The sequence below is a fragment of the Haemorhous mexicanus genome, chromosome 5 (assembly GCF_027477595.1).
Source record: "Haemorhous mexicanus isolate bHaeMex1 chromosome 5, bHaeMex1.pri, whole genome shotgun sequence".
NCBI classification, from domain to species: Eukaryota; Metazoa; Chordata; class Aves; order Passeriformes; family Fringillidae; genus Haemorhous; species Haemorhous mexicanus.
The window spans coordinates 7002863-7127476 of record NC_082345.1 but is presented as its reverse complement, the minus strand read 5'-3'; the positions used below and the strand labels follow the sequence as shown (position 1 = coordinate 7127476).

At 41.3% G+C, this 124614-nt stretch overlaps 3 protein-coding genes and 1 long non-coding RNA gene across 7 annotated transcripts; 3 read left to right on the top strand and 1 right to left on the bottom strand.

Moving 5' to 3' along the window:
- The first annotated feature begins 23306 nt into the window (after positions 1–23306).
- Positions 23307–79368, top strand: KIAA0930 (KIAA0930 ortholog). Of its 2 annotated transcripts, none has more exons than XM_059845733.1 (10): positions 23307–23627; positions 47405–47553; positions 58137–58241; positions 59554–59631; positions 64428–64529; positions 64953–65093; positions 67166–67360; positions 69940–70102; positions 72654–72809; positions 74444–79368. In XM_059845733.1, exons 1-10 carry the CDS (start codon positions 23504–23506, stop codon positions 74482–74484), a joined length of 1254 nt encoding a protein of 417 aa, XP_059701716.1. In that variant the 5' UTR covers positions 23307–23503; the 3' UTR covers positions 74485–79368. The 2 variants fall into 2 exon arrangements, with proteins under 2 accessions (XP_059701716.1, XP_059701715.1); XM_059845732.1 differs by having other exon boundaries at positions 58134–58241.
- A 4320-nt stretch (positions 79369–83688) lies between these two features.
- On the bottom strand, positions 83689–99738 carry NUP50 (nucleoporin 50). 3 transcript variants are annotated; one of them, XM_059845731.1, is made up of 8 exons: positions 99483–99738; positions 96786–96864; positions 95603–95686; positions 92763–92958; positions 90637–91296; positions 89349–89427; positions 88212–88330; positions 83689–87528 (listed from the first exon to the last, which is right to left on the bottom strand). In XM_059845731.1, exons 2-8 carry the CDS (start codon positions 96852–96854, stop codon positions 87326–87328), a joined length of 1410 nt encoding a protein of 469 aa, XP_059701714.1. In that variant the 5' UTR covers positions 96855–96864; positions 99483–99738; the 3' UTR covers positions 83689–87325. The 3 variants fall into 3 exon arrangements, with proteins under 3 accessions (XP_059701714.1, XP_059701712.1, XP_059701713.1); XM_059845729.1 differs by having other exon boundaries at positions 96786–96887; positions 99483–99733; XM_059845730.1 differs by lacking the exon at positions 99483–99738 and adding an exon at positions 98996–99065.
- LOC132328009 (uncharacterized) lies at positions 97647–105916 on the top strand. Its single transcript, XM_059847798.1, has 4 exons — positions 97647–97658; positions 99035–99355; positions 101014–101133; positions 104610–105916. Exons 1-4 carry the CDS (start codon positions 97647–97649, stop codon positions 104787–104789), a joined length of 633 nt encoding a protein of 210 aa, XP_059703781.1. The 3' UTR covers positions 104790–105916.
- A 9142-nt stretch (positions 105917–115058) lies between these two features.
- On the top strand, positions 115059–118364 carry LOC132328068 (uncharacterized). The gene is made up of 2 exons (XR_009486674.1): positions 115059–115403; positions 118236–118364. It is a non-coding gene; the product is annotated as an uncharacterized LOC132328068 (long non-coding RNA).
- Positions 118365–124614: the final 6250 nt, after the last annotated feature.

Genomic DNA, 124614 nt, shown 5'->3' with positions numbered 1-124614 from the left:
GAATCTGGGGCACAAGCACCTGAGTCAGCATTCTGCATCCCACACCACCAACAAGAGCAGGAGGATGATGAGATGTGACCATTTAGTGAGCAAAACTTCTAATGAGAAATCATCAAAGCAAAGTTTCTTCCTTATATTTTTTTCTTTTTTCACATCAGGTGCAGCTGGAGGATAGATTTATTTTGCATTCCAAGTAGCCTGAAAACATAAACATGAATAACTGCACTAATATTCTGCAAATTCATTATATACAGCATCAAAGAACTGCAGAAGGTTTTTAACCAAATCTGATGTTTGAAGGGTTATATAGTATTATTTGTGGAAATTGAATGGTTGGTAGAGAAGCATTCATGGTGGAACACAGATTTTACACGTATGCACTTCACATTCCCTTAGGACCTTCAGGCATTTCTTGCACAAAGAAAATCTAAACCTTGTGTGTTATGGTGGGGATACTGAGCATGTCCTTCCACAGTGGAAGGATCTACTCTGCTGTCATCCTTTTATTATTTTAAAAGACGCATATATAACTAGCTCTAAAAGTTGCCTCTCTATCCCATGGCTTGGGTGATATCCAACACGCTCTTTAATGAATACTGGTCTTTTTTTGCAATGATTATGTTGGATTAATACAGTCTTCTGCTTTTGTCAGTGGAATTTTATAAAAGGAAATTAGGGTTTTTTAATATGATGGTTAAGCACATAACAGTAGTAAAGTTTTTATTTTTTGCTATCTGACATTTACATGAAAAAATCTTGGTGGTGGGAAGTAACAAGAATTTTTTATACATGCTTGCAGCCACCTGTAAAAATATTTCATTCTGATATCACAGGTTTCAAAATAGAATTTTTCCATTATTATCAGTTTTACAGGTCATGTTGATGACTAAAATATCAAACTGAAACACTGCCTACACATTTGAATATATATATATATATATATATATTTATTTATTTATTTATTTATTTATTTATTTATAGAGATATATATAGAGATATATATAATGATGGCTATTCTGGTACCTTGGTTTTATATCAGTTTTATATAGAAAGGGGGATATAAAAATTGAATGGTGAGTTAATGCCATTTGACATTCACAGTGGTATTTTACCTATTTCTCTCAGTCATACAAGCTAAAATGGAGAGTCAGTTTTAATGTACAGTCTGAAAAACATTGTTAGGGTGGCCACAAATGTCAGATCCTAGAATCACACCTACACATTATCCCCTCTTGGATGGAAAAAGAAAATAAAAAAGAAATTGAAAATTGAGACTACATGTGGTAGAATCAAAGCTAATTCTTGCGGGTTTTTAAGAGCATGAAGAAAGAGCAATGTGAACAAGTGGAGATAAATTATAGCAGATTAAATGATAAACTGAAATTAGATCTGAAAACAGTAATCATAAAAGCAGACACTGTTTTCTGTTTCAAATGCTGAAGCAGTGTGTCATGCAGAAAGAAGTGCTGTGTTACTGGGGAGAGCAGATATTAAAAACAATCTGATTCCACTATTATCTAGTAGGATCAGTTCCCAAGGAGAAAAGAAGTTCATCTGCCAATTTCTGTACTTTTAAAAACAGAATAAAAGATAAGCATTATAAAAGTGACTCTGATGGAGGTCTGAAGTGGGGGTTTGAGAATTTAAGTACTCCTCTTTGCTGTCTTAAATGATAAGAACCATAGGTCATTTCAGATCCCACTTCTTTGAATTTCATCAATGCAGTACTGTGGTAATCCATGTTGTAATATTAAAAATTGGTGTTAGTATGGTACTACTGGTAATGGAAATAGATTCTGAGGGGAAGCACAAGCTACCTGAACACTATACAGGAACCCAGTATAGAAAGTGGGAGAAGTATCCACTAGGAAAACTAGGAAGTACAAGGACATCCTCAGGCCCTGACCATTTCCAGCTTCTGTGAGTTTAAACCAAGGTTGCAAAGAACATTTACCATTTTAGCTCCTGGTACCATCTTCTGCTTCTGATCAGGACACTGACAACTCCAAAAATGTCCACATTTCTTGTGTAACATTTAGGAGAGGATTTTGCAAAAGATGGCAATTGCTGATTGAAAATTTTCTGTGTTGTAGAATCCCAGAATGGTTTGGGTTGAAAGAACTGTAAAGCTCATCCAGCCCACCATGGGCAGGGACACCAACTAGATCAGGTTGCTCCAAGCCCTGTCCAGCCTGGCCTGAAACACTTCCAACTTACCCTTCTTTTGCAGTTCATAGTAAGGCTTTTGCTAAGTTAAAGGTGAACTTTGTGGTTATCTTAGTCTTCTGTGTTTGTACAACCTCAAAGGTCCGTGACTACAACAAGAAAACCCTACTTCAGAAATTAATAGCTGTTCCTAATATTATTTTTATTTAACCACTGATACTTGACAAGCATTAAACTTGTTTTGGTGGAAAAGTCTAAATAATAAAGATTATTTCTTGAATAAAATGCATGTTAATGACACTTTTATTTACTACCACCACATTTCTTGTAAATGAAATGTTACTTCATATTTATGTAAATGAAATGTTACTTTTCTAAAACAAAAATTATTTTTACAAAACTGAAAAGGTCTCAGAGGGATGGCTGGGTACTCAAGTTTGTCCACAGGGGGTTAGGAATCTTCATCAGTATTGTTAAGATGTTAAATAATTTAAAGTTTTATTAATAGCGATTATTGCATTTTAAGGTCTTCTCAGTATGTATATAAATATTATGTTGTTGCAAGCAAGGTTTTGGGATGTTTGTGTTTTCTTTATGTTTGCCACAGCAGATGGAAATGGTTCCTCCCTGAGCTTAGTTTTGGAGCTCACACTGGATTTCATATGATTATGAAGTCAGATCTGTTGCTGTGCCAAAGGAAGAGGATGTAGTAATAGCAAGTGATGTGTAAAGCATGACTGTGCAGAAGAAGGGGATGACAGAGGAGCTGAGGTGGCAGCTGCAGAGTTTTCTCTGGCTGTAGGCAAAGAAGGCAAAGCATAAGTAAAACTGACAGAACAGAAGAGAACATTTCATGTTTGGGAAACAAATAAAGGGTTTAGTGAAGCATTTGGTCCCAACTGTTACAATCCACTTTAATCACAGAGGAGCAAGTGTCTGTGGATTAACAAATCCTGAGGTTCAAATATTCCCCAAAACATGAGAACATGTACTTAGAGAAAGTCTTACAGTTGGCAGGATTTTTTGTAATTTTTTCAATGTAATTTTTTCCCAGTTCTTTCAGGCTCAACCAGTAAAGTCAGACTAAATAACTAAGGTGACTCATGGTGTGAACTGAGTGGACAATTCCAGCTATGTGAGTTCATAACCACAGTGAGCTAGCTACAAAAACTAGCAAAGAGGTCACATGCCTAGATTTCTAGAAAAATGCAAATTAAAAGATTTTTCTTCTGTATGTAAGTATGAAATGTAATTGTATGTATGCAAGAAATATCTTTATGTGTGTTAATTGTAGTTAGTCTTGGCCTTGATGGGTAAATTGCTGGGAATTCTCAACACACGAGTGATTGACAAAAAAGAGAGAAGCAAAAATAGAAATTAAATTATGTGTGTCAACCAGCTCTTGATCAGCTTCACTGGATGCATCTTCTGAATTGGCTCATCCTCAGGCTGTCACAAGTGCATAGCTGAGAACATGCTTGAAATGATTACTAATCTGCCATTTAAATTTAAAGACTGTTGATTGAATCAGCTTAAGTATTAACCAATTTTGTCCCCGTTCTAGCTAATTGGAATCTCAGTAATGGAACATCCCAGCCCTTCAGTGTCTTGTTGTGGAGACATATTTCTGGCACAGCTGGATGACTGAGCTGTTGCTCAAAAAAGCTACTTTCTGTCAGCTTCTCTGAAATAATTCAGGGATTTTTTTTTTTTTGCCTTATTTTCATGCCTGAGTCAGCATTTGGTAGCTGTTGTGTGTGTGTGCCTTGCCAAGCTGTTTCTGTCCTCTGCTCTCTGAAGTGGGTGATGAAGTGCTCTGTCATTGCAAGGAGGTGTTCCTGCCACAGACTCTGCCCTCCTCACTTAATTCTCACATGCAGTGTCAAGAGCAATGATGAGTTTTGTGAAAAGTGCATATTATATGGCTCTATGCAGGTATCTACTCTATAGTATTATGTTGTATTGATTAGTAGTGCTGTATTAACATTTTAATAGTATGGTAAATGTAGTTTTGTAGTTAAAAGGTAACTTTTGTAGTGAAAATAGGACCTATGTATGTGTGTGTATTCCTTTAAGAAAGGAGTTAGCAGCCACAGGACACCTAAATCTTTCAGAGAAAATGAATTTATTGCTCACTCATCAGAAGAAACTGACTTCATCCTGCCTTACTCAGCCCTGAAGACGCCATCAGGATTAAGAGGAAGAAGCTGACACTGACCAGACAGGATCCTTTGTTTGAATGGAATTTATGCATCATATATGAGGTGTATGAATATGCATCAGGCTACTGCTTTTAAGGGTTAATTCTCTGTTAACTTGGGTCCTTTTTCGGGCTTATTTTGCCCAGGAAAAGGTACCCAGACTGTCTGTAACTCTTTGTTTCTATTGTCTCATATTGTCCTAATCCTAATTGTCCAAATTTTTATTACTCTAATTATATTGCTATTTTTATTATTACTCTAATTATATTGCTATTTTATAACCATTTTATTACTATTAAACTTTTAAAATTTTAAAAACAAGTGATTAGCATTTTTCACAATTTGATTTGTGAAGAGCTTTCAGCCACTTTGCTCACACTGCACACTGTTTCCTGGTAAGTGTTTTCCTGGCCAGAATCTTGCTTGTGACTTTGCCTAAAGCCATTTATGAATAAGTTCCTCTGACAAGGCCTGAAAGAACAGGCCCAATAAACAGGTTCCTTTTTGGTGATGGTCTCATCTCAACCACTTGTAAAACTATAAGGCAGCTCGTTGTTTTATGCAGCTCATAAAGATGCACTGTGGAAATCAAAGTCCTCTTAAATAGCTCTAAGAGCTTCTGGAACAGGTAAGCATGCTCCCCATGGATCAACAGCTCCCACAAACAGCCCATTCTGGACATTTTTCAGTGCACTGTAATTCTCCACTGACTGCTTCTACCACGTCTCTGAACCTCCCAAGATCAGCCTTGTTGATGCCCCAGTGCCTATCTCATTGTGTTCCTGCTTCTTTGTTCCTAAGGCATAGTCTGTGAGCTCATGACTGAACTTGATAATCACTACATTTGAGGTTCCTAGTCTCAAATAATCCACTCTGTATGACTTTGACAAAGCCAAACTTCTTGCTATTACAGAAAAGGGTAAGCACCCTCACAGGGACAGTGCATACTTCAAAGAAGGAATAGTGTGCATGGAGCAGCATGACTCCTCTCCTGGAAGGAATTGAGAAGGGGTTTGCAGGTTTGGGCTGGGCTAGAGTTAAATATCTTCCCAGTAGCTGGTAGTGGCTGTGTTTTGGATTTGTGCTGGAACAGTGCTGATAACACAGGGATGTTTTAGTTACTGATGAACAGGGCATGCACAGAGCCCTCCATCTATTAAGCATGATTTGTTTCTGTTCCTCTCCCACCTCACCAGCAAGGGACTGGGGGACACAAGGAGCTGGGAGGGGACATGGCTGGGACAGCTTTTCCCAACTGGCCACAGGGACATCCCAGACCACACGGTGTCATGGTCAGCATACAGAGCTGGGGGGAGATGGGGGGAGGTATTTGGAGTGCTGATGTTTGTTTTCCCAAGTCACAGTTGTCTATCATGGACCCTGACTTTCCTGGGATAGCTGAACATATATATTTATATATAAAAATAAAGTATAAATTTTAAATATATATATTTTTCCCTATATTGGGGAAAATATTGGGAGAAACAAGCAAATACATGTATCAGCACTATCACAGAAACTGAAAAGGCTTCTGAAAGACACAACAAAAATCACTTAATTGAGAAAAGCAAAATTCTGAGGGACAAGTTTATATCAACTGGATGTCCTGTTAAAAATAACCAGAAGAAAACTTTAGAAATAGAAAAAAAAAGCCTGGACAAATCATGCTTAAGAGATGGAGCACTAGCAAGCAGCATGTAAAAGCAGTGATGCTGTCAGTCAGCAGTCATAGTCAGAGCCTGAATCATTTCACATCACAAACAGCTGTGAAAAAATTTATACTACATTAAACCATTTTGTTTCAGGCAAAGAGGAAAATCTCTAAAAAAAAACAGACACAAAAAGCTGGAATTGATGAGGTTATCAGTAAAATCACCAGCCCTATGAGGTTGAAAACCCTATGAGACAGGGAAGGTTTCTCATCAACTAAAAGCAACACTTTATTCAAAATGCCAAGCATGACCTAAGCATGTGCACAAACTGTGAAGGCTTTGGGGTCCCTTCAGTCTTCTCCAAAGACAGAACTGACTTAAAAAGAATTAATGAACTAAGGTGAAAGTAAAGAAAGGTCAACTTATGGTTCTTTCCAGAAAACCAAGGCCCCACCAGATTTTTACCCTAAGAATAGTCATCAAAAGATAATTGACTAGCAAAAGCCACCAAACTTCACATATTTAAAGAAAGCTTTTGACAGGCTTTAGTATCAATGTCATCTTGAAGTCTTATGAAATCCAAGAAAAATAATAGACATGAAAACTCTTCTAGCAAGGCATAGTTTCATATTTTAGTTAAGCATAGCTTCAAGGAACAGTTTAATGGAACTGGGTGTCAAATTAAAAAGTCTGTTTTCACCTTTATGTCACTGCCTGCTTCATTATGAGAAGGGATAATGAGAATTATATGAGAAAGTATTTATCATTTGGCTTATGTAGCACCAAATAGCTTAACAACAGCAAGCATGATTTGGATTTTGCTGATGAAACTGTGACCACCCTACCAACATGATTATGAAACACCTTCTCCAATATGAACCAAAAAAGCTTTAATAATTAGCAATTACCAAAATCAAGGCAGAACTCACCAACTTGCAGTTCTAATTGTCTGCAAGATATCAAGGATAATAAAGGTGATACCAGAAGAGGTTTAATGAGGCAGCACAACAAGACCTTTCCCCAGCTTAAACACTTGCAGCTTATCACTGCTTGGACTTGCAGGCATATTAAAGGCTGTTTGCAGTCAGAGCTCTATCTGCTCATAAATCCTCTTAATCCCTGGGCAACACTTAGGATATGTACATTGTGTCCTGAAAGATGAACTTGTATTTCATATTCATCACAGTGAAATATGTGAACTAATTATTACAGGCTTGAAATAATTATTACAGGCTTGAGAAACACATTCCATCTCAAGAGTCATCCCTTGATTAAATAATCTGAGTTAAATGTAACTGAGAAAGGACTAGAGGAGAACCTGGGCAGCAAGGTAGTTTTGCACCTTATTACCTTAGGAATGTCCTTTAATTTGGTGAGCAAATATTATTTACTTGCTTAATAATGCATTCTATACACACTGCCGTAGGTATGTCTACAATATACATTAAAAACAAGATGTTAGCTGTTCTCTTGATGTTTCCACGTACTTTCAAACACAACTGTTGAGACTATGAGGAGAGATTAAACCCCCAGGAGGAGCTAAGCATCCTTGGACTCCTCCTTGCAAACAGTATGGGTAACAGGAGAGTTGGATTAAGTACAGTTTTGGGCCTCACATTTAAGTGTCAGACTCATGGTACACCCCACTTCTGATTTTAACACATAATGAACATGGATTTGTACTTTTTCTCGGTCAACATCACTGTGTGATGAGTGTAGACTTCAGTTTTGCAGTGGTAGAAAGTAGGCAAAAGACTTGATTTCATCTTTCAATAAAGGTTTACCCCTTGTTTCTCCCTGGAATACAAACTCAGAATGACTTCTTCTAATCCTGCTTGCCATCCAAGATGGAGCCAGCCAGGTCATGAAGAGGGAATCAGTTTGGTGGATCCATGGAACTGATCAATCACAGTCAGTCAGGGAGCTGGAAATGAAAAAGCATACATTTTAAAGCTTTATCTTCAACACTGACCCAGACTCAGAAAATGGCTGAAGTGGCAGGGACCTCTGGAAATCATCTTTTCCAGTCCCTCTGCTCAAGATGGGTCACCTGGAGCTGGTTACCCAGGACTGTACCCATCTGGGGTTTTTTGAATGTCTCTGAGGATGGAGATTCCACAGCTCCTCTGGGCAGCCTGTGCCCGCTGCTCAGTCACCCACAGAGCAAAAAAACATTTTCTAATGTTCTGAGGGACCCTCTTGTGTTTCAGTGGGTGCCCCTGGCTTCTGCTGGGCACTGAGCAGCACAGACAGACAGCAGGACAGGGCTCTGCTTTGCTCTTAGTTAGCTTTTAGCTAGCTGAGGCAGAGAAGTTCCCTGGACTGTGGTTTTTTGCTTTTTCTTGGACCTGCTCTGGATGGAACACCCAGCAGAGCACCGGCAGCTCCACCTGTGGGTATTTCCAGGGCTGGGCCGTGGCATTTCCAGCCCTGGAGGGACTGATCAGAGACTGGGTGAGCTGAGCTACAGCCCACCAAGGGATTTTCTAATTTGTCATCTCTTCAGATTGCCAAGAGGTTTTAGTGTTTAATATTGTCCATTTTTTGTGCTTTGCATGTTAAATAAAAAGTTTTTTCAACTTTTCTTCTCAAGAATCAATCTGAAAGATTCATGCTTAAAAAACAAAACAAAACAAAAAACAAAACCAAAGGAAAAAAAAAGAAGACTGTCCCCGCCCCCTGACATGACAGGGATTTGAAACTAGATGATCATTAAGGTCCCTTCCAACCCAAACAATTCTGTAATACCATTCTATAAGGCACTGGAAGGATTTTGAAACCTTTCTTTCTTGTTTGGACACCTATTGTAGCAGCAGCCCCACTGGGGATTAATGAGCATTGACTTTATGATTGCAGAAGGCTGCTCAATTGCTTTATTACTATACTGTATCAAACTATACTCTTCTATTTAGAAAAACCCATCACCCTTGCCAGACAGTCATGACACACTCATAGATCCAATTAGTCAATGAATCTAAAACCATCACCAGAGTCTAATTAAAAAGCCACCCTTTAGTAAACAACCTCTATGACACATTCTACAGGTGTACAACAACAGGTGTAACAAGTAGAGATTAGAATTGTTTCTCATTTTCTCTGAGCTTTCTCACTGCTTCTCAAGAAAATCCTGGGAGAGAATTATGTCTCTGTCTGTTCAGAAGATATGTGTTTACTACAGACACCATTGTCTTCAGTAACTTGTCATCTGTTATAGCTTATTTTTAAACTGCTGGATGAAGTTAAGGAGTTTCCTAAGAAGAAATGCAATAGAAGGGATTGAAATGTAAATGGAGGACTGGATTGCATTTTGAGGTGTGTGCTGTCAGTGGTAGGCAGGAACAAAGCAGTGGTAAGGTAGAAGGAGCTGAATATTTAGCTGTGAAATGCTGTAAGTACAGCACTGTTGACCATTTCTGAGTTCCACCTCCTCTTAGGCTTTGGCTTAATGAGAAACCTTTGTACACAAAGACCAATACATCAAATGCACCATTCTGCACAATTTTTTTTTCTCAACACAGTATGTGTCCCTTCTACAGTTTTAAAAAAAATTCTTTGGGATTAGACTACGTTTACTAAATAACTGCAAAAAACCACTGTAGTGTCGTGTAAATGCAAGCAGTAGCTAGAAACAGGTTATCACCCATCTGCCTTGTTGCATACACACAGACAAAAGAACCTCAGAGTGAATGCTTTGAGTTCAATTCTAAAATCCACAAATCAAATTTAGCAGCAAGAAGTTTCTGGGGCTTAAATAACTTTTAGTATTTGGCCCCAAATGAATAGCTTGACCTGAAGCTTTTCTCACAGACTTAAACATGTACTTTTGAAAATCAAATCCTAGAGGGCATGCCAAAATGAAACTTCAGGGTTCAAACCCTACTTTGCTAATGGCAAATATGCTGGTAAATGCCTGTAATATAGCATTTCTCCCTTCTGTGGGGCTACCAGTTCTCTCCCAGTCTAACCAGGGAATGCATGGGGTGGTCCATCCCCATCTCTTTTCCTGGAGCTGATCATGCACACAGGTATTGCCACATGAGTGATTCCTGAGCTCACAGGGAATACACCACACATGCCCTGCCTGGATCTCAATTCCCAGCTGCTCTCCATGCCAGGGCACAAGCCTGGACAGCCTGGAACTGAAGAGGTTAACACTAATGCCTTTGTCAGTCAGGTCAATCCTCTAATAGCCACTTTAGGCTTCGTAAATTCCAACTCCCCTTTGTGCTGGGCCAAGGGGAAAAGATAGGGTGATGCATCTTTAAGTAGTGAAGATGAGATCACCTCCTTTTTATAGAAACTGAAATCATCCAAGAGCTGCACAGCAGTAGGCTGAGCACGTTTCTCAAGCTGCATAAAAACAGCACTATCTGGGAATTTCTTTCCAAATAAAAAGGGAGCACATACCCAGCCAGCTCTTATCTCAAAATACGACTCTTAGAAGCTGCTTTTATTTCTTGGGGAGAACTGGGGGATTTGACTGGTTTTGTTATTGCTTCTCCAGTCATTTAACTCCATCTTTACTGCTGTGAAAGTGAAAACCAGATCCTTCATTTCCCCCTGGATATGATGAGAAATCATTGTAGCACTCTGAATCTCATCTATACAGGAACAAGCTGATGCGGTGATAGAGCAATCAATATTTTTAAAGATAAAGAAATAAATCCCACATTAAAAAAAAAAATCATCCAGTCCTAATACTGTGCAGTATCATAGAGGCACTTAAGAAAAAGAGTGTATATGTTCATAAACTAGACCTTGCCCCCATGCAAGCACACAGACAAACTCCTGCACACACAGACATGCAGTCTGAATCATTCCTGGGTTGAACACGGCCAGGCAGAGGCCAGAACCAGGATTCCTGCAGCAGTGATGACAATGTCACAGGACATGTCTGCAGCCATGGTTTGCCCCCTATAAAAACCCCAAGAACATACTCTAAGTTTAGAGTCAGCAGGTACATCCATAAATCAGTGCAGTGCCTACATTTAACCACACATTGTGCAAGCTGAGTGACATCACTTTGTTCTGACTGTTCTGTACCTTGCCCTGCTTACATAAGTCACACTACAAGCAGCTCTCCTTGTGTTTCCTAGTTTTAGAAAAAGCCTAGTAGTTTCATGCAAGGACTGGATATGTTTTGAAGTTTGTCTTTGGCTGGTTTCATACACTGTAGCTTTGTCTAGCAGAGGAGAAAGTCGCAGAGGGTGAAGTTATTTGACCATGTCCCTTCAGTGCTGGCCAGAGTTCAGATCAGCAGTCTTCACTGGAGCCTTGTGCTCCTCATGCCAGTTCAAAGGACAGGGCTCAAAGAGGATTTTAACACTTGGTGCAATCAGGACTGAAAGGGGAGTGAGGGGTGAGGTGTATTGAAGCTCTGAAAGTTTTTACTCATGGAGTAAAGGGGTGAGAAGATGAAGCACTGCTGTGGTGTCTCTTTCAGTCACAGGTTTCCTAAGCCACAAAGAGCCATGTAGGGTGACAACCATAATGAAGCATTTTGCTTGGTCATTAATGAACCAGACTGTAACCAGAAGAAAGCACAGCACCAGGATGTGTGCTGGGCTGCTGGGACCTCACACAGACCAGAAGGAATCTGTGCAGCTCCCTGGTCACTATTCATTTCAGGCCCAAACTTCTCCCTGCCCCATTCCTGTGCCCTGTGAATGAGTAACCAGGGACAAGCTGCCCTGGAGACCTGGCTGTCCTGGCCCTCTACTCAGCATGGAGCTGAGAGCTTCCCACACAGAATGCAGCAGCCTGTGGGGAGGCAGAATCACACAGACCACTTTGCTAATTGGAAAGTGCCAAGTCCTGCATCATCTTTTAGGGAAAATGTAAAGCAAGGAAGTAGCTGAGAGAAATGAGCTCACCTGGTTTTGTGAGCTGTATGTGTGTGTGTACAGATGTGGACTCCACAGCTGATGTTATTTTGATTTATGAATGTGTTTGCTTAATTTTACTGTGGTACAGACAGACCTCTTGTGTTACAGTGCAGTGGGTCCTGCTAGGATTGACATAAACCAGAGAACCACAGAGTGAAAAATGTGATTACAATAGAATGCAGATTTCATCTCAGAAATAATGTGTTGTTCTCTAGCTGTCCTTTCAGGTTTCACTTTCATAAGCCTCTTAGAAATTCAGCTGTGAAATTTCACTCCACCTTCATTACCAGCCAAAACCCAAGTGCACTGCATGCTGTGAAAAGCAGATAGGGTATGACTATCTGATATATCTCTACAAGGTAGTTATATTAAAGATTTATGAGATTTACTAAAACATGGCCATATCCTTATCTTGCACAGCTTTAGGCTTGCACAGCTCCATTGGTACATAGCCAATACACCCCAGCTGGGAATGCAGCCTTCAAAACCTTTACTCATTTGATTGTTGAAAGGCTGAGGCACAGAAAGTCTCACAAAATAATTTACACTCATCTGGAATATCTGTTTAATAAAGCAAGAACTATTTATTTTTCACATCTATTGGTTTTGTGGTTTTTTTTGGTCATTTGTCCAGGCACAAAAAGTCGAGACTTGTTTCAGCAGAGTTTTTCTCCTGGAAGATGTTTCTAAACCAGGGATATCTAGTTTCTAAACTAGAGATATTCTTTCAAGTTAGTTCTCTACACAATCCTAAATCCCCTGAATAATAAAAAAGCATGAGTGTGCATGTAAATGTCTGAATGTTTAGAAGATTTTTGTATGTTTTCACTGACTTTTCCCAAAACCCAATCCCTCTACAAGTGCATTATAACTTTGAAGAAATAATTTCAAAGACATGGTAGCCTTGCATTTTTTGCTGTCCAGCTAAGATGTTGGCTTAAACCAAATGTCAATAACAAGAAGGTCTCACCACTGAAAAACTGTAATACCTCTAAAATTAAAATCTCTGGCTTTTTTGTTAAGGTTCATTTTGCTGCACAGATGGAAATTAAAAGGAGCAACATAAAACCAAAGGCCAGCATGACTGGTTTTCTGCCTTCATTGTGGTAGCTGAGCTGCTGCAGAGCCATGTGCTGTAATTCCTTTCCAGCCAGGCCTGGAGTGCCCTGTGCCTGCCAGGAGGCACACTCTGCTGCCCTGGCTGCTTGTCATGAGAGGAATGACAGAGCAGGAAGAAGGATTTCCTGTGCTGCCCACAGGCTCAGAACACCCTGCAAAGATGTGAGGCAAGTGCTGAGCCATCCCTGGAAGGCAGCCACATCTGGAAGCTGGATAGCAAGGAAGTGCTGGCATTCCCATCATCCAGGTTTGGAGAAAAGTTGGAGGATGGGGAAAAAAAAGGGAAAAAAGAAACAAAATAAGGAATGAAACTTGCAACCAGCTACAGAGAAAGCAGAGTTTTATGGTGATGAAAAGTTGGGTGACATCCAAGTTAAAGAAAAGACCTGACAGTTCAGGATGCTTTTGTTACAATAATTTCTTTATCTGACTGCTGCCATATGTGATTTTTGAAAGACTTCTGACATCTAATTTCTCACTCTTTGTTCATAAGCAATCACTAGTGTGTTTAATCTCTTAGAGGACTCTCTTCTTTTGTCCATGCACAGTAATTAGACCTAGCTTAATTTAGAGCCTCTAGATATGGCATGGATGGGATACTGTAGCATTCAAAGCTAAATGCATGGCATTTTTCCTTTAGTTTAATTTGAAAATATTAACCTTATTTTTTTTCCTACTACCCAACAAAAGAATATGGACTTCACAAGTGGAATTGTCCCTTTCCACCCTCTGCAAAGCCTTACAGGTGTATTTCCCCTGAACATGCAGTACATGCAGGCCTTTGAAACAAAGCCTGACACCAAGCTAGCTCATCAAGAGAAACTCTGGCAGCTGAATAAAAGCACCTGTCAGGGCTGACACCCAGCAGGCATCCCAGGACAGGGATGCACTCACCAGTTACTTCCCAAGTCTTCCCATTCTCTAGATTGTGCCTGGCCCAGAGACACAGCATGTGAAACCCCTGCTCTGCAGGGACTTGGTGCTTGCCCCTAGAGACTTCAGATCTTCCTGACAGGAGATGGCTTTTCTCCCTTAATGTTCCACAAAGAGCTGGTAAGATGCAGGAAATAATTCTGAGAATTTGGCACCTGATGTGCAGAAAGCTTCAGCAGTACCTGTGAGCAGGCAGGATTGGGGGTGTGTGTTGGTGTGCAGCTCAGCTCAGAGCAGGCAAGGCAGCACCCCTGGCATTCCTGACATGCAACACTGGCAGAGAAAGGATTTTCCTGACAGCCACATTTTGGGTGAACTGGCAGAGACAGGAGTGAAGAAGGAAGAGATGTTTGCTATACAGCATTTCTTTTGGCCTTAGCAACCAAATTTGTGTTTCAAGAGTGAAGAGTTTCTTCCTAAATTCATGGAATCAAGTCATCCTCTGGGTTCTCTAAGCCATTAGAACTGTGAAATTCAAATTTATGTTCTTCAGCTCATTTATCTTAAATATGCTAAAAACAGCCTTTCTTCAGTGGAAAGACACATCCCACCTCCTTAGCTGCTCCTTAGCTGCCTCTTCTTCATTGAATTGCTTGAGGAAAGGAAATCTCACAGCCTCCTGCCTGAAACAAGCACATCATAAGCTCCCTAAATCTAACAGATACTTTTGAAGCTCATCTGGGGAGCACTTTTTATAATCTCTGAAATATTTGGCTAAGGAAGAACAGCACCACATGAAGGAGTGCTGTGCCTGGGGACACCCAGAAGCTGACTGGCTTGACTCCATCTCCTGCTCTGCCTGCACCAGTGTGATCAGCATTCCCCAGGACAGTGGGGGAGCCTGCACCTGGCCAGGGAACTGCCTGCCACGGACAGGAGCAGCTCTGAACACCTCAAGCCTTCAAATGTCTCACTTTTTCCTCCTGGTGAGACACAAATGCCTTACAGCACAGAGTAAGCTTCTCTACAAGCTGTACAGAAACTTCTAACACACACAGCTCCTCTAAAGTGCCATTTGGGGAATTCTTTAGGCATTGTTAAAGGATACCACAAGCCCAGTTAAAAATATATAAATGGTCTTTAACAGGAGACAATGACACAGTACAGGAAAGCACTCAACTCCCTTCCAGGACTTCTGGAAGTATCTGGGCCTAACCAGGATTTAAGTCAGACTTATCTATTTCTTATGTTTTATCTTGTCAGCATGAACTCGCTCAATTTCAGTAAATATATGTTCATTGTCAGAGGCACAGTTGATTCAGATACAAGACATATTTTCCAGGCATTGCCACACATAAACCACTGTAAAATATACAAAAAGTGCAATGTATGTCTGTCAAGGTATATGGTCTGAAACTTAGGAGGTAATTGTTTGTAATTCAACTGGATAAGAAAAAGGATTATTTGAAGTGATCCTGAATTGTTGTGAACTCATTAGATGGGTACCTGTTTTATACATACAGGTTTAACTTCTATTTCTTTGCAAGAATAGAGGGTCACGTGATTTATAAAAGCATTTGTTGAAAGTGTAATAATCTCTTTGGGCACGAATAAATGCTTTACAAACCACAAAATAATTGAGAGCATTTTCACAGTTTAAGTTACCCTAGCCAGTTGTATTTACTCAGGTCACCACTGGAGGAAAAGGAAGATCTCATGGAGACAACTGACTGTGCTTTATTCCTCAGTTAGTGTGCAGAAAGTCTGGCTCCCTCACCCTGAGCTCGTGTGCAGGAAAGTGCATGGCATCACAGCTCAGACCCTCCAAACCAACACTGGGAAATTCAGAGAATCATCCTCAGAATGAAATTCCTGTTTCACAGGTTTTCTTTCTCCCCACCTTTGACCAAATGAGATTATTGTGTTTTTACTTGAGAGAAAAAGACAACATTTAATACACTTCCATTTAAACATAAGTAGTACTTTAAGCCTTCAACTTCTTTTGTTGGCTTTACAGCTTGGATGCAACTTCTCTTCCAAAATTAGAGACTGAGTTTCTTGCACAAGCAAATGAGTTGATGTCTTTATAAGATACATTTACTGTCCATATTCTACACAGGCAGAAAAAAATACAGAGTCAATTTTAAAAAAAAACCCTTCAAGATGAACTCCTGACCTCATTGACACCCACTGACCTCTTCCTTTAACATGATTGAGTCAGTAAGATCAAATTCCATTCAAAATCATCCTGAAAATAAAATTGGGAGTTTTTTTATGTCAGAAAGCATTTCTCAGATTGGAAATCTGACTTCTCTAATTCTTGTGTTCATTATATATATTGGTATGAGCACCAAAATATTTTGCAAAGGTGAAAAAGCATTTTTATTATATGAGGGAGCATGTGAGAGCAGAGTTCAGCCAGGTAGTCTGTAGAGAAAAATCTTAGAGGTAAATTAGATCACAGAATCACAGACTGGTTTGGCTTGGAAGGACCTTAAAACTCACCTCATTTCAATCCCATGCCATGAGCAGGGACATCTTCCACTAGACCAGGCTGCTCAGAGCTCCAAAGATTACCTGAATTGTCTTGAGAGTAGTTGACCTTCTGAATGTTTGCTTAAGTAAAAATGAATCTAAAAAATCTGCCACACTGAGTTCTTTATCTGGAGCTGCTGCTTGAGTCATTTATGAGAGCAACCCAGTATATAAAAGCAGATCTTCTGGAAAGTGCAATTTCTTTTGCTCTCTGCTCACAGATTCCTTATTATCTTGCCTGTTATTAAAAATATTAACAGATGTTTATTAATACTGAAATACTAACACAACTGTACTATATAGTGTAAGCAATATAGCATTAAAACCAGTAAAATAAAATCATACTATTACCAAACTTGTAAACTTTTCTAATACTCTTTTGGTTAGATATTTCTAAAATATCCAGGTATTTCTATTGTTTAGACATTTCTAAGAAAAAAAAAAAAAGACTACATCATTACTAGTTGCATTTATGGAATTGCTACTCATACTCAGATTTGATTTTCTACCTGTACTTCTAGAGGTGTACACACTAATTCAGGAGTTAAAAAAAAAACTCATTTCCAAATTACAAGTTAATTATTTAGAAATTATTTCTGAAAAGTCAGTTTGTTTTTAGAAAGTAATCACATCTATTTTCCCCAAAAGAATTAAAGACTTAATCACTGCATTCTTTATAAACTTTGCATGAAATGATCACTCTTCTGGAGAAATGTTTTTTTTACCATCTGTTGCTGCCTGTTGGGGTTTCATTTTCTCTTAAAAGCAGGCTGAAACCTGTTCTTTGTGGTTACAAACAGGTCTTGCACAAGGCTGGAGCACCTCCTGAAGTGGATGGCAAACACTCTCCTGTGCTTTCCTGGCAGCCACAGCTCAGTGTGACACAGGGGCAGCTCCCAGCCCTGGCTCTCCTCACTGAGCCCCTGTGGCCCCCCACCCACCTGCATTCCACCAGGTTTGTCCTCTCCCAGGACACAGGCAGGACTTAGGCAGAGTCACACATTCACAGCTCTGAAATCCTGTGCCCAGGAGGGGCTGAACATTTCTTTAGAGGCTGCTGCCCATGACCAAAGCCTGTAACACACAGAGGTCCAAGAGGAAAGGCATGTGAAGTGAGACACAGGTAAGGTAACGTGACAAGGAATTCAGCAACAGACTGGCATCAAGTAAGATTCCCAAGGAAAGCAATGCTGGTCTCTCCCTGGGACAAACCTGTCAGCAGATCCTTGGCCTGTGCTAAATCCTGATTACTTCTGCTCTCTGGGGTGGCTTCCAGCCAGTTCAGCTTTTTCAGCAGAATCCCATGCCCTGAATGAGGAGCCCTGCCTGGCCTGGTAGGGGCTTCTTTCCTGAAAGGAAATCGAATTTGTCAAGGGACTTCCCCACTTCCTCTTATCCAAGAGCTTAGTGAAGTGAAAAAACAGTTCCTGTATGGATTTCTGAGCTGGTGAAGAGCTTGGGGTTGGTTCACAAATGGTGAAAGATTTCTGGGTACAAGTAGAGCTCAAGAAAAACAATGAGACATGGATTCTGTGCAAGTGGCTTACTAATCTCAGAAGTCTGTTATCACAAAAGCTGTGGTCATTTGTCACTCCTGCTGAGATAATTATCCTCTCAGGAACAGCCTGGGATAAAAGGCTCAGTTGCAGAAGGCTCAGTGGTTTTGGCTGAAGAGAAGAGGGATCAGTCTGGGCTGAAAGCTCCACATACAAGTTTGGGTGTGTTTCCACTCCTACAGTGCTGGGCTGAGCCTTTCTGGCTCCATTCAATATAACCTACAGCAATTAACAGATGAAAGTAGGAGCAGGGGTAACAAGACAAAGAAAGGGGGAAGAGCAAAAGAAAACTAAACACATAGAACACCTCTAACTTCAAAACTGCATGACCTTAAGTATTCTGCTGTGCATTCAGAGATCGAACATCAAAGAGTTATTTTAGCTGGAAAAAGATAATGTAACATTCTGTTCTTAAAACTTCCAGTAACTTGTGTGTTTAATCTTGGAAGCAAAATCAGGCCTGTGCTGAAGTTCTAGAAGTAACTTTTTATCTTTCAATCTGGCCAATTTAACACAGTTTATAATGGGAGGCCCCAAACTGCCTCGTCCTAAGTCAGAATGCTTTGATGCAGTTAGAGAGGCAATTAAGCAAAGACAGCAGAATTCTTTGCATACAAACTGCCTGGATGGCTACTGACCCTTAGGCAAGCCCTCAGCAGAGCAGCAGACTGCCAAAGATGGCAATACCCCAATTTGAGACTAAAATGGGATTAGAATTTTTAAATTGCTTAATCTCTTCCTCAAAAAACTGCATTTCATACCCAGTGTCTTCAAACTAGATATAACATTCATTTGCTACATACAGCTGCTATTAATCTTAGTTTCTTATTATCAGTAAAGAGCACATGAGAAAAATGGGGGTACTTTGCATGTTGAATAGAACTTCCAAATGTTGAGAGTTCCAAAGTCTGCTCCTGCAATAGTTTTTGTACTTAGAGAGCTTGAAGAGCTCAAGTGATGCAGAGCTCAAGTGCTCTGACAGGCTGGAAGCAGCCACACAGGTTTGCCAGGGTCAGGACTGTCAGGTGTGTGTAACCCAGGACTCAGCCATTACACGTTACATTCAATAAACTCATATTTTCTAACTTGCAAACTCCATTTCACCATTAGATATTCACACCCCATGTGGTCCTTAGCTCACACTGCAGGCTACCACTATTAGCTACTACTAAAATAAATATAGAAGGGGAAATACAGCCTCATATGAATCACTTGCATGACTTTCACATAGCAAAGGTGGCTCTCATTGACTGGTGTAAAAAGGCACAGCACACAACATTAAGCCAGCTAGATATTTGTAATAAGCCTAAGGCCTTTGTATTTAGCTCTTTGCTGTATAGAACACACATTCTAAGGTACAAAGACTAACTCAGCCCCGCCTCTGCCCCAAAGCCTATCCATCTTGCTGATCAATATGCATATTTTACATCAGGACATGAAGTGCATTATTATATAAGAAAGCACAGGAATCTATTGTCAGGGCACTGTGCAGCTTAAAACCTCCCTGGAGAGACACTCCCAGGCTGGCAGGGCCTTTGTGGTCACAGCTCAGCATGACAGAACCTCAGTGAGGGAACAGGGCAAACCAGAGCCCAGGTCCAAAGGTGCCTCCAGGGGCTGGAGGCAGGTCTGGGGCTGAGCTAATTAAACAGCTCAAAGGCCACAGGACCACCAGCCTCAGCTGAGGTCCAGCCAAAGACCAGCACTCCTTCCAAGGGGGCCTCAGGGCTGAGCTTACATAGAGATCCCAGCTGAGAGCCCAGGTGAGGGTGATTGGGGCCACTGAGGCTTTTTAGAGTGCTCAGGACCACACCACCCATTAACCCCTGTGTAAGACAGAGAACTGTGTGCATCACTGAACTGAGTGAGAGCATGTGTGGTCGGTCAGACAGTGCTCCTGGGGCCCATTGTAGTGATAACATTGTGTTAGGTGTTGATGAAGAAGACCTTTAGGACCAATATATAAAGATTAGATACAAAGCCCCCTCTCTGTAAAGGCTTGGGGTAGACAGAGTGGTTTCTTGCTTTACAATGTACCATGGGTTCTTTAAAAACCAAAAGCAATTAGCATTCTAGGATTCTAACTGATCTTAAGGGTAATTAATCAGGAGTCCCTTTAAGAAAACAAACTTTATTCCTGTTTTCTGATCAAGTGCTGTGATCTGCTAGGAGGTATATTTGGCTATGGAAGCCTAAAGGAAGGAAAGCAGCTGCATTTAGTGTGCATGGGTGTGTTTTGATGGAAGCCAGAGAAAGCAGAAGGTAGGGTGGGGAGCTAAGAAGGGACAGGAATACCTTTTAATTTTATAAAAGGCCTGGACAGGGCAGCAGCAGGTTTCCTTGGCTGTTTTTTTAAAACCAGGGTGGCTGGAACATTATGGATAATGTTCAGGGCACACCAGAGAGGCTGAACTGCTGGAGACTTCAGTGAAACTGCTGTAAGGCTGGCTGGTGACATAAGTGTTCCTGTGTGCCCCCAGCATGACAGTGCTGCTGGGATCCAGAAGCAATCTGCAGGGGAAAGACATCCAGTCCTTAGTGAGTGCAGCATGATGTGAGGGCAGTGAGACTGTCACTCCTCCAGCAGAGAGAATTGTTCCTCCTGACATTGTCAGGGACAACTTGGAGGGTAAAGGTACAGGACAGTCTTCTGCTCTTCCCTATGGGATAAATAACTCTAATGGCTGCATTTACAGGGCTAACATGTGACTGCAAACTTCATTGTCTCCAAGAAAAAGAACTGTCAGATTTAACCAGGGAAGAGGTGCATAAGTACTGAGATTGTATGTCCCTGATTTCTATTGCTTTATGAAAGAACTAGATATTTTACTAGCAAAATGCTACATCAACTTCAAATTTCTCTCCTCTATCCAATTCAGCAGAAGGGCCTTCCACAGAAAATACTCATCTATGTTGGTGTGTGACTGTAAATTGCACTGTCTTAGACTGGAAATGCAAGATGTGGCTGGGGGTGTGTAATCTATTGCCCCCTGTTAGAGGTGGGGCAGTTATCTTCTGTTAATTGGGCCACCCATCAAAAACAGGTGGGGCAGTTTTCTTTATCTCTTCTACAACCAATCCTCCCTCCAGGAGATATCTTTTGTTAATGGGCCAGTGAGTGTCACTGCATGGCTGATAAAATTACAGCATGCCATTGGGAGATGCTCCACCCAGGGGGAGGAGCCAAAACATTCCTACCTGGATAGAATCTGAGATTTAGAACAGCAGAATCAGCCTTTTCCCACTGGATTCACAGAGGAGCAGCTTTCTTCTCCACTGGATTCCCAGAGGAAGACCAGACCCATCTACACCACCACCAGATCTTCCAAAGAAAACTCCACCCTTCTACAGGATCCCTGCTCCAACAGAACCACAGCTGTCACTGCAGGAGGGCTGCAGCCACCATTTAATGGGACTGCTGCCACCACCCTGACCCACAGGGTGTCACCGCCTATTCTGACTCTGTCAGACGTCTTTTTTTTGGACTACTGCATTTGTATTTTATTTTTATTTTTTCCCTAATAAAGAATTGCTATTCCTACTCCTATATCTTTGCCTGAGAGCCCCTTAATTTCAAAATAATAATATTTCAGAAGGAGGAGAACATTATCTTTACATTCTCATTACATTTCAAGGGAGGCTCCTGCCTTCCTTAGCAGACACCTGTCTTTTCAAACCAAGGCATGCATTCAGCAGCTGTCTGATTTTTAACCTGGTGTCAAAAGCTGACATCAAAGTGGAAGTGGCAACATGGGTTAAATGTATGGGCCATGGCAGAGAATGGACATGCAGTATTTGATAATTTTTCTTTCTTAATATACTGTAGCAAAAAGTCCAACTCTCAAATGCTGTCAACTCATGTTTGAAGTCCTCTGACCTTTTTGCTTCTCCCCACCACCACTTGCAAGGCCTTTCAAATGGGTCTCAGAGAGAAGAATAGTCTGCCTAAGCCTTTACAGTATTTTGAGGAACTAAGGAGAGGCTAAAGAAATATTGTAAACAGAAAATGTTGAACGAATTGTTTGCAGGAGAACTGAGAAGGTGGTGGTATATCTCTCCAACAGTGGCTTAGAAAATGGTAAATTTCTGAGGAAGTTTTGGCCATTGTTGGAATCTGCAGTGGACAACCACCACCAGCTGCAGGAGGACATGGGATCCAATCTGTGCAGCACAAGCTGGGTAATTCCCTGAGATCAATTTCTGATGTTCACAAGAGGTGCTAATGCTCAGGAAGAGGTGACAGATCTTGGTAGAGACTTCAGCAGACACCTTAGGTTTGGTTTTGTCCCCACAGAGGACACATGGGAACGGGAGAGCAAGAAGGAAGCAGCAGCTCATCCATGACATCAGTGGGCAGGAGAGATCTGCCTGCAGTGCTAGGAGGTCTCCAGAAAGCCTGACCAGAAACAGTCATTAGATGTCAGGGATGCAGGACTATGTGAGTTGCCTGGGAGGTAGGATGGATTGTCAGGGATGCAGGACGGGTTTCCCAGGCTGCTGGCTGATGTCAGGGATGCAGGATGGATTGTCAGTGTCACCTTGATTTTTTAAGTTTTTCTAAGCCTTCTGATATTTACATTCTTGTAACGAACTTTCTCACACACTTTATGTAAATAACTTATTGTTTTGCATTCTTTTATGGAGGAAGAGAAATTTAATGGACTGTTGGTTTGTCCAGTGTCATTGGAGAGGTGGCCCTTTCACCCATCAACCCACTGTCACTTTTGGAAATCTATAAATGTTGGAGTCAGAAATAAAATATTCTCTTTTTACCCTTGTGAAGAGATGTGTGTCCGTGCCGTGTTATTTCGTGTACTATAGTGACAGTCAGGGATGCAGGATGGGTTTCCCAGGATGCAGAATGGATTGTCAGGGATGCAGGACGGGTTTCCCAGGATGCTGGTTGATGTCAAGGATAGAGGATGGATTTTTAGGGACACAGAACGGGTTTCCCAGGATGCTGACTGATGTCAGGAATGCAGGACGGGTTTCCCAGGATGCTGGCTAACGTCAGGGACACAGGATTGGTTTCCCAGGATGCTGACTGATGTCAGGGATGCAGGATGGGTTTCTCAGGATGCTGGCTGATGTCAGGGATGCAGGACGGGTTTCCCAGTATGTCGGTGGATGTCAGGGATGCAGGATGGGTTTCTCAGGATGCTGGCTGATGTCAGGGACGCAGGACGGGTTTCCCAGGATGCCGGTTGCTGTCAGGGATGCAGGCTGGGTTGCCGGGGATGACGGCGGGTGGCGGACCCGCCCCGTGGGCGTGTCGGGGCTGTGCCGGCCCTGCCGGTGCCGCCCGGCCGCAGCGGCAGCAGGAAGCGGCGGAGCGCGGCCGGGCAGCGATCGGGCGGGGGCAGCGACCGCCGTGTCCCGGGAGGGGCCGGCGGGGAACGTGCCCAGCGGGAAGCGGCCGGGCAGCGGCACCGGGAGGGCTCCCGGTCCTTGCCGAGCCGGAGCCCCGGTGCCGCCGCCCGGCGGCCTGACATGAGCTCGGCGGCGGCGTTGGCAGCATGGCCTGTGCCCGGAGGGACGGCGAGGCGGACGGCGAGCCCGACCGCTCCCTGCGGCACATGCTGCGGGCCATAGCGGAGGAGCGGAGCCGCGCCGGGCTCCGGCACGACAGCGGCGGCCTCGGTGAGTGGGGCGGGGCGGGCGGGGAGCGCGGCGGGGCCGGGAGCGCCCGGCGGGAGCCCCAGCCCGGCCCCGGCACCGCGCCCGCCTCAGCAGCAGCAACAGCAGCAGCGGCAGCGGCAGCACCTGTTGTGTGACATGGGCACGGCCCCTCCGCCTGCCCGAGCCCCGCGGGGCCATCCCCGCTCCTTTGTCTGAAATGCCCTTGGAGGAGAAGGGGCAGGCGGCACCGCGCACAGCAGCCCGGGGTGTATTTTTAAAGTGTAACCTGCGTGCCGTGTGTTTGGGCAGGGAACAACCGGGTTTAGGTGCCTCTTGCCAGTGCTCGCTCTGGTGCGGCTCTCAGACGCTCTCTAGAGATGCTGAGCCTGACACCTCCCTTCTCTGGTTAAATGACTTCACTCTGCTTGCCGTGGTCTAGTAAGCACAGGATGTCGTGGCTCTTGCAGGTCGGGTGATTTTTTAAACCGTGGAGGATTTCTTAAGCTTTCTGTCTTGTTTATTTTCATCTCGGTTGATGTAAATTTCACACTGCAAGTCTTTATTTAGGTTTTGGCAAAGGTTTTGCACTGCAAAGCAGAAGTTTGAGGTTGAAATTCAGTCGACTTTAGGCAACAGGATGGTATGGCAGCTCATTAACCAAAATTGTTCACATCAGGAAATTCTTCTGGCCAGGCTGATGAATAGAAATTACTCATTTTTACATGCAGCAGTAGAGATCATGGAAATTGTTCTTCACATCCAAAATTTCTGTCTACTTTATTCAAAGCTTTTGTATAGCCAGAACAGGACTAGTGCTTTAAGGGGGTGAATATCCAGAAGTTCTTGCAGGGGCAGTGCTTGAAATGATGAAAAGTGATATACAAGACTTGTTTCTCCCATGGTGCTCTTATTAGTGACTCCTCCCTCCTCAGCTTGTTTACAAGGCCCCAAAAGTCTCATCCGTTTTTGAGTCTATGTTAAAAGCTCAGAATAAGTTTTTTATTCAGGTTTTACAGGCTGTGAGGTTTGGGTGAACATGGGCAATCTCTGGTTCTCTGCCTTTATGCATCAGTTTGTCTGCCAGTGCTTGCTCTGGTCTCCCTGGGAAGGAATGGGCTCTCTATTCTTTCATTTAGCTTTGCCACAGAGTGAAATCTTGTATGAACAAAGAGAAATAATTCTTGATTCTTTATGTCTTTTTCTGATAGAATTGGCTCTCTGGGATGTATTGTAGTGTTGAAATGTTACAGGGCCTAATAAAGTAAGTAATATGTTGTGGCAAAGAAATTGTAAATGAAATTTAAATGCCTGTGAGATTGCACTCATTGGAAAGTTTCCATCAGGTCCTGTTTGTCCATCTCATGTTTGAATGTGTGATAAAGAGAAATATCACCATCACTTTCTTTTGCTGAAATTAGGAAAGGGAAAAAGTGTGGTAGCTGGTAAGACCATGCAGATACTTCTTCTCTGCTTGTGTTTGAGCAGACATCCACAGCAGCCCATCGTGGGAAGTCCTGCTGAGTGGCTTTGGGGCAGTCACACAAGGGATAAAACAGTGGACCTCTTTTCTACCAGGTGAAGATTAGAAAGGTAAACCTCAGGAGAGCTGCTTAGCTCGTGGCACTGAGGGGCTGCTCATGGCTCTGGAGACTTGTCCCTGTGTGGAGATGTGCATTTTGCATTTTGCAGTGTGTTCCCTGATCCTTAACATCATCATTCCCAGCTAATGAGAGCTCTTTCTTTGCCCTGTGCTGTGATTTGTTGTCAGGTTAGTAAATTGTTTAAATACCTCCTTTAGGAAGAACACCTTCTCCTTTAGGAGAAACTGCAGATGAACCCAAGGTGTGATTCTGTGCCTTAACCTTGTGCAGGTCTGCCCTGGGCTGGTGAAAGCTGGAGCAAGGCATGGAGCACAGCTGGAATAGCCTGGGCTGCTCTGGGCTGTGCTGGGCTCTGGCAGCACAGCAGATGTCAAGGATTTTCCTCGAGTTCAGAAGTCATGGAAGCAGTCACAGTCCTGTCTGGGTTCAGGTGCTCAGCACAGAGATTTTGTCTGCCTTTTGTGCCTGGGTAGCACATCACCTGAGGGGCTTTGGGAGCTGCACACCCACAGCTGGGTTTATATTTGTGGTGGGGTTTTTTGTGGTGGCCATGTCCTTCTGAGCTGTATCAGCAGGTGAAACCTGTTGTTTTCAGTTTTCAAATCAGCTGGCAAAGACTCCAACAGTGGCTTTTCCCTGAGTGCTGCTAATCCCTCAACAATAAAATGGGACTCACTGGGTCACAACTTGGCCATTCTGTCTCCTTTTCTGTATTTTCTAGAAGTGAGCCCAAGGAGGAGGAAATTGCTATTTTTGCTGACACTGAGGTTTGGTGAGAGGAATTGCTTTGTTTCAAGAATGTCACATAAGCATTTGGACAAGCTTTGTGTAGAAATGTAAATCCCCTTGTGTGGTGGGATTTTCTGTACTGTCCTGTTTGTGTAATGTACAAAATGTAGCACTTCAAAACAGTGAGTCATGTCATTATTTACCAAGCTGGGAAGGGTGATGTCTCTCCAAGAATTCTTGGCTGGCTGTTGGTGTCACCCAGCTGGACAGCTCTGGTGTTGTGCTCTGAGGCCCCTCTGAAATGCTGTTGGTTGCAACACTTCTGTGGCAAAATACTTCTTCTCCTGAGGGAATGGCAGATGTGCTGGGTGTCTCCTCAGCCAGGCTGCATGTAAGGCTCTAAAGTTTCCTTTTGGCCAAATCCCTGAACTGGGGAATGTTTTATTTTTGGTGGTTCCTGATACTACTGTGTAACATTTTCAGATACTTAATTTCCTTCTGTCATTCAGTGACAATTTGCCCTGCTTTTAGAGTAGTGGAGTGGGTTTGGGTGGAGTGTGACTTTATTCGTACTGGAATTTGGAATGAGTAAGAAAAAATAAGTAGGTAGATACAAACTCTCGTGAACTGTGGCTAGTCTGTAATGGGGACATGCAGTGGGTGAAAAATGGAGAAGTCCTGGAGAGCCTGAAAAGATCTGAAAAGAAGGTGACTGCCCTGTGGAGTGCAGCACACGGGGCTTTACCAAGCAGCTGCAAACTGAGGTGTGCAACAGGAACCTGCTCCAGGTGCCAGCAGAGAGCCCAGGGCTCTTACCTGCCATGAAGAGTTCCCTGGGCTTGCTGTCCTGGGGCTGTTGTGGGGCTGGAGCAGAGCAGAGCAGAGGAGGGTGTACTTGGCACAGGGGCAGCAGCAGCAGGAATGCTCATCCTCAAAGCCAGAGGTTGCCTGGACTTGTTTGTGCTGCAGTGCACAAACCTCAGGGCTCATCATGTGAGAAGAGGCTGTAGTGTGATTCATGGACCACCTTGCCTGGATGAGTAAGACCTGGAGAGAATTTAGAGAAGGGAAGGTGAGGTGGCACACAGTGAATGCTGGTCCCTGTGATGGAAACACACTCTGGGTAAAAGGATGAAGAAAAGGGGAAGAAATTTTTTGGAAAACAAAATGAGGTTAAAATGAAAAATTAAAAGGAGAATTAATTTGGATTTGAAATATTCAGGCCTTACCTTTTTCATAGTGTAGTAACTTTAAATTAAATTATAATATTCAAGAAGGATATAATTGTGTCTGTAACTTTGAAGAAAGAATATCCACAGAGTAGGTGGAAGTGCCTGCAGAGAATTTACTGCAGCACAGAACTGGTTTGACAGGAGTCACTTTCCAGCAGACACAAAACATTCTTCATTCATGGTTCTGGGAGTTAGTCCTGGGAGATGTGGAGTCAAAGGTGAGAAACTACAAAAGCTGCAAAGCTTTTTCTTCATTTGATCTGTCAATAACAAGAAGGTATGAAGGTCACATCTGTCCTAAGAAAACTTGTGGCATGTATACAACCAAATTCACCAATGAGTTTTATTTAGAACAATTTGATTTCAGCTTAAAAAGACATTTTTTATTACTTTTACCTTATTATTTACATGAAGTGCTTTCCAGCTAATTAATATTTCATGTTCACTAAAAAATGTCTAGTCAAATACTGAGGAGAAAAAGAAGATACTAATGTGAGAAACTTACAAATAGTAAAATAAAAAAGTGTTTATAGAGTAGCTTCCTAATCAGTCAAAACCAAAAATACCCCCCCACAACATTCAGCCAAGAGGAATCTGTATTTCTTTTCAGGAAGAGTTCTAGAAAGTGCAAATAAATGCAAGATCAGAACAGATTATTTAAATCAGAGTTAAGGCAGATACTTTGAAATCAAAGTGATTCAACCAGTTTACCCTTAAGTAAATACCCTGAGGTATTGAACCTCAGATTTGTAGTTGGATAAAGATGAGCAAATAGCAAAGAAATTCCAGTGTGAGAAATAGATTATTTTAAAACTGCTGGGTTTTTTTTGGGTTTTTTGTGTTTTTTTTTTTTTGCCTGGCATTGAAAAATGTCTGGAAGCCATTTCTGCAGTCAGATACAAGAGGACATTTGATGTGTGTGAGTGCTTGGATGGGGTGGTGTGGGAGAAACCACAGGTGGAGCAAACTCTCAGATCCAGTGGCTTTGTCCAGGGGGTGGGAAGGCATTTCTGCCTTTCCAAGGGTTTTGTGTCCTGGGGTCCCATCCTGTCACTCTGCAGTCAAGTTTAGGAATTCCCTGTAGGATCAGGCCATGCAGAACAGCAATCTGGAGCTAAACTCGAGGGCTGCAGCTCTGCAGGGTTAATACCTATTTCTGTGAGGGTTTTTTTTTTTTTTGTTTGGTTTTGTCTTTTAAAGGTGATTCATTTAAAATTCTGTCTTGATTGTTCCATAGAACCTGTTCATGCTGATGTCACTAATAACCTGCCAGATTTCCATCACTCACTGGTGTATCAGGGATTTGTCATGTGGCTGTTGAAGGTTAGCTTCTGTCTGGAGTGTGACAGATACTCCATGCCACATGGATAACATGACAGACTCTCCTTTATTACAGCTTTCATATTTTTATAACAGTTGGGTTATTAGTTTGTTCTTTCATTTTAATAGAGATGAAACCTTATGGGATTTTTCATGTCCTGCTCAGGAGTGTACACACTCAAATTATTAAAATCAGACTGGAGGTGCTGAAGTAGAGAGACAGGATTTTTCTAAAAACTAGGAAAAAATCCAACACCACCACCCAAAAAAAAAAAAAAAAACCAAAAAAAACCAAAACCACAAAATACCTTCCATAACATTGTTGCCTTACCAAAATGAACATTTAAGTTTCTAAGGCATGGTGTGCTGCTGTTCATTTTTGGATGCTAGCAGAAGTTGCTGGATCTCCCCTTTTTATTCCTTTTTTGTTTCTTTTTTTTGTTTGTTTCTTTTTTTTTTTTTCTTTTCTCTTTTTTCTTTTTTTTTGGTTTTTTTTTTTTTTTTCTCTGATTAGTGTCCCTCTGGGCAGAATTATGAATCCATAACACTGATAATGGGAACAGTGTGGGTATTTTAGAACACCCATCTCTTATTTATATAATACTCTAGCTCCAGCAACCTTAGCTGCTTAGTTTTGGTGTCCTAGTAGAGTGCTCTAAATCTTTAGGAAGTTGTGAATCCATTTGGGTGTCTGAGCTCTGTTTTGGAACTTAAGATGGATGGGAGGTTTGTCTTAGGGATTAGGACACATCTTACCTGTAAGGTTCAGGATGATCTTTTAAAGATTTAACATTCTGTCTGTTTGGATTCCTTCCAAGAAATGAACACTGGAATTTCCTGAAGAATGAAGTATGTTGGTCTCCCCTCTAACTGTTAGTGTTCAGGGGGCTGATCAGCAGAAAAAGCTCAGAGGATGCAGGCAGTAGCTGAATTCACAGTGTCAGTAGCTGAAATACTCAGTGTCTCATGTCCAGCTGCATTTCTGGAAAACCAAACCTCTGCAGTTAAATGGTTAGTGATGATTGTTGCATCTGCTTATCCCTGTAAACTGGCTCAGGAGGATCAGGCAGCAGCTCACTGATGTTTTAAGTATTACTTGGAAGTGAACAATAAGGTGGAAAGAGAAAGTCTGCACAAAATCAGTTCATGGTGTCAGGAGCCCACTGGATAGTGAAGGTGCTTTTACAGAGAGCCTTCAAAAGTGTGTGAAACCAGCTGGTTTTGGTCTGTCTGGGTTAAGCAGGGTGAATTTCAGGGAATCAAGGTTGCTCTTTTTTTGGGGTGTGTGATCATAAAGAGGGCTTTGATTACCTTTCTCTGTGCAGGAAATAAAATGCAGTCAGGATACAGGAGCAGCAGATCCAGCATCATGCTGCTGCTGCTGCTGCTGTGGAGCTGTGGTCACCTGGGCACACTGCAGCAGTGGTTCTGTTGGCTGAAGTTAATCAAATGCACCAACAGTCCTAAGTAATTTTTTCCCCTGAATTCTTACTGTTTGAGACACAAAATGTGTGAATATTTGTAGGGTTTTCTGCAGTTTCAAGGCTTTAGAACTGAAGTTTTTCAGTTTTGGTTTGCCTGGTCTCTAGTATAGACAGTGTGCTAGCATTATGCAGAAATTGAACCCTGAAAACAGTAATATTCTTTATCTTCCTACTCTGGGGGTTCCCTAGACATATTTCCTTAAGTGCCTTTAGGTGAATGTATTATTTTGCAGGCAGGTAATGTGTTGTGGTGTGAAGAGCAGTTCATTTTGGAGCCATATCTGTCCTGCCACAGCAGTGAGGAGACAGCTCTGCTGCTGGTATTGAGGCTGCATTTGGTGTTTCACAATGTTTTTTGCATAATTTTCTTTCTTATCTCAGGAGGCAGAGAGATGTCAGGCAATCATCAGTCCTTCACATTTGAAGTATTCTGGGTTGTTTCCAGGTACAACAGTGTGCTGGATGTGCAGAAGTGCATTTGAGGTGGCCTCATCTGTTGAACTTTTTTGTGTTTCCCTCTGGAAAATGACTTCATTGGGCTTTTTGTTCCTCCTTTTTAGGCAAGATGTGCTCAGTGAGTCAGGCTGAGACTGCCCCTGGTTTTGCTGTTTGTGTTGAAGATCTTTGTGGCTCCCATGTCAGGAATTGCCCTGTCACCACACCCGGGGTGATTTCAAGTGTCAGGAATATTGTGTTAGGTGTTGCTCCCATTTTATCAATCTGTTGGGGCTGCATTGTGTCAGGTCTTCTGTGGGAATATGGGTGAACCCTGAGGTGGGGTTTCCCTCCCACATGGAGGTGGAAGGTAGATTATTTCTGATTTTCTGTGTCTGGCAGTAACATAGGTAGTTTTAGCTCCAAACTCTGTTTGCATATCTCAACTGCCAAGCTTGGAAAAAAGGCAGAAGTGTGTGGGGAGTTCTTGGTCCTACCTTGCAGGGCTTGGTGTGATCAGCAGCAACTTGAGAAATGGATTAAAATGCCAGTGAAGCTTTAGCTGTCTTTGCATTATGAAGAGCTTGATTTAATTGCCTGGAGATGCTGAAACACCATCAAGATGAGAGAAGTGTTTTGGATGGATTTATAACGTTCTGCTAAGAGCTGTGAAGGATTTCACTGGAAATTTATTCCTCTGTGTTGTTGGAGAGCAGATAGAGGAGATGTTGGATGTCTAGCAGTGTTACATTTCCAATAAGGGATATGTTTACTTACCTACCTTAAAGGACCCTGAGAGGTGGATTTCAAATTTCCATCAAACTCAGTGCTCTGTAATATGAAGTAATAAAATAACAATACACAGGGTGTTCAGTATGAGTGAAATAATCAGTCTTGAGATGAGTTTATTGCCTCAGGGGGGTCACTCCTGCTTAGTGCTTGCCTGATCTCATCCTTTCAGAAGGAAAGCAGCAAGTTCATGGCAGTACATAAGGAGATAAAACTCTGTAAACCCAAGTGTCTTTCTGAATAATGATGATCCAGCTTGTAATACACTTTGTAGGAATGTTGAAGAACCTTTTTTCTAATGAGTAGTTTAATTCTGCCTAAATAATGAAGGTCTGAACAGATGACCCTTGTTTTTCATAACAAGAGTGACCAAACTCTACTCAAAACATCATTTCAATTGTTATAGCCCATGTTTTACATGATTAAAGGGGAACTGATTTCATCCTCTTTGATCTTTGAAATTAAAGCACAGATCACATTATGCTGAGTTCTTTGCTCTGACTTCAGATTCATTCTGGATTGGTCTTCATCAGTGGCTTTTCTTTTCTTTCAGTTAACAAAGGAACAACAATTTAAATGTTTGCATTAGGTGCTTTAAAAATGACCAGAATAGAATTATGAGGTTTTTCACTTTCTTCTGTTCAACAGCTGTCAGACTAACTCATTTGGTGACAGAGATGTAAGTAGTCATATATGTGTGTGTGTATTTAAGAGGATGCATTAATCCTGTGACACAACAGAAGTATTTTTGAATGGAAGAATGATCCTTTTGCACTTGTTCTACACTTGAGTAGCATCCAGTTGCTCCTGGAAGCCAATAAGGAAAATGTGGTTGTGAGTCTCAAGTGGAAAAGTGGAAAGGCAGGCAAAGTGTGAGATCCCAAGTACTCTGTTTGCCACTTTTACCATCTTGCTGTCTTGAATTAATTTCTAAAGTAACATTTCTAGGTATCTTCAAAATAAAGAGACTAAAAATTTAGACTTGCTGTGTTGAAGCTCACTCTGATGTTTTGCTCTGAGGCTGCTGCAGCTGGTGCCAGCAGAGTTGCACCCAGAGCAGGAGTGTCCTGTTCCTGGAGACTGTGCTGTCTTCTGTTCCCTCCTGTGACATGGCCAGGAGCACCACCTTGCCTGTAAATAACATAAATTCTGCTTTATTAACAAAAAACATAAACACAGAATTGTCTGTGATTTTTTGCAGCAAAACTTGAAATCTGAGTTCCTTTCCAATTTGAATTATTTTCTGCAACTGCAAGAAATTAAGAAAACTCCAGGCTCGAGTTTTTTTAGCCTGTGTTGTTCTGAATGGTTCAAAAGGGGAAAATCAAGTGTAGACATGTCCTTCCTCTGTCTCCTTTTCTGGTGAGAAACTTTGAATGGAATCACAAATGTTTCTTCAGCAAAATGCTGTGAAAAATGCAGCAAGTAAAAATGTAATGCTTACCTTGTACTTGCTTGTCACTGTCTGTGAAACCTGAGGCTGAGGGCATTTCCTAAAATGTACAGAAAACAAAAGGATAGGGAGAAATTGGAGCTACTGTGTCTGTATCTAAAGCCTTGCTGTGTCTCTTCAAATGCAGGAACTGTGATTCAGTGCTGTAATGATTGAATAGAAGAATATTAAGATTTATATTCTTTACTACTAAATTAGTAGTTGCAGCATCAAAAGGCAGTGAACTGTGTAATCAAAATCTCAGGGGAGGATGTTTGTAAGCCCAGTGGTGGGCAAAGACTGCCTTGTGGTGCTTGAGCTGAGGAATTTTCTAAGGAAGACTTTTCTTCTTCAGCTCACATGTTCCCGCCTGAGACCTTGTCACTGTCATGGGACAGAAGTGATCTCTCAGAAGATAAAGGTTGTGACTTCCTCTGGTTGTTTACAAGCCATTTTTGTAACTCTTTTAGCCTGGAGAGAGTGCCTGTTGAGGGTGACGTGGTGGGTGGGAGAGACCCAGGGAGAGGAAGGAGGGTGAAAGAAGCAGAGCTGAAGTGCTGAACAACAGACATGTTGTAGTTGGAGGCAAAAAGCTTCAAAGTCTCTCAGCTCTTCAGCCCAGGATTCTGTTCCCTTGGCCAGGTTGCTGTAACACACCCATGAAAGCTTTCCAGGTCTGTAGGGGTTTGCAGCTGTGCAAGTCTCCCCTTTGGATGAGAAAGTGGTGCTGGTTACCAATGGAAAGGCATGGCATGTTTCCAGTAGCCAAAATATTAATGCAAGACTAAAGCTCTGTTTGTGAAGTAGAACTGCAGCTTGGCAGTAGTTGCTCTCCCTTAAGGTGCTGGCTTGAGGGCAGTTTTTTGGGTTCTGTCTGACTGAAGGTAGTATGTCACATCTGTTAATAAAATTCCCTCTCTCTCCTCTCCCCTCCCCCCTCCTCTCCCAATAATGACCATTTCCACAGAGAGACAGTTTTTTTTTCTTGTTTCCAGTTGTTTGGTTGTGGACTAAATGAAATTCTTGTGCCTTACTTGGGACTGTCAAGAACTGTCCCTTTCCTCACATGTCTGGGGTGCCTGCAGCATGAAAACCTGGGCTGCTGCTGAGGGCATTGATGGTCTCCAGCCCTGCAGTGCCTGCAGGAGAGCCTGGCTGTGCTTCCCTGACAATTTGATGGTTTCACTGCAAAGTGAGCAGCTGTTAGAGGAAACATTTTTCTTCTGTGCATGACTGTGATTTGTTTAGAGAGAGTGGCCTGCATTTGCCATAAGAGGAGATTCACTGGGATGGAGGTGAGTGGGCAGGCAGTTCACTTTTATTTCTATCTAAACAGCTGCATTTGTTGTCTTAGAAACCTGCATTAGCAGTAGTATCAATGCTAAAGGGAGTGCTGCCTAAATAGCTGAAGTATCCAGGTGCTGGCAAAGACACTCAGTTTGTTGGACAACCCAACCCTGAACAACCCTAAGTGGGATTTTCAAGGGCTTTTATTTATTTTTTTTTTTAAGAAATGCATCCTTCTTTAGTCTGGTTGTCTTATGTATGCATATCAGGTTGGGCACCCAGCTAAGAGATGGCAGTGTCAAACAAGTTTTTTTTTTTAAATCTTGGCTGCAAGACAGGTGAAAGTGTTGGTTGTCAGCTTCTAGAAGTGAGTGGGTTTGTGGTGTAGAAGGTAAGTGAGAATTATGGCTTCCACTGTGAAGTTGCCAAGTGCTCACTCAGAAAGATGCTGTCGATGTTTCTAACCAGAAAAGAAACTGAATTTGGAAAATGCCAGTCTGTGACAGCAAGTATGGATAGGAAACTCTGCTTCTCTGCCAGCTGCTGTTGTGATAGCTGCTCCTTCCTTCTGCCTTGACAGCAAGTTGCTAACTAGCAGCCTGGGCAAAGATAAGGTGCTGGGGGTGGTACATACATGGAATTATCAGTAATAACCACAGTCTTGGTAGTTTTGTAAGGCTGGAATACTTCTAAAATACAATTTGGTGGTTTTACCTGACCTACCACAGTAGTCTCTCAGACAGGGCTTTGACAGTGGTATTTATTAAGTGTGAAAATAGGGACCTTGGATGTCATAAATTTACAGAAGCAGCAGTCTTTGATCAGGGGGATTGCTTTGGCAGAGAACAAAAATAGCATATATTTTAGCAGTGAAAGCATTTATTGGTACTGTTTTAGACAGGTTTCTGCACTCCAGCAGGGCCAGCATGCGTTCTAAGTTGCCAAGTGACCTTTCCAGGTTGGATCTAGGTCTTGGAAAGTTTGGGACTGTTGCTGGGTAATCCTGAAAGCAGCAGTAGGAAATGTGTAACCATTTGTCCCTCTTTCCCTGGGTTTAAAGTGTCTGCATCAGGAGGGGTTGCCTCTGCTGAAGCAGAATGTGTACACCTGCACTAAATCCCCAATTAGGCCAGCTCTGAAACACAGCAGCTTTTCTGCAGCAGTTTCTTAGGAAAGACATAACAAGGTGATTGCTCTGGTGCTTCCCTAATGAGTAAATTAAATCTGTGGAAGTGATGCTGCAGTCCTTTGGGAATTACACACAGTTTGAGAGTTTGGGTGCCTTTTCCAGGGAACTGAACTCCCACATGTTTGAGAGGCTGAGGTACAGCAAAGGAGCTGACAGCTGTTGGATGAGAATGGATTTATTGTTGCTGTGCCCTGCAGTTCAGTAGCAGGGAACCCTATCCTTTCAATTGTGTTGACCCTTGCTAGGAATAGTGCTCAAAGTAAATTATCAGATATCTGTAAAATGCTGTCTTCATTTGGTGTTTCATACTGACCTGTCATATTTGATGATTTTTCTCTAAATTTATCTTCTAGGGTTACTCTTGTTGGAAAATATTTCTCCTGCTATTATGGTTCCATTTGAGTTTTACTCTTTCAAAGTGGACATCTGTAGATGGTACACAGTAGTTTATGCTTTTAAATTCTGCAGGCATTGATTGGCTTTTGAGTATTAAAAGATTAAAGCATTTGAAAAGATGGTTTCCTCAGCATATGATGTAATAGTAAAGAAGAGACCTGCAGGAAGATGTATGAACTTCAGTAATACATTTTATAAATCTTTTTTCTAGAGGAGATTGTGTTTGTCTTCTCAGCAATGGTGCTATGAAGCAATTTTCTGCCGTGGAAGAAGTGCAGGTAAAAATGGAAGTGGAGAATTGAAACAAATGTGGATGAAAGAAAGTAATCTCTCTCCCACCTTCCTCTTCTGAGTAACACAGAAACCATCCCAAGGAAAATAAAGCAGAAAACTGCAATGCCCAGAGTCCAAACTCTGAAACTTCTTGATGCTTTTGTGCAAGTGGGCTCTTATTTCCCTTCAATATTCTCACTACTTGCATGGAATGAAGTGACAAATAAGCAGTTCTCATTTTTTTTTTCCAGGATATGAGGAATCAAAGTTGAAAATTTGACGAAGCTCTGCAACCCCAGCCAAACTTTGTGGCCAGTGTTTAACTTCAGTCATGTTCAGCTATACTTGGTCACTTTTAGTGGACTTTCAAAATACTACACAAAAATTTGTGTGTCCTTCACATTTTGGTGTCCAGCATCAGGTGCATTCCAGTACTGTAATATGTGTCACTGCTGTCACAATATGGCTGTGGGGTAAACCTTAGCATGAGTTGCAGGATCAGCTGGGTTGTTCTCTTTGTCTTCAACTTAAATAATACATGAACTTGTGCTGGACTTTCACAAGGTCATCCTGTGCTCCTCTGCATGGGAGAAAACAAAGGGAAAACAAACATGGTAAATGTAATAAAAGTGGCAGATGATATGTGAAGTTCAGAAAGTGGAATTAGAAGTGTTCCAGAAACTGAAGTTTTCTGAAGTGACCACAAGTACTTAAGAAAGCAATTGAGGATGTAGATAAAATATGTTATTGATATCTAGAATGGTGAGATGAGTACTGGGCAGAAAATCTTCGTTTGGTAAGAAAATAGGAAGAGAAAAACCCCAAAACCAAAATAAAACCCCAAAGCTGAAAGAGAATGCTTGTTAACTCTGGTAGTTGAACCATGGTGTACTTTCTCTAAGGTACCAGCTCTTGGTGGGAGTTGTTCCACTGGCCTTTAGCTATTTTCTATATAAGGAGGTGCTCAATTCACCACAGAAAAAGCAATTTGATCCCTAACAGAACCCCTTTGTGTTGTGTATTGTTCTCCATTGGTTGTGCATTGCAGATGTGCCTAAAGCCACACTCAGGGTTACTTCAGTGAATCCCTTTTCTCTTGGGTGAAATTCAGTAAAACAGAAAATAGCAGAAAAGAATTGCTTGGATTGAGAAACAGCTGTACAAGATCTTAAGAGCAAGGGAGGCAACTGGGAAACTTGTGTTGGTTGATTGCTCTTCAGAGTCAGGGGCATTCCTCAGGTGGGTGGAATTGTTTCCCTTGCTGATGCAGTGGGTTTTTATAAATTTAATCTTGGAAAATTAAAGCACATTAAATATTGAGCTTTCCTGTGTGAGGTATTGTTGGTAAAGATGTACTAAAAGGGAAGAGCTCTGGGTTGAGTTTTCTTAATGCAAAGCTGTGCAGTTTCACAGGTGGCTGTGTTTGAAGTGGTGCCTGCAGAATGCTCCCTCCTCTAGGCCTGGCAATGTGTCACACCCCTTGCAGCCCCTCCAACTCCCCTTTGTTGCTGAGGAAGTAATTAAACCTTTGGGCCCTAAAATAAATGTTCAAAGAGACCCTTCAGGTGATGAGTTGTTAAGCCCTACTGTCTGTGCTTTGCCCTCTACTTTGTGTTCTCCAGCTGGGCAGGTTTGCAGGGCCAGAATCTCTTTTGGCTGTTTTATTCTTCCTTTCCTAGGTGAGCTAGAGCCATCTCTTACACCTTCTTTTTTTTTATCCCAAAGTACTTTATTTTCTTTTGAAAACCAGCTGAGACCTTCCTTTTCTTAAACTTTTCCTGCAAATTGTAGAATTGGTAGTTGTGTTTGAGGATTCTCTTCACCCTGAGCTCTGCTCTCCCCATTCCAAAAGTCTGTAAATACCACTGGGGCCAAGTAAAGTCCTTAAATACATGAGACAGGCATTAAGTGTTTGTAAACTTTGACTGGCAGGGCTGTCTGTGCTCTTAGGCACAGCAGTAATGACCAGTACCTAAAAGAACTGCTTGGTATTATATTCATTAATCTTGCTGTGGTCTGGCTTTAATTCTGGGTAGATGAATGGAGAAGAGGCAGTTTCTGGAGGGGGGGGAGGTTAAAACAGAAGGAGCTGCAGGAAAAGGTTGGGAAACAGATTGTAGGTTTCAGAGATTGGTGTAGGATAGCAAGACCAATTTAATTGAGTTTGGTAAAAGCATGATTTAAATGGAAAAAGCAAAGTAACTCAAAAGACACCACCAGATGGATGAGATATAGGAAATATTTCTCTAGTGATAAATTTTTAAATAGGATAATTATGGTAACCTCTTTAAAAACATGCTTTAGAAGTCAGAAAAATAAGTAGTTACACCTAGTAAGAGTTAGGTATATTTAGATGCCTGGACTCTATGGACTTTTACACCAAATCAGCAGGTGGTGGAATAAATGTACTGCTACTTTTTTGTACAAGGTTTGGACTTTTTGCAAAAGTCCTTTGTGTCTATTGGATAGATCATTACAAATACTGGTAATAAACCAGAAATAACTGACAAATCAACAGTCCAAAGGTCTTCTCTGTCCTGCTGTCCTCAGCCAAATGAGAGCAGCTTCGTGGAGGAGCCTTGCTCTGATCTCTAGGCACTGACTGTGTCTGCACTCTTGCTTGCCAGGGGCTAATTAGAAGGTAGAAAACCCCAAAAAGGCATCATAGAAATACCATAATTACGTTTATTAGGAAGTCTGTGTTAGATTGGCTCCAGCTATCTTTGCCTTTAATTATTTGATTGTGGTAGTTCAGTTCTACAGCCAAACTTCTTGCTAATCAGGGCAGATTTACACAAACCCTGGGTGCACTGCTTGAGTACAGGAAGGCAACCAGGGTAGGGACTCTGGTGTTCCCACATCCTTCCTGTGGCTGTTTTGGAAAGGGGATTGGAGGCAAGAAGTGTGTGTGGCTGTTGAGCTGCTGGAGAGCAGTGCCTTGGCAGTTCTCCTGCAGTCACTTGTCACACTTGGGTGGCCAGGCTGGTTGTTGCTGTGGAAAACACCAATCACTTGTTTTTAAAATTTTAAAAGTTTAATAGTAATGAAATGGTTATAAAAATAGTAATATAAGTTAGAGGAATAAGAATTTGGACAATCAGGGTTAGGATAATAAAAAGCAAAGAAATATGGACTGTCTGGATGCTTCCTGGGCAGTTAAGCCCCAAAAGCACACACGTTAACAAAGGATTAACTCTCAAAAGCAATAGCCTCTTGCATATTCATATATCTCATACATGATGCAAAAATTCTTTTCAAACAAAGGGTGTTTTCTGGTTATTGTCAACTCCTCCCCCTTCATCTTGTTGGCCCCTCAAAGTCTGGAAGGAGGTGGAAGGATTTTGGTCTTTTCCTTTTAGGAGGCAATAATTCTTCTCTTGGGGATTTTGCTTGTTGCTGTTATCTCTGTGTGAAGAATTTCTTGATTATCTCATCCCTTTCTTGAGCTAGTTAAAAAAGTGTCTTACATTGCATAGTTTCTATTTTAAAATTATGTTATACCTTAAAACTATATTTACCACACTACTTAAAAAAAGATTAATACAGTACTACCAATTAATACAACATAACACATATAGTATTCCTTTTAATATCTGCAAAGAGCCAATCATATAATCTGCACTTTTCACATTGTGATGCCCCAGTCACTTTCAAGGGCTTCTCTAAAGGCTTATAGCAAGAGCCAGCACTGTCTTTGTAGCAGACAGGATTTGCTGGGGGATGGCAGCTTAGGGAAATTTGTGTGGTAGAACACTGTGTGACTGCATGAAAGGCCAAAGTAATGCTGCTTGACCAAATCTCTCATCAGCTTTATCTTCTGCACCTGTGGGATAATGCCAGCGGCATGAAGGTGGAGGTGAACATCCCCAGTGTCTGCTACAGGGAAAGGGATGACACCTGCCAAGTCCTTGCCTTGGCTTATGGCTAGCAAGGAAGGACAGGATTATGGGCATTTGGGCTCCTGGGCTCTTTGGGTTTGTTTTATCCCATGGATTCTGTGTTTTGCAAAGTGGAGCTCAGGTTTCCCCCGTGCCCTGAGCCAGAGGTGCTGAGCAGAGTTCCTTGGTTGTGCCTCTGTTTCCTGCCACTTAGGGAGATTTCTAGTCTGTGATCCTTCTCTTCCCCAGGTGGGCATGGTTGGAGTGACCCAGGGGTCTGAAGGCATTGGGGTTGTTCTGGTGGCAGATGTGTGTGCTTGGGGCCTGGGAAGCAGAGACTTCTGCAAGAAGAGGCCACCTGGAAGGGGCCAGCTGGTGACCTTGGGGTTCTGTGCCTGGAACCTGAGGCCATGGCAGTGGCCAGAGTCACTTGCATGGGAAGCCCATGTGGAAGCAGCATTTCCCAAAAACCTTTGCTCCACAGCACATTGTCATTGGGGCTTGTGAAGATGAAGAGAGCTCTCCTGAGGTACAGAGCCCTCCTGGGATGTTCACCCCCTTGGGGTGAAACAGCCCCATGGGTGGAGGAAACGCCTTATGCAGAGCCTGTTTAGTGTTGCTTTGGTCCAGGTTTATTGTATCTGGGAATTTAATGGATTTAAGTTTTCCTTCTCTTTGCTGTATAACTGATAAGAGACGTTTATCAGCCCAAAGTCTGGCCAGATAAATCTTTTCAGTCACACTGGAGGGGAGGTGGCAGCACATGTGCTGAAGGCAGGGCAGAGCTTTTCCAGCTGCCTCTTGGGAAGGAGCTGGGAGGAGCAAGTGGTGGGACTAAGCCCAGCCTGGATTTGAAGGGAGGTGCCTGTCAAAATGAGTCTTGAGAAGATCTGGTCCTACTGGTGGCAGTTCAGCCCCTGTCACATTGAGCAGCACTTTCTGGGACATCCCCTGAGGTTCAGGGTGTTACCAAGGGACAGCTTTGGGGCAGTGGGAGTGGAGAACTGGCTGCTGGAGGAGGAAAGGAATCAGGGAGCAGCAAGGAGCAGCAGCCAGGGCTGTTCCAGCAAGCTCAGGGGGTTCCCTTGGCTCTTTTGCAGTTTTTTCCAGAGCACTGGGATGTTTCCTCCCCTGGGGGCTCTGCCAGATGCTGGGAGGAGCCAGTGATGGAGGCAGGAAAGCTGTCAGTGGCATCATGTGGCACTGTGTCATTCCTATCTGGTGAGACAGAGCACCATCTGTGGTGGCAGGGGGGACCTGGATCTGACATGGGGTGCCTTTTCAGTTCCTGGCCAGTGGAGCTTTGGGAGGCTGGAGGGACCTGGCAGGGCTTCTTATCTCAGGAAGAAGGAGATGGGGGGAGGTGGAGGTTGTGTGCATGTTGAAAATCACTTGAAGGCTGAAGAAAAGACAATAGATACCTGTTTTTGTTGCCAGGGTTTCTACTTTTTCAGTCAGTTTGGGTTTTTTTCTGCAGCATCAGAAATTCTGAGTTTTTCATTGTCTGCTTCTCTGTAGTGGTGCTTTCTGCTACTCTCCTTTCTGTTCACCTTAATGGACTTCTTCAGTCTCTGAAGCTGGAGAGGAAAGAGGGAAGCAGCACTTTTTCCCAGACTCAAGTGGAGGAAGGGAGGCTGAGTGCTCCCTCAGTTCAGCTAGGAGTAGGGGGAGAGCTTCTTCCATTCTAGTTATCTCCAGACCATTTGATTACATCCCACCAAAAAGTTGGTGAGATGGCACAGGCACTATGAGACTTCCTGAATTTGTAACTGCCCAGCTGGGGAGCCTGGTGTGCAGGTGTGTATTTCCTTGAAATCAACCCTTGCCTCCCTGCAGACAGGTTCCACACCCTTTTATGGATTTCTTGGCTCATCTCCAGCTGTTTTCTGAATGGACATATAAACTAAAGATCTCAGGTTTTTTTTAGCTGGGGTAATACTGAGTCTTCATCATCTTAAATGGATAGATGTGTGCATGCCACACTTGGTGGGGTAGAATAGTAAGAACTTGTTGTCTAAGTAACTACTGAGTGCAATACAACAGTTTACCTTAGGGTGTTATAGATGAATAATGTGATGGTTGGCTCTCACAATTAAGAGCTGAATATTATGTATATGTTAGGAGAAGTTTTGTAGATATATAGTGATGTTACTGTAATATGTCCTCCCATAGTCCTCTTTCCACTCTCCCTTCTAATAGCCCTGGTAGTGGGGGCATTTGGGGAGGTCAGCTTATCACTGGGAGGTGTGGCATAACAACCCCTGACCTCCAGCTGAGATGTAAGAGAGTGATCTCCACTGGTGGAAAGCAGAGCAGCTGACTGACCAAACCCCGGGAGAGCCTCAGGGTATAAAAGGCAGAGCAGCCATTTTGCAGAAGAGCACGTGGCTGCTGGTCACAGAGACTTCCAGCACTGTAATTTTTCCTTATTCAGTGCTTTGTTGTATTTTTGTAAGGGTTTAATAAACCCTTGAAATTTTAGAAGTGAGCATTGTTTCTCACAGGGGTAAGGGGGAGGGTTGTATCTGTGGCATCTGTCTTGCCCCTGTTGCTGCTGTTACCAAGATGCTTTCCTTTTTTAGCCAAAGTTCTGCCAGTTTTTTCCAATTTTTTTTTTCCAATTTTTTCCTTCTGTATCACCTGCCTTCCAACTATTGCTTGCCACTGAACTTAGGGAAGTTCACTGGAGTCCTGTTTTTGTAAGGTCAGGCTGAAGGGATTAAGTGGTGTCCCTGTATGTAGTCTTGGGAAGAAGCCTGAACTTTAGATTTCTGATGATCTGGTTAGCTGGCAACTATCTCTAGAGAGGGAACATCCATTCTGATTTTATGCAGTCATAATTACTACCTTATAACATCAAAGGTAGCTTTAATATATGTGAAGCATTTCTTAAATTGTACTTGCAAAATACTTGGCTAAACTCAGAAAAAAAATTAAGTACAGTGTGAGTTGCTTAGAACTCTCATTTCATCACCATACTGGTGTTGTAAAGATCTTCATTAGTGTTTAATTAACTCCTAAACATTTAAGGATAGTTATTTTACAGATGATCACTGTGGCAGTGTTGGATGAAATGAGTTTTATAATGTTTCACAGTGAGGAGTATCTGCTGGCAGACTAAAGGAATAAAAGCATAGCAAGAAGCCTTGTCTAGCTGAAATTATTGTTCTTCTAAGCTCTGAGTGGTACATGCTGGAAAAAATTACAATCCACTGAATGAGAAGTCTTTTATTTTATTCTTTTGAAGGAAAATAATAACCTGACACTTCCTTTTATCCAATGATTTTTTGTAAGGCATTAGAAAAATAAATTCATGATTTCCTATGTAGATATGAAGTCAGTTCCCTGAAATGAATGTTCAGTATAAAAACCTAATAGGTTAGAAGAAAGACATTTATTGCATAGCAGTTGGCATAAAATTTGCTTCTAATGAGGATAAAATACATGTAAATGAATAATTACAGTAATTGTTGTAGTTAGGATTTGTTCATGACAAAGGTCTCATAATTATATAACCAACTTCGGGTTTATTAAGATTTATAGTCTGAACTCTTAATTCCATTTTATTCCTTTAGAAGTGGGATTTGCTAGGGGAGGAGCATTTTCAGGAAGCTGACTTGCTACATGCTCTCAACTGTAGATAATTCTAGTTTTCTTCTTGATAAAGCTGGAAGGGTTCCCATGAGAAGCTGTAAATGACCAAAATTACTGTAATGTGGGGATCTAATAGCTGAAGGAATTCCTGAGTGAACATACAGGATCTGACAGTTTCAGACTTTAAATTGTAATTGATTTTCTCCCTCTCAGCTTTTAAGAAGTTCTGGTTACAAATAAAAATGTTTTGTCTCCCTTGCAAGTTAATGCAATTTAATAGTAGATTTTAAAGGCTATTTCTTCTTGTGTGCTGTTGCACATCCTCACTGCTTCTACTAGAATTGAAAAAAAGCAGCTCTTTTGCTGTGGTTTGGCTCTTTTTGGCTTCAAGACAAATCCTTTAGCCACTGCAGTCACAACAGTCACAGCATCCTTAGCCTGGTTTTAATTACAGCAGAATCTGCAAGCATCTCTGAAGCATGGAGAAGGGTTTTACATCTCATCAGCTGCAGGTGGAGTTGAAATTGACAGTGATCCAATGTGGCTCCAAGGGTTTCCAGGGTTTTTCCCCTGCATTGTGCTGCAGTGCTGAAATAGGTTCAGTGCTGCAGCACTTTTGTCCCCAGGTTTTCTGTTTAGACTAAGGTTGAATTTGTGGAATCACTTTGTTCTGTGTTCCCCAGCAAGGGGAAAAGCACAAAGTCCTGGTATTCTACCCACTTCTGTTCTCCTGCAGCTATAACCACACAGAAATGCATATGCTAAATATCTATGCTATAACCACCCCTAAATACTCAAGTGAGCATAGTAAATTCCAGTGGTTTATAGCCTAAAACACACCTGATGGTGTCAGCAGCTCATGGACAGTTCCTCAGAGTTTTGCATGTGCTGTAAGAATCTAGGAGTGATTAATAAACCCTTTTTTATAATGCTGGATTTAGATAACTTGATTTTGCTTTATAAATCTAGGAGTGCCTTGCCTAGGTTTATTTTGTTTCCTTGTCTATGGAGCAAACCAAAGCAAAGTATTTCTGAACACTAGAGCACTTTCAGAGATAGTTCTTACAGAATGTACATTCACATTTTAGCTTTTCCTTTGTCTTTCTTAGAACTTCAGAGGAACTCAGGGCAATCCTCTTTCCTCCTCCCTCCCTATCTAATTAAGTTTGGGATTTCAGGTACTCTAACCCCATGAGATTTTAAGTTTCTTTGAGGCTATTAGTTAACCACCATGAATGTGTGCCATTTTCTGCTCTTTGCTAAATATAGAGGTGGGACTGGGTCACAGTGTCCTCGGCTGTTACGGGTACCACAGGAACTTTCTTAACCAAGCTGAGCTTTGTCTCAGCTGCAGGGATTTTGATTTTTGTCTTCACTATTCCAGCTGAGGGTGCTGCTCCTGAGCTTTGTGGCTTGAATGCTTAGGAGTCAGCTTTGGATTTCCAGCCTGCATATGTGTTAGAGGCTAGTTCAGAGCCATTTGGCCTTGTGTCAGCGAGATTTATCCTTAAACCTGAAGAGTTCGTTTTCTCTCCTTGATATTCCTGTGTGAATATACAGACCAGTGATAATCCTGTCCTTTTTCACACTGGTTTTGTGAGTCTGAACACACTGGACTCCACTCTTGCATGCTCTCAGGTGTAACTATTTGCTGTACACAGTCCTGTTCATCTGTGCCCTAAGGAGACATTCCTGTGATGAAGATGCCCAGGATCCTGTATCTGATCTCTCCAGCACTTGATTCCAGTTGTCCACTGGAAAAAAATGGATAGTCCTGAAATACTCAAGTATTTAGTGCAGATTTTATTCAGGATTGCACATTATGTTCCATGCTGCCTTAAGTAATTGAAACTACTTCACTGCAGTCATGCAAATAAAGTAATTGCAGTGTGGCCTGGAATTATCCTGCACTGGGAACTAACTACCTTGGCCTTTTTCTGTTCTCCCTCAGCCTTTCCTTTTTTTTTTTTTTCTTTAAATCAGCTATTTGTCCTGCTTGATGTTAACATATTCTGTGCATGGTCCATCAGTGGATTTTTATTGTGGTTTCAATATTGCTTTTTTATTTAGTTTGGAGACACTTGATCTTTTTCTTTCAGTCCCACATCTGTCACCTAAAATTTTGAAAATCTAATCTCCTGCCCGCCCCAGTAATTAAAGATTGGAAGAAAGATTTGTCTGGCAAATACTGCAGAGGGAATGAAGTAGGAAAATGTGCTGAGGATGTCCTGTGAAGGGTAGATGTTCTGGAGGAGGGGTTGGCAGTTGCATGTGTGTACATACACCTCTACCTGTCTTGCCGTCTTGTACGTAATAACCATCCATTATCCCCACTATCTATTTTAGGTTTTTGTTGTTTGTCAGCAATATAATTATTTGTATTTTTTTTAGTGTTTCTCTCCTCCTTTAGTGTTTAAAATAGCTTGGATACAACAGCCTTGGGGGCTTTGGAGAGGGGTTGCAATCATTCCCTGGAGTAGTAATCAGCTCCCCTATCACCAGGCACAGGACTACATTCTCTTCTTATCTTTAACAATACAAAAGGTGCAGCAACCTTTGCTGTTTTATTACAGCTAAGAGCCTTGAAGAGTTTCACAAAATGAGATGTCACCTCTACTGTGCCTCCTTTTCTTGGGGAGAGGCCAACTGCAGAGCTATTGCTGATGCTGATGTCATTTATCTCCTTGAGTGAGGCTTTGTGGCATCTTCCTCTTCCCATTTTTGTCCTTCTCCTGCCACTTTTTATTGTGTAATTGGGATTCAAGGCTTGTGAACTCATCATTTCCTTGAGCTGGATTTTGTTCCTTTGTCATAGAGAGGGTGCATTACAGTCACAGGTACATTCTTGTTTCTGTGTATTGGTTTAAGTAAGGCATCAGCTGTTAGTTCCTGAAGGACTGGCTGTAATCCCCAAGACCCCATAAGAAACCTGTAGGCACTTTCTGGCTTCAGGTCATTAACTGGAGCATGTACTGTCACCACATGTCTTTGAAAGTGCTCAAGTGTGGCTGTGATGTGTTCTCCCTCAGGGTGCTGGCCCTGCACTTCTTCATAGCACAGGCAGAGCCAGCTATGGTAATTGTGGGGTGCCCTGATGAAGGCAGGAATGATGAATCTGACTCCATGTTCTCAGGAGGCTAATTTATTATTTTATGATACTATACTATATTAAAGAATACTAAACTATACTAAAGAATACAGTAAGGATACTTACAGAATGCTAAAAAGATAATAATGAAAATTTGTGACTCTTTCCAGCGTCCCGACACAGCTTGGCTCTGGTTGGCCATTGAATCAAAACAATTCACACCAGAAACCAATGCAACAGTCACCTGTGGCAAACAATCTCCAAACACATTCCAAAGGAGCAAATCAGAGGAGAAGCAAATCAGATAATTATTGTTTTCCTTTTTCTCTGAGGCTTCTCAGCTTTGCAGGAGAAAAATCCTGGGCGAAGGGATTTTTCAGAGAATGTGAATGCCTCAAGCCAGGGTCTGCTCCTGGGCCCTGACCTTGTGCCCTGCTTGTGGGGCAGAGGGGCAGATTGGTTGCTGGAATGTGCTTGACAATGTCCCAAGGTGGCCTGTGGGCTCAGGCCAAGTCACAGCAGCGGGTCTGTGTGTTAGCATTCAGGAACACATAATCACGGAATGATTATATGCAGGAGCTTTTATTGAGAGCCCAGGGTGTCAGGGGACACAAACCCAAATCTGACTCCAACATGCTTTCAGACCAAACAGGCTTTATATTCTATTATTATATAACTTACATATTAATTATTAAACTTACATTGTTCTATTGTATACATTGGTTTCATCCAAGCATGGATTTCTCGTGATCCCCTCAAACCTCTAACATACTTTCTCATGATTCTTTAAACAATAATTATATCTAAGCACATCTAACAATTGTTTCATTTATCATATACTGACTACACAGGTGCAGTTTCACATGATCTAGTAAATACAAGGTCTAACATTTTCCCAGGGCCTACTAAGCCTAACTTTCTTTCTAGCTCCACAAATTTTGCGACTTTAAAATTTTTTACTATCATGTGCACCACAGAAGCACTTAGAACTACAGTTCTGGTGTCGTTTTAAGCACAAGCAAAAGTGACACCCTCATTCACAACTCTTGTCTCTCCTTCTGTGCCTCCTAGGGTGTTTCAAAGATGACCGTATTGTGTTCTGGACTTGGATGTTTTCAACCTATTTCATGGAGAAGTGGGCCCCCCGGCAGGATGACATGCTCTTCTACGTCCGTCGGAAACTGTCCTACGTCACCGGGGAGAGCACAGAGGGTAAAAAGGTGAGTCATGATGTGTTTTAACTTGGGAAGCCTAAGGTAGCATGGGATTTGGTGGTGTTGTGGGGTACCTGACACATCTAAGGAATTGCAAAGCAAGGATGAGGAATTTCCAGCTCTGCTCACCACAAGATGTGATACAAAATTGATCCATGAGGAAATACCGTGGTTAAGGTTGTGAATGTCAGGTGACCCTGCCTTGGCAGAGGGGTTGGACTGGGTGATCTCCAGAGGTCTCTTCCAACCCTAACAATTCTGTGATTTTGTAACAGCAGCAGCAGTGTCAATGAGGTGCTCTGTTATAGACTTGAGAAAATCAGAAAGCTTGTCTGCCTTTTTGGAAAGCTGGCTTGTGTTTTGCTTTTCAGTGATGATACTTTATAAACTCAGAGCACAAGTCTGTAGGAAGAGAGAAAAAAAGAAGAGAGATAGTCACACTGGTATTTCTAAAAGAAAACTGGCTGTGATTACCAGAGTATCAGGAATGAACATCTGTTGGGTGTACTCAGCAGCAGAACACAAGCAGCCTCCTGGAGCTGGAATACAGCCATGGCAAACAGCAGAGAAACTCCTGTACTCTCAGAGTCTACATTTCAGACAATGTGCCCCTCATAAAGAACTGTTGTTCCTTGCAAACACAGTCAGGTGTCCTAGTGCTGCTGCACAGGTATTTTCCCATGAGAGGTCTGAGAACCTTCTCAGCATTCCATGGCAGTTTTCATCTTAGGTGAGGGAAACAGGAGGAAGAGGTAGGATGGTTTTATTGGGAATTAAGGCTGGTGGCTGTAGGAAGGTCAATGGAGGAGGAAAAGACTGGGATTGATTTCCTGACACATGTAAATAATTGACACTATTTGTGCATGGTGTCTGTGAAAGTGTTTGTAACCAGCTATACAAGAGTTCTCTGGGTTCATATGTGGTGGTGTAAAGAGCCACAGTTGTCACCTCCCTTGACAAAAAGATTCCAGGAGGTTTTCCCACACTTTTGATGAAGATACAGAAAATGGACAGAATTATCTTCTCTCATCTCCCTGGCCCTCCAACTTCCATCAGGACAACCACTAAGGAGAAGATGGAAAAATATGGTTCTTTCTCTATCAGATGAGTCTTCAGCTAGTGTATTTGGAGCTTTATGACTTGTGGGGGAAACTTCCATCCTGATTGTTTTTTCAGTGACTATAAAAGCATCCCTGTTTCACATCAAATGATATTATGGCTTTATTCAGCCTGGTAAAAGCATGGGTTGTTTAACCTCTTGTCCTTCTCAACAAGGCAAGTGAATCTCAGAGACAGCCTAGTTGCTTAAATCTGTTCACAGACCACTGATCAATCTGTTTAACTGATTCATTAGCTTAGTGTCTGAAGCTCTTGTGGGTAGGTGACCGTGACATAAACCCTTGGTTTTGCTCTCAGAGCATTATTTAACCTTTTTTAAAGCACCATAAATAATTTTTATTTGTGAGGAGGTTGCATAAGTGGTGGTTACCACAAAATCAGTGTTAGTGAATTGTGTGCAGTAACAGCTGGGATGGGGAGTGGGCCTTTATAGCACACACAGCATTTTGTAACTCTCCTGTGGCTGGCTGTATATTACATGGCTTCTGAGAATTGAACCTTTCCTGTGACTTTGAAGTATTTCAATTGCTTTGTGAAACTTCATCGTTGGTGATTCATTGGTACTTGTTCAGCTGTCCTCCTGTTAGATTTCACTTGACTGCTTTGTAGTTCCAACTCCTCTTTTATCTGATTTTTGAGCCTGCCCAGTGCAGTGAGAAACCAAACAACTACTCCTACACATCAAATTATGACTACATCATTTTTTAATTTACTTTGTAGTATTGGACATTCTTCCTTGAAAAATGATGCCAAAGTGATACTGTTAAAGGGGAGGGAGATGGAGACTGGTATCTGTAGGAGCTGGATAGAAGTGCAAGCCTCCCTGCCACCCACCAAGCTGTGCTCTCATTTAGGTTTCCAGGGGTAGACTGAAAAGGCAAATGAAGGGGAGAGTTCAGAGTTGTTTGGGGGCTTTTAGGACCAGAACTGGAGATGTGCTGTTGGCTCCTGCTTTATGCCAGGCTGGGACAAATGGTCTGGTGATGATTCCTTCATGGACCACATTGAGGGTGACTTTGTAGTCTGGGTGTACAGTGAAGCAAGTTCATTGTAGTTCTTCCACCAACACTACTACCTATGTGCTCTGTGCTTAGCTGGCTGCTGCAGGTTTTGGCTGAAGAATGCTGGCAGAGGTAACTCGATGCCATGTCAGCTCAGAACATTAGTTTATGTTCATGAAAATAAGATCTGTGCAGCTTTGAGGATAGCAATCATCATACTGATGACAGTGACAAAAAGGGTTGAGTGGGGAGATGCTGTTTGTCTGAATGTTGACAATGGTGGTGTTTGTTTGTGTCATTTCCATGCCCTGCTGTGATGCTGTATGTCAGTGGGAAACAAGTGTCAATGAATCCAGTGGTTCCCAGGCTTTGGTGCCTGAACTGTCTGATTAAAAGTAGCTCCTGCTTGTGGGTTTGGGTTTTTCTGTGCTTACTGGAGCTGGAAGAGTGTTGGCAATAACATTTGATTTTAAATTGAAGTGTAACAGAGGATAGGCAGAAAAAACCTGATATGATCGAGATTAGATGTTCTGCTCAGTTTTAAGACTGAATGAGAAGAGCTATGGATGAGTCACAGCAGCTTGAAGTAATAAATTTTACCATTTGGTATGTCCAGTAGGTACTTGTGGTAAACTTTTCTACCATCATAAATTTTATTTTAAAGGCCTTTCAAATTATTGCTTTGCACTCTGCCTGGTCTAAGTGACTTTCCATTTGCTTCTCTTTTCCTTCCCATCAATTTCTAAACTGAGCATAGATGGGTGAAACAGCAATTAAGCTCCTAATATGTGAATGCCAGGGCAGAGTTTCCATATTGAATTCTGGGCTATATCCACTACACAGACTCTTGGATCCCAGAGAAGTACATTTAATTCTGTCTTTCCTTGGCATGTCACAGTAACACTCTTGCAGTTTTTCTTGCCAAGTTTTGAAGATACATCTTGTCTCGGTGTCTTGTGTCAGGTTCTTTGCAGACCAAGGCACTGTGTAGCGTAGCTTTTCACAAGGTTAAGGAATTTAGCAGGGTTTTGTAAAGTGGAATCCCTTTGACTTGTCACTTTATATTAAATCAAGACTCAAAACCAGCTTTGCTGCTGCCTCTCATGCCAGCTGATGTGACCTACTGGAAAATAAGCCCTGATCCTCACTTTCAAAGGGTCTTGGACACTGCAGGTTTGAAAGGTTAACATGGTTGGACTTAGGATTATGATTTTAAAATGCTGTTAGGTCAAGACTGAGTATCTCTGATCTTTCTGTAGAGAGCAGCTTTACTTTCTCCTGGGAATCCAAAAGATGCAAGTATAGAGTGTTACACACAGCTGGGAAAGAAAGATAAAACTTCTGTGATAGACCAGCAAGTTGTATTCTGCCTTTCATTGTGCCTTGTCACCTGAAAAGGTGCCATATCTATAGGGCAAAGCAGTAAAAAAAAAAAAAGTAAGATACCCTGGGCATATATTCTGAGCTTGCCTGGATATTGGAGTAGTTCCTACTTTCTTCAGCATCCTGTGAATGTGGAGGAGTAGAGTTGCTGCCAAATGCACAGGATAGTCATTAGGCCTGTTAAGTCTCCAAAAAGCTTAAGCTACTGATGTTGAGACTGCAGCTTCAGAGACAGAACTGAACAGAGCCATGGTTTACATGTCATGTGTATCTGGACCTGTGACTCAACAAATACTGCTTGTGGTGTGACCACTCAGTTTCCGAACCTAAATTACTTCGGGCACGTGACTTGCACAGAAAATCACAGGATTTTCCTAACTGAATCTTTAAGTCACTGTCACTGTATGCCTGCCTGGAACACTCAACAACCTGAACTCAGCATCTAATAAAAATACAAGTTTTAAGAATCTTTCATTGGCTCTGTTCCAGTGTTAGGGTTTTTTCAGCACTTCAAGCAAACAGGATGTCTCCAGAAGAGCTCTGTGCTATACTTCATGGCAATCCCACACCACCACCCAAATGCTGAAGAGAAAACAAATGGCCAAAAATTGAATCTTTTTTGCTGAATAGATTTTCTCCTCGTTCATGGGTAGTATGAGGGAACAATTATTCCAACACATCCAATTTGATACAGAATCAGCTGTTGTGCCTCAGCTCTTCCATTGTGCTGAACTTGCAGAGGTGTTGCAGTGAGCAGGAGCACTGGCTCCTGCAGAGTTCAACATCCACACAATACTTTCATTTTGAAACATGAAAAAGGAACCCTGCCCTTATCAGATTGATACTCTGATTTTTTTTGTAAGGAGCTCAACATCTTCAGTGTAAAGACCTTTCTTTTGCAGTTCCCCTTGCCAGAAATCCCTGTGCTTTCTTGTGCCACTTTGATTGTATAAATGTGTGAGCAAGTGTACAGCTGAAATACTTTCACACTATCATAGTCTCAAAATTCCACACTCAGGAAGGAGTGTGGGCTGCAGGGGTATTTTTAATGAATTGCTTTAAATCGCTTCCAATCTCTGAAGAACCCTTCTTAAGCAGTCAAATAGGGTAACAAGAAAGCCAGAATCAGATGTGATTTTAATGGGAATGGCACTAAAATGTGGCAGCCAAGAAGATGCTCTGCTCTCTGCTACAGAGAGCAACTTCTCTGGGAAGGGAAGAAGTCCAGACTCAGTTTAGCTATCTGATGAAATGTGCTGAATAATTCAGTATCAGGAATGCATCAAATCTGTCTGAGTCACTGGGGATTTAAGGGACAGAAGGGCACTGCTAGGCTAGGCTTGCATCCTGGAAAAGTTAAAAGTGTCTGCTTGGAGTTCCCCAAAAGCCTCATGAAGCCACTGGTTCACCAGAGCATTAGTGGATTTGATCTGTGGGTTATGGGCTGGTCAACTTGCTTATTAGAGGTATGTGAAGGTCTGGGTTCAGTGTTGACATTAATATGCAATTGAATTGGAGCTCTGGAGTATCCTCATCATATTTGTATAACACTGGTAATTTGAACTTTAATTATTTGATGTCTGCACCAGGGTTTTTGCCCACCTTGTCTTCTGGTCACTAATCCATCCGTGTTCAACAGAGATGGCTTGAGACACATAGATTTGTTACCATTCTGTAATGTTCTTTATCCCATGACTGTGGCTGCTGCCTGTGGATGCAATGTATCCTCCTGAAGCCTGCTGACTGGATACTGCAGAAGGCACACTGTGTGTTGCTTCAGGTACTTGTGCTTCCCTAGGAGCTTCAGAAAGGCTGGAAAATAACAGTACAGGAATAAGGTAACAGTGAGCAATTTGTTTGAGCACCTGAAAATGCGGGTGGGACCACATTTGATAATGCTTAAATGGTCACACATGTATCTCTTAGTTTCATTTTGGAAAGCTGATTTAGCAGATCCATGGAGCATTTTTTCCTGAACTGCTTGGTTTGGTTTTGGTCTGAGATCAGAGAATTGACAGGGATGGGCAGGAAGCCGAGGGGCCGCTCCATGTCACCCCCTGATCCCAGAACAGCTGACCCAGTGAAAGAAGGAGTACAGAAAATCACACTAGGAAAAGCCATAAAGGAGACAGGAGATTCTCCTTGAATAAAGGGAGAGGGTGTCCACTGGGGCACGCCTGTGGAGTTTTCCCCTCTCGAGGTTTTGGAGCCTCCTTCTATCCTAAACTCCCAGCTGCATGTTCCCTCTTCCTTTCCTGTTGGCTGAGGTACTCGCTAGGTGCAGCCTTCCCAAACTTCTTGTCTGTTCCAGGAGTCAGACTGTCTGCAACAAACCTGCTGCTTGAAGTTAATAGACACACTGAGACCCATTTCAAAGATGGCAATACCCATACCTTCACCCATCGCATTGTTTGTAAAGACATCTTCCCTATCAAAAGGAGCCTAAATCCACCAGCTTCACCTGCTGTGAAGAGGAGACCAACATCAGAGATTCACCAGGTTCCAGTTTGGTTTTGCCTGGGCTGCTGTGTGAACCCTTTTTTTTTTTTTCCTTCACTGAGAAAAAAGCCAACACAATTTTTTTTCCTCCTCCCCACCATGTTGTGGCCATTGTGTTGGGTTTTTTTCTCTGTCCCTGGCATTTTGGGTTTTTTGTGGGGCAGGGGGCAGCAAGGTCTGGCAGTTCAGTATCTAGCATTTATTCACCATTTTTTTCCCATCCCATATTGGCACTCTGTTTGTCAATAAACAGTTGGTTTTTTTCACTTTCATCCACTAGGGTTAATCTCTCATTGGCAGAAAGGGATTGTTGGAACCCCTTTTTGTTAGTGGAAACACTCATTCCAGAGTGTTCTTCTCCTAAACTTTTCTCTAAACTGAGACACTAGTACAAGGAAAAGCTCCCAAAGTTTCATCATTTAGTTGTACAGAGGGGTTGTGGGCACAGAATTCAAGCAATTGACACAGAAGAAAATTTTTCAAAATGGGTGGTTTTTCTGCAGCTGAACTTTGCTTCTTGCACAGTTTGCAGTTGCTTTATTGCAGTGGGCTTTGTTTCAGCTTTATAGCTATGGTGGGTGTCAAGTTGCCATAGCTACTGGGCATTATGCTGCCTTTATGTGGGCTCCAGAGTGTGTTCCAGGAGGATCAGGTGCAACTTCTGAATAATTGATAGTATCCAGAAAAAGGGAATAGGAATTTTGTCTTGGAGGCCATTCTTTATGCTGTGCTCTGCTGTTACCACCAGTGAAAATTTCAGTAGCCATAATCCTAAGAAAGCTTCTCCATATAACATCTGAAAGAATCTTTCTTTTTCATTTTAGGACATTGCTGCATTGTTGAATACAGTTGTCCCCTTTGAAATATTATCTTGGATATAAATATTCCAGTGGAGGCTTGTAACATCAGCTTCCCTGTGTGATAGGACTGGGAGTGCACCCTTCCCACAGGGCTTCTCTGCATGCTCCAGAAAATAGCAGGCTCCTTTGATTTCCTTCCCATTTAGCATTTAGGGATGTCACTGGAGAACAGATGCATGAGCAGATGGATTTTGATGGCCAACTGGCCAGCCCAGCCTGTGTCCTGTTGAGTATCTGTTCTGCAGCACTGCTGGGTACCAAATGTGGTTCTGCACGTCTGGGGCTTCCTGGCTTGTTAAAACACGGGAAGCACAAGTCCTGGGATATTAGATATGCTGTTTGTTGGGGTTTTTCAGTGTGAGAAAATGCCTTTTTCCTGTGCCAAAGGGTCCAGGCAGCTCCTGAGATAGTCTTTTTTTCCATAGCTGCCCCATGCTGTTGACATGTATAGAGAGGGAAGGCAGGAGTGACCAGTGTCTCCATGTTTGGAGGTGGGGGACAAAGGAACACAAGTTCTGAGGTGGTGCCTAATGAGAGGCCCAGAGGTGTCCTAAAAGTATTTTGTCTGCTTTATTTGAAATATTAGCAAAGATTAACACGTGACAGAAAAAAAAAACAAAAGCCCAAGCAAGAAATGAAAAAACCCAAAAACTGAATATTCAAGATCTTCTTCATATGTATGTATATATATATATATATATATATATATATATATATATATATATATATATATATATGGTATGACAAGGTCCAGAGGCTGGCAAAAGGAAAGCAGCTGAATTAAATGAAGTTGCACACTTGGAGGCAAGAGGATGATTAATCATTGGAATGAGTTCTCAAAGCAAGGTATTTTCCAAGGTACTGTCCAGCCAAAGGTCATTTAACTGGGGTTTTTGAGGAGGTAACATGGTGAAATATCCATGGCATGTAGGAGGTCAGCCTGGCTGAAGTCCCTCTCCTTTACAGCTGTAGCTCAGGAACCCTGTGAAAACTTGATACAAAGGTGGCATCATGGATTTCAGCTCCAGAAGGGTCACTGATTTGAATGAGCAAATATATAGCTTGGATTTTGGATTTCACTGGGAATAAATAATTAGTATTTACATAGTTGTTCTATTTTCATGCTTGCAGGAGGGCACATCTGATCTAGAGCCAGGTAAACAAGCACAAAGATAAGGCATGGCCAGGTGAGCCAGCAGCAGACCTGGAACAGGCCCAGTGTCTCCTGGATGCCTGGCTGGGGCAGTTTTGTTTTCCTGGGAGGACTCAGCTGTCTGAAATCCAGCATGTTCTCCAGTCCATGGAGAGTTGTGATTCATGGAGATCCACTCTGCCCTTACCTACAGGTTGTACACCAAGGAATCCTACCCTGAATTAGTGCACAGGGAAAAATGGTTAAAGAAAGCCCTTTTCCTGTCAATATCTGTGATGGACTTGCAAGGCATTCCATGAAGGAGTTGTCGAGCACTGGCATTGTAATTGCTGGGGAGAAGTTGTTCATGTGTGAGTGAATTTCACCAGCAGAAAGAATTAGTGGCTGACTTCTGCAGAGGGAGGTTTTAACTTCAGTGTTATGAGGTGATTAACTCCTTCTTGGCTTAAAATAAAGGCTCCACGGATACAGAGGCAGGAGAGACTGACACGGTGTCTGCTGTGCACTTGGTTTTGCTTTCCCTGGTGTTACTTAGAGCTGGAGTTTTACCCCACCGTTGCTCAGTCCTGCCTTCACCCTGTTTTCTCACCACTTCTTTCCGTCAGAGACAGGATGGCTGTTGTTTCGCAGGATATTTCTGGAATTTTGTTCTTGTCATGTTTCTGTGCTTTTAGGTGCAGAAGTTCAAATATTACCTTTGTTTGGAGATGAATCTAAATTAGATTATTTCCCTCATCTGCTCACATCTGTAACTGTCATACATTGCTGATAAAAAAATCAAGGATGGGAACCTTGGAAGAAATAAAAACAAACCAAAAGAAGAACGATGTCTACAAACCTTTTAAAAAAATATTTCTAAGTTTAAAAATTAATGGTTTAGAACAGCGTTTTCAGCTTTCATGGTATCTGATGGTAGTGCCAATCCTGAAATTTTACTGTTTCCCTGGTCTTCACTATCTTTTGGTATTCCAACTTTATTTATTTTTATTCTAGTTTGTGTTGGAAGTCTCAAACTACATTCACCTCAGTGTACTACCTCATAATTTTATATTTGTCTCAGCTGCTTCAGTTTGTTAGGATAGGTAGAGTTGTTTCTATGTTCTGAGATTAGTTGTGATTTTTCATCTGCATGTTTTTAGTACAGCTGAAAATCTTGCACATAGTTGTGTCCAATCAGTAGTTCCAGTGTGGAACCTTTAGAAGAAGTTGCAGGATGTTGCATCTGGCAGGTCTCCACTGACACTCCTCCATTGCTGGGCAGGGCAGAGAAAATACAACAAAAGGCTCATGGGTCAGGATAAGGGCAAGGAGAGATCCTTCACCAATTACTGTCACGGGCAAAACAGACTTAAATCAGGGAATTTAGTTTAATTTATTACCAATGAAAAATAAAACTAAATCTTAAAAATACCTTCTCCCCACCCCTCTGGCAACACAGGGTCCTGGGGAGTGGAGGTCATGGTAAGCTCCTCACACATTACCTCCACCTTTTTGTCCTCAGTGTGAGGGTTCCTCACACTCTTTCTCTGATCTAGAGTGGGGTCCCTCCCATGGGACAGTCCTTCAGGAACTGCTCCAGTGTGGATCCCTTCCTCAGGGTCAGTCCTTCAGACACAGGCTGTTCCAGTGTGGGTCCCCCACAGGGTCACAAGTCCTGCCAGTAAACCTGCTCCAGCCTGGGCTCTTCTCTCTCAGATACTGCCAGGAACCTGCTCCATTGTGGGTTCTGCACAGAGTCACAGCCTCTCTCAGGCATCTACCTGCCCCTTCTTAAACCTGTTATTCCTGAGGTACTGCCACTCTCATGGACAGGCTCAGCCTTGGTCAGAAGCACATCCATCCTGGAGCTGCCTGGCATTGGCTCTGCTACACATAGGGGAAACTTCTGGCAGCTGCTCACAGGAGCTTCCTCTGCTCCTCCCTTGCTACCAAAACCTGGCCACACAAGCCCAGTACAAAGGGGTTTCCAAAATATCCTCTGTGGAGTGCACAGGACCATCCCCATGGGACACATGATGTAACTGATGGGGGTGGTCCTTTACAGGGCCAAGAGTTGGACTGGATGATCTTTGTGGCTCTTTTATAATTTGACATATTCTGTGATTTAATGATTGGATTTTGTCTTCCCAGAAACTCCCATGCCAATGGAAAATAAGCAATAGCTGTGGTCTGGACTGTGTTGAACATTAGTGCAGTGACATGCTTGATTCTGAAGGATTTTGTTAAAAGAAATATGGATGTGTGTGCATCCCTGATTTTATTAATTTCATTTTTGCTGAAATAAATAATTTCATTTTTGCTGAAATTGTTACAAGAAATAAATTAAGCTCCTGTCCAAAACTGAAATTCTCCTGCAGAGAGAGAGACTCTTGCCTTTCTTCCCTGTTTGCCTACACATCCCATGTTTCCCCAGTATATTTCCACACAATTTCCAGCCTTGCATCATCAGCAAAATCTGATCCTGACAGAAAACTAGGAAGCTACATGATGTACAGCTTCTGATTCCAGTTTGATGTTTGGAAATAGGTACCTCTAAGTAATAGTTTTCAAAGAGATGTGGTGTTTTCTTAGCAGGTTGAAGTTGAAGTTTACAGAAGAGATTCTAAGAAGCTTCCTGGCCTGGGAGACCCTGACATTGACTGGGAAGAGAGTGTCTACTTGAACCTCATCCTGCAGAAGGTAACAGGGATGCTTATCTAATTTTCACTATTTATGCAGTTTGGTCTTTCAGAATCTAAATGAACCTAAACTGAGATGATTATTATTTTTCTATAGACTACCAATAGCTTTCTCCAAAAATTTTAACTGTATGCAGTGAAGCTCAGCTGAGTTTTATGCTCTGCAAAACTGAGTTTTATGTTTTGCAAAAGGAAGGCTTCATCCAGTTTAATGTTTTTTGAGAATAAATGAGACTTAGATAAGCAGCATTTCTATTACAGTTCACTGGTGCAGCTAAGAGAGAAGAGTGTAAATGCAGTGTCATAAGTTATGCTGCTCTTCACAACAGAACTTTGATAAAATATTTGGGGTTAGGAACATGAAGCTAGAACAAATTATTTTTTTAATTGACTTATAGGTTGTTTGGTTATTATGTTTGTTACATTATAGCTCAGGAAAGCTGAATATTACTGCAATCATGTGAGATCCCTTAAAGGTTTTGCTCATTATGATCTCAGAATGGGAAACTGTTGGCTCAGGCACACATGCTTGAAAATAAATTGTTTTCATTCTCTCTCCTTCCTCCCAGAAGTGTCTTTGCAGAACTTCTCTGCAGAGAGCAGTTTTTGCCTTTATTTGATGCTCAGTAAACCCAGGATACATTTGCCACAGTCAGAATTCAGAGATGTTACTACAGCTGGGTACTGCTCTCCAGAGCTATTGCACTTGCTCCTTATAAGTTTTTCAGGTTGTTTGGAAGGCTGTGCTAGTGTTTTCTGACCTCTCTAACATGTCACTGGTGTTCATTAGTGTCTCTTTTTCCTGTTCAAAGGGAGGAAATCTTTTCCATTTCTATCCTAAAGTGTGCTTAGGGGTTTTTGTGGGGGTGTGTATGTGTGTGCTGTTTATTCCCCCAGCTGAAATTAAGCTCATGTTAAACAATATTGGCAGGACTTTCCTTCCCCATCAGTTGTGTATTTCAACAAGAAGCTGTACAAGAGATTTCAGTGTCACTGAGTTAATGAACAAACACAGGTTCCAAACAATTGATTCCAAGTCCCTTGGTTCCAACCAGTTCCTTTCCCCCGATAAGGAATGAAATACTAATAGGTTTAAGTAAAAAAAAAAAAAAAAAAAAAAAGAAATGAAAATAATAAATAAATTGTAGGTGGCTCAGTATAGTAGAGAGTAAAGAAAATGGCAACACCAAAATACCTTAATTTTTAGACAGACAGCTAAAAAAATGAGTCAGAGTGTGTTCTGCTTCATGCACATGAATGTTTTGTTTTCCCAACTCTAAATGTTAATTTCTCTGTCTGGTGCCCTGTTCCAGCTGGATTATGTGGTGACCTGTGCTGTGTGCACACGCTCTGATGGAGGAGATATTCATATTCACAAAAAGAAATCTCAGGTGAGCTTCCCCTTTTATTGCTTTGGATCAGAGGTTGGTATCCAGTATTACCTAATCCTGAAAACTGCTCCAAAACTGAGGCAGTGGTTTTCAGGCTGTGATCTGACAGATTCATCCTCCTGAAGCAGCTCAAGTCTTTGTATAGTGATATTTCTTGGCAGTTAGCTAGATTTGAGATCTAAATGTCCTTTATAGCCCCTCTCAAAGAATTGGGAAGCCCCTGCGTGCTTCAGGGTGTATATCTTTGCCTGCTGGATTTAGGGGAGAGAGGGAAGGTGCCAGGGGGAAGAAGGAATATGATGTCCAACTGTTCCCCAGTCTGAGACTAAACCTGAAGTTGTATGAGATCTGGAATGTGAGGAGCCTTCAGGGTAAGTTTCTAATGTAGAGCTGCTAAATGGCAGACAATTTACTGATTACCAATTTGTTTTTTATTATTTTACAAGATTTTTAGTCTCTTAAACTGCTCATTACTTCCATAGGCTTTTATCTTTTGTGTGCAGTTAATCCAGGGTTTAGCATAGTGGACGAGACTGAATAACAAGCATAAAGGGGATAGGAACAAGAAACCTGAGGCTTCCCCACTCAATTTCAATTTGCAATGTAGACCTTGCAACAACTTCTGCTAGCTAGAGAAATTCTTCTTATAAAAGGCTCCTGTTGCATTTAAATAGCTGTTTCTCCCAGGCTTTCCATTCCCTTAGTTCATGCAGCTGCTTGCATGGCTTTACTTAAATAATCCAATGCTCTTTAGTTTTTAATAATGTTTAACCACTTTAAAAGCACTTTTGCTTTGCCTACAAACAGAACTAGCAATGCTGATTATTGTCTCTGTGATTTACATTGATTACACATAATTTTTTCTTTAGGGGCTGTTGAGATGCTGCTTTGCAGTGCTGATTTTAGCCTGTTATTTCTTGTTGCTTTTTTCTCTGTTGGCTAGTCCAAATTTCACCACAAGTTAACTTCTGCAAATATGTTTGAGAAAAATCTGTAAATATTATTTGCAGATTCAAAAACTAGGAAGGAGAAGATGAGGGATCTGCATGTGAGCAGTATTTAGAATGAAGAGGAAGTTTTTTGTTCCTCCTTTCTAGACTCTCTTACTTTGGGACTGCTTATAAATTGTTGCCTTCCCTTTTCCACATAAACTTGCCAGTACATACCAGAAACAATTTAAATATCATCATGTTGATCTATAGAGAGACAAAGGCAATTCCAAACATGCTGTGAAAGCATGTTTGCAGTTGGGCATTTCATTGTCACACCCACTACTGAGGCTTGTTGGTTTTGAATGAAGAAAGTCCAGCAGGTTTCTGCTCTGATGGTTCTTGCTTTAGAAAATGTGTCTTCTGCCCATATGCAGCCAGATGTTGATGGCCTAAGATTTACTGTCCTACTTGAGACTTATGACAAATCTACTCTGCTCACACAAGTGAGTGCCTGTGGCATGAAGCCAGTATGAAAAAGGCTGCCTTTGTTTTGCAAACTGCTGGCTTGACAATATCTCCACAAACTCTATTTTCCTCAGGTGTGCCTGACTGGCGATGAATTTAGGAAGGTGTTTTGTTGTTCATTGGCTGGTGTGAGAGCAAGGATGCCTGGAAAAAGTTCTTGTTTCAGGCATTGGTGCAGGTAGCATTTTTGAGGAGTCTGATTGCTTTCTAATGATGTTTCTGGTCTTAAACCTTTCTTTTTAATTCTAGTCAATGTGCATAAAGGCTGCAAAAGTACAAATAAGGAAAAATAACCCTCTCGTCAATATCTAATAGCCTTAATTATGTTTTGTGTTGAATGGTTGATAGCAGGAATGTCAGAGCTCGACAGCCTGGTCAGACCCATAGCTTTTGGCATGTTCACAGTGGGCTAAGCTTTGACAGGATTCTTTAATTCAAGGCTTTGTTTATAAACAAATGTGGAAGCAAAGAAATCTGCTTGGTATGAATTCCTTCTCCCTCCTTACCTACTCTTTAATCTCTTTGGAATGGTAAAATCTAAAGCCTTTATCTGTTTAAACAAAGTCACAAACAAAGGCACTGAAGGAGTTCAGGTACTGCTTGGGAGGGAGAAATATGCAAGAGGAAGCATAGTGATAGGGAAAGAAACAGAAGCACAAGATGCAAATGAGAAACCAAGTCATCCTGTGAGCCAGTGTCTTGGTTTTGTCACTGAAACTGCAGGGAAAGCAAAAACTCTTCAAAAACCTTTTTATTTTTAGAGAATCAAGGCATTTCTTTATTACACCTAAGTAAAGTGCACCACCCCCCCAGCAAACCACCCATTGCCTGGATTGTGCAGAGAAAATCATTCCATCACACATAATTTTTACTAGATTTTTCACATCCTTATACAGTCAAAACCCACAGAAATTGTTTCAATGTTCATTGGTCACACATTGCACAGTTCTTAGTATTTTGTTCCCTGTTGGTTAATCAATCTCTTCCCCTTAGATGTTAATTAGGTTCTCATTCTTCATTCTCTTATTTCTCTTTTCCCAGACCAGGTGTCTCCCACCGGGGGTGATGTTTGGAGTTGATGTTGGTTAATGGTTGTTGTCTTTTGTGTGTCTTCCCAGTCTGTTGAGATGTTAAGTTCGTCAGGCCTTAGTGATGAAACAGTCCCCTCAACTCAATTCCCTTTCCCCCCCACCCCGGGGCAAAGGTGAAAAAAACCCTGACTAAAGTTATATTAAAAAATTTTAAACTTGGTATCATTTCCAACAGTTTGAGACAGTCTAAAAAGAGGTGAGCACTCTGAAATGAGTTAACTCCCCCTTGGTTCCAACCAATTCCTTTCCCCAATAAGAATGAAATACTAATAGGTTTAAGTGAAAAAATAACATTTTTTAATGAAACAAGGGGAAAAAGTAAATAACTGCTAGATACCAATCTGCTATAACTCAAAACCCCACGGGAGCAAAGAGAGACCCAAAATGCCAGAAACACTTGTTCCCAAAATGGATCATGCAGGAGGCAGTCGTGTGGCCAAGGGACAAAGGGAAGATGGCATCACGCTGTTCCCGTCCAAGATGGCACCTCCCAGGAATAAGATGTGTCCCAGGAATAAAGTGGGGTTATAAACGGGAACACACTCCCGGAACTAAAGTGATTTCACTTTATTGTAAGGCCTAAAGCTTGGAGGGCCCGCGGGTCGAGCAGGAGCGTTCCCAGTGGGCGATGATGCTGCCGAGCCTGCACTGGATCTTCTTCCTTTCTTGAGCAGGGATGTTCCCGATGTTCCACAGTCTCACTGACTTGGATGCCTCCTTTTTATCCTGTTTTTTGTTCCTTTGGATTGGTTTCTGTTGGGATCCTTCATTTGCACGAAGGTTTAAGGTGCTTGATTGGCCCTTATTGTTCTGTCCAGGCTGACTCATTTTTGCTTGAGGGGGTGGTGCACTTTACTTAAGGTGTAATACAGTATGTGAATACCGTATTTCTTATAACTACCCTTTTACAATATAACAACCAAACTTTTTAACAGCACATGCTTAACAATTATTAACTATTTTACAACAGTTTCTAACCTATTTTTGACAGTGACAAGCCCTGCTGTCTTCCTGCTGCTCCTGGGCCCTGCACCCGGCTGTGGGCGGGGGAAAGGACCGGCCTGAGGGTGCTGACACAGGAAGGCCTCGCCCCCCAAACTCGCTGGCTTCTTTTATCACTGCAGGGAGGGTTCTCAAGTTCACTTTAAATAGTTTCTTGTTGCAAAATGCAATTTTTGCAAGTAGCTACAGTTGCAGACCCACAGCTGCCACAAAAGAGAGAGATTCTCCACAGTCTTCTCCCCTGGCATGGCACAGGAAGGCCTCGCCCCCTGAACTCACTGCCTTTTTTTGTCACTGCAGGGAGAGTTCTCAAAGTTCACTTCGAAACAGTTTCTAGTTGCAAAATTCAATTTCTGCAACTAGCTACAGTTGCAAACCCAAAGCTGCCACAAAAGAGATTCTCCACAGTCTTCTCTCCTGGCGTGGCTGGGACTGGGGTGAGGGCTGCTACAGATGGGCACCGGTGGAATTTGCCCCCAGACAGCCCAGTATCACTAACTGCAGTCCCCCCTTGACAAGGAAAAAAACAAAACAAAATAAAGACAGAACAAAAAAAGGCAAGGAAAGTCTTTGCCTGAACAAAGACCCAGTAGCCTGCAAAGTGAATACTACACAGCCAAGAGCCCAGAACCTGCCTCCACTCCAATTTCAAAAATGCCCACAATGGCACTCCACACACACAAGGTCTGCAGCTGTAGGGTCAGAGAAATACAGTAACAGGTTTGGGGTGCAGATAGATGTGGAATAAAATAACATTATGAATCACCCCAGGACAGCCACACTACCCTTACTGAGGGAGGCTGATCTTAGCGTGGTACTAAGTAAACAACAGCAAATTAAAGTTAAGGTGTTGGGTCAGCTGCTGCATGGTAACTTTCTTGCACTGTGGCATTTTACTTTGCAGCGCATTGCAGCAACCTAGAGGCACCTGAAAGTGGTGATGAAAAAGTACAGTGGTGTATTGTAGTATATGGTGAGAGGTCAGGTACACACAGGGACATTTACTGTGAAGCAATGAGTTTTTGATTACTTGCATGTGAAAACCAAGCATTTCTCAAGTGCCATTATTGCAAATCTGGCTTTAGTCAGAAACCAGCTCAGCCGTGCTTGCAGGATGTCCAGCATCTCTAGTGTAAATGAGCAGTGCCAGCCTGAGGTGTTTTGTATTTACTTGCCTTGTGTTTGGTGTGTCTGTTCCCAAGCACATTTAACTAAGAAGTGACATCTTCTTCTGCATCTTTCTCAGCAAGTGTTTGCCTCTCCAAGCAAACACCCGATGGACAGTAAAGGAGAGGAGTCAAAGATCAGCTACCCCAATATATTCTTCATGATTGACAGTTTTGAGGAGGTGAGTTCCTTGTTGCAGCAGCAAAGTTTTATCCTATTCTAGTCTTATGTCCTGATTAGCTGTTTTCTTGTACCTTTTGATCAAATGTTTTTGGCCAGTTGAGGGTTGCTCTCTGCTAGATCTTACTTTATTTTTCTTTAACCTTCCTCTCTCTTTAATGTTTGAAATCTGATCTTAAAGCTGGATTTTGGCATGGGTGTCAATGATGGGGTAAAGCATGACAGGCTGATGTGAGAGCTGCTCATTTCAGCAAGTGATTTGCTGTGTGCACTGCCCAGAGTCTGTTATTTTCAAAGTGGATCATTCTGCTCCTTTTCAATTTATATTGAAATTTCCTTGGGCATAAGGACAGCCATGGGAATCTGAAGGAATTTTGATTTGAACAGCTTCGCATTAAAGTGTTTCATCTTGCATCTTTGGCAGGTTTTCAGTGACATGACTGTGGGAGAAGGAGAAATGGTCTGTGTGGAGCTAGTGGCCAGTGATAAAAGCAACACCTTCCAAGGGGTGATTTTCCAGGGGTCCATCCGCTATGAAGCACTCAAGAAGGTCTATGACAACAGGGTAAGGAGCTTCTGAAAGACAATGTCCTTTGCAGCAGTGGTGCTCTGACTAGATTTTCTTTGTGGCTGAGGCTGTCAGCTTTTTGTCCTGTTAGATCAGCAACATCAGAGTCTGTCTTTTTTTGGCTTTGCAAGTTAGCTGAAAGCTGCTGGTTTTGGCTCAGATAACTGAGGGTATTCAGACTGGGGTATATTCCTCTGCTGTTTGCCAGGAGGGAAGGGAGGGATACATAAACAAGAGTGTGACACAGGAATGGACCTGAACAACAGTTCTGGGAGCTCCTTCATTTTCTTGAAAAGTCATAGATATTTCTGTGTTCAGAGAAGGTGTGATTTCATGGGAGATTTTAAACTCTGGTAACTACCTTGTGATTAGGTGTATTTTTCTTCATTGTATTTTGCACTTGGCTGTATTCAAAAAACCCCTGTAGTCTCATTGCTACTGAGAGAAGCTTTATTTGCTTTCTACAGAGACATGAAATACCAGCACTTTCAAATTCAGTACTTTGTGCTGAAATCAAGAGCCAATAAACTTCTCAAATGGTTTATTATGAAGACAATCCTGAGAGGTTTTTAGAAACAAACAAAAGAAATTCTCACAATATCTACTGTGTCTCTAAATCTCTCTTTGTTTCTACCCTTGTGAGGAGAGTTCCTGAATAATTTCCCATCTCCCTGTTTTAAATGTGAGCCATTATACTCTTCCAGCAGGTTTCTGAGAGAACATGAGACAAAAGTTGTTTCTCTCCCACAATCATCTTGTGGCTTTACACCATCAGCAGCTGGGTTATTGAAATAAGTGGGAATGCAGAATCACTGAAGACAACATAAAAAGAAATCCCTGCTGTGGAAAGATAAGATTTGATGTGGTAAAGTCACCTCATAGCCTAGGAGTGTCCTGACTGACCCCACAGCTACTTGACATTATTTTGTTAGATGAAGTAAAATTGTTAATTCTTCAAATATTTATTTCATCATGGCCAGAGGCAAAACTTGAAATTTTAGATTTTTTTTTTTACAGAACAGTAGTAATCTCTCTGCTTTTGAAGATTATTTGATATCAGTTGTTTCAGGGAAAGTTTAGATTGAATACTAGGAAAAAAATTCCTTTATGCAAGAGTTGTCAAACACTGGAACAGGCTGCCCAGGGAAGTAGGGGAGTCCTCAGCCTCCCCTACTTATTTAACAGATGTGTAGATGTGACACTTAGGGTCATGATTTAGTGGTGGGCTGGCAGTGATGATTGGACTTAATGATCTTCAATGTTGTTTCTAACCTAAATTATTCCAGGATTCTGTAATTCTCACTACAATACAAGCTGATGAGCATCTTGGCCATTTCATAAACTGATGAAAATTGCAATAAATCACTTAAACTTATGGATAAAAGCTGAAAACTTAAGGTATCATTTTCACTTAGCAAAACCTTGACTGTTTTCATATTGGTCTGTTCCCTTTTTCAGTTCCCAGTTCAATTTTCAGTTCAGTTGTGCTGACTGGGAATTGAACCCCCGTGTCTGTTGAGGGGATTTAAAGCTGTCAGGATGTCTTGGTGAGCCATGCAGTGCAGGTTAGTTGTGCATGGGGCTGGTTCCTTATTTTTTGGCCTTGACAGTGGGAACATAAAAATGTCAGAAATTACTTGGGACAAAGTAGTGACCCAGTTGTGGGGTGTGCTTTGCTGGTTTGAGGAATCTTGTGTGTGTGTCTATTGCATCTTGGACTCAAATGAGTGCCCCGGCACAGGCTGCATTGAGTTGAGCACACACCTGCCTGTGCTCTCTGTGCCACAGTGTATAGACCTGAATAAAAACCTTCAATTTTCTCTCATTGTGCCACTGCTAGCTCTGCCTTTTGGGTGGCTGAAGGAGTTTTTTCTTCTCAGAACCTGTTTTTGTCTCTGTAAAATTACTTTCTTTTTGGAGATGGCTTCAGACTGTGGCTTAAAATGTTTCTTAGGAATTATTATTCACTATGGTTCTGACTTTTTCTTAGATAACTGCTTTCAGAAGATGTTATTTTCAAGTGGTAGAGCTGTTATTATGTTTTTCTCTCCTGTCTCCATGCATTGTAGGTGAGTGTTGCAGCTAAGATGGCTCAGAGAATGTCTTTTGGCTTTTATAAATACAACAACATGGAGTTTGTCCGAATGAAAGGACCACAGGGAAAAGGACATGCAGAGATGGCAGTGAGTAGAGTTTCCACTGGTGACACTTCACCGTATGGGACAGAAGAAGATTCAAATCCAGACTCCCCAGTGCATGAGAGAGTAAGTAGCAGACAGAAATACTCTCTTAAAGTGAAGCATGAACATGCTTTGTTCCAAAGACAGGAGGGTAGGCTATTGTAAATGCAGGGCCACCAGTGAGGGGAGAGAGTGATGCATCTGACTCCATCTTATCAGAAGGCTAATTTATTACTTTATAATACTATATTATATTAAAGAATACTGTACTATACTAAAGAATACAGAAAGGATACTTACTGAATGCTAAAGAGATAATAATGAAAACTCGTGACTCTTTCCAGAGTCCTGACACAGCTTGGCCCTGATTGGCCAATGAGTCAAAACAACTCACAGCAGAGTCCAATGAAACAATCTCCAAACGCATCCCACGTGAGCACAAAACAGGAGAAGCAAATGAGAAAAGAATTGTTTTCCTTTTCTCTGAGGCCTTTCAGCTTCCCAGGAGAAAAACCAAGGGTGAAGGAATTTTTTCAGAGAATGTGAATGCCACAGCAGGCTGGAGTTGGGGTTTACTCCCATCCATGTTCTGCACTTAGGTTTGCCTGTGTGTAATTTGGTTGTGCTCAGTATGTGAGATGGATTCTTTAACAGTTTCCCCTGAGCAAATGCTGAATACAGAGAGGACTGGATGATTCATACTTCTGGAGGAGTGCTTTGTTGAAACAACAGCAATCTTGATGCCAGGGAAACCAATGATTCTGCCTGTTGTCTAGAAAAAAACGTAGATTCCACTTCTGTGCAAAGTGGGATTTACCTAGAAACATGGAATTTGGGTATTATGTGGGTTGCTTGCTAAACCTCATGGGAAGTGGTGCTTTTAGGTTGTGCCACTGAGGAATGCTGCCAACACAAAGCCTGTAGATTGCCAAAGCAAAGATCATGGATCCAGATGCAACATCATATTCATACATATGCTTAATTTTAATGCAAGTGCAGTAAAATGCCAACAGAATCACAGATGCTGATTTGGCCTTTATTCAATCCTGAGCCTTATTTTCCATTGAGACATTTTACCTGGTTAATGGGGATTAGGCAACATGTCTTCAAAATACATGCACAGACCTGGGCTGGGTCAGTACCTGATGGAGTCTAGCATGGTTTTCTGTGTAGTGCAGCTAACCTGTATCATTTAAAGACCTGCAGAACAGCTTCTAGAGGTCTCCATGCAGGCAATGTGGTTTTTGTTTCTGACTTGGTAAAAGGCAACGTGAGCTACCAGCACAGAACTCATTGACTGGATGTTCTTGCTCTCTACCACAGAAACATAGCCAGAAGAAATCAGGCCTGGAGGCACAACATGATTTATTGTCTCCAAGGCTTTCAGTGTCAGTTGGAAAATGTAAAATTAAATTTGATAGTGTGTTACTACTGCTTTTTGCTAATGGTTTTAATGCTCATATGTCTGTTTCTGGTTCCCCTCACAGTGTGATATGAAATTACTCCCAAATTAAATACAGAGACAAGCACAAATTAGAAATGAAAGGCAAGAGGATCAGTTGGGTGTTACAATGCCCTTCTTTTATTTTTTTAGCATCAGTGATAGAGGTACAACATGGAGTGAATTGTGTTTCTGCACTCAGCCTGGCTTGGCTGCCATCATCACTCCATGTCACCTCCCTTTTGTTTCTTTGGACAGAGATGAGCAGTGTCATTTGCCAGCTCAGGTGCTTATGGGATAGTTAAATTGATTGTGTGAAGAAAGAAGGACAAGATCAAAGTTACTCACATCCATTAGCAAAGTAGTTATCCCTATTTTCTTCCCTTTTAAATGAAACTATTAGAATAGCTTCATTTTAAAACTATTAAAATAGTCAAAGCCAGTACATCAGCACTATGTTTCTGAACTGAACTATGTTTCAGTTCTCTCCAAAATAGGTGTACTTGGCTTGAATTGTAATTTACTCAATGGCAACTACAGCTCTGAAGGAAGGGTGTCTCCATAGTTTTGTTCCTAACTTGAGCTTCACCACAGACAGTTCCATCCCTGTATTTCTCATCACTTGGACTAACTAAATCTTCTGAGGCACCACAGCTTCACTTTCTCCTTCCAGTATTCAAACATGATACACATAAATGAGAATATTGACTTAACTTCTGCCTCAGTGTGCTGGGCTCAGGAATTTGTGACCCTGCTCCCCGTGGACATTGACCTTCCACAAGGATCCCATGGGACAGCCTTCCCAGTAGGGAAACTGCTGCTTTGTGCGTGCCAAAGAAATGAAGATGCACATTTTGAGTGTGTTCAACATCGTACATTCTTATTAAGTGTTCTGCATTTCAACATGCAAAAATAAGATTGACATTCTTGGTGCCTAAATTACTAATTCTGTGCCATTATGACTGTAGATCCTTGTTAAAAGTGATCATCGGAAGAGAGAGGTTTTTCATTATTCATGTAACATTTGAGGGTTGTGATATATCAAAATATTTTCCCCTTGATGAGCATCTTGAGATAATTGTTCAGTTTAAATTCTGTAGCCACTTTGATAACATGGAGCTAGATACCTGTCATCATCCTGATTTTTACACATGTGATTGCCTTGTGGCACATGGAGGGAAAACCAAGACTTTCTCCAGCATTTCTTTTATTTCCCTTTCAGGTTACTTCTTTCAGCACACCACCAACCCCAGAGAGAAACAACCGCCCCTCCTTCTTCTCCCCATCCCTCAAGAGAAAAGTGCCCCGAAATCGAATTGCTGAGATGAAAAAGTCCCATTCAGCAAATGACAGTGAGGAGTTCTTCAGAGATGATGATGGTGGAGGTGAGAGAAGAACTGACAGCTAAACAGACTTGTCTGGAGAGGGTACAGAGCTATGGAAAGGGATCCCAGTGCAGGGTTTTCAACAAGGTTTGCAGGGTGAAAAAACATGAGCTCCACATACAGCCAGTGCCTCTCTGAAAATGAGATTTTTCATAGGCTTAAGCATCTCTTTGAAGGCTGGAGCCCACAACTCCTGAATATATTAAAATTTATTTTATGTGGACCCATTTGAGAGAAACTAGAGCAGCTGAAATCCTCCCCCTTTCCCAGATGCCACAGTCTCTGGGGGCACTTCTCCAGATGTAGTGGGGTTGGGCATGTTCTCAGGAACACATTCTTTGAATTCTGATTTTATCCAGAGTTGCTTAAAGCTGGTGAAAAGGTATTTACTTCAAGTGGCTTTGAATGAGTTCTGAACTTTATAGAGAAAATGTAATCAGTTTGTCTGCATAATAGTTTAATGCCTTGTGGAATTCTTCCTTTAAAATCCTAGTTACTCAGTAGGAAACACCTGGCAGGGTGAAGCCTGACTCAGAATATAGTATGTAAATCCCAGTCACATCACTGTCTTGTGAGGCAGGAAACTCAAAAATGTCCATGTCCAAACTGTTTTCCATATGTTTAAAAACAATTCAGTCAACAAATCTGTCTGTTAGCATTCTAACAGATAAACCCAAAGGTAATTTCCAGATTACAAGTTCTGTTTGAAGCAGCAAAGATGTTGCCTATCAGCAGCACTGGACCACCTTAGCTAATAAATAATTGCACATTAAAAAACAAACTGAAGTGACAATGTTCAGTGCAAATTCTGTGGCAGCTTAAACTGATGGTAGGTAATTCAGAGTTCTATCAATAAAAACCTTCACTCATCTCTTTTTCCTAATTTGTCTAATCAGAACATATGTTATTTCAAATAGATGTGTTTTAGTATATTTTGCTAGGCACAGGGTAGTGTGGAGAGAAGGGCAGCTTTCCCCACATGTAGTCCTGTTTCTCGTATCTTTATTTTGGAGGTTGCCCAGGATAGAACAGAGTTTGAGGTGTTTCTCCAGCAGCCCTTATGGGTTGTGCAGTGCCTGCTCAGGGTTGTCTTGTGGGGTCTGGTCCTAGAGTCTTTAATGATAATTATGGACATTTTTTTTATTTTAATATCCTTTTCCTTCTAATATATTTATGGAAGTAAACAAATTCTAAGTTTTTCAGATATGTTATAGCATTCATATAAAATACCAAGAAATGGTTTCTAAGTGTTTTTACCTTGTTGTTCCTCATCTGAAAAATGAAAAGAGGAATATTTTAACAGCTTATGCTAGGAAGCCTAATTTATTCAGAAATGAGTTTTCTACAAGGAATAGTAAAAAGAATTGCTAAATTTTGTAAAATTGCTACTTTTTTACAAATTTCAGAAACCTGAGTGTCCTACCAGTGCTCCTCAGGAGCTGCAGTGGTGAAACTCTCTTATTTTGGCATGAAAAAGCCAGATGCAGATGCAGAGATAGGAGCAGAGATTTGGGTGCCTCTTGGCTTTGTGGGTGGAGGAGAAGATGTGGACTGTGTGAAGATCAGCAGTGTCCTTGGTACAGCCAGTGATGCTGCAGAGTTGTCCCAGTGCTGACAGACCTTTGGTGAACAGGAACAGCCCATCAAGGCCCACTTCATTGGCTTTGCTGTGTACAAGATGATGCACCAGGAGAGTTGTGTTTATTGCAGCTTCCAGAGACAGATCCTTCTGCCCTGATCACCACAAAGCTCCTGGCATAGTGGTCATGCATGGGAAGAGGTAATAGACAGCTTGGCTATACACATGTATAGGGAAGGAGGGAAAGATTTTCACAGGTTTTTTCCTCCCACATTGATATGCATCTTTCTAGAGCAGCTGCCACCACATATTTTCCTCTTTGGATCACAATCTGCTTTCAGTTCCAGAGCCTGGATTGCTCTGGTTCAGAATCAATCTGTTGACTTCAACATCTGATTTGAGCCCTGTGGGGCTGAATTTTACAGGGAAATAGAGCAAAGATTTAAAAACACTCCAAAAATCCAGCACATGGCTGTGGGAGAGACTTGCAAAAACTCCTCTGGCCTACAGGGGACTCAGTATCTTTTTAAAAGTTGCCTGGGGACATCTAAACTAGTTCTGGGAACAGTGGCTCAGCTGAAGGGTCCTAGGTGTGGCTCAGGGTGTACATGGAGGTGTGCAGGAAATTGAGGTATTAGTGTTGAATCTCCCCGTGTCTGCTAGATAGCAATTTTCTTCAAAAGAAATTTGAAGAGAACAATTTATGGTTTGTTACCCAGGTGAATTTCTGCCTGAGTAAGTATTTAATTTTAGGGCTATTCTATGATTTTGTGTATGAGGGAAGGCTGAGTAAATGGTGAACTCCGTGCTAGGCAAGGTCTGCCTGGTTTTTTAAAAGCAGTTATGATACTGTCCTGCATGTGATCTGTCTCTAAACAATGAATAGGAGGCTTTCCTCTTTCTTTTGAGTTTCAGAAGTGTTCCAGTGAAGTACAATCCCCTGAGGCTTGCTGTCTCTTCCTGCCTTTGCAGATCTGCACAACGCGACGAATCTTCGCTCGCGCTCCCTGTCGGGAACAGGACGCTCGCTGGTCGGCTCGTGGCTGAAGCTGAACAGAACTGATGAAAACTTTCTACTCTATGCACACTTAACTTACATCACTTTGCCATTGCATCGAATTCTAACAGGTGAATTTTGACATCCATTGTGCACAGCCTACCAAATACTTGTATTTGTACAAGTATTTCTCTGGAATGCTGTCGTAAATAGGAATTTATTTCAATTTAGAGGAAATTACAGATTCCAGTTAAAAAATGGGTCATTTGTAATTCAGGATGGATTTTGAACAATATTTCAGCAAAAGACATAATTATTCCTTATGATCATTGAGTTGATAGTCTTACCACAAGGTAGCTGGAGTTACCAAGCTTATTCACTTTCTCACCACAGACATTCTGGAATTCACAGAAGATGTATTGTTTCTGCTGGCATTTAATATCCCCTCAAGAGGGTGTCACAAATGCTTCCATGCTCAAATACTGGCTTTGAGCTTGAACAACCTTTCTGAGACTTAAATTGTTGAACATACTGGTTCAGGAATTAGGGTATATATTGAGATACACAGAAACAGGGCATGAAATTTCTGGACTGTAAGGCAGAATTTTCATCTGCAGTTTTTCCCTACTCACATTTGTTTTAGCTTGACATGTTGTGAAGGCCCTGTTTCCAAGGCCTTTTTGTAATCAATGTATTTGTGCCAGTGGCAGCTTTCCAGGTAGCAGGAGCATTACATGTGGGGCAGGGTGAAATGGGAAAGGTGCTCATTTCTCTTGGGTAGTTAAGAAACTTGTACTAAGATATTAAAATCCCAGTGATAGTGATCAAAGTACTTTTTAAAATGTCTTGAGTTTATTGATAAGATTTCAGTCTGACCCTTCTGTCTTTGTTGGATAATCACACTTCTGTCACCTTCTCCTCATATGTCAGATGATCCAGTTCCTTAGTCAACTCTGTGGCCCTTCACTGGACTCCCTCCACTATGTTTAATTCTTCACAGGTGTGGCTGGAGCCATCTGGAGCTGGGGATCATTTTTGCTCATGTCATCTTCTTTGTGCAGTGGCATTTGATCAGCCTTTTAATTGTGTGCTCCCTTTTCCCATGTTCCTTGTTCTTTGTGTAGCCTAGAAAAGGTCATCAACCCAGTTTCCAGATGTTTCTGCATAGTGCCCTGCCATGTTGGTTTTACTGCCTATATTTAGAAAGATGCCCATGATTACAACAGAAGTTTTAAGGTTCATATTCTGTCCCACTTGGACAATATGGAATTAAGGAGCCAAAAAGATGAATGTTTTTTTATGGCAGCTTTTTGAGTGCAGAAATGTAAGCTTTGGGCTATAGCATGAAGGAAAGAGTTGAATTATTTGTACCCAGAGAAGTGTCCCTAATGGACTTGGGGATGTTTCATTTGTCCCTTCAAGAATGGGAAACCCCTTGGCATCTCTTATTAATTAACTTGTTTCCCTGGAAAATATTGCCATTCCCTGTCTAAAGTATTTTGCTTCATCCCAGTATAAATTATAGTGGATCAGCTCTCCTCTCCACATGATGGGATATATTTACAGTTTTTCATCTTTCAGTTCCTCCCAGTTGCATCCTGGTTAACTCAGATTTTAACAGGCAAAGCCGTGTACTTGTCTGTTTTAGATTCCTGGTGGGCTGTGCCACAGTCCACGCTCATGTCTCCAGTTCTTCCTGGTGCTGTGGCTGCTCTCAGGAGCCTCTTAAGTTGGCTGTGTCTCTTTGTCTCTCTCCCATGCCCAGATATCCTGGAAGTGCGGCAGAAACCAATCCTGATGACATAGCAGAGGGCGGGCACTGCCTTGGAGCCTTGTTGCCAAGTGCCTATCCCCAGCGGTTTCCGTGCTAACACTACCACCTAGTGTCAGGAACAGAGACCTCCGCAGGAAAAGGGAAGTCCAGGAATACCAGCCGATCAAAAGTGCCTCTTTCTTCCTTCCTCTGCTGTCACACACCGAATGCCCACATGACTGGAGTGTTTCTGACTGGAAGAGGACTTTCAGCAAGACAAAATAAGAAGGGGCTGCGTTTAAACTGAGTCAACACTTTATGGACAGTTTGCTACTGTGTTTACTTTATAACTAAGAAGCCAACAATATGTACAGAATGTGCTAAACTTTATATTCTTTGGGAGAAACATTCTAAGAATTTCATAATGATGTGCTGTTGGACATCCCTCCATAAACTCTGGCCATACCCTCTCCTCTTCTGATCAGCCATTTGTGAGTGTGTGTGTGTGTGCCTCTGTGTGTGTGCGTGTGGATCAGAGCAGGGAGAGAGCAGCTTCCTGCTAAAGGAAGAAAAGGAGAAAGATGCATTGCTGTTTTGGTATGTGCAGCAGATCAGGTCAGAGCTTAAAAGAGGCTGAAAATGTTCCCATTTTTCATGTGTCAGTGTTAGGACAGGTGAACTCTGCTGACAGATTTCCATATCTACCAAAGAACAGCAACATTTTCATCCTCAAGAGCTGGCTAAGAAAATGAGCCAGTGAAAAGAAGGCTAAAATGTGCTGCTATAGTAAAGCTGAGGTTCATCTCCAGTACTAATGCTGCTTATCTTCCTCTCAGTTGAATCAATTCCAGTTTGAGTCTAAAGTGAAAAAACAGGAGACTCTGATCAGTCTCCAAAGGCCTAAAACCTTACCAGGAACCCATCCTCCTGCATGCACTTGACTTGGGAGTTTGTAGTCATCCTTGGGGTACCCTTTGTAGGCAAGGAGGGCATGAGAGCTGCTTTATGAGGAGGCAGCCTGCCCGAATTTTCCATCTTTGGTTGTTACATGCTGAAGCACAGAGAGCTTTCTTGAAATACAAATGATGGAAACATAATTCTGTTCTGAAAAGTGACTAAAAATTGCATAGTGGGAGGTCTGGAAATGGTGTGTCAGGAGCTCTCAGGAAAACAGCCTTATGTTTACACATGAAGTCCAGCTCTCTCTAAACAGCAAAACTGCTGTCCTTGACATTTGAAAACAAAATGGTTGAATGCTGAGGTTACTGTGCTCTGGCTGACTATTTTGATGAGAGCTAGTACATACTTGGGTCCATTTAGGACCACACAGCAGTGGGAGTGGTGGCGTGTCCCTTGGGGCACGTGAGACTCCAGTACATGCACAGAGGGAGAGAGAAGATGCCATTTTGGTCACTTTTCAGACTCTGAGCACCTAAAGCTGATGCTGTGGCATGTGCTCTGAGCCTGGACCTTTGTCTCCCTCATACCTGGTCTTTCCAAAGTGCTTTGTTGTTACTCTCACAGTAGCATCTAATGACTTAACCTCTCAAATAGGACTTACTGCTTTTTTCCTCAGGCTAGATTCCGTGGAAATAGCTCCACTTCAGCATAAAGGCAGACCAAATTTGCCCTTCAGCCCACCCTGATGACTTCATGGTAAGGAGGTCTGGCTGTATTTGAGGCCAGCTGTCACCTTAGCACAGCATGGTGGCCTTTCTTACACTGGCAGCATGAGTGTATGACAGAGACAGCTGACCAGTTTTCAGTTGGCTTCAAATGTGCTGCAAGAAAATGTTAGAAAAATGCTCCCCTTGTCACTACCAGCACACCCACTTTTCATGCTGCAGCCTTGGAATGTTGCCTGTGGTCTGTGTGGATGTGAGGGTGTTTCCACCACCTAACCTGGTTGCCCCAGGCTTCTTCCCTGAGCCCAGGGAGAGGTGGAGCCCTCACACAGCAGCTGAAGTGCCCTCTCAAAGAACTTGCCAGGCAGCCTGGGTGGGTACCTGAGATCCCCTACAGGTAGTGTGCCTGGCATTAGTCAGTACAAATATTCTCTCTTTGCCCATGCTGGGGATTAAACCACTTCTCAGCTAGAAAGCAATGTGCTCCTTACTCTGTGCTTTCATACTGCTGGACTGGGCAAATCAGTGCTTGGTTTTCCTTCAAAGGTTCACTGCAGAGGGAAGGGAGAAAGGGTTCACATTTGTCCTAATTGTGACAATTGATACCTTCAGTCAGGCAGCCAGAGGAACAATGTAAAAAGGAAGTGTAACCAGATAGGACCCTCAGCTGTAGGTGCCTGAACACTTCTCAGTGGACAAGAATTTGGAATGCTCCCTTGGTGTTGTATATTATGTTTAGGTGGCTTAACTTTGTGTGATTTGAAAGACTGAGAAAATCTTGCTGTGTAAGATTTCAAAGCAAATGAGGAATGATTCTAAGCTAGTGCATTAGTTTAAAAGCAGTGCTATGGAAGGTACAGTTTAGATCCTACATCTGTGTTTCAGGAGGTATCATCTGCTTTGTTACATGTATGTGGTTGGATTTTGATGTCTAGTGTTTGAAGGGCTGTAATGTCCTAAAAAAAAGTGAATTTACATTATTTCTTGTATCTTGCTCGTGGGATATGCTATAGGTACATTGATGACTCACCTTTTCTAGTAGGAAAGGACTACAAGTATGCCCTCATGGACATCCCTGGAAAATAGAGGTCAAAAAGTCTACTGAATGTCAATAGTGGTTTTTGGAAGCAAAGATGTTCCAGATTCTCAGTTATTCCTTCTTTAAATAACTGTCTTGGACTTTTTATGTATAGCTAGTGGTTCCCACTTTTTGTTATCAAATTCCACATTTTGTTCTGCTTTTAAACAAACCCTTAAAATTGTCCTTGTGTGGACAGATTGACAGGGAATTTGATCAAAAAGTTTTGTTTGGGTCAGGATGGCACAGCTGGACCCTTAGCATGCTATTGCACTACATCAAAAAAGTGAATGTTAGTAAGAAGCTCTCGTTCTCTTAATTTGGAGGGGGTTTAATTCTGTAGCTCCTAAGCAGTAAAGTGGATTCAGCCCCTGTTGGCCATTGAAGTAATTGCTGCAGATGGAGCTGGCATGTCCTGCAGTGCCATGAAGGCTGTTTGGCTGTCATTGTCTTACTGGTTGGAGCACAGTGTGTGTCATTAGTTATGCTGATGTTTGAAGATGCAGCTCAGTTAACAAATTTGGGAAACTTTGCAGAACAGCTGTCTTTCTTTTTGGAATTCCACTATACCTCGTTGCTCAGTTAACTCCTTCCATTCTTCTGCCCATTCACTCCCTCTGGAGATCAAGGCTTACCACTTGAGCTCTTCATAGATGTTGTATATTGATAGATGTCGAATACAAGGATGTGAATCTTTTGACCCATAACAAGTTTTTCACTGCTGTCCATTTTAACCCGTATAAAGATCTTGGGATTTTTTGTTTTCTTTTACTTTGGTTGGTTAGTTGGGGTTTTTTGTTTTTTTTTTTTTTTTTTGCGGGGGGTTGTTGTTTGTTTTGGTTTTGGTTTTTTTTTTTTTTTTTTTTTTTTTTGAGAAAGCTCTTAAATCAATTGTTTTGTGCTAGCAGATTATTGCTCTGCCTTAGAGACCACCATGTATGTGAAATTATGTTCTCTTACTGCCAGGCAGGACAAGGCAGATTCCAAATCTCCTTTTAAAAGAAGATGCTTTTAGAAACTCTATGAGTCTTTCAGCTGTCTTGGCTAATCCAGATTGTGTTTGTCCCTGTTCCTTCTCTTTTTATTCTCCTGGTCTTCATTGTTTACAAGGCTTGGGCATTTACAAAGCTGGGCTCTGGATTGCTGTTACCATTTTTATAGTTTTCTATTTCTGGGCATGGTGTGCTTTCCAGAAAAGAGAATTGTTTGCACAGGTGGCTTTTCACAGTAATATGTTTTCCCCAAAGTACGTTCATTATTTAGACAGTGAAGTCCTTGGCTCTGCAGACAGATTTCTTCCAGCAGACCCTCATGTACAGAATCCCATTTGATCACTGAAATTCTGTATGGATGTGGAATCCAGGGAAATAGACTCTTAGACTATTGACCTGTTTCTTGCCAGTCACTAATTGTTCCTTTTCGAGATGATTTCTTGTCCTGTATTTTATAGTCTGAAGCTTCCATATTAAAGACAGATGTAAGATAAAATCTTCAGAAGTGCCTAAGCCCTGTTGTTACTCAGTGGGGTTTAAGAACAAATTTTTATTTAGGAAAATAATTTATTTGTCTTAAATTCTGTCTGTGTTGTATGTAGCAGTGTCAAGAAATGACAAGTTTATAGTTCTTGGATGAACAGTGTCTCTCATATGAATTCACTCTTTGTGTTTGAAAGACTCTCATGGTTTCCAAAGGTCATGGCTGAAAGCTCTGGAAAGTAGATTTCCTGTGGTCACAGCAATCAGATGTCTGCAAATGCCTTACACATTCTGCAAGGTATGACTGCAAGTGTGTGGTGCTGGTGTGTAGAAATTCTGTGTCAAAACCAGGTACGGTTATCCAGTTAAAGGCATTGTGAAGTAAGTAGCTTTTACACAAAATCTTAAACAGAAGAGTATTTTACACCAGAATGTAGCTGTTTGGATACTTGGTCAAGATAATACAAGTCTGCAAGCAGGTTCCAATGTTGAATGTTCTCTCTGTAAATATATAAATATTCTCAGCCTAATTTTATCAGCCTAACATGTTGCATGGTTTGGGTTTTATTTGCCTCATCGATCATTGGTGTTGCTTAAAAGGTGATGGGTTGAAAATTGTGCAGGCACTCTACTGAGCCATTTGAACAAAGAGCAAGGAGAAGGTTGTGCACCAAAAATAAAGTTGACTGTGCTTATGGCAGCAGTGAAGAAAGTGTTGGACCCTGCAGCAAATAAACAGACCTCTTTAATGACCATGAACTCTGTTAGTGGTGTTTTCTCTCTACTGTGCCTGCTGGTGTTGGAGTTTGGATGCATTCCTTCCTGGTGGCAGGTACCAGTGGTGGAATAGGCTCTGTGGCACTTGTGTAGGCATTGTCAGATGGAAACTCCTGTGGCAGAGTGGCCTCATTGCTCTTCATTCTGACTGCGCTTGGAGCAAAGCTGCTTCTGCTGCAGAACCTCTGAGAGATCAGTCCCTGACTACTTGACATTGGATAAGGGGGAAGAAGGTAAAAGTCAGTGTAGTCCCGAATTGGTTTACAAAAGTTTTTTGTTCTTGCCTTTAGAACAGCCCTTCTAAACTGATCTGTGGTTTGTTCTCTACTTGATTATGTAGTCATATTTCTGTTTGTGCAGTGTATAATCGTGAGGACTGATGACTGTTATGGTTTTTTTCCTGATTAACTCAGGAAGAACTTCAATGCAGATTTGTGCATTGTCACAAAAATGAGATTGTGTTTAGATTTACACTGCCTTCAATTGTGTGTACTGACAGGGATCTGTCTTGAGTTAAAGACATGCAAGGCTCTGAATCTTCCCTCTCCCCCTGATTTCTGTGACTAGCATTTCAGAGTAGAGGAAACCTTCAGGGGATTTTTCTGTCTAAATTAGTTAAACGCTCCTTGAACAAATGTTACCAACTATGTCCATGAGTTGATGTGCTGATGATTTCATTTCAAAGAATCCCAGACCAGGATGTTTTATGAATCCATGTGGTAGGTGAATCCATTTATCCTAAGCCATGTGTGATAGCTCAGAGACATGTGGGATATTAGGGAGAAATAAAACACAGAGCTTAAGAAGAACAGGATGTCTCAGTTCTTTACATGGATGTTTGAGCAGATTGTTGGCTGTGTTGTTTTGTGACTGCTCATGCAACTGGGCAGGAATCTTAGCTGGCTGGGAAATACTAAAACATTGCTTTGAAACAAACTGTGATTTTTTTTTTTCCCTTGAATGCTTCAAGTTGAAAGGTTTTGGAAGCAGCCATAATGGAGAAGCATTATTTAAATATTACAAAAGGTAAAGAGCATTAGAACCTCATGAGTGATGGCAATAAACCTCCCCTGCTTGGTTAGTCATTCAAGAAGTTTGGACAGGAAAAGGTTTGCTCGTTTTGGGTTTAGTTTTTAATCCAAATGCTGAGGGAAAAGAAGAATGCCATGTACATGTTTGAAAAGCTTTCCAATCTTTATGGAATTAATTTCCTGAATATACTAAAAGACAAATATGGGATTAAAGTGTGGCAGTACATCTTTCTCTGGTGTCCCTGCTGCGGGCAGCTCAGTTAGCTCATGTTGTTTGTCCTAGAGTGTTGTGTCCTGCCTGGCCAAACCTGGAGAGATCCTCCCAAGAAATACCCTAATATTGCTTGGCACACAAGTTTATCATCAAGTTCAGGTTATACATAGGAAAATCACACTTTGGAGATTAAAGGAAAACTAGGCATCTATGTTAGCAAACAGTTACTTGTGTACTCTTCTCAGAAGTGTGTTGTTCCTGAAACTTGTAATGAAACTTTGCAGAAAACAAAGGAGTAAAATAAAGGAAGAGTATGGATCTGATTTTGCATTAACAGTGTAGATGAGAATCTGGGACGAGCTGATGCTCCTCAGTTAAGAAAACATTAACATACATCGAGGAAAATATAAGTTCATTCAAAACTCTGTCCCCAGCTTGGTTCCTCATAGAGGTAAGTATGAGATCTGGTGATTTCATTGTTGGAAATAAGAAATTTATGCTTGGTTATGCCAGGAAACTCTTCCCCAAGATGAGCTAGTTGGCTTTTCTTAGTAGGGTTAATGTTGATTGAGGTGCTGGCATGAAAACCAAGTTAGATGATCCACTCTTTTGTTCAGAAGGCTTTGTGTACACAAACAGGATTTACCCATTTGAGGCACATGCCCTTCCACTGCAGAAGATAAAGCTGACCTGCCACACAGCTGTCCTTGGACCTTCACATGGTGTGTACTTCATGCACAGAAAGATCTTTAGGCAAAACCTCCTGGTCAGAACATGCAAGTGTGAGGGGAGAGGGCGAGGATGTGCACGTTCAGCAAAGATGGGGCTGCTGCTGCCCCTGGGCAGTGTGAGCATTCTGCTGAAGCTGCTGCTGTTACATGGATGGACTTGAGGTAATGACATAAGTAGGTGTGCAGATAGTTAAACTGCATGTTCCTGAATTCACTTCAAACAAACTGTTCAAAGGAAAATGGGAATACACAGTTATAAACCCTTGTTGAAATGAACAGAGCTGGCTGATAATTTTCCAAAATACCAAGTCTTCCTGAACAGCTCTGTGGAGAGCACCTACACTGCAAAAAAAGCTTTGTATCAAAATGTTAGTTACAGCTGCACTAATGTTTTCCCTGTTACCTGTTGATGCCAACATTTGGGTGCTTCTGGTGATTTATGAATATTTTACAATGTGTGCTGACTCACCCCGTGCTCTTCTACCTCCCTTCTCCCCCAGAAGTTGAAGTGTGGTCATGATTGCAGTCCTGCTTTTCCTGCTGGAGCAATATTGCTATGGAGATTCAGCAAAAGTAGTTTACAAGTCTACAGACTTTTTGAAGTCCCACACTCAGCCTTTAATTCTGATGCAATCATTGTGTTCATCTGAACCCTACTGGATGTAGTGAATGTCTTAAGCCTGCACTGAGTCGAGATGCTTTCCTCTGCTCCTGAAGGACAAGAGAGTTGCCAGAACCTACTCTTTTCATCACTGCAGTGTCAGACTAAGTTTTCCTTTGAAAAACAGAGTAATATATCATCAAGGAGCAAGAAGAGTTATTTTCAGTGGGAATGCCATGCTTCCTGCTATGGGTGCCTGTGGTTACCCCACCCAGCACAGGAGATCAGCACAGGTGTCATTTCTGACTTCACTTTAAAGGTAAGGAAACACAGATTTCATAAACTGCCAAAGCAAGTTTGGTATGTAAACCACCATTTTCTTTTCAGTGTTAGAAATTTCTTTTTACAATGAACCATCTGCAAGTTTTCCCTGGAATTGTCATCAACAGAATTGCTATCTGCAGGTGAGGAGAATGCCCCTAAGTGCTCACCAGTCCAGGTAGGGCTCCAGATATAGCATCAACCACAGTTCAGACAAAATATTTTGTAGTGTATTATGTCATCCATGCCAAAACTCTGCAGATTTCCAGAGATTATGAATTTCTTTGTTACCTCTCAGTAAAGGTTATGATGTCCCTAACAGTAATACCCACTAAACTGATTATTATGGGTATTTATTCTGATTATAATCCATTTTGATTGTAATCAAAATAAATATCCATATGCAGAATGCTCATATGTAAATAAGAATTTCTAAACAAGTGTGATACGTGAAAAAATGAGCGATACACAAACCCAACAGAAATTGGGATAAGTATATTGATTACTTCAAACAGTGTAAATTCTGCTGCTGCTGCTTCTTTATTCATCTTGTACAGCCTTTGGTTCCTTAGTGCAACTGCTGTATTTCATGCAACTCACTCAGCTTCATGTGCTTACATACTGTAGCTTGTGCAGAGGTTTGCCTTCCAGCCATTTTCTCCTGAATATTCAGAGCAGGTTGTTTCTTTTCTCCAGCTCAACTCTAGCTGTCTTGTCTTTCTTACAAACTTCCTATGAAGCAAATATTTTACCACAGCTGTTGCCCAAACTTTGAACTTGTTCACACCTTCCCATGCCCTGCCTTGTTCAAAGATGGTACCCAGAGTTGGCTGGCTCTTGCTCTGCATTTGCATTTCAGTTTTGTCTTTAGCATGAGGTTTCTTATGGCAGGTGACTTCTCTGTTGTGGCATTGCTTGGATCGTGGTTTTTGGGTTTTTTTTTCCCTTGTGTTTGCAAACTGTCACAAACCAATGAAGAAAAGAATCACTTTGGCCTGACTTCAGGTTAGTGCCTCTAGGCAAGATCTAAAGTAAATTCAGTAAGGGCCATCAGGTAGACCTAGATGATGTGGTTTCTAAATCCTGTAATATTCATGTGGAAGGTTTAGAGGTCAGTCTCTACCAGTCACTCTAGTGCTATGAGAGCACAGGTGTTCCCTCTGTCCTCCAAGGCAGCTCCAGCTCCTTGCTCCAAGCTGGCTCAGCTCACTGACCTCACCAAGGAGGAAGCATTTTGCTGAACTGGCTCCAGGTTTCCAAGTCAGAAATGGGCAGGGCAGGACATTCCTTCTTTTAGCAGCAGAATTATCCAGGCAGGAGTTCACCTGCAAGCCACTGGCTGTACAATTCATTTTATTACTCCATGTTAGACACTCAAAATGAAAGTGATTCACCCCAGACAAATGAATCTTCCATTCATTTATTCACATTTTCCATGGATTTTTGTACATGACCTCAGTGTATCAGAACTAATGAAAACATTAACATACACATTATGTAAAACTTAAGTATCCATTGAAAAATTCAGAGCATTTTGAAATCTACTAACAACTAACAAATCATCACATTCAGCATCTTCATTGGATTTAGACTAGCTCATGCCACTGTAAATTGTTTAATGTCAGGTAATTTCTGCACACAGGCACCAGCTACAAAATTTTATCAAATGCAAATAAGTTAAGGCATCAGAAAGTCAATCTTTAACAACAGTTTAAATGTTACAGTGCTGCAAAGGGAGCTGAACTTCAGTTTCAATAGCACAGCAAAACTCCTGATTGGTTTATGTTCTACAGTATGTTCATTTGAACTGTAAATTTAATATAAACTTTCACATCCATCAGCCAAAAGGGCTTAGAGGAACACAGTGTTGCCCACCCAAATTAAACCTTGCATACTGCAATTTAATATTTTAAAATAAAATTCAAGCCAACTGTAATAATCTCCCATAGAAATTATTCTGATAATTAAAAGAAGCAGAGATGTTTATTTTCCAGCTGAAACTTCAAAATCAGAGGAGGAGGAATGGCTAAGACACTCCAACATCTACAAACACCTGGAACAACGAAGGCATTAACGCAGATTGGGGCAGAAACTTGCATCTTTAATATCAGGTATCTGATATCCAGCTGTTACACAGATTACCAACCAAGACACAGGAATGCCTCCTTGAGTTGGAATTCTGATCAAAATTCTTTCCTTGGACAGCATGTGCCAGTTTGTTATGAAGGCAGTAGTACACTGATGTCTGTGGTCTCCATGAAATTTGCTTTTTCATTTAAGGCCTTGATTTTTATTTAACAATCTCTGGCCTTTTACAGCATTTCTATATTTTAGTATTCCTTAAACAGAAACTGAAGCATCATCAAAAATTTCTAAAGTGCTGGAAAAGGCTGTGCTTTATACCTGAGCACCAAGTTTGTCAGTGTATGACTATCTTTTCCTGCTTCATAGTCCACATAATGGTACAGTCACCATGAATTGATGTTGATTAAAATCTGCTTTGCAGGGAAATTCTTCCCTGTCCTTTTAGAGGCAATTTTCCCCATGTAAAATGTTCAAAATTGTATGTTTATGCATATATTTGACATTCTAATGAAGGTGACATCCCAATTTTTTACCTTCCCCTGGCTTTACTGATTAAATACATGCACAGAAGAATTCAGGTGTTACTTGCTATGATGGCTAGGGTAAGGTTTAATTCTTTCCAACACAATTTATTATTCATCTACTTATTTTTCCATTCACTCTGTGCCCTCTGCTTGGAAACAGGCCAGAGGTGTACTGTCAGAATTGGGCCACATCCATGTGTGCAAAACCTAACAGCTGCCCCTCTTTAGAGGCAGGCATAAGGAAAGAAGTGTTAAGTTCAGTTTGTTGGTCCATTTTTCTCAGGATGAAGGAACAGTTCCAAATCCATGAGCTTTTGGAAGTAAGCAAAGAAAAGGCCAAGCTTTTATAGACAGAGCTTTTCTTTATGGGATGTACAACCAGAGCTCTGTCTATAAACCTTTCTGTACAGAGACAGGGTTAAGACACTACAGTCAAAAGACAAATGCAAAATTAACTGAGCCCTTGGACCAGAGCCTGGACTAAACTCTTAGGCAGCATTCTGTTTTTCATTCATACACATTTAGACACACCCTGTCAGCTTTGGGCCCCCAATTTAGGTAGCAGCAAAGACTTTTTTTAAAAAAAAGTATATCTTATTTTGAGGAAAGCAATGTCACTGACTTTTAATGGTTTAAGTACTTAGCCAGATGCAAAAAGAATCCCCAAAGGCACCAGTTTATTTTTCAGATATCTCAAATGGCATCTAAGCTCCCTTCACACTCCAGTGTTAAAAATGCAATTCTTGTACACTAAGCGTGGCTGAAATGTGAGCAAAGGCCTTTCTTTTGGAACTTTGGTCAACAGGGCTATAGATAAAATCAAGATTTTCCTCCTTTTAGTGAAGAGGGGGAAAAAGGCCATAACCTGAATTGTGCAGTGAATTAGGCCTCCAGGCAGCCATTTGCTCCCCTGCAGAGCAGGGGTACAGGTGAGATGTGCTGCACCTCATCAAATGGTGTTATTCCTTACTCCCTGCCCACAGGATGCCACTGTGCTGGATCACCAGGTCCCCTGTATGAATTGTGTCACACTGACTTTTTTTAAGGAAAGGGGTTTTTCCTGTGTGTCACATTAGCCAGAGGCAAGACAGCATGTTTGTTCCATCTTGCCAGAGCTGGTCAGTGTGACACATCTGAGAGCAGTTCAAGTTTCATATTATCATCAAGCTCTTGGAGAAATCCCAGAGTTGGAAGCAAAGTAGAAAAAGTTACTAGGGAAGGAGATTCCAGCAAACATTTGAAAAAAAAGGAGAAGGATTTAACCACCAAACACAGTCTGACAAAGTTGAGAGCGAAACCAAGACCAGAATGAATGTTCTGATCCCCAAATTATTGCCACCTGGTTAATTTTATCACAGCTGAAAACTAAGTTTACAAATTACCCCATGCTCCCCACATGCAACAGAAAGCTTCTGGCAAAGCTGCACTCTGCTGCTTTGCATGATGCAGTGCAGCATAGCATTTTTATCACATGGAAAAATACATACTAACACACACCCTTGTGCATGTGTTTCCTAGCAAGGGCAACAGGCAACAGAAAGGTCTTTAAAAGTCCTGAAGTTTGTTGTGGGAAGAGCTCTCTTCAGCAAAGTACCAGCAGCAGGAGCAATGCAGCACGTCCAGCTCTGCCTCAGCTGGGTTTTAGGACTAGGGACAAACACCTTGGAAGGACCATGTGGAAATGCAACCCTTTGTTCTGATCTGTCAGAAGCCAGGGGATGCCAGTGTGTCCAAGATAAAACTGTCTTCCAGTTGTCTGCTTGTACCATATTGCACATCATTCACTTGTTGCTACAGTAAGAACAGAACTGACAGTTCCTCTGGAGGAACCACTACTGTCAACAAGACTACACAAGGAAATTCTCTTTTAAATAGCTGCAGTCTCTGAGTCCTGAAAGCACACAGGTCTGCAAGGGTACAGACCCAGCACAAAGGAGATCCTCACTGGTGGGATGCAGTACTGTCACTGAGTCTAACAAGTCAGTCTCACCAGAATACAACAGACCTATTAAAAATCTGCAGTCTAGAAACAGTTGCAACAGGTAAGCTTGAACATCCTCCCTTCCCAAAACAGGAGGTGCTTGCATTGTATCACAGTCTGTAAGGAAGCTCTGGTACCATGTTTTTGTACTCAGATTTCTGTCCATTTGGTTGACTGGTGCTAAAAACATATGCTTGGATTTACATCCATGTGCTTTATCCAGAAGAGGTCCTGCATTTAGATACTGAAAATGAGGGAGAACAGTCCAACACTTGTGTTCTATTAAAGCTTTTATTAGCTAGTTTAGCTTTTCCTCACATCATTTTTCCAGAATTCCTGTAACAGTTCTTAATATCAGAGTAAAGAATTAAATGTTCAAATGAAGTTATGGAAGAAAAAAAGAGCAGCAGCAGTTTGGCAATAAATCCTCAAATTATGGACTGCAACTTATTTAAGCCTCCTTTTTCTCCAGTAAGATTTTGTGCAACTCATCTGCATCCTCACTTGTTTTCACTCTTATTAGCATAGTGACAGGAACAGCTGGATTCTTCTCATCGATGGGTGGATTAGGAACACAAACTATAAGAACATTGTTTTTTCCGGTTCTTGTGCATGGCATCTTAGGTGGAATTAGAACATTCAACAGGATATTTCCTGCATTTGAGGAGGGGAAAAAATTACCATTAGTTATTCTCTAGCTTTTACTGCAATAGAGTGTTAGTATAGATACTAACTAGAGATTTAGGGTGGTGTTTGGAAGAAAGGCAATTCACAAACATCATGTATGTTTGTCTTCTTCTTTCCTAAGCATCTATTCATGGCCATTGTTCTCAGATTTCTTTCCTCACTAGACAGGACAAAATACAAATAACTACATGCTCCTTTTTTAAATGGAGGAACCTGAATATCAAATGATAGTAGGGGGCCACAGGAGAAAGGGAGGGGGACAAGGGAGAAGCAGCAAATGAGGAATCCAGTAACAGTGCTTAGTTTATGCCAAGTTCCTCGTTCTGACCACCAGATGCAGTTCATATGCAAAGCAAAATGTTCTGATACAGACAGACATGTTAATCTGGACAAACCAGGGTAAAACAGGTACTTTGTATCCCCAAACATACACCATAGCCTTTCACTTCGTGCACTGCTTCATGGGCTCTCTTTTGTAAAGCTCACTAGAGCATCCAAGTGTTTGTCAGTATTCTAAACTATTTAGGGAAAAAAGTAGAAAGGTTTTCACTAATTGTATCTGTTAATGCTGGGTAAAAAAGACCAAAAAATCCTAATGCTTAGCAAGGAATTCTGACATCAAGACCTGTTACTGGGATAAATGTACTTACCTAAATTGGTATCTGCTCGTACTAAAAGTTGAGTTTTTTCATTTCCTGCTGGTTTTAAATGTAATGTTCCTACACCTTTTTCTTTAAATTCATTATCCTTTTTGTAGAACAGTTTGCACCTGTGGAGAAAAAATAAAACCCAAATCCGTGTTTGTGCAGCCATGTAGAGATGAAATAAAAATACATCTCCCAGATACATGTATCCATCTGACTCACAGTAACAGTAATCAGGATTTAACATGCTGAGTAACCTAAATCTTTATTATTCTTGACCTTGTTTCATGTGCTAATGGACAGCACTTGGAGATCAAAGAGAAAGTGAATTATTTCTTTCAGTACTGAAATGATAAATGTATTACTTTCAGGGAAAAGTAAAAGGCACAGCAACCTGTACTCAGGGCCTGTGAGGAGCAATAAATGTAGGCTACTTTTAAAAAAACTAATTAGGAAGCCATAAGAACTGGCTGTATCATTCTGAAGTTATAATAGGACTTTAATGTACAATTTATAAATATTTTTTAAGTGAGGCTCTAATAAACCTAAAGCCATTTATTAAAAGCAGCACATGTTTTTCAGATACAGCTAATGACTTCTTGTAGCAGGACAAATTCTGTGCTGAGTGTCAAGCAGACATTCAATTACTTGGGACTACTGAAGCTTTGAAAAACTGCTTCTAGTGGAGCCACCTTCATTTTTGAGCTTAAAAGCACAACTTGTTCACTCCTTTATCCAATAATAATCAGCATTTTCCAACTGAAGAGTCTTATTTTAGGCTGTGCAAATCCACCTGGTGGATTTTCCAGCAGTACTTTATAAGGTTTCTGTGGTAAAGGCCCAAGGTCCTCCAACTTAACTGCACAAAAGCTGATGAAGGCAGAAACATCTTCACTTGTTAAAAAGCTGATCACATGTACAACACAAACTATTAGAGCTGTGCCCAAGATACAGAAGAATTTTAGTAAGATATTACATACTCCTGCCTGTAATTAAATTTTTTGACAACTTCATATTCTATGTGGATTCCTAACAAGCTTTATTTATTAGGAAGTCAGGGACATGTCACTAATTATGCACTGCAGTGGTGAAGAATAGCAATACACAGGAATTAATTTTATTTTCCACGTTAAAGTCACTTACTTCTTTGAGAAGAAAGCATCATCTTCTTTTATTTCATTAACAATGACTTTTGGTGGCTCTTCTTCCTCCTCGTCCCCTCCTTTAAATAGAAAGTTTTAATATGTTAAAGTTGTGAGCACAGATTTTGGCACTGTACTGGAAGTGCCTTATGCCCACCATGGTTGACATGGACACGTGGCTGGTCAGTGACAGCCAGAACACCTTTCAGTCCATGTGTACTCTGCAGCAACTTCAGCTACAAAAAAAAAGGGTCACTTGCTTTTCATTCAGCTCTTAAAGCAACTTCATCCTCACCTTCAGTTTAAGTGGGATGAAAATACCCAATTCTTACCAAACAATCAAACACCAACAATATAAAGCTTAGTAAGTCAAAAGCTTCTGTTTGAACAGAAACAGTTTTCACATTTCAAAGAGTATGCTCCACAAATGGGTTCAAGTAAAGCACAATAAATAGTTCCAAGAGCCAGATTTAATTTGGGGGAAGGGAATTAGTTGCAGAATGACAGATAAGAGAGAGTGGCAGATTATGCCTTTCCAGCCCCTCAGCTACTGGGATTCCTACCAGCCTATTGTATTCAGCACAGGCAAAGACCAGAGTAAAGCTGTCAGGTACTATGTAGCTTTGTTGGCCTCTTTACAATCTATTCAGTAAAATGGACTGAACTGTTCTGTATCTCATGCTTTTCACTGCAGGGATCTCTTGATAAACCTTCCAGGAAAACCAGTGAGATTGAGAAGTCCAGCAGACTGAAAGGTGAACACACTAGCTGATTTAAATTTCATCAATTCCTGTCCTCAGATATGGGATTGTTTTGTATATTATACTATATAAAGTACAAATCTGACAGAAGTATGTAAGTCTTGATAAGCACATACTTTTGGTGGTGCTTACATAAGGCTGGGTTCTCCTGATTAGGGGTATAATTCTGCATTTCAAATTGAAGAATAATGATGATCACAGAATAGAGAATTTCCTGAGTTGGAAAGGACCAACCAGGATCATGGTTCTGCTCCTGGTCCTGCCCAGAACACCCCAACCATCCTACCCTGTGCCTGAGAGTGTGGTCCAAATGCTCTTGGAGCCCTGGCATTCCCTGGGGAGCCTGGGCAGTGCCTGAGCACCCTCTGGGGGAAGAACCTTTTCTGATATCCAGCCTAAACCTCCTTGGACACTACACCTTGCCATCATCTCAGTGAACTTAATATAGCATTTTTTCAGTATTTTTAAGTCACATACACTCACAGCTGACCATTAAAATAACTATAAATAGAAATACATAGAAGTTACCTTTGTCATCATTATTGCCACTGTCTGTTTGAGCTTCCAATGAACTGGTGGATGCTGCAGTGAGAGGCTTGGCCTGGTTTGCATCTTTTCCAAACAAACCTGAATTCCCAGGAGAAAATGAGAAACTAGTAAGTGTTCCTGAACCGAGGGAACACAAAACAGAACTGTCAACACTCTTGCCAAAATTAAACGAGACAGTTGATGTAGTTCCTAACAACGGGTCTCTTTTTTCTGATGCAGCTTCAGGTTTTTTGTCTGAAGTATCCTCAGTTTTGCTGTTAAACAAAAACGTGGAGCCTTGCTGGAGCTTTGAAGTGCCGAACACAGGAGCAGCCTGCGGGCCAGGGGTCTTGCTGCTCTCGTTCTCGGAGCTGCTGTCACTGCTGCCCCCGTGCTGCTGCTCGATGCTGGCCAGGTAGCGCTCGTAGTCCTTGAAGATGGGGGTGAGGTCGCACAGGGGGTTGCTGTTAACGTGTTTCACTATCCAGTCACGCACGGAGCAGTTGAGGGCAGCCAGCTGTTTGTGGTAGGAGCCAGAGCCGGGTGCTGTGCCCAAGGTGCTGCTTGATGAGCAGGGCTGGCTGCCGCCGTTGGCTGTGGGGCTGGCAGCCTTCTTCTCAGCAAACACAGCAGCAGTGGGGCCGTTTGACATCGGGGATCCTGTTACAGAAAAATCACAGAATTATAGGATATCCTGAGCTGGGAGGGACACAACAGGATCATGGAGTACAGCTCCTGGCCCTGCCCAGGACACCCTAACAATCCCACTCTGTGCCTGAGAGCACCGTCTAAATACTCCGGAGCTCTGGCAGCTTCAGAGCTGTAACCATTCCCTGGGGAGCCTGGGCAGTGCCCAGCACCCTCTGGGGGAAGAACCTTTTCCTGATATCCAACTTAACTCATTTGCTTAATAAGCTCTGGTTTAAAAAATAACACAGATGCTTTGCTGACCTAGTGAGAAATGTGGCTTAGAACCTTTTTTTTTTACCCAGAAAACACAACTCTCTTAAAAGCCTAACATGCTCAATATTTCTTAATCAAATCACTCATCCTTACTTAGCTGAGTTCCTTCTTTTGGGTCACCACACTGTGCCCCAGATACTCCCATGCCAGTGAGCAGACCCAAGTTTTCATTTACACAAGTAAGTCAGGGATAGACAAAGTAGATGGAGCACACTGGTGTATAAAAAACAAAAATCCAAAGACATCTTGTACAGAACATTAAAAAAAATACATGTTTTATATATTGCCAAAACCTTCAAAATCTTACAAAAATCTAACAACTTCAGCAAGCTGTAATGCTTATTAAATCAAAAAACTCAACTTATCTCTTGCCATTTGTGCTTTAAACCACCCTGAGTGCACTAGCCCATAATTTTACAAGCTTTTGAACACTTCTGTATAAAAAACCCTAAGAAGCAAACTAAAAAAACTCTCATTGAATATTTCAGTTTCCCTTAATTTATTCAAGCTAACTGAAATCCACATTACTCCAAAGTTCAAACTCTACCATTTCTATTCTATGGCATGGTGACTCCAAAATAAGGGTTAACATTTCTGCATGTCCAGCCCAAAGGGACAGAACTAACATTCCTCAGGAAATTCCAAAGCATGACAGCTCAACATGCTGAAGTATTTAAAATGTCTTAAAATGTAGGTATAACTGTAACAGATAAAATTCTAGTAAGACTGTCTGCAACATCAGATGCACAAGGAAAAAAGATGAAGACTTCAGCTATGCAGCACGTATTTTTTATTTAAATTCAAAGAACTGGGACATGTCACCAGATGCTTTATACCTTTTACAGACTGCCTTATGCCAGTGCCTTCCATTTCCATCTGTGCCTAGAAAACTTTTACCTCCAGTATTAGAAATATTAATTTAGTTGCCACCTCTTTAAATTGCATGTAGATGAAAACTTGTCCCTCCAGCACTCTAAAATAATAAGAAATCTTACAAAGAATCTTACAAAGAATAATAAGAACCTTACAAAGAGGTATGAAGTCTCAAAACCTTAAATCACAACTATAAGATGGTCTAAATTTGTTTTTTTCACTACGAAAATAACCCTACAAATTTTATGACTGAAGGTGTTGATAAATATGTGTGCTTATTTAAAACTTACCAAATGCTGATTGTGTTTCAGAGGTGCTCTTCAAACTGCTGAAAGAAGGAGTACTAGAGACACTACTGCTTCCATTAGACAACCCTTCCAAAGGCTTTACTCCTGCACCATTCCCAAATCCACTGAAGCCTCCTCCTCCTTTTCCAGAAGGCAATACAAAGCCTTTAAACCCTTTAAAAGCTCCTCCACTTTCAGACTGGGGAGATAAAAAAAGAGAGACAACCAGTTACATACATTTTCTCCACACAAATCCCATCCCCACTTACTATTCCTGGTATCTTAGGTTTATTTTTCCCTAGTTCAGTGTGTCATTCCATGCATTACTGTGTCAGCTATGCACACAAAATTAACAGCTTCCTTATGACACACACTGCTACTGTTTTTAAAAGACTCAGATGTTTGGTATGAAAACAAACTGGGTTTAGGATGTGGATACATGGAAGTTGCTCAGAGCTGTGGATGTGTTTGACTACCTATTAGACATTTTGGTAATCTGTAATCTGGTTTCTCTTTAAATTACTACACAAGATTATGTAATTTCAGGTTTATTTTCAACAACTTTTAGCACTTAAAATGGCAGTCAAGAGCCCAATACTTTAATTCACTCATCATTCTGGAGTCACCTATGAAACCTCTTGTGATTTGCCCAAAATATTCCAATGTGACTGATATAGAAGATGCAAAGACAGACTCTACTTGACCACAAAATATCCATCTCTGCAACCTTTTCATTACCCAGCTCTGATCACTGTCTTTGCAACTGCATTATTTTATGGTTTAGCTTCTTAGGTGTTTCTAAAAGACAAAGTACAATTAACATGCAAATAAAGCACTGCAATTTTTAGGCCTTTGGAGGCAATGAACTTTTACTACTCAAAGTAAACTTTCAGTGTCTGGAAAACCATCAGAGGAGAACTGCTTCCAAGTTTCATCTGCTTTTGCCATTGAAGAAATGGCAAAGCCTGTCAATTTTAGGCTGTATTCCAGTATCTGATCTTGTGGCTATGGATCTCTTTGCTTCCTTTTGTGCTCTCTTTTCCAGTGCAGTCCTCTGCTTCTCATTCCTAGGTAGGCATTTTTATTGTGCTTCTCTCTGATCTGTCCCACCTTTCTCTCTGGACATTCCAGTTAAACTGCTGTCTTTTTCACTGCAGCATTCTGCTTGCTCCATGTAGGAACATCAGTAAGTTTCAAGTTGACCTTTTTGTAAATATTTCACAGGTTTCTTACACAACTTCAGCTGTCCTGCCATCTCTTCTGTGTTTTAGATTTTGTCCAGCCTGTTATCCTGGTTTTGGCTGGGACAGAGTTAATTTTCTCCCTAAGTAGCTGGTACAGTGGTGTGGTTTGAAGTCAGGGTGAGAAGAATGTTGATAACACAAGGATGTTTTAGCTGGTGCTGAGCAGTGCTCACTGCAGTCAAGGACTTCTCAGTCTCATGCTCTGCCAGAGAGCAGGACACAAGGAACTGAGAAGGAGCATGGCCAGGACAGTGACCTGAACACAGAATGTCATGGCCAGCATAGAAACTGGGAGGGGGAGTGGCTGGGAGCAGCTAATTGCTGCTTGGGGATGGAATGAGGTCAGTGGGTAGTGAGCAACTGTCCTGTGCATCACTGCTTTTTCTTGGGGTTTATTTCTTTCTTTTTTTTTTTTTTGTTCCCTTATCATCATGATCATTGTATTTCAATCATTAAATTGCTCTTATCTCAACCCAGGCTTTTATCCTTTTTTCTGCTTCTCCTCCTCATCCCACTGGGAGGAAGAGTGAGGGCCTGCATGGTCCTTAGTTGTCACCAGCCCTTCTACCAGCTCTAACAGCTTGCTCCCAGTCTCCTGACTACTACAACCCACCTGGTCCCCTTTCCCATTCTCTTCTATTTTTCCCATTCCATTTGCCCCCGAATCTCTGCGTCTCAAGTTGTACTTTATGTTTTGCATCACCTCCTTCCAGTACAATCCTTTTTTTAACTCTATCCTCTGCCACATTTGTGGCTAAAACTATTCAAGGCATTAGTGGGCTAAGACAGCTTCCTCATTTACAGTGCTTGGGCTGAAGAAGGAAAATCCAAGGCATAGGAGAAGGCTGTCTAGATCTTAACTGTGCCTAGTCCCATCCAATCCTAGAGCAATCTGTGTAACACATAAAGCTCCAGGCCTACTTCTAACATGATGCATGCCCTGTTTAAAGGATGTCTGGGAAAAATATATACAACAAAGCATTGTCAAGGATTTCTGAAAGGACAACAATTTGGCTGGACTGGGAAAATGCTTTCACAGGAACTGAACCTGTAACAAAGGCCAACTTTCATTCAATTTTCAATGTTAGTGCAAAGAGTAGATGGCACTAAAGCTCTTGACAGGGAGGGAGGAAAAGAAAGTAGCAGCATTCTTAACAAAAGACATGTTTCTCATTCTCAGAGCAGCTTAGCATTTGGGTGTTTACGAAAAAAGCTTCTGAGCCATCCCCCAGCCCTCCAGTATGGATAACTAATAACTTTGCATTTCCATACTTCCATCTCTACAAAAAAATGGAAGTAAAGCAATAAAAATGCTGTTTTACCTATTTGCAAACAACACTGTGTCTGAAACACTCTTTATTTTTACTTCAAAAACATGCAAGAACAACCTGCTCACCAGCCAAACTAATTTTACCCTTTTTTTGCCTTAGCCTTATTCTTAGCATGGAGCAGTAAAGCCAAAGTTCATATGCACATATGACCTGGTGAGTTGAAATGAAAACTTTATTCAGCATCACTACAAGCCCAAGGAAGTAAAAACCTGAGCTGTGTTTTGTAACTGAGTAAAACTCCAGCACTTATGTTCAGTGACCACGTTACCTCTGACCCAACGTTTCGGCGCTTTGCTTTTTTAATAGCTCTGTTCTTCAGGACCTCTTCACTTGCCACAGAGAATGTTCCCACCTTGAAGAGGAAGTTATGGAATCATTAGTGGAACATTCAAAATGCACAACATGAAGGGATGGCCGAGATCAGGTTTTGAACACAACTCTAACACTGCTACCAAATCAAACAAGGGAAGAAGTTAAAAACCAGCCCACTCCAAAAATTCAGCACTGTCAATCAGCTTAGCAGCTGCCTGAACGTGAGCTGATACTTGGAAAACTCTGGTTCTGCACTACATTTCTCTCTGTGCTATTTCCATTTTATTACAACAAAAAACGTAAGTTTTGCTTTGCTCTTTTAAAACACAGCTCTGAGATCTCTGTGCTGAAGGGAATCTGTCAGTAATCCACAGTCTGGAGCATATATATGGAGATGTGGGCTCTAAGGCAACCTCCAGCAGCCTGCTGTGGTTCAAACACTAGCAAAGACAGCTAATGGCTCAGTACCACCCTGCAACAAATGAAGAAATTAAGTTTTCTTAGATTCAAATTCCTGGAAGAAACAGTTTTCTTTTTTACATTTACAGGCCTATGCATTTAATACTTTTAGTTGGACAAAAAACTAAACCAGTTTGTTTAAACATGAGCCATAAGGAAGTATGAGACATTAAAGGTGAAAATGTTTTTATACAATCAGGTGGAACATACTACTTAACTATTTACTTAATTCCTCTGGCTGTGTGGGGAAATTCAGCTAAAATTAACATAGCTCTAAAATTACAGACCCTCAAAAAAAAAAAAAAAAAAAACAATACTGGAGCATACAGAGCATTTATCTCCAGAAATGAAATCTGCTTTTCCTGTCAATTCAATAAATACCTATCACACATTTGAAGAATCCAAAAGCATTTTAACAAGCCTGGGGTTCCCTCTAGAAACATGAAGTTCCTTTCCCCAGAACCACTGATGAAATTTTAACTCTTAAAAGCTGCTTTGCTATCCAGTCTGCATAACTGGAAACTTTATAATTTTTAAAAATCCACTTCCATAAAATTATCTTTAACTGCTAAACTTTTAACCAGTTCTACTGTAGGTTTTATGCACAAGATGCACAACAAATGTAAACAGCTACTCTACTACCTGCAGGCGTGCATGGGGGGAACTAATGTGAATTTTACCTCTTCAGCTTCATCCTCCTGGTCCCAGTTTCGGTCAGTCAGCTCCTTTTCTGCAATTCTCTTTGCCATTTTTCCCCACCTGTGTGGAAGAAACAAAAAATCCTAGAAAGAATTGCACAGAAATTAAATTCTAAGTGGCAGTGATCTTCAATTTGTATTCTTAGAATGAAAAACAGGAACTGCAGTTCATGTAGAAGCAAGTCAAGTTTGGAATGACAACTGAAAACTAAACGTTGTTTGGTTTTGTCACCAAATGTGACAAAACCAATCAGCAGCACTTGAGGTTAAAGTTGTGGTGATAAGCCATATTCAATCTTAAATTAAAGCAGCAACAGAAATGGACAGTTCAGTTATGGGATAGATTTTCTTTAGCAGCTGGAAAAATTCCTTTCAGAACCATAACTCTCATTCTGAAGGGCTACAAAAACCCCAAAGCTGTGGTTAAAGCATTCCATGTTCCACTGCACATCACTGCCTCAGGGCAGCCATGTAAGCAGCAAGAAAACAGTGACCTGCTTCAGAACATCTCAAAGAAATACTAACAAGGACCCACTGAACCAACTGAGCAGAGAGCCTGGTTAAGACTGAAGACAATGCTCTCCTTTAAAAAACTGGATTGGTTGGCCATTATTAATTTGAAAATTGAAAAAAATTACAAATAAATGAGATTGGCTTTCCTACAAAGTACACATAAATCATGCCATGGATTTTAGAGCAATCACTGTATGAAATCATCATTTTTCTGGTTATCTCTGTGATGTAAAGCAAAATCAGCTTTGCAGAAGGAATGTCTGTAACTGTTCTGAGTCCCATTTCACTAAAGCACAACTTGAGCTGTGTACAAAACCAAAGAAAAAAAACATGGTAGCTGAAGTCAGTCTAAAAAACCTGGCAAGCAATCATACTACTGGAATTTTATGGGAAAAAAAGAGGTATTTTACTAACTATGGTTATATCTTCTGACACTAAATATGAAAACTTTCTAAAGGAAATATGTAGTTTTGTTTGCAATTTAAACCTCAAGCAAGCACAACAACTAAAATGCTTCCAAATCCCCCCTGAGTTTGTGATTAAGACCCGCCCAGAGAAAAGAATAAAAAAATCCACAAATAGCTGAATTTCAGAGCCAGACATTGTAACAATACATTGTTACAAGATATCTTGTTTATATGTTGAACAGTCCATCCAGCAGCACAGCAGCCTTGGAGATCACACTGCCAAGTCCTGAATTTTGTCTGACACACATCACAAATTACTAGGTCAAGTTACTAGAGCTTCTGGAAGCAGAGGGACAAAGATTGGCCTGTGTATACATATTTAAATGCCCTAATCCACTCTGTCCTGGAAGTAGACATCCATGCTTGATAATACCTGGGAGATCATTTCAATCTAACCCACTGAAAAACTAAAAAAGAAGTTATTTTAAAGTCACCTTTATTTAAATTATTACTAAATTACATAATTTTTAGGTAGAATGTATTTTATTATGTAATACATTTTAATTTTAATTTTTAATTTATAATAAAGTGTTCTGCATATATATTCTGCATATACTCACATTATGTATGTAATACACTATAGTATTATTTAAATGTATTAGTTTCATTATTACATTAAATATTTGAGTTATTGAAAGAGCACATTAACTACAAAGCCTGCCCCCCACCAAAAGAGGGAAAACCTTGTTGACCTAAGCTCCGGGTTCTCTGTACCTGCCTGTGTTTACAGAGTTTCTCTTTAAAAGCATTGTAGAGGACCTAACAGAGAATGTGAGGTGTATTCCATCCCGTGAAACAAGAACCAACACAAACCTACATCTGGTTGGTGTTTTCAAGCTTCACTAAGTTTTTGGAGCACATTTCTGAACACGCTGAGATAGAAGTATTATGAGAAACATATCAAAGAATCACGGAATATCCTCAGTTAGAAGGGACCCACAAGAATCATCGAGTCCAACCCCTGGTCCTGCACAGACAGCCCAACAATCCCTGCACAGACACCCCAACAATCCCACCCTGTGCATCCCTGAGAGCGGTGTCCAAATGCTCCTGGAGCTCTGACAGCCCTGGGGCCGTGACCATTCCCTGGGGAGCCTGGGCAGTGCCCGACACCCTCTGGGGGAAGAACCTTTCCCTGATACGCAGCCTAACTCTTGTTCGATTAACAAGCTCTTCTTGTTTAAAACGACACAACGCAGATGCTTCGCTGACCTACAGAGCTACGCCCAGGAGCTTCACTGCCCTATTTAGCGCAGCCGTTCGCAGCGAGGCTCCCCTGGAGGTTTGCAGGGGGCGGCATCACCCGAGTACCGAGGGGCCGGAGCCCCGGCGGTGCCGGAGGCAGCGGGGCCGGGTGCCGGGCCCCGGCGGTGTCGCAGCGTTGTCGCTGCGGCTCCGGGCGGGAGGAAGCGGAAGCCGGATACCGCCGGGGCCACCCCGCGCCCCCGTGGCCGCGGCGCTGCCGTTCCGCTTGGACTCCCGACTCCGCTCGCTCCGTGCCGGGGAAGCCGCGCGTTGCCTGCGCACCTCACGGACCGATCCGCGCGTTCCGAACCCAGCGAACCCGCAGCGGTGCGACACCCCCCGAACCCCGCCGCCGCCCCGCTCCCTCCATCCCCAGCCCGCACTCCCCTGCTCGGGTCCCGCTCGTGCCCGGCCGCCCCTCGCGCCCCCCACGTGTGGGACCCGCGGCACTCACTCGCTCGGGCGGGCGGTTCTCTCCTGCCGCGCTACGCTGCGGGGCCGACGCTGCGGCGGGCGGGACGCAGGGTCTCCTCGCAGGCTGCACGGCCCCGGGGCGCGCTCAGCGTGCCCCGCTATGCCTCCACAATCTCCCGATGCCGTCAGGCCCGGCCGCCCCCTCGGAATCCACCGGGAGACGGGGTCGGTGGGGCCCAGAGCGGGAACGCCGCGCCCGCCGCCGTCCCGCTCCCGCCCGCACCGCGCGTGCGCCCGGCGGGGGCAGCGGGGCGGGGCTGGGAGCTGCAGTACCGCCGGCGGCCGCGGGCGGCGCCCCAAAGGCCGCTGCCAGGGAAGTGCCCTCCCCTGCGAGCCGCGGGTTACGTCACTTCCGGCGCGAGCCGCGGTCTGACCAAACTCTCCCGAAATGATCGGGAAAAACAAATCCCGGACGTCGCCTGTCGGTGTCCGCCGGTCACTTGCCTTGCCCCCCAAAATTTCGGGTCTCCACGCAGAAGCTGATAAAAACTTTCTCACCTCTTTATACATTTTTATCAAGTGAATGTTCTCTGGTTCTGAATTATACAATTCATCATTTTCAGCACGGGAGGCGCCTCAGGGCGGCTGAGGGGGCGGCCGTGCCCTGGATTGTCACGGGCTATCCTGTGCTCAGCCCTGCTTCCTCTTCCCTGCCGCTGGTTCATTTTCCCCGTTAATTTTTAATTAATTGCTCTAATTAATCCTAAGATATTTATTATAATCAGTGTGCTAGGCCTGTAGGATAGCACAGTCCAGAACTAGTGGCTTGTTCCGATGATCAAAGGAAACACCTTCGCGGCCGGGTGAAAGTCACTCGGGGACAGTGTGTGGAAAATGTGTATTTTATGATTGGCTTTTCGCAAATATTAAAATGAATATTATATATGTTATGTTAGAAAGTTATGCTGTATGAATTTTCTTAAGTAGTGTGGTAAATATAGTTTTAGGTTATAACATAATGTTAAAATAGAAACTATGCTATGTAAGATACTTTTTTTTAAAAAAGAGAGGAGTGAGATAGCAGCCATAGGACACCTAAATCTTTCAGAGAAAAATAATTTATTGCTCTCTTATCAGAAGAATCTTTATTCATCCCGCCTCACTCAGCCTGAAGACACTGTCAGGATTAAGAGGAAGAAGCTGACACTGACCAGACAGAATCCTGTGTTTGAATGGAATTTATGCATCATGTATGAGATGTTTGAATATGCAACTGGCTATTGCTTTTAAGGGTTAATCCTCTGTTAACATGTGTCCTTTTTCAGGCTTATTTTGCCCAGAAACAGGTAACTGGACCATCCATAACTCTTTGTTTTTATTGTCTTATATTGTCCTAATCCAAATTGTCCAAATTTTTATTACTCCAATTATATTACTATTTTTATAACCATTTTATTACTATTAAACTTTTAAAATTCTGAAAACAAGTGATTTGGCATTTTTCACAAGGGGGCTCTATACAACTCTCTCGGACCTGAATGCTGAAAATAAAGATGCTGATTTTGTTCCAGTGGGGGACAGAGAACAGCAGAGAGCAGCTGAAGGAGGAATGCAGTGTTGTCCTGCCAAGACAGACTCAATTTGAGCTGAAAAGGTCACTGCCCACGATGGCATCACCAGGGCTGCTGGAGGTAGGAGGCTGTGACAGGTTGTCTCCTTTACCAGGGTGAGGCATTTGAAGTGTGGTTTGCTGAAAAGAACCAAGAAAGTGGAATACAGATATCATGCTGAAATGTAAGAAGCAGGAAAACAAAAAGGTCTCTTTTTTTTAAATACATTTTTTAATTAACTAAACATTTTCTCCGTTGTTTGCACATTTTGTTATTCCAGAAGTGTAGCTTTTCTAATTGCTTTTTCAACTCTTATTTTAAGCAGGGCACTCACAGTGCTGAAGGGAAAGGCTATTTGTAAAATGTTCTTTCAATAAGGAGTTTTCCAGGGTCACTTAATAGGATTCCAGACATTTCCCCATTGATATTTTTTATGTTTGTGCAGTTGCTTGGAAGGTTTCTTAAGAATTCCTACCATGTGTTTTAACTGGAAACATGGCTGTTCTGTTATATAAGGAGTCCTGATCCACACTAAGCAAAAGAACTTGATGATTTGAAATATTCAGCTCTGCATGGTAATATGGGGTCAGCACCTATTTCTGTTGGCAGGCACCAGGTGACAAACTCAGTGTTGATCCAGGGTTAGAGTTTTGTTACAAGTTTTCCTTTTGTCTTTGTCTCTGGTTTGCAGTATTCACCTATCAACTGTTAAAAACTCAACTGCCTCAAAATAACTATATTTGAAAGCCTTTGTTTCCCTGGCTTTTTGTGTCTTGCCCAAAAATTTAATAAAAGAGAGAATTAATATTTCCCAGCAGGGAATTGGATTTGCTAAAATGTCACCACCAATCTCTTAATTAGCCCCTCAAAATACCATGTTGTCTCATGGTACTCAGTGGGAAAGAATATGAGTTGAAATGAAATTGAGTTTTTTCTTAAATAACAAAATCAAATATACCCTAAACAACAAAAATCACAATTGCAAAGTCAGAGGTCATGTGGGTGATCTTTTACACAAGCTGCACTTTGAAATATCAACTGACTTAGAAATTTAATAGTTGATGGAAATAACAGTAAATGCAATTCTTAAAGAGGATTAGTTTGCATTAAAAATAAACTTTTTGATTAATATGAGTAAAAAAGGGAAAAATTTCTCCTAGTGGTCTATAGGATGTGTTGACTCCAGTTGTTAATCTATTAATTTGTGTAAAGTTAGGCCTGAAACCTCTTTCCTGTATTTTGAATTTATTTTTTCCAATTCTGCTAAAATCAAGATCCCTCAAACAGAGCTGTTCTCCCCAGTGAGGAGGATGTTGGAAAATGTATCAGAGCTCCCAATTTTTAATACTCATGGAAGGAATGAGCACAACTGTCATTTTTGTTGTCTCTTTATAGGATTGTCCGTGCCATAAACTATTTCTGATGTGTTGTGCTCATCTCCAGCACAATGACCAAAGGTGGCTGTCTAATGTAATTAGAAAATTTAGAGAGGATCTGCAGGTATCATGCATAAGGAAAGTTCATCTCCAGGCATCAGAGAGGTCTGGAAGACATAACACCCATTTCCCTGAGGAGACAGATCTCCACAGTATCTTATAGAGGGTCAGTTCAGTAAAGGATCTATGTGAATTATTAATGGTTTCTGCCCTAAAATATTCTAAAAATGAAAATTTCGTATTAGTTTGAAAAGTTTTTCTTGGCAAAGAAAGACAAAAATTACAAATTGAGGACAAGTTGACAAGCTTTGTCCAAAATTAAACTAGATTTTTCCTTTTTTTTTTTTTTTTTTTTTGTGTGTGTGTGGAGGTGTTTTAATTCTTTTAGAAAACTGGGAAAAGGAAAGGAAAATGTAGCATTTTTCTGCATTCTTCCCTAGATTGAGGAGGGGGTAAAATTTCAATAAAACATTGGTCAACTAATATATAATCACTAAACAGAGATCACAGATTTGTCCAAAGAAACCACAGTTCCAAGTTAAAATTCCAAGTCAGGGATATATCTGTTCAGTTTGGTTTCTGCTAGCTCAGTCAGAAAAATGTCTGTGAAAAGAGATTTCTTTGATGCCATTTTCAAGATTCTTGTGTACATTATCAGAACTCTACTTTATCATCATTGTAATAGTAATTACTCGCTACAAAGTGGGGTCATTAGCCCTAATTCATATTTACAAATACACCAAATACTAATTCATATTTACAAATACACCAAATACACATACACATACAAGTACAGTTGTAAGGTGAATCTTCTTCTGAAAAAGTGGAGTATTTTGTCATGGTAACGTGTCTCAGCAGTCCAAAAGTGCTTATGGTACCATTCCACGCAGTCCCTAGGACTGTCACTTTCTCTCATTTTCTGACTATAATGTAAATTCTGCTCTCCCAGACTTTAAGCAAAAGATTTGTTTGTACCAAGTTTTCAGCTCTTTCCAGCAAATTTTAAAAACACTAATTACTTGAACTATTTTTTGCATCTAAGCTTTTCCTCATTGCAGAAACAGATGCCATCATTTTGCCTGTATCACCATAAACTTCTAGGAAGCCATCAGGTTTATTAGCATTTTTTTGAAAACTATTTCTTCATAAATATCAGGTTATGTTATAATCTACAGCTGATATTTGGTAGAAATCTAGCCCCTGATTCTCCCACAGTGTCACTGTGGGCACATTACAAGAGCCTCTGTGAAGTGGAGCTTCATTTATTTCTGCCTTTCAGTGGCCAGATGGCCAGAATGTTTGTGTGGGTTTTTTTATTGTTTTTGTTGTTTTCCATCATCTCTTTGGGAAATGTAAGAGTTGTTATTCTAAGCCTATAGTCTTTTGAGAAAACTGAAATTCTATATGCTCTTGACTGAAGGAAGCTGGGGGAAATCAACAGAAACCACCATTTTCTAGGCAGCATTTGCTGCCAGTTCTGAGACACAAAACTCAAGCCACTGTGCAGAAGTGCTCTGGATAGCTGGTGACTTAACCTGGTGACCAAAGCAGATGAACTTTTCAATATGAATCTTCATTTGTTTCTGTGATTTTTGTTGTGTCCTAGTTACGAACCACAGAACTTATAAAGGTTTTTTTTTGAAATGACGTTAAGCAGACTTTATATTCATTAAGTTGAAGACATGCTAAATCAAGGGTAAACTCCTCAATACACCAAAATATCTTAGCTGGCATGGTCCAAACTTCCAGAAGCATCAAATACTTTGAAATCAGTTGAGTAAAAGTTGTTGAACTATTATGTCTTTTATTAAACAGGGATGTATGTTTGGATATATTCATAAAACTCTGAGGTGGAAGAAGGGCAAGGATTCCTTTTGTCAGTCCAGTTCCCTATGAATATCCATCATAATGGCATTTTATGTATCATCCTGTCCCTAGCCCAGCTTTTCCTTAGCCACTCCTTTCCTAACTTCCTTTGGCTACAGCAATCTCTAAGTCTGAATACTGCTAGTCTCACACCCCAAGTAAACAGGTTTGGCAGATCTTGTATCCTCTCCATTATTTCCAAGAACTCTAAACCTTTAACATAGTTAACAGTCTAACTGCCTGTTTTCTTTTCAGCTCTCTCATGTTGCACCATTGTTCCTTGCCACCAACTTGGCTTTCCCTAGCAAGATTCCTGGTAAATCCAGGCTCACAGAGCCTGTATTACTTCTGTGTTCCTGGCATAGGCTGGTGTTTATGAAGATCAAAGGAAGATGGAAGATGTTGAACTTCCTCAGCAAACATAACTTTGCCTGAATGGATTTCCTCAAAAGCACTTTGGATTGTGGGGCTGTACGAATATTCACCGATGGGAGAGGTCCAGGTATAACACGTTACATTTGAAAAAGGTATGTTTGTGCTGTTGACTTGTTTTATCATAAACCTATATGAAGGCAGGAATTTCAGTACATGTAAATGCATCACACTCTATATAACTTGCCCGGATTTGGTTTCAAAGGATAAGGTCTTTTTGGCTTTGTCATTTTTAAGGAAGGAAACTCAGAGGAAGAAGTCTCATTTACCAAATGGGGGAAATTTTATAGGTTGTTTGTTGGGTATTGTTGGTTTGTTGGTGTTTTAAAAGTAAATTAATTTTATTCATAAGGTTGTAATGGAAATACTTTCCAATAGTTTTCAAAAGTTCAGAAAGTGTTTTAAAATATTTTTATCCATGCTTGGGAAGCTTGCTCCTCTTGCATCATTATTGAGATACAGTCCTGTTTACAGTTTGTTTATTATGATATACTATGAGATCAGTGAATAGGCAGAAGAGCAGAGCAACAGATTAATAAAGGAAGAGGACTTCTAATGTACTTCAGCCTAGGAAGATATTAAAATTTTACAACACTCTGCAGGTGTCATGGTACTGAAGATATGTGCTGGGTGTTTGTTAAATCCCTGTGTGTGTTTGGGATACCCATATGATCTCTGTAGTATTTCCTCCTGCATGATAAATAGTGGAAAAAACTTTCACCTGTGGAACTGGAAGTCCCATTTTTTTGAAAAATACTTTTTTTTTTTTCCCCTGAGAGAACAAGAGAAAATGTGTCTCTTTAGTCATAATGTAAATCAATCATTTTGTGTTTAAATTGGTGCACTTCCTGGAGAGCAACTTTACACACAATTAGGGGTAAATCTTACCTTATATTGATGAGAGGCTGTTCCTCACCCCTGCAGTATTCATTGTTCTAAGTACTCCTCATTTACACTTGAGGATCTTGCAGTCTCACACAATCCTCCTTTAAAAGAAATCACTGATAAAACTGATAGATCTTCCTGGTATCTCTCTGAGTTGAATTGAATCTCCAAAAAAACTGCAAAATATCCTTATTATGTATTGTCAAATGTAGCTGATGGGTGGGTGCGATTTTAAAGAGATGTAGTTAAGATGGGATGGGGAAAAGTTGAAAGGAGCATTAAGGAGGTCTTTCTAAATTTGTAGAAACTTAGAACAACATTTTAAACTTAAAACAAGTGTAGGTATTTCTTTGTGAGGTTTGTTCAATGACTCAGTAGTGGGGTTTCACTGTTTATCTCCCCACAGCTAGGGAAATTTTCTTTCCATGCTTCTTTGAGGCTGAGGAGGCAAGGAGTTCAGAAAGGAAGTTTCTAGCAGAAGTTACTACTGTCAGCTGTACCCTCTGTAACATCAGTTTTCCCTTCAGTCTCTTCAGCCAAGTCATGGTTTAACCATGCATCACATAGATCATTGGGAAGCAGACTGAAAACTTCTATTTAAAAAAATCCCCAAACAACCAACACGAGAAAATATAAAATATTGATCATAAATTAATGAGAAAATATAATTCATCTGATTTTCCTCTGATAGGATTCTCTTCTGTGGCCTTCTTCAAGAAGGCTTTCAACCACTTGTCTGTGTGCAGCTAACATTGTAAGCCTTGTTGAATAAAAAAAGCTGAGTTTTATAAACACTTCAACTGGTACTGCTGCCAGAAGAGAAAAGGTAGTTCTACTGCCTGTTCCCAGTTCAAGCTGTTGTTTCCTCTGTGTTGGCAGATGTTTCTTGCTGCTGACATTGGAGAACTGGTTTGGATTAATACTAACTTGTTTATTTCTTTGCCTCTCAGGTGAGTTTCCTGATCTGGCTGCAGAAACAATTCTGCCGGTTCAGGGGGGTGGCATCACAAAGCCTGGGATAGAGCTCTAAACTGCAGCTATTTTTGTTTAGACCACCCTGGTTAGTAATATAAGAATATGAATTATGAATCCACAGATTTCAGATGGACAAGTAACAGAGGGTATGTGTAAATTAATTATGGAGCTGGATGCTGTCCACAACACATGCAATGTTTGTGTGCATTATTTCAGAAGATGTCTTTAATTCTGATTTGTGGAGAGAAGTGGATTAAGGAAGTGGATTACGGAAATTCATGAATTAAGGAATGGAGACTTTTAGAATTCCCTCAGTGTTACTAAAATCCTTTTATTCCAGTTTTCTTTGTGCTGCTGAAGGAAGAAGCTAGTGGAATGCAACATATAGAATAATTCACACAGTATACGAAAATACTTTAGTGAAAAAAGCCAAGCAAAGTCAGGAGATAATATAGATTTCAGTATGACATGACTGCAAGCAGGAGTAGCTTATGCTACCTGTCTTATCCCTGTGTCCAGACAGGCTGTCCCTGCTCCCCCCAGACCCCAGTACACTGGCAGGTGCAGTGTGTCCCACTGGGCACCTCTCAGCACCCAGGACATGTCTCCAGAGCCGAGACAGGTGAGCCAAGGACAAAAAACATGACCTCATTAGGAAAAGTGGGAGCAAGGCAGCATTTCCTGGTTAAGATTTGGAAAGATTATAATGAAGCAAGGAATAAATGCTTCCACAGTAAAGCTCAACACAAGGCAAACCTTCGTGGCTGCAGCAGTGAGGTGACATGGCTGTGACCATGACCCTGACAGGAAAAAGAACTGGAGAGCAGCACGTGGCACTCACTGATACCAGGCTCCCAAGATGTGAGAGGGCAGCAGGGAACTTGGTTGTTGAAATCTTCACTGCCTTCCTTGTGGCACTTGGGGATGGATGTAAAGGTCCCAGAGCTTGTCAGTGGCTGCTGATATGAAGGGGATGTAAAGTTATGTGACATGTGAACACTACAGAAATACTTTGAATTACATTGTAAGAATACAGATCGTGTTGTGAGGGAGATACAGAAAGAATTGCAAAGGTGAATATTTGGTTAAGTTTTCATAACTGGATCCATTTTCAAAGCAAACAGAATAGATGTTTAATATTTATTTAGCTGCAGTTCTTTAAAAACCTCCAGGCTGTCTCACGTTTCCTGCTTTTGAGAGACTGGGAGATATTGAACTGCGTTGTCAGTATTTTTTACACCTTCCTATGCTCAGGACAAGTGTCCTTGAAAGGGCAGCAGCTTTGGATTAGCTGGTTGTCATGTAGACAAGGATGTTTTCAAAATAAAGGCACACAATCCATTTGTAAATCTTCCAGAATATATGAAAGTCTAATCAGACTGACTCAGACAGCCAAACTGCGATGTATCTCATTTGAATTCTCTCTTCCCCCAGGCCTTGTCTACAAGAAATATGCAGACATTGTATTGGAAGTAGAAAGCATGAATGATAACAATACTCAGTCCTGCTGCAGTCCTGAATGTATTTTAGTTTTGAATGCATCTAAGCATTTCCCTTTTTCATATACTGGCTGTAGCTGCACCAGCATTATACAATACCTACTTTTTGTCACCAACAGTGTAGTCCAGGAGCAACACAACCTTGCACTGCCCCACTTTTTCTTACTGTTAGCACTTGATGGTATTTTCTGCAGTAAGTTACTTGGTTATTGATTTGGTAGACAAACAAGAATCTTGCACAATCTCCTCCTTGAATGAGTGCATCCCTGCTTTTGAGTACAGACTTTCTGGTTGTGTGGGATTTGTGAATCTTCTCTTCATTCTGAGTGTTCTTCTGTTTTCTTCAAATTATAATTTACTACTATTAAGTATACTGAGCTGCTGGCTGGTTTTGATATTCAGTGTAACCTTTTATGTATATAAATACAATATTCATATTTATTATATATATATATATATATATATATATATATATATATATATACACACAATACAATGTTCATATATGTATTCATACATATATGTAAACATGATACTTCTCCCATCACTGCAATTTCTTCAAGGCTGTTGCTCTCACAGCTCCTGTTTGAAATGTCTTTCTTCTCAATAACAGGCTTTTGAGGGAAAACATTGCTGCAAGTTCAGTGTTTCTCAGCAGTGTAGGCAAAATCAAGTTCTACCACCCTTAGGGTAAGGGGCAAAGTTGCCTGTGTGGTGCCATTGCTGGCAGCAGCAAAGGTTATTCTATGGTCACAACTTGGTGGGAATAATAGTGATGCCATTTGGGTTTTGCCTTTTTTTCTTTTATATGTTCTCTGTATTCTTTACACAATATATATTGTGTAAAATATATAAATTATATATTTGTATGTACAAAATAGACAAATATACAATTATATATTTGTAGCTCTGTAGCCTATTGTATTAGTCACTAGTTTTCCCAATGCTTTCCCTTGGCCTTTCCCTAGGCAGAAAGACCTGGACAGTTGTAACATCTGTGGGTTCCACTGCTGCACTATTAGGCTCTCCCTCTTTGAGGCAGGGGGAGGGCTTCTCACCAGCTGGGGAAATGTACTCCTCCAGCATCTGGTCCATCTCCTTCACCAGAACCCCCACCCCATCTGGGTAATTCATATCTGAGCTGGGCTCTGGGACAGCAGCATCCCTAGGCTCTGGGGCAGTGTCAGGTTCTGTGGTAGCATCCCTTGTCTCTGGGTTAGGTGTCAGGGTGGTAATCCAGGTTAATCTTCCCTTATCTCTGAATGTTAAATAGAGCAGGCCTATTAGCAACACCAACCATTGTATGATATCATCAGTATTTAGAGTTCATCTGAACCCTTCAAAAACTGGTGGGGCAGACCCAAAGAGATGGTTAAAGTCTTGGGAGAAAATTTTCCTCAGTATCATTTCCTCACAGTAGGTGCCATTATTAAAGTAGCCTCAAAAACATACAGTTAGTGTGTGATAGCTCTGAATCCATGTACCTGCTTTCCAGAGGTACTTAAAGATCCGTGAATTCCTCACGTTATTAACCCATAAAGCAAACTATTAAACAGCCACAGTGGCCTTGGTTATAGGACCCATGTTTAGATAAGGGTCTGCAAATGGGAGAAATATAGCCACAAGAATGTGCCACCCAAACCAGGGTAAGCTGGACCACATGGTGACACTTAATGAGGTTTCTATATCAGCACACAAAACTTAGATTACTCAAGAACTGTTATGCCCTTGAGTTTGCTTTATGGGTTAATACACTGAGTGCCAAAATCTGTCTTGGTTTGAAAAGACAGGTGTCTGCTAAGGAAGGCAGAAGCCTCCCCTGAAATGGAAAATGTAAACCCCCTCCCACCAAATTATAATTTTGAAATTAAAAGGCTCTTAGGGAAATATATGGGAATAGGAATAACAGTTATTTACCAGGAAAACTAAAAATACAAATGTAATAGTATGAACATCAACCAAAAAACCCAAAAACCCACTGACAGTCAGAATAGGCCCTGACACCCTGTGGGTCAGGGTGGTGGCAGCAGTCCCATTAAATGGTGGCTGCAGCCCTCCTGCAGTGACAGCTGTGGTTCTGTTGGAGCAGGGATCCTGTAGAAGGGTGGAGTTTTCCTCTGAAGGTCCTGTGGTGGTGTAGATGGGCCTGGTCTTCCTCTGGGAATCCAGTGGGAAAGAAAGCTGCTCCTCTGGGAATCCAGTGGGAAAAAGGCTGTCCTGGTGTCCCAAAATCTCAGCTTATATCCAGAACAGAATGCTTGGCTCTTCTTCCTGGGCAGAGCATCTCACAATGGGATGATGTAATTTTTCATCAGTCATGCAGTGACACTCAATTGCCCTTTAACAGCAGATATGTTCTGGGGGGAGGAATAGTTTGTGGAAGAGATAAAGAAAACTGCCCAATTAACAGAAGATAACTGCCACACCTCTAACAGATGGCAAATAGAATACACACATTACCTTGCAATCTAGGACATTAAGACAAGGTCTGCTGCAAAATCTGGCACCTGTTTCTCTATCCATCCTCCACATAGGTGAGGCCACTGCTGTGGCTCTGTAGATAGAACGTGATTCCACTGCCTTTCCCCAGGAGATGAGAGATCCTCTTCTGGCAGCCAGACTGGCTGGAGAGTCAACACAATGCCTATAAACTAATAACTGTCAGAAATAAGACAAGTTATAAACTTCAGAATTCTTTACAAAACGAGAACAAACATTTTTAGAAAATAACTTTGAAATAAATGTTAGAATGAGGACTCTAAGGAGATAAACATTTAAGGGTGCTACATTTGATGTCTGAATTATTTGAATCTGCTGTTTGCTTTTGTCACAACCAAGTATTTCAGGAAAATGGTATTCATAGCTATTGTACAAGATATTTTCTAAGTCCTTGTGATCCAAGTATTAAAAAAATGTCAGGAAACATTGTGATTTCCTCTCATCTTTTACTTTATTTTTCATAATCCAAGATAATAAAGCCCTCATTTCACATCTAGAAATACTTGAAATAATATGCTTTACAGGTAGGAAAAAGACTTAGCAGCAGTTAAGCTATTATTTTCACTAAGCCAAATAACAGGCTTTAATAAAAAGCCTCTTCTTAGCTGTGTTGTCCATTATTAACATGACTACATCAATCCTGTAATATTCTTATTTTGAAGGACTCTTGATGGTGCTTTTTTCCTCATGAGAGTGGTGATCCGTATGTTAGTAGCTGGTCCTGACTGATGTGCCAGTTGTGCCTTTCCATGAAAAGCCTGATTTCCCCAACCAGCCTCTGACAGCTGATGCACTTGGGTCAGTCATGCCTATACAAAGTGCATGGCAACTTAAATAATCTTGCTAAAAATATTGTGTGCAGTGCACCTGGGATTGCAAGTGCTTTGGGTTTTGGTGTATTTGTGAAGATAAAAGGAGAGTTTAATACTAAATGAAGGGATCATTAGTGCTGGGGCAGTTGTCTGTATTAACCACAGCTGAAATATACACTGAATATTTTAATGCAAAACCTTTCATTTTGCTTAACATTGCAGTCTCCACACATCCTTGGGGTTGAGCACAGCATGTTAAAGTGTAGAGCCTGCTGATTCCCATCCTCTCTGAGTTCTTTGGACCAGAAACCTGCCAGAGTTTGTTCTGGAGTGCCCAGTAGCTTTCTTAAACCAACTTATTTAATCTTTGTAGCCGGAAGAGAGCAGAACACAAGAGAATGATGTTTTAATGCAGTAGGAGAGCTACATGCCTGTCTTCTTACCCTAAGACCTCTGCCCTGTGGTGCAAAGTAACAGAATGTTTGCTTCAGATCCCACAGTAGAATCATTGTGCTTTATTCTCTGTGGAATTTCTTTAGGGAGATTATTTTAGTCTGACTTCAGATTGTAACTGTTGCCATTCTTTTGGATCAGTTTGCTCCCAGACTGGCAAGTTCAACTGTGTTAACATTGCTTGTAGTCTGTCATAGGCTAGAGATTATTACATGTATTACTTGACTGTTAGGGCTTGATCCTATTTCAGTAGTTACTGCTTTCTCCCTGAGAGTTATTTTCAGCTAGATCCTTCTCCAGACCTGGCCAAGACTGCAGTCTCAGAACTGCTGAAGTGGCAATAGCCTCTCAAACTGATGAAGACAGTGTTGGGAGGAGTACAGGAGAGTTTGACCAGGAGTGAATACTAATCTCCTAGTCATCAAATATTCTGTTTCCAGGAAAGAAATGTATTTAGTTACACCTTGAAAGCAGCATCATCCAAGAGAAGTGCAAAGATCTGTCATTGACCTATCCAGAGTGGTGTGGGGGGGAAGAACCAGTTGGTTTTTTGTCATGGTTTTTCTGTGTGAATTGGTTTTTTGCCTTATACCTTTTGTAATTAATATTGTTGCTATTGCAGTTCATTTTCTTGTCTCATTTCTGCTTCCAGTAAATTGTGCTTATCTCAACACGTAATTTTTACTTTTTTGTGCCTGCAATTCTCAATGCCATCCCCAGAGTGGGAAGAGGGAGGGGAAGGATGGGGCGAGCAAGCGGTGTCTGGTTCAGGAGAGTCTCCAGAAGGGGGCGTACTAAACTGGGGAGTGCCATTCCTAAACCAGGACACCTATAAAATACAGTATGACAATAACTGATAATTAAAAATTAACTTCACGTCCTTTGCAGCCTATGCAAAGTGCAAAGTTATTGACTAACCTGGTCCTTACTCTCTTACATGCAGTCAAGTGCCACTGAGAAAGGCCTGCTCAGAGCTTCCATTGTGTTGTGATAAACATCCTGTCTCAAGCTGAGAGGGTGCTTACAGAATGCTGTTTATGACTTTTTTCCCCCTTAAGGAAATATCTATCCCACAATAAACTGCTGGAAAATGTTACATTTTTTTGGCAATTGTGAAATTTTCAGTGTCACTGGTGGTGTTGCCTCACCAGTCTGCAAACAGGTTTGAAAGCATCAGGGAGTTTTGTGTATGGAGCATGTTTCCTACTAATGCAAATTTCAATAGTTGAATTGCAAGAAGAATTTCCATAGTAAGGGTTTTATGAGTCAAACTGGAATACCACTGAGCTACATGACTGGAAGAATTTTTTTGTCCTTATGGAGTAACATACCTATTAAGGAAAATTGACCCAGGTCTTGGGTCTGAAGCAGAGAACAAAAAACACTGATTACAACTTTTCAGCCCTCTTCTTAGAGGCCAAAACTCTTAAGTGGACAGGCTCATGTCTTCATCACTTGCTACGTATGCAGAGTGGCCATTTCTGCTGGCTTTTGGCTGGTTTAAGGGGCATGTTCCAGTACACAAGGTGTTGAGCTGGGTCTTGGCCATTTCATCATCTGAATTTTTTTCTGCTAGGAAATAAAGGATAAGATAGTCATCTATGTACCTGTACAGAGATTAAGTGATGATATAATCATGACATGAAATGTATGAAATGCTGTTTTCTTTCTATTTTTCCTATCCTGAAATGTTTAAAGACAAGATTTTCAGTGTATGATTGCCAATTTTCTGGGTACTTCTTTGATAGAAGGTATCTGCAGCCTAGCTCACAGCTGAGTCCTTTGCCCATAAAGTGAAGAGATTTATGGATTACATTATGTTGCCTCTTAGCAGAGCAAAGTTATTTTCCCTTGTCTGAAAACCAAGTACATTTATTTTAGAAAGCCCAGTCTCTCTCTTCAAATCCTCAGTATAACTGTGCTGTAACTGCCCATGAAATAATACAACAGGAATTTCCCTAGTGAACTTTTAATTTCATTAATTACCAAAGAAAAGCAAATTCACTGGTTGAAGAACAGCTATTTTCTGCAGCTTTTCACACAACTGCTCTGGGAACAGATTTAAAGAATGATTCAAATATCCTATGACTCTAATTCAATTTTTTTCTATTGCTGACCAATTTTCTGTAATACTGCGTAATACTGTGATATTCATGTTACTTTGAAAGAGGTTTGGTTTATTTCTTTCAAAAAGTTGGTAAGATATTTAGAGTACATCTATTTTATGCTGTTGGCACTTGGGTGGAAGGATTTGCTATAATAAGCACCTCCCATGGCAACTCCTGTACCACAGCATGAAGTAGGTGGTTTGATTTCTGAAATGCAAACCTTGTCCTTCAGGAAGCCAGAAGCAATGCATGAAAGAGACCTTTTTCATCCTTGCACTGGAATGGTGGAAAGTTACAAGCCCATTTCTTTTAGCATTTGCAATTGTAGAATAAGGGGAAGCACCAAGAGTGGATTGCAAGCTGGAGTCTGCTGGACAGCTGTGATGCAGAAGGACAGATGTCCTTCCAGAGGACCTTCATGATCCTCTATTCAGCCTAAAATTCTCATATGGCTGAAATTCTTCTAATTCTGTTCAGCCAGAAATTCTCTCATGGGTGAAATTCTCATTTATTGTCTTCAGCCAGAATTTTTCATGAAGTTTATATGGTATCTCATGGCACACATATAATTTTCACAAGATTGGGACTCCAGGCTTTATGTGGATCATAGCCATTATCAGTTGCAGTGTTAAAGCTCTAAATTTTATCAAACCTTTGATACAATTCTCACCATAAAAATACAAGCTTCCAAATGCTATTCAAAAGAAATTGAAAGTGCTGTGAAACCGACAAGTTCCTCAGGCATAGTCAGGAGAGGGTTGTATGTAGTCATTTGCCAAAATAACTTGTGTTCAGCTGCATACTGAAAGACTAGAAGTGGCCCTTCTGCCAAAGATGACTTGGAAGCCAACTGATCAATAAATGGTACTCAGGTAAACACTCCTTACCTAGTCATTTATTCCTTTCAAATGCTGACAATAAGGAATGTTCTAACAATTACTCAGTGTGTAGCCTCCAGAAAAGAAAACAACGGGCTATAAACCTAGTTGAATTTGCCTTTTTCACCTGTTTAGATGGTCTTTAAGGGAACAGCAAATTGGGTCAGGCATTGCATTTGTTTAAAAACTATGTATGAGTAAGTCTTTATTTCTGCTTGTTCTCTAAAGCCTCCTGGAAAACTGGTGTGGAGTACCAGGGGTGTTAAATCATTATATCTGTTTCTAAGCAATTTACACTAATTTCTGCAAGGTTTTCTCAGTTCCTGTTTGTTTGCTTGTCTTTAATTTCAGTCCAGTTTGAGATCTGGAATTTAATTTCTGTATCTCTGTTTCCTTCAGCAAATAATGTACTGAAACCATGCTGGGAAATGTGCTGCAGTTTGATCAAAGCAATTTTCTCTGCATCTAAGCCCAGATGAACTAGAGTTTTGAAAAATACTTCTGAAAGGTAATTTACCTTTAGTATGTTAGAATTTTGTTCAAAAATATGTTGTGGTACTTCTGCCTGTTTGTTACTCAAAATTGTCTGAGTCCTTTTTTCAAAGTCATGTCAAATCAAGGGCCACTGGAAAGCTGGCATGCTTGATTGCCTTCTTTGATGTGTATTAAGAAGCCCAGTCTGTCTGTTTTGCATTACTTTTGCTCTCCTAGTGGGCTACTGAAACTTTCATGGAAGAGTGGAAGAAAACGGGATTTCAAAGAAACAAAATTAATCCTGATTTCAATATATATTCCTGAAATATTTTTGGTATTTGTTTACAACTTGCTGATAATAAACACTACTCATACAATCACTCCCAGCAGATGAAAGATAGAAAAGGAAATTCAAAGTTTTAATCCAAACACATATAAATATCAATTCAGTCTAGCCAGTGTCAGTTATTGCTTGATAGTCTTTGTCCAGGCTGGTATGACCATGGGACTTTAGTCTTCTGATTTATTTATATAGTTATTTAAGCCTTATTTCTTTCTTTAATCAGCTAAAAGTATTGTGGAAAATGTGTTACAGAAAAGTGTAGTTTCTTTTTAGTAGGCACCGATTAAAAAAATAAAAGGAGTATGAATCTGGGTAAGAATATTTATTTTGAAAATCAGTATTTTGACATGGCTAATACACATTGGGAAGGATAAACTTTTAAATACACAGCAGTGTAGGGGGATACAGTATGGGTAAATGAAGGTGGTATAGAAGGTAATCTTATCCCCCAGTGAGTTGCAGCTGGACCAATTACTAAAGATTAGAAGCAGGCCTGATCTTAACAGGCCACACCTGTAGCCAACAAGAACAAGTGGTGTAAAAGAGTGGATTGGTGGGATCTGGAGTCAGATGGCTGCTGCAAGGACCAGGAACTGTCAGTGCTTAGAGGAGCTGCCTGTGGGAAACATCGAGGAGTTTTGAAGCTCTGGTGATATGAAATCCTTGCACTATAATGATGTTAGAACTCATGCTATCTAAGACAACACAGCAGTGAGACAGCCATTAGTTTTCAGATCAATATAATTCCCAGTAATAATGTAATAGTTTTTCTGGTCTTCTGTATGCTGGATGGAATGCTAGCACATGAAATAGGAAAAATTACATGTGATGAAAGAGAACTCTGCCCCTACACTCCACCCTTTAACTTATACTAAAATATGATGAAATATTTTTGAAATCAGTAATTGTTTTGCATTCCCTCTTTTCAAATATTGACCCTCTTGGTATGAAAAGATTAACTAACTCATGATGGTGTCCCTGATGCTTGAAAAACCTCTGCATGGAAAGCACTGTGTATTTGTGTTCTCTGCTGGACAGCACTGTGTGTTAGTGTCCCATTCTGTGGCACCATGGAAGGCTTGTCCTAAAAAGACAAGCCATGTCTTGTAAAGAAAAAGGCACTGTTGTGGAAAAAAAAAAAAAACACAACAATTTCTGAGAATTAGGCAGCATATAAAAAACACATAGCTTGGCTTAGATTTTCAGCACTGTCTTACATTCCTCAGAGCAGTTCAGAAGGGAGCCATTTTGTCCTTGTTTTCTAAGTCTGAATCCCTGAAGATTGAGTAATGGGTGAGAATAAAAACATTTTGATGGCAAGAGGTTTATAATGGGATCATTGTCAGATTGGTACCTTGAGGGCTCTACTGGGGGCTGTTGTCTTGCCTGTTTCCTTTCTGCTAATGAGTGGATCCAGCTCTTGCTGAGGTAAGGAGAGATCAGTGTAACAATCCAAGAGCTCAGAGTGGCTCATCCTTATTGTCAGCCTCCCATACTCACTGTGACAAAGTGAAAGGCTTTGGAAAAACCAGACTCATTCAATGTAAATGGACTAAATGGATAATAGGACACTTATTACACATTAAACAGAGTACTCTTTGCTGGCTTTTGCAAAGACTACAGCTCTTTGTCATTTGATAATAGACATTCACTTAGGAGTCTTTTATTTTTTTGTGTGCATTGGGATTTTTAAGATATTTTACTCACATGAATATTAATGAGAATTGTGCAAGTAAACCCTGGGAATTCAGAAAAAAAACACCCAAGACCTTAGTGTTTCCAGCAATCAAAAGCCTAAATAATTGAGAATCTGTAATTGGTTCTGTTATGGGGCAATCTTGGATGGGGAAAAGAGCTCCAAGTATAAATAAAAGTCATCCACTTAAGGACAAATTCTACAGTCCTAGCTTTGCCTAGATAGTAACTTGCTCTTCAGACAATCTTAGTCTGTCCCGTTATCCCAACTTTTTGTGGGGTAAAAGGGAACTCAGAATAAAGCAGTATGAACCTCCTGCTTCCCAGTCTAAAACCTTGATTTACATTTCCTGTATAGGGTTATCCTCTTGCTCTGTTGGCATCATTCAGAAATATAGTTTTCAAGATGAGGAATCATGTTAAAATGATTAATTTTAAACTCAATGTTCAATGTCAATGATCTGAAAGTACTAGTAAGACTGGTAATTCCACCTTTCCATTTCAGCTCTGCATAGATTCAATAACACTCATTTTGCAGTTTATGGGTGCTTTTTATCCTCAAAAGGCTTTTCAAATATTCAACTATATTTTCTTGTCATTTAATGCTTTGGCATAACCCAGACCTAGGTGTGAAACCATCAGAGTTCACAGCACTTATAAACTGGACTAAGCCACAAAGAGGTGATTAGTTGTTAGTGTTTATCTTATGGAGAAGTATTTCAGCAGGACAATACCATTAATGTCAAAATTTACATGATGACACCAACCTTACAGTAAAAGAATTCCAACTTCTAGTGGTTTTTTTTATCCTGCCATTTCTTTTTTTAGAGGTGGAAAAACTGTGGGAGGAACATGGCTGTAAATTGCTCTAGAGTGAAGAGTGAGTGGAAGTAGGAGCAGAATTAACATTCAGTTGCCACAGCTGCCCTTCAATAAAGTATCTCACAGTCCTTCAGAGTAACTTGTTTCTGGTGAACCCAGCTGGCAATTAAAATGGAAGTACTGGAGTGAAGAAGGAACTTGGGAGAAGGACAGGTAGTGCAGCTCTGCATTCTTGTTTTATTAGTATGTGGGGAAAAAAGTATTTGCCTGGTATACAGTGTGACCTGACCCTGTTTTGTCCCCTCACTTAGTTATTGCAGTTAGCTTAAGAAATATCCTATTTTTTCCTCATGGTTTCCTTATTAATTTGCTATAGTACTTTGTGCATTTCCTTTGCCCTCCTAAGAGAGCAGGGATTTTCCTGAATGGATCAGTACACACCTACTCGCAGCTGCGGGGAAATTTTAGTCCTTTGGAGCCACCTGTGGCTGTGCTAACGGTAGGAACAAACCCAGGATTTATCAAGCAGAGTTAGTTTTTCTGTGAGTTGTTTACACCTATCTCAAATAGACAGTCTCTGGGTCTGAAAAAAAAAAGGTTGCTTAGGAAAACACCTCAATATACACATAATATGCCCCATTCACATCACTTACCTTTATGTAATCACAAACACGCTCATTAATGCAAAACAGAGTTATGCCAAAGTACAACCAAGCTGATAGGAGAAATCAGCCTGTTACATTCGGGATGTTATCTTAAAGAGAGGAGTTTGCCTAATAAAATTGCTACTGTGTAGCTGAAAATGATGCTTTAGGCAGACTTTCAGCAAGGTTGCTGCCTGTTTGATTTCTACTTGTACTGAGATCTTCTGAATGCCTGCAATAACCTTCTCTTCATTTTTCTCTGATTGGGAACATTCTGGTTGTGTTCCACTAGATGGCTTCAGGGAAAGCAGTTTTGCAGGGAGCAGAAACATGCAGCTCTTGGTATTCAGGGAAAACCTGTCTGGGATTTTTGTCTTTCCTTTACAAGTTCACTCTCTATGTGATACAGCTGAGCTAAAAGGTCACATTCAGTGGGGCTGGAGAACTGCCTCATTGGAGATTGCAGCAATTCCAACATGATGATCCATTTGATCCCAGTTTCATTCAGTGACATTGCAAGTGCCCAGACTGGAGGTTTATCCTGAGTGTTGTGGCATTGGACTTTATCATGGGCCCCTGTAACATGCAGATATCAAACCAGCTGTGGCCTTGCACAGATTATGCTACACAGGGTGTTTGTGTAATCAGTGCTGCAGGAGCTAAAGCTGGGTTGGTGCCTGACTTGGTCACCTGCAGCACTGAGGTCCAGAGCTGTAGCAAGCTGCTAGCCTGCTGGCAATGGACCAAGAGGCAGTGGTGTTGCAGCCTTCCAGAAGGGTCTCCAACAACAAAGCTGCTCGGTGGCTCAGGCACACACACACCCCATCACTCAAGCACAAGCTTCGGGGAGCTCTTGTAGAATCATTAACAACAAAGTGGGAAGGATCTTTGTATGGAGCTCCAAGGAGGAGTTTTATTCCAGCCACACAAATAAAGGGGTCCAGTGACAAAGACAAAAGGACTGTGGAGGGTCCAGGTTTAAATATGGGGACAGGGGGGTGGAGCAGAGCATCAGGGCCAAGGGGCTGAGGGCTCAGGGCACTGCAGAGATGGGACAAGAGGTGGCAGCCAGGAGGTAAAGGGGGTGGGACACTGTGGCAATATGGGGCCAATGGGTGAGCAGGGAAGAGAGAACATTCTAGGGGATGTACATATAAAGAAAAAGGGGCGGAGAGGCCAATAGCCAACCAGGGAGGAAGAACTGGGGTACATTTGCATACATGATAAAGCATCCTGGGAGAGGCTCTGCTCAGTTGCCTTCAACAGGGGAGATTTTTCCAACTTAGGGTCCCTCCCTCCAAGGAACCATAATGGACCCATTTTGTGTGGGCCCACCAGCCTTCACAACAAGCATATCCAAGCTCCTAAACAAATCTCACTTTGTTTCCGTCAGATTAGCCAGAGCACCTTATTCCAGCTTTGCCCCAGTTGCCAGAGGACAGAGAATACTTGCTGTAGAATAAAAACCTCCCTAGACAGCACTAAGGACACCCAAACATGAAATTTATATTCACTGGCCAACGACAGTCACTGTTAGATCAACCCCCACCTCTCCTCATTTCTTATGTGTCACAGGCAGTTAAGGGGCTGGTCAAAGCTTGGTGCTTTGGCAGTGGCTTTTCTGCTGCCTGTATTTTTGCCTCCTTGGGCACAGGGGACTGCTGTGGGAGAGATGGAAATGCAATCAGAAGCTGCACAAAATGTATCAAGGAATTCTGCCAGGGCAGCCAGTTTTCACTTGTTGCAGCTCTGTGAGCAGAATAATAATCTCTGTGTATATGTGGAAAAAAAATATGACCAAAAACCTCCCATGATAAAATAATGGAACTCACAAAAGGCAGAAAATGCAGAGCTCTTATTGGCAATCTTGCACTCCCTGTGCAGTTCAGAGAGCCAGACCAGCTCAGCTAGCACTGGGGGATTGCAGCCATACAATGAAGTTCTAATGCTCTCTCAGCACATTCCTGCTGTTTGGAGAATCTCCACCCAAATAAACGCTTGCCTACTGAGTAGTTAAATTTGACAAGCAGCTTTCATTCCTATTTCTGTGTTGCTTTTCATCAGCTTAGTATATATCCCTCTCGTTACTGTACTGTCATGTTTTGATAACTTCATTTCTTTAGCCTGACTGTCCCCTTGTTCTGCTTCCAAGTGCTCTGTTTCCCAAATTCCTTCTCAATCTTGTAGCACTAGAGAAATCTTTAATTTCCATAGAACTCTGCTGCTCTCTGCTCACCAAAGAAGCATCTGAACAGATTCTCTCTTGTATCAGCTGCTGAAGTTTGTTTATTCTGCATCCATGAGAGGGTTTGAATATCAATTTCCTGCAGTTTAGTTTTGCCCTAATTTATCTGGGACTGTAAGTCCCACTTTTGCTTCTTTCTGATGTTACTAATTCTCAAAATGGGCTGCAGTAAGACTGATAGTGTAAGAACCCGAATTCCCTACAGTAAAATTTGTAGCTTATCATATTCAATAGTAAGAAAGTAAGTTGTAAAGTTTAAACAATTTCTCTAAACTCATAGTAAAATAAAGCTGTGGTGAAAGATCATAAAACACATAAAGCTAATTCATTATTTAATGTCTTCAATCCTACTGGACTAAATTTATTCATAAGGTTTAGATCTAAATGCCATCCTGTCTCAGGATCAACTATTTTCCTATGACACAATATATGTGTAATGATGGAAGAATCTTTCCAATCTAAATAAATTTGAAGTTTAGCAAGAACATAATTGCCATGTACCCAGCCATGTGCATTCCTGTGATTTGGTCCAAGATCAGTTTCCCAGAGTAGGTGAAAATTCGTGAATTAACACATAGACATGCAGACACACACACATGCTACAAAGGCTAGATCTCTGCAAATAACTAGTTTCCTTCTCAAAGTGCAAACAAGCTATAAAAAAGAATAGTTTGGAGTCAAAGAAATCAAACAATGTTAATGTCAAGATGGAAAACAAGTATCTAAAAGGAGATACTAAAGTTAAAACAATAGAAAACATTTCTATGTGACTTCATGTCTTCATGATTAACTTTGCTTCCAACAAAACTCTAAGACCAGTCTGAACTGATTAAAGGAAGTTCTGTTTGGAATTTCTAAAACAACTTAATGGTAATCAGCATTTCAGTCAATGAGAACTTCAGCATATCAGTCAATCCTTCTTGAATGAAGAATTAATAAAAATAATCTACTCTGTTCATGTTGCAATCAAATGGCAAAACGTGACCAAATATCACCCACACATAAAGGAGGGCAAGGAAAACTTCTGAGTGTTCCAACCAGAAGAGTAGAGTTTAATGTAGAGTTTTAGGGAAATGAAAATAATGATAATCACTTCAAAATTGTAAGTAACCTCCTTGCAAGCAGATGTCAGTTAAGCAGAGATTATTGATCTAATCAGAAAAATAATTGTTACTTTAAAGACATTTTTTGGGATTAAAAAATAAGGAGGAAAAAAGCAAATAAGTTTAGCTGAAAGTTTTCAGAAAAAGAATCAAAGCTTTCATTTTTTATGAAGTTGTATTTCCAGGGAAGAGAAGTTACAGTCCACAAAAAAAACATTGTACTTGAAAACAAATTTCTTGTTGAAAACTTGCTTTGATTTTTTTTTTTCTTTAAGAGTTCCAAGCTGCTTTGGTAGAAATAGTTATATTCAAAATATGTGAGACAGTAAAAACCCCAAAATTTTGACAACATAAAAAATGCTGAAAGATGTTGATGTACAAAAAGCTATATAAAATCCTCTTCCTTTGAAAAATTATGGCCAGCTGTATTTAGGATGCCTTAATTATGCATTTGATCCAGAATGTCATTCATCCTGCTTTCCCCAGCTGATTTCTGACTGAGCATCTCAATGGTAACTGGGTCAGCTGTATTTTTGGTGTGAATTGAAAGAGAGAGTAAGTTTTGATCCGTAAGAAAAATTTGATTTTGGCTGTGAGAAGAAGTTTGAGGTGAAGGAATCAAGCATGCAAACATATAAAAATTTATTTGTCGTGGAAGAGTTTATATAGGACAAGACTAAACTATTTGCATTGCTGCAGTTACTCTGCATGTCAACACTTCTTGTTTTGAGGAACCATCTTGCTGTTAGCAAGTGTTGAGAACATATCCCAATATGTGGGCAGCATTCAGAGAAAATTCAAGGTCAAAAAAAAAGATGTAATAACTACTGGTTACTGCTTTGAAATTGCCTCTCCCATGTCCAAGATTTTAAAACTTTCACACCAGAGCTGTGCCTGCATTAGTGAGGAGGAAGATCTCTCTCCAAGACATGGTTATTTCTTCCCTCACCTTGCCAGAGGATAACAAGATAAAGTAATGGAGCTGAAGGGCTCTGGCAATACAAACAGAAAAGTGAGTCAGGGAGATCTTATCACACTGTTATTTTTGAGGGACTATTGATTTGTTCTTTCATTTTAATCCTTCCCTGTTTGGGAACCAGATCAGTTTAAAATAAGGAAACACTTAAATACTATAACATTATTAAGAGATTTCCTCTTTTTCCTTTTCCCCTTATATCCTCAAATTATTTTCACTGGAGTGTGCACCTGAGGAGTGTCAAGGGGCAAGGCCCCAGGCATTATTCTAGGGAATACTTTCGTTAGAAGCATGGAGTTTTATAACCTGAACTGTGAACTCAGGTAAGCTCTGGTTCTCATTAAGTGTGATTTGGTTAAGTACAATCTGTTTTCAGCCCTTTTGAGGAGCTTTTAGATCCCCAGAGCTGTGAGATTCTCCTCCAGCCCATGGGATGCTTTGGGGAGAGGTGTCCCTGCTGCTGGTGCTGTGCTGATCACACCCGGGTTCATCTCAACACAGGAGCAGAACTTTCTTTTTTGTGATTATCTTTGTCTTCATCAATTCAGGCTTATTAAGTTTATTCTGGCTTGTGAGTGTTCATTAAGCCTTAGCTGGCTGCTTTGAGAGGTATTATTATTTCTCATGCAGAAAGGGACATTAATTGTGAGGTGAATCTGCTTCTCCTGGTCCCTCAAGATTTCACAGATGGTCACTTTGGCCCTTTCAAACCAAAGACTTGAGCATGGCACTGTAAGATAGCTCACACCTCTTCGTGCAATTCCTCCAAATTAAACCAGAAAACATAACAAATCCACATAAACTGTGAGGAAACAAGGAAATGTCTGAGTGACATTGGCCCCAAAGGGCCTTTTTTTGGAAATTTCTGATTCTGCCATTTCTGCCCGCTTACATAAGCTGGGTGACACTGCTGCAGAACAGACAAAGCATCTGTCTTGGATATTTTTAAAAAATGCCAATTTTGGAAAAGTGTGATTAGTTGTTTATGGTTTTTTAAAAGCAAAAAGGCTGGATGTGAGTCACTGGCTGGGTTGTCCCAATCCTGCAGGTGTTCAGGAACAGACAGGACGTTTTCCATCTCTGCTGCTGAATGTGGGGTGCTGAGGGATGGCTTTGCTGAAGGAGTCTCTGCAAGTGCTGTCTCCTGGGATGGCTTTGCTCTGGGGCCCTGTGTTAACAGCAGGATTGCACTGTCCTTGTGCCTGTCATGGCAGTATGGATGTGATGCCAGTTGGGCAGTGGAAAACATCTCTCGCTGTTTCCTGAGCAGGGCAGCACAGCATCTCAGCTGGGAGTGCAGTTCCTCCTCTGACTTTCCTGCTCCTCTCATGTGTGCATCCTTGTGCAGCCATGGAGCTGCCAGGTATTAGATGGCACAGCCCTGGAACAGATGCTCATGCATGAAATCTGATGGCAG

What these genes read in the sequence shown, in the direction of transcription:
- KIAA0930 (XM_059845732.1), top strand. Translation starts at nt 23,504, where the DNA reads ATGGCCTGTGCCCGGAGGGACGGCGAGGCGGACGGCGAGCCCGACCGC. An exon ending in TGATTGACAGTTTTGAGGAG is followed by an intron (nt 64,530 to 64,952) that starts GTGAGTTCCTTG and finishes CATCTTTGGCAG; the next exon opens with GTTTTCAGTGACATGACTGT. An exon ending in CAGAGATGATGATGGTGGAG is followed by an intron (nt 70,103 to 72,653) that starts GTGAGAGAAGAA and finishes CTGCCTTTGCAG; the next exon opens with ATCTGCACAACGCGACGAAT.
- NUP50 (XM_059845731.1), bottom strand. Translation starts at nt 96,854, where the DNA reads ATGGCAAAGAGAATTGCAGAAAAGGAGCTGACTGACCGAAACTGGGAC. An exon ending in AGGAGGATGAAGCTGAAGAG is followed by an intron (nt 95,687 to 96,785) that starts GTAAAATTCACA and finishes TTCCTCTTCAAG; the next exon opens with GTGGGAACATTCTCTGTGGC. An exon ending in GATGCTTTCTTCTCAAAGAA is followed by an intron (nt 88,331 to 89,348) that starts GTAAGTGACTTT and finishes TTTTCTCCACAG; the next exon opens with GTGCAAACTGTTCTACAAAA.
- LOC132328009 (XM_059847798.1), top strand. An exon ending in AACCCAGCGAACCCGCAGCG is followed by an intron (nt 99,356 to 101,013) that starts GTGCGACACCCC and finishes ATTTTGTTCCAG; the next exon opens with TGGGGGACAGAGAACAGCAG. An exon ending in CATCACCAGGGCTGCTGGAG is followed by an intron (nt 101,134 to 104,609) that starts GTAGGAGGCTGT and finishes TTTTCTTTTCAG; the next exon opens with CTCTCTCATGTTGCACCATT.